A 144,179-nucleotide genomic window follows, 5' to 3' on the forward strand; every position below is an offset into this window, starting at 1 on the left:
ACACATACAAGTAGACCCTTTATGTATTTCTTACCTTTTTTTTTTGTGAGCAAAAATAACGGCGTATCCACTGAAAATTCAAGTGATCGCATTGGTGCATCTGTGTCCTGCAAAGCGCGTTTCAGCTTCCACTCTATGCGCAAACCTTTGGTTATAGTGCACATTTATCTAGGTTTAACGTAAAAAAAATTATATGCTTTAACTCTTTTACATCTTTATATCTTATTTTAGGAAAAACTGCTCAAACAAAGGTTCATTGTCTGCTGCTGGCCGCTTTGTCATTACTTTAAAAAAACAAAAACTTATATTTAATGAGTAAAAAAATTATCCAAACATTTTTCTAAATTAATAAAAAAAAAAAAATACAGTGTGACTTCAGTAACTTACAAATGTGTGGATTTAATCTCTGAGTCAGCGGAAGGTTTTAGGTTCAGTTACTGTGTTTCATCAGAGGTGCTGCTTCAAAGTCTCAAGGAAAAAACGTACGCTAACCAAAAGTCCTTTTAGGCAAGTCATGCCACTCGGCTGCCATCTTGGCAACACCTCCGGGCAGCTATTTCAGACTAACAAGACCAGGTTTCTATCTAAATGAATCAGCAGAGAGTCTAAACCTCACTTTCACTGGTCACCGGGACATAAAAACTGCATGTATAGAAACGGCAGTAAAATATGATAAAAATCGCTTAAAGCTTTTTATGACTTTGCCCCAAAATAAAGTTTAAAACATCCTTTTCCCCACAGACACAGACATTTTTACACAGTATATTATAGAATTAAAACACTTTATACTCAAATGTCAAAAAAGTTACTCAATCAATGAACAGCACTAATAAAGTCCCATTCTTACAGATCATTAACTACAAAAATTTGGTTAAGGGTTTAGTTACTCTTTTTAAAAAAAATTCCCATGCTTAGGGGAAGATTTCTGCCACCTAGTGGAAAATAAACACTATTAAAATGAAAATGTCATGATATTCCCACTATAAGCAATATATGGCTGCAGAGAATCGCTCATTTTCTTATTTAGACGTTCCACTCTATAATATAGTTTATTTTTATTTTTTAATAAAATAACTATTATATATTTTTTTTTGTCTGTTTGTTTTTGTCAAAGTACTGAAGAATTAAGTAGCAAGAGTTTTTGAAAACTGAACACATATGGTCTATTTTGAATTCAAAGCAGCTATGTTGGCGAATGCTGACTAGTTTGCATCCTTGCTAATAATCAGGGGCACATTGACCCACAGGCCTACACTTGGGAGGGTCCCACTGGATGCTGGGAAATTATATTTTTAGAATAATTATTTGTATAAATGGGAGTTTGCAGTAGTGACAACAGTATTCTGTAAACAAACTTACACACTCATTTTCAGTGACACCCTGCTTGTAGTATTTGTAGTGAATGGTTCAGTTTAGGTTTCCCCCACACAGTTTAAAAAGTTGGTATGTTCCAAATGGTTTTATTTCACAATATTTTTCTGTTATTATACATGTAAGGCTGTTTTACTATTATTGAAACAAGTGTATTTATTTATTATTTATATTCATTAAATTCATTAAAAAGGGTCTGTAAAGAGGTGATGGTTCGACCGTACCCCCCCCCCCCCACCTTTGGTTATACTTTTACTATGCATGCGCAAGGGTTCCTCAACTGTGTGCATATGTCAATGGAACCAGACGATAGGCTTAAATGTTTCTGGCTTGACTGTTAAAAGCAGATGATTGGCTTTCCAGCGGGAGGGGCGGGACATGTGCACACAACCGCAATCTTTGCCGTTACGGGTTTTCCTTATATAGTTGTATTGAGGATTGAGGAGGTGGCATGTTTGCACACTCCAGCTCTAGTTGGGAACTCTCGGTCTTCCAGGCCAAGTGCATGCAACCACTGGCCCCTAATTTTCAAGTCTGCTGGAAAACTATGCAGTCCAGCAGTGCTGTTGCAACCCACAACACTACACCTACGTACCATCCTGACCTCTAAATAGATACAGATAAATCTACGATAATTATATTTTTAGAATAATTATTTGTATAAATGGGAGTTTGCAGTAGTGACAACAGTATTCTGTAAACAAACTTACACACTCATTTTCAGTGACACCCTGCTTGTAGTATTTGTAGTGAATGGTTCAGTTTAGGTTTCCCCCACACAGTTTATAAAGTTGGTATGTTCCAAATGGTTTTATTTCACAATATTTTTCTGTTATTATACATGTAAGTGTAACGGATATGCAGATCATCGATTCATGTGTTTAATTCAGATTTTCCAAATGAAACTCTTTTTGCACCAAGTGCCTGGCCTGGCGCCAGCCTGGCTGGACTTAAATTATTTACGATGCCCATGCGAGCTTCAAAGAAGAAATGAAAACCCCCAACCACATTACAAAATACACAAAAGGAAAACTTCCTTCCTAAGTTCCTTACTTTTAGAGCCACGTTTCTGCAACCCCCATCTTTGCAGGTCGTAAAACTTTACGACCACCCTGGACACTGGAGAGGAGAGAAGCCAAATCTTCTCCCCAATGCATTCTATGGAATGAATTCGTTACCTGTTAGTTATTATGTTTTATAAATGTATTACGTATTCCCTTTTGGTACATTTAGATGTTTCCCAACATCTGCAGTGTTAACATGTGTTAAGCAAATCTTTAAATATGTGTAATTCTACATTTGAATGTAACTTCATGTTTTGATCATATATATATTATGCTTAGTATCTTTGTGATCGTCATGCTCTGACAGACCCATTTATCTAGAGCAAAGTAATGAAAAATTTATGTAATCTGAATTACAAACTTGCTAGAATAATCCCTGGAATTTGGACAAGCCCTAGATCTCCAGAGGGGTTGTCTCCACAGAGACAAAGGAACTTTTCCCTCCGCTTCAGATCGCGGACTTTCATTGGCTGTTTACGCGAAAAAGGGGCGTGAACCATTTCAAGCCATAAGAACGACCGAACAAGGTCCGCCCTCTCTCTTCTTCCTCTTCTTCTCGTTCTTGGTTCACGGACACGCTGCTCTCCTGTGCGACCCTCCGCGCGGCCTCGCGCCGCACTCATAGCGCAAGCCCCCCCCCCCCCCCCCCCCTCAGCACAGGGGCTGAGAGAAAAAGCCATTTTAATGGCTCCTTTAGAAGCTTTCATTTTGTTTGTTTCTTTTCTTTACTAAGTTTATTCAACTATTCGCCTCTCCACGCAAGGAAGACGAATTCGGGAACATTGTTTGTTGAACCTATCAAAAACCACGCGAGAACAGAACAAAGGACTACGTGCTCCACGCTCACGCCAAGATCAAGCGCAGCGTGCACGCGCGTCACATGGCCTCCGGCACACGCCACGCACATTTGGACATTTTGCAAGTATCACTTTCTCTATGGAGATTTAAATGCTGCTTTAAATTGTTGCTATGATCTGAGTTGTTGTTGGCTTCCAAAAGTTACTGACTATGATTTTCATACCTGAGCTCCTTATGTGATCTCATTCTATTTTCTCTCTCTCTCTCTCTCTCTCTTTTATTTGGATTCGTTATGTATTGTATAAAGCTTACTGTTTGTATTGTCGTACGCATATTTACTCTGTGTGATTTGTAGTTTGATGTATTACTAGTTTAATTATTAAAAACCCATATACTGACGATTGGCTTGGACTCCACCCCACTCACATTACGAGTCACTGAGATGTCTGATCTATAGCTACAAGCTTTAAATTTAGAAACTAAATTTATCATAAGGATAGGATAATGTTTTCATGGCCAGAGAATATTTTTCCTTGAATTATAAGGCGTGATAACTTTATTGAAAATTGATAGGTCAACAGTGGTCTGCTGGACAAACCGCTGTTTGATTTGCAGTAATTTACAGTAAGAGCTATCACAACAATTGATATGAGGAATGGAATATTGACATATTAATGAGTAAATTACAATGCCCTGTAATTATTTATTGATATAGGCAAATTGAGCTATTTTTCATAATCAATCAAATTTAATGTAACTGTCATCTGAGATCTAAATTAATCATATTCCTGATTAATTATTCAAATTCCCTATATATCATTTGAGTTAATTATTCTGTAAAACTCATTGTTGCTACAGAATTGGTGGAGATAACGCGGCCATTTCAAACTTCGTTTTGTGAGCAATCAATCTATGTATATGGTTTTTAATAATTTCTGCACGTGCACTATGAAATTATGTAATGTTACTTGTGAGATAAGTCGCAAGACGCGAACTCACTCAACTGACTGAGGCAAAAAGCTGGTCAGTCAGCGCGCTAGGTATTTGTAGAAACTTAACAGTATAGTCACTGTTATTTTTAATGAAAGTAAACTGCAGTATAATGTTAAAAGTATCCTGTTAAGAAAGACCAAAATCTTTTTACAGTGAGAACATTTTAATATGAATAATTAAAAGATAAAGAAATCTTGTATTAGTTGCAACATGTAAATCTGAACATGAGCGATGTTCCTCTGATTCAGTTAAAAAGGCCTTGCTTATTAAATATCGTTATTGAATTCGTGGTAAACCACATGATATTCAAAAAAATAAACGATAAAAACTCCTGGTCTAAATTTGGCTTAGCTACCCGATTTTTAAACCTAAAACATTTAAATCATAAGTGCTATTTTGATAAATGTTTATTGGAGTCAACAGTTGGAAAATTCCTGTTTTTATTACAGTTGTGTTTTGGAAGTGAACGGATCCTTCTTCAACCTATGTTAATATAGCACCTCAGAGATTAAAACCTTTGGTTTGTTACTTGTGATTTTTGATGCAGAAAATCAGCCTGACAAACGATCAGATAATTTCTAAGTCATATTGAAATTGTAATTCCGCTATCTAAACACCAGAGGGAACGTGTGGGTTAGAAATTTCAGGGTACGCCCTGCTTTCTGATTCCAGCTTGCATGAGTGCAAAGTTGCCATCCCGTGGCCGTTTCAGATAATGCGCTCTAATTGCTAATCTTTCCCCTTGATGTATTTGAATTAGATGTGATAAATATTTGCATTTACAGCTTTGCTCGTGCGAATATTATTACAGGGAAACAAAAGAATGTTCCCTGCCTTTGACTGTTTACATTTACTTTGAGTTTGTTTCAAACATGATTTGAATTAAAATGTAATTGTTAATAGTGGAAATCTAGATGTGTCAGGTCAACTACGGTTTGACCCACTTAGAAGGTAAGCCATCTAGTGGCAGTCTCCTGTTAAATCGACTAACAGACCTCTGTCTTTTCCATTCTGTTTGAATTGCATGTCCACGTTTACCCTTTTTGATTAATCTCACCCTGTTTGATTAATCTCCTAATTATTAATGATAACTTATTATTAATGATAACAAGCTATCATGGGTTATTATAGGATATTATTCAGATTTTCCTTTTAATTCATACATGCTTATTTTAAATTTTGATTTAAACCAGTTTTGAATTTTTAATTTGAATTAAGTTTTCTGCTCAGCAGGTTAAAGACAGAGAAGCAGTACCCCCCCCCCCCCCTTGTGGTGAAAACCAGCTACTCCTTCTCCCTTGTTTCATTCCTGTCTTTTAATTTGATGTTTATTATTTTTCTTCTCTCTTTTGACTTAGGTTATTTTGATAATTACCATTATTATCATAATTCCTTTGTTTTGTTTTATTATTATTAGGTAAAGCTGTTACCTCTCCTCTCTACATATATAGTTACTCAATTGATGTTAAACAAACCAAACCTTAATTAACTTTAAGTTTCCTTTGTTCATCCTTTGTGTATTTGATTGTAGAACTCCCTCGGTGATTGGACAGTCATCTCAGGTTTCCAGTGAGCAAGGCTGCCCGACCGGTGTTACCGATACTGGCTGCGAGTGAAACTCAGTTCCTCTTGTCTCAAGAGACATCAGCAATTTTGGCACTCCAAAGGTTGTGCTAAAAGTCACAAGCCGTTCGAGACGGCGCCATGCCAGAGTAACTGAGGACCGGGGACACTGCGGTTCAGTGTTTGGGGAGCACCGGGGAGGTTGACCAAGCCACTGGTTCCCACCTGAATGACTTCAATTCAACCAGGTGAACCAAAAGTGATAAAACCTATCCACTTATTATAAGCCACAGAATATTAGATATTCCCCCGGATATATTTTAAGTGTTCTGACCCTTTTGCTTCTTTAAGCCACACCATATTTCTAGGTTTCCTACCCAGATAGCCCACTCACCTGTTGGCCCTATCTTAAAACCTAGCAGTAGGCTTAGGCCTCCTTATTCCCACTAACACATTGTGTTTCTATTGTTTTTATCTCATTTCAAGTGTTGTTTCACTTTGATCTTTTTCTACCCTCTGTTCTGTTGTGATTTGTTTCTTTCATTTCACATAGAGACAGTAACCTGGGAGCCACCAACGAAGTTAAATAGTAGAGCGACCACCAGCAGCCGGTGTCATCACACGACCCGCTAGGCTACTGCCTGTCAAATCTCCATTTCAGGTCCTTCGTTGACCCAAGTTAATTGGCTACTTAACTGTCTGACTGTTTGCATCAATCAGCCCCAAAATTCTCATAAACGGCACAGCCCGTATGAATATAGCTCGTTAAACGTAGAACGAACTTGCATTGGTCTTTTTGTGTGTGTGTGCTGTGCTTCTCTCGCCGACAGAGAATCAGGATGTTCCAGGCATCCAGTCCAGCAGTCCACGGGGGCCACCTCTCGACATGGTTGAAAGCAGTGACGACTCCCTTCCTGCCCAAGGACGCCAGTAACCTGCAGCACCCAGAGCAACTGGACACCGAGCTAGATGAACTGATGGCACGCGATCCAAACCAAAGCGACTACTACAGAGAACTCGCCAGGATCTTCGGAAGCCTAGTTCACATTCTCGTCGCCCAGGCACGGCTCAGTGAACGGAGCAACATCGCGGAGGAGGCCTGGAAGGACCAGGCCCCAACCCAGAGTCATCTTGATCAGCTTCTCCTCGAGACCCAGAACCAGCGCGAGAAAGAGGACGACACAGATCCAGAGCTACAGAAAGGAGTTGAAAGACTTCACAATGCCCTGCAAGATCTTCGCCTCGACACGGATCAAAGAGAACAGTTGGAGAGAGAAGCCAGAAAAGAACTCAACAAAAAACTCCAGCAAGGTGGCGCTCTCCTACAAAGAGCAGAGACTGAACTGAAAGAAAGAGACTATAAAACCTGGGCCTGCAAAACACACTTGCAAGCGGCCCGAGCTAAATTCAACAAGCTTACTCTGCAGAGAGATGAGCTCCAAGATGAACTTGGCACTGTTCACACAGAACTGAGACAATCTCACAGATTACAGAGTGGCTGGATCGGAGAAACGCACACCACAAAATTTCTCCCGGGCCGCCACTCCAACCCTTTCAGCCAAGAACCCAGAGCTGGAAAAGGGGGTGTAAGCTCACTTCTAAGGAAATCACCAGCCAGCTTACAAGAACATCTGTCAACAACGGAGGGAAGAGAACCCTTCCAGAGAGCGCATGTCACCAAACCCTGCACTGCTCACAGAGAACTTCACAAGCTAGCCAGAAGCATCTCTACATTCATTCCAGATCCTGCAGGAGGACATGACGTTCATGCTTCTTTACAAGCCATTGACTTTCATTTGCAAACTGTCGCCAACGTGACAGATGTGAACACATTGTACCTGTTAAAAATCACGGCCAGCCGTGATGTGCATTGCTTTCTGGATCGTCAACCAGAGACTGTCAAAGCGTACTACCAGCAACTGCTACAGACTTTGATTCTTGAATTCTCTGATCCAAACTCAGACCATGGGCTCCTTATTGCTATGGACCTCAAACAGGGCCGATTTGAAAACCCACAGACTTTCTGTAGTCAGCTACGAAACACCCACTTCGTAGCATGCAACGAACCAGGTATGGAACAGGATTTCAACTTAAAAACTCTGTTCCTCCCAAACCTACATGCCAGTTGGAGTTTTCATCTCAGAGTCCCAGCGTGTCCCCGTAACAGGACTACACAAGAGTTACGGAACTTAGCCCACAAAGCTTGAACCAAGCAAAAGACTATTTGTGAAAAGACTGTGAAAAAACCCAAAGTCTCTGTCTCTGAGCACTGCTTGGAGTTAACCCTAGATGGCGCCCTACAACACCACAGTCACAGACATTTTTACAGAGAGTCAATACCGTTCCAAGCCAGCAGAGGGCAACACAGTGCAGCCACGTCTGAGACAGCAGAGATCCTGAGGGTGCTGAAAGTGCTTCTTCACATGAAAACTCACAAGGAAGATGAGCCAAGCACCCAGAACACTGCCCGTCATCTACAGACCACAGAGCTAACTGTTACAGCACAAAGTGACAACAACACCCAAGCTCCACAGTCAACAGCTGCACACCCTGAACGAGACAGCACAGGTCCTCACACCAGGTACCACAAACACAAGGTACCAGAAAATGCTGTTTTGACTACCTGCCTTCGCAGCGAGCTACACAAGACCGGTCCTCACCACCCACCGATCGTCACACCTGCCCTGATGCCAACATTCCTGGGCAGCTTTGTCAAAAAGGGGGTGGGCCGAAAAGGAGTCAACAGGGAAGACCTGATCGACACAAGATTAAACCTGACGGTGATCTCATCTCACCTTTTCAAAAGACTCCAATTTGAAGCTAAGAGACAAGATCGAACTCTTACACCTCAAACTTATGAACTGAATGTACAGGTGTACAGACAGGATGACATCCAGTTTGAACAGGTTGTTTCCATTCACCTGACAATCGTTCCGATGAGTCTAATACATCCCATGTATGTCCCACCAATGAACACTCATACATTGCTCATCGACAAAGACCTGCTAGAACATTTTGACCCTTTTCTGAACTTCAAACAGCTAAAAGACTTTGCTCAAGTGCGAGAACCTCTTTCTCTCCAGCCACACAGGTTGCTAGAGCTAGACTGTCAGGTCGCAGAGGTCACGGGAACTCCCACAGAGCCAGACGGTCTGGTCACAGAGGTCACGGGAACTCCCACAGAGCCAGACGGTCTGGTCACAGAGGTCACGGGAACCCCAGCAGCCAGCCATGAGTACAACGCCCTAACGACAGGCCCAAGTTCAAGCCTCTGTACCTTAGTCAACAAACAGGGTACGGTGGTTCCAGCTTACACCAAAGGGGTCGCTGTTTGGCTCAACCTGCAATGTGGTCAAACCTTACACCACACGCTGGGTTTCTTCCAATCCTCACCTGAATGTGTGGAACTCGGACTCACACTTGCAAACAACAAGCATGTCAAACACCAACACCTGTTCCAGCAAGGTGATAACATCACAAAAACACACAATGTGATCGTGTACTGGAAGAAGGTAAAAGGACACTCGAAGCTACCAAGTCTAGACAAGGACTTTAAAGATCACACTAACACCCTTGCCAAAACTGGCACACTAAACAACATTCTGTGGTCACTCCCAACCCTCCCACCCACATTCAAGGTTGAAGTGATTACACACAGCATAAGAACTTTACTAGCTACACTGCCTACATCAGAATCGCTTACGCTGACTCCGTTGTCTACACTGACCAACAAAGCGGATATGCGGGCTTCTGAAACCTCGATAATGACTTTGCTTTACCACCTCTCAGACCCCTCCATCCACCCTGGCAACCAGTCTACAGTCACTGACAACCAAAGCCCCAGACCACTGCATGATACACAAACCATGCTGCGTGCACAGAACAATATTGTGGGTTGTGCACCGTCTGACATCACAATGCCAGGGCGTGTAATGCCACGGAGCAAAAGGGGGATAAGGCCAATATATTTCCATGACGCAGCATGTGCTGCACCACGCAGCACCAGAGCCACTGACAAAACCCTGAAGCAAGCGTCATGCCAGCAGCAAGATGTGGCAAAACATGGGCGAGGGCAAGCTAAACCCAGTCACCGCCCACTAAGCAAAGAGGCTGCCCTGTCCAACCAAAGACAGCCCTCGTTTGTTTCTTTCTCCCCTTTCTCTCTCTCTCTCCCTATTATCTGTACCAGGATGCTGCTGTGGTTTGCCGTGCCGTGCTGTCAGCCAAAGAGAGGACAGCTGCCACCGAGAAAACCGCTGAGACTCCTGACTACCGATGACAGGGCACACTACCCCAGCACTGTAACCGAATACAGCTGTACAAGGTTCCGATGGAGAGAGGACTCCCTCACTCACACTGAGGCCGATGTAAAACACATGTTCAGCCAACATGAGAAAGTGACTGTTACACAAATGGAGTTTAGTGGACACCACCACCGCTCCAAACAGTCCCGGGAGCTTTGCTTAGAGCCGCTGCTGCCGCCAGAATGTTTAACATTGTTATGTCCAGTGTCAATGCAGCGAACCAGACTGTAAACTCCTTGAAACCACTGTTTACTGTCTTCCAGAAGGACTTTACCCAGACTCAGCTGTTTACAGCATTAACAACAGACATGCTGTGGGAGGTTAGCTCCTCCAATGACAGCCTAACCACGAGTAAAACCCCACCGTACATGATACCTTTAAGCCTTGTGTTAACTGTGCTGTCTTACGCCATCACCATGCCAGCTGACCTGCTACAAATACACCTGGCCAACTCTCTGGATAGCGCCTTCCTATGGCACGTAAACCCCAAACAGAGAGAAGTGAACGTGCTCCTGAACCAACTCATCAGCGAGTCAAGCCAAGTCTACAGACCTAAAGACATTGTCAGTGTCAGGATGTGGAAGAGCAACACCCACACCAAAACACACATTCCAAATGTGGTGGCCTACCACGACAGCGACACACAGCTGTAGCTGGCCCCAAACATGCACATGTGTACTTTAACCAAATACATTCATTATCTCTGCCTTAGCAAACCCTTCCTCAGACACAACTCTGAAGGAATCTGCGAGCTGCAACCCTGGGTCAGCGATACGCGCTGCCCTGCCGAAGCCAAGCCTCGTACACAAGTCACAGAAACGCAAGCAGAGATTGTGGGTAACAGATGGCTCGTCAACACTCCTGTGCGCTCAGCTACGCTGACCTACGACCAGCATGACACCGCCACCCGTGCCAACCTGCTGGACCAAGTACTGAAAGGTACCACCCAACACATTGACATTACTCCTGTCGACACAGCCCTCCAAGCACTGTCTCGACAGCCCATTCTGAACCAGTCATCTGCGGTCCTAGCCTGGACTGCTGCCGACACTGCACGGGGCATCTCCACTGTCATTGGTCCCGCCCTGACTCTTGGCGTGACCTTCATCCTATACAGGATACTCAATGAGATGCAAACCTCTACAGCCAAACTCACGACAACTGTGGCTGGAGGTCTCCGATGGAATCCCCGGAAAAGGGACGCAAAGTCAAAGACAATACCGAACCTCACCAAGCTGAATCCTCAGCTTCAGGAACCACCTGTCATCATGACCCACCTGCTGCATGACCATCACGATTCACCTGTCATCTGCCCATCCTGATGATTGCAGTCCGATGATGTCCACACAGGGACTTCATCTGACGAAAGGGGGAAGTGTGTAACGGATATGCAGATCATCGATTCATGTGTTTAATTCAGATTTTCCAAATGAAACTCTTTTTGCACCGAGTGTCTGGCCTGGCGCCAGCCTGGCTGGACTTAAATTATTTACGATGCCCATGCGAGCTTCAAAGAAGAAATGAAAACCCCCAACCACATTCCAACATACACAAAAGGAAAACTTTCGTAAAGTTCCTTACTTTTAGAGCCACGTTTCTGCAACCCCCATCTTTGCAGGTCTTAAACTTTACGACCACCCTGGACACTGGAGAGGAGAGAAGCCAAATCTTCTCCCCAATGCATTCTATGGAATGAATTCGTTACCTGTTAGTTTTTATGTTTTATAAATGTATTACGTATTCCCTTTTGGTACATTTAGATGTTTCCCAACATCTGCAGTGTTATCATGTGTTAAGCAAATCTTTAAATATGTGTAATTCTACATTTGAATGTAACTTCATGTTTTGATCATATATATATTATGCTTAGTATCTTTGTGATCGTCATGCTCTGACAGACCCATTTATCTAGAGCAAAGTAATGAAAAATGTATGTAATCTGAATTACAAACTTGCTAGAATAATCCCTGGAATTTGGACAAGCCCTAGATCTCCAGAGGGGTTGTCTCCACAGAGACAAAGGAACTTTTCCCTCCGCTTCAGATCGCGGACTTTCATTGGCTGTTTACGCGAAAAAGGGGCGTGAACCATTTCAAGCCATAAGAACGACCGAACAAGGTCCGCCCTCTCTCTTCTTCCTCTTCTTCTCGTTCTTGGTTCACGGACATGCTGCTCTCCTGTGCGACCCTCCGCGCGGCCTCGCGCCGCGCTCATAGCGCAAGCCCCCCCCCCCCCCCTCAGCACAGGGGCTGAGAGAAAAAGCCATTTTAATGGCTCCTTTAGAAGCTTTCATTTCGTTCGTTTCTTTTCTTTACTAAGTTTATTCAACTATTCGCCTCTCCACGCAAGGAAGACGAATTCGGGAACATTGTTTGTTGAACCTTTCAAATACCGCGCGAGGACAGAACAAAGGACCACGTGCTCCACGCTCACGCCAAGATCAAGCGCAGCGTGCACGCGCGTCACATGGCCTCCGGCACACGCCACGCACATTTGGACATTTTGCAAGTATCACTTTCTCTATGGAGATTTAAATGCTGCTTTAAATTGTTGCTATGATCTGAGTTGTTGTTGGCTTCCAAAAGTTACTGACTATGATTTTCATACCTGAGCTCCTTATGTGATCTCATTCTATTTTTTCTCTCTCTCTCTCTCTCTCTCTTTTATTTGGATTCGTTATGTATTGTATAAAGCTTACTGTTTGTATTGTCGTACGCATATTTACTCTGTGTGATTTGTAGTTTGATGTATTACTAGTTTAATTATTAAAAACCCATATACTGACGATTGGCTTGGACTCCACCCCACTCACATTACGAGTCACTGAGATGTCTGATCTATAGCTACAAGCTTTAAATTTAGAAACTAAATTTATCATAAGGATAGGATAATGTTTCATGGCCAGAGAATATTTTTCCTTGAATTATAAGGCGTGATAACTTTATTGAAAATTGATAGGTCAACAGTGGTCTGCTGGACAAACCGCTGTTTGATTTGCAGTAATTTACAGTAAGAGCTATCACAACAATTGATATGAGGAATGGAATATTGACATATTAATGAGTAAATTACAATGCCCTGTAATTATTTATTGATATAGGCAAATTGAGCTATTTTTCATAATCAATCAAATTTAATGTAACTGTCATCTGAGATCTAAATTAATCATATTCCTGATTAATTATTCAAATTCCCTATATATCATTTGAGTTAATTATTCTGTAAAACTCATTGTTGCTACATAAGGCTGTTTTACTATTATTGAAACAGGTGTATTTATTTATTATTTATATTCATTAAATTTATTAAAAAGGGTCTGTAAAGAGGTGATGGTTCGACCGTATCCCCCCCCCCCCCCTTTACAACAAAGTGGTTCGGCCCATAGACTAAAAAAATATGGACGTAGTGTCGTCACCTATAGACTCCTCAATAGCGGTTTTGAACAAGGGGCAAGGAACTCGACCGGAAGTTGAAGTCGGGTGGGGGCTGCCATCTTTTAGCTTTACTTCACTTGCGTTAGCATTCCCATTGACTCCCATTCATTTTGGCGTCATTTTGACAGCGAATAACTTTACATCTGAGGCGTTTAAAGACTCTGTTTGTCCATTATTTATTTCTAAAGATACACGACAATGTATAAAGGGCTCCATTACCTTCTATGTTACATTATGGCCCCGTATAAACAGTTTTTGTAAAAGATTGCGTCATAACCACTCGGCTCTCTGTCGCATTACCGTACAGACAGGTGGAGAAGCTCGCAGGCAATTAACTTAATATGGCGTACTGGCGTTACATTTTAAAATACTATACAAAATAATTAATCAGAATACTTACTCCTGCTCACTCACGACAAAGAACTCCCCGCTCAAGCTCGCCGTCTCTGCAAGATTAACAATGGCAGTTTGCACGCACAGCCACTTAGAAGATTTACATCTGGCAGACAGGTTGCTGACGTCGTCAAGCTTCGTTTGAGTCTGTGCGTCAGAAACAGAAGTGCTAAAAAACGCTAAAACTGGGCTTCATTTGTCTCAATTGAGTTCCAATGGGGTCGCTGTGTCCATTTCTTTTACTGTCTATGGTTTTGAAGCAGAGCGAGCCGTCGCCATCTTGGCAGCGCGTCACCGCGCGACTCTCCCGGATAATCGAAAATGGGCAAAAAGGCGGGAGCTGATTGCTGAAGCCACGCCCACCTAGCGCGACGGCATTGTCAGCAGAAAGTATCCCAGAGTGCAGTCTGGACGATGGGGCGGGGCGACACCTCTGCGGTTATTGGTTTATGATTAAGATGAGCTTATTGGTGTACAGATGAATGACGATTTTACAGCTTATTGGTATAGAGAATTATGATGCTATTAGCAGGATTGGAATGCGGAAGTAGACACTCAGATGAATAAACTTTTAATATAAATTAAAAAGTGAATATAAATGTTGTGTTTTTGCATTTATTGTTACATTTCCACAACATCCCGTATAAATACAAAGAGTTTTGGATTACGACGAACAGAATAAAAATAAATGGTCTACTCCCTCAATGGCTGTAGTGTAGACGCTACCTCGGCATTACTCCCTGGTTTGAAAATGACATGGCAATATTATGCGAAGTATGGTTACGTAGATAGTCATGGAGTACCTTGATTTATATATTCAAATTATATATACATACAGTATTGTTCAAAATAATAGCAGTACAATGTGACTAACCAGAATAATCAAGGTTTTTCGTATATTTTTTTATTGCTACGTGGCAAACAAGTTACCAGTAGGTTCAGTAGATTCTCAGAAAACAAATGAGACCCAGCATTCATGATATGCACGCTCTTAAGGCTGTGCAATTGGGCAATTAGTTGAATTAGTTGAAAGGGGTGTGTTCAAAAAAATAGCAGTGTGGCATTCAATCACTGAGGTCATCAATTTTGTGAAGAAACAGGTGTGAATCAGGTGGCCCCTATTTAAGGATGAAGCCAACACTTGTTGAACATGCATTTGAAAGCTGAGGAAAATGGGTCGTTCAAGACATTGTTCAGAAGAACAGCGTACTTTGATTAAAAAGTTGATTAGAGAGGGGAAAACCTATAAAGAGGTGCAAAAAATGATAGGCTGTTCAGCTAAAATGATCTCCAATGCCTTAAAATGGAGAGCAAAACCAGAGAGACGTGGAAGAAAACGGAAGACAACCATCAAAATGGATAGAAGAATAACCAGAATGGCAAAGGCTCAGCCAATGATCACCTCCAGGATGATCAAAGACAGTCTGGAGTTACCTGTAAGTACTGTGACAGTTAGAAGACGTCTGTGTGAAGCTAATCTATTTTCAAGAATCCCCCGCAAAGTCCCTCTGTTAAAAAAAAGGCATGTGCAGAAGAGGTTACAATTTGCCAAAGAACACATCAACTGGCCTAAAGAGAAATGGAGGAACATTTTGTGGACTGATGAGAGTAAAATTGTTCTTTTTGGGTCCAAGGGCCACAGGCAGTTTGTGAGACGACCCCCAAACTCTGAATTCAAGCCACAGTACACAGTGAAGCCAGTGAAGCATGGAGGTGCAAGCATCATGATATGGGCATGTTTCTCCTACTATGGTGTTGGGCCTATTTATCGCATACCAGGGATCATGGATCAGTTTGCATATGTTAAAATACTTGAAGAGGTCATGTTGCCCTATGCTGAAGAGGACATGCCCTTGAAATGGTTGTTTCAACAAGACAATGACCCAAAACACACCAGTAAACGGGCAAAGTCTTGGTTCCAAACCAACAAAATTAATGTTATGGAGTGGCCAGCCCAATCTCCAGACCTTAATCCAATTGAGAACTTGTGGGGTGATATCAAAAATGCTGTTTCTGAAGCAAAACCAAGAAATGTGAATGAATTGTGGAATGTTGTTAAAGAATCATGGAGTGGAATAACAGCTGAGAGGTGCCACAAGTTGGTTGACTCCATGCCACACAGATGTCAAGCAGTTTTAAAAAACTGTGGTCATACAACTAAATATTAGTTTAGTGATTCACAGGATTGCTAAATCCCAGAAAAAAAAAAAATGTTTGTACAAAATAGTTTTGAGTTTGTACAGTCAAAGGTAGACACTGCTATTTTTTTGAACACACCCCTTTCAACTAATTGCCCAATTGCACAGCCTTAAGAGCGTGCATATCATGAATGCTGGGTCTTGTTTGTTTTCTGACAATCTACTGAACCTACTGGTAACTTGTTTGCCACGTAGCAATAAAAAATATACTAAAAACCTTGATTATTATGGTTAGTCACATTGTACTGCTATTATTTTGAACAATACTGTACATATATATGTGTGTGTGTGTGTGTGTGTATATATATATATATATATATATATATATATATATATATATATATATATATATATGTGTGTGTGTGTGTGTGTGTGTGTGTGTGCAACAAATTGTCACCAGTCTCTGAACGTCACCAATAATATTCTGAACATTCCCTTGGCCCCTACGAAAATTTACCATGGTTCTGCTATAGTAACTATAGTAAAACTATGGTGTTTTTATAATTACAGCTCACAGTAATTAATATGCCAACAAATATTTTTACTACAATAAATCCATGGTTACTTTTTGCAAGGAAGGAACTATACAGGTTCTAAAGAACTTGCCCAAAAACACTTGTTACTTTCTGTTATTTGTTTTCTGAACTGCACTACTGAAAACCTCATTAATCCTCACAATCCTGTCACAACTAAATTAAGAATCCATTATGAGCAATGCATAGCAAATGATGTTATCATCAAATATGAGAAACCTTAAAGAATGATAGACTGATGTAAATGACTGAAACCTGTTGTCATGCACGTGTTTTCCATAGCTTTTTTATTAAAACATTATACACTGCAAAGTTTAACTTTAAATGACATCAATTAATACATCAAAACCAGTTGATCTCAGTCCATTCTCTATTTCCCTTCAATGAACTTAACACACAAATGTGTTTCATGCCGCAAAAAAAAAAAAAAAAAAAAAAAAACAGTCCTTGGAACAAAATCCTGTGTAAACAAAAGCCCAGAAGATCACCACGCCGGTCTCTTCCCTGTACCCTGGTGGGTTAAACTTGAAAAGGGCTCTGCACTGCAAGCATTCCCTGATGCTGTACATCCGTCTGAACTCGTTCCGGTCAGGAGACAGGAAGACAATTCTTCCAGTTGGCCACAACTTATAGTGTAAAGACAAAATACATGAAAGATAATAATAATAATACAAAAAAAGATTAACAGCCTTCTACTACAAAATTTAATTGGAGAATGAGCATTAACCGGGGAAATCTTACTGTCTAGCCAGGCAAACTGTGCCGCTTTCCGAAAAACTTCGGAGCACATCCCTAAACCATCTGCAAACCAGAGAAAGTGTCAAATATGCAGAGTCACCCACCGACAAAATAACTTCCCTGAGGATTTCCAAGCTGTTGAATCAAAAACATACATAGGTTTATTTATACATGTATATAAAAGTTATTCAATATTATATAAACACTGAATACAGACAACCTTTCTTTAAAACTCTCATTAAAAACTCTATAGATTGTTGTCACAACCGCATACTCATTCTTTTATAATAACACTAATAAAATGTTAACATATACAGTACTGTGCAGAAGTATTAGGCATGTTACTATTTTCACATTGAAAAAAAACAGTTTTAAGCCAATTATTTATATCTTTTGATGTTGTGTGTCAGTAGGATATATTAGTTTACATTTCCACACATTCATTTTGCCATTAATTGTAATAATCCAGTGAGATATTTGTATATATTTGTATGCATGATCCACATGAAGATCTTTTACATTGAATATAAATATTTCTGTCTTATATGGTGAGCAAAATCCACATTAGATCGGATTAGATAATTTTTTGAACCAGGCTGTAAACATGTTTTTTCCTGCTGTAAAGTTGGGCATTTTAACATGGGGAGTCTATGGGACTGACTCTCTTCTGCAGCCAGCCTCAAGCGGCCAGTCGATGAATTGCAGTTTTAGTCACTTCCTTATTGGCCTCACGAGAGAGAGCGGGAGGTTGCCGCTTGGTTCGTTCGGCCCAGGCCGCTATATCCGATGTATTGATCTTTGAGCGGTCTCTTCTGCCTTTCTCCCGAACTGAGGTATGCTGTATTCCATGCTACCGATTAGTTGTTAGCAATGGTTGAAAACAAGTCACACACACGATGTTTAAGTTGTTTTTATTTATTTTATTCACAATATTTGGGAATGTTATGTTTTTTTGGCAGTGTCACTTGTGTAATTGAGCTGAAGCTGGCGTGACGGCCTGTAAAACAAAATATATTCTCTTATGCAGACCCAATCTGGCGCTCTCCTGTCGTTTTTTCCACTGACTTAACAACACAACGCATATAGAAGCATACGGTTACACCTAGAATGAGTACTATTCTGTGAGTGCATCTGTTAACTTGCTAGAGTCTTGCATTCCAGGCCGGACATGATGGGCCTCAATCTTTTAACTACCCCTTGGGCCAGCCTTCAGGCCAGTTTTCATGTCATAGTTCAGAAGTGGGCCAGGCCACGGGCTTGTTTAAGACTTCTCATTATTTTTTTATATTTTAGACATCCATCAGTTAGAGATTTAACTAATCACTGTTGCACTGGTGGAAACCACATAAGACTGTGCTAGAGTGGCTCGACTGTGTTTAATTTCCTTCCAGCAGCAGCATGTATGGTGCGTGCAGTCAGCACAGCATGCATGCGCTAGCCTTAAGCTTGCCACAAAGCATTGGCAAAAGTAATCATCATAAATGTGTCAGGGGAGAAAAACATTAAAGGGGGGGTGAAATGCTATTTCATGCATACTGAGTTTTTTACACTGTTAAAGAGTTGGATTCCCATGCTAAACATGGACAAAGTTTCAAAAATTAAGTTGTACGTTTGAAGGAGTATTTCTGTTCCAAAAATACTCCTTCCGGTTTGTCACAGGTTTCGGAAAGTTTTTTTCGAGTATGGCTCTGTGTGACGTTAGATGGAGCGGAATTTCCTTATATGGGTCCTGAGGTTTGCCAGAAGAGCGCGCGCTCCCATATAGCAGAGCAGAGAGAGGCTGTGCACAGATTAATAATAATTCTGGCAACCACAGCTGACGTTTTTTTACTGTATATTTTACTGATTACTTTTTACAGTGCAGAAAGTGCATCATGCTTGTTTTCTTTATTTTATAAAAGCATGTTTTATTGATATTATGAATGCACACAAATACAAGTAGACCCTTTACGTTTTTGTCTTACCTTTATGAGCAAAAATAACGGTGTATCCACTGAAAAAAATGCAAGTGATCGCATTGGCGCCTCCGTGTCCTCCGTGAAGTGCGTTTCAGCTTCTACTCTCTGCTCTAACTATAGTGCACATTTATCTAGGTTTAAAGTTAAACATTATATGCTTGAACTGTTTTATATCTACAGATTTTATTTGAGGAAAGTCATGATGATTTGAGAAGGCTAAACTGATCAAACATAGGTTCGCTGTCTGCTGCCGGCCGCTTAGTCATTACTATAAAAAACTAAAACTTATAATTAATGAGCAAAAAATGCTCCAAACTTTTTTCTAAATTAACTTAATACAAATAATACACTGTGACTTCAGTAATTTACAAATGTGTGGATATAATCATCTGTCAGCTGAAGGTTTTAGGTTCAGTCACTGTGTTTCATCAGAGGTGCTTCTTCAAAGTCTCAAGTAAACAAATATGTGGATATAAGGACCTATCTGATAGGTAAGACTCAAACCACTGAAGTGTGGTTCCTGAGATGCCCTTTGCCATTAGGGTTGATAGGAGGATCTGGTGGTTAACCGTGTCAAAAGTAGCGGACAGATCAAGCAGGATAAGTACTGAAGATTTGGATTCCTCTCTTGCCAGTCTTAGGGCTTCAACAACTGAGAGCAAGGCAGTCTCAGTTGAATGTCAGTGAGGTTGTTCTGTGTGAGAAATGCAGAGACTTCGTTGAACATAGCTCGTTTAAGTGTTCTTGCAATGAAAGGAAGAATGGAAACAGGTCTATAGTTCTCTAAAAGAGTTAGATTGAGGTTGGGTTTCTTAAGTAGTGGAGTTATACAAGCCTGTATAAATGATGAGGGAAAAAACACCAGTGTGGAGGGATGTGTTAATGATGTGAGTGAGCGCAGGTACAACTGCAGGAGAAATGGCTTGAAGTAGATGAGATGGAATAGGATTAAGAGGACAAGTACTGTAGTAGGATGATTAGAAAGGATGAGTTTGGAGACTTCTGCCTCAGAGAGTGAAGAGAAGGATGTGAATTATTTTATGTTTGCTGGTGAGATGTGCTTGATGTATTGTGATGTGGAAAATTGTGGACTGATGTTTTTAATTTTATCAGTTTTTAATTTAATATAACTCAGTACAGATTATGTCAAAGCAACTTTACAGTATTAAATAGGAAAATAGTTTATAAACAGAGGTGCACATAAGTAGCCCGCAGGTCTGCATGCGCAACCAAAATAACAAATTCGAAATATAAATATGATTTGACAGCGCATTTGCGTACTGGTTGCGTGATGGTTGACAGCTGTTAATGCACCATTACCATTTTAGATCACAAACTGTACTACTATATAAGATTTATTTTCAACCTGAAAACATAAATCTAGGCTATTTGTTATTACAGTATTTTACTGTCTATACATTCATCCACTGACGCTCTTTAATCAGCAGCGCTAAATCTGGAAGCGAGTTTACTTACTTGCCGTCAACCCGCCAAAATAAAAGCCTGCTGATTTTAAGTTTGAATATGATGAAAACGCTTTTGTTTATTTATTTTTAGACTCTTTTTTTTTCCAAAGCGACTTAAAATTGGGGAATACATAAAGCGATTCTTCTTAAAGAGGCAAACAAACAAAGTAGTAGTAAATATTAGCATTTTATTTTTACGTTTATTTACTATAAAATAAATGCATTTTTATTTAATACTAATTATTTTTAATAATATTATCACACACTATTATTTAGTTTATTTACTGTTATTTAATAAAAAAAAACTAAATAAATAAAGTTTAATAATATTATAACTATTATTTATTAATTTTTATTGTGGCATTTAATGGGTCACACTATATGCAGTGTGAGGACCAAACCAAATCTCCAGGTTCTCATATGAGAACCAGGCTGAAAAAATTATGTGAACCCCTGTTTATAAATGATGCAAAATGACAATAGCAAAAACACTAAATTTTAGGCAGTTTTTCTATAATTAAGTGATGTCATCATCCAGCTCAGTTCAGTTATATAGCAATAGAGCAATAATATATTAAGGCCCAATCCCAATTCTATTTTATACCCCTTCCCCTTTTCCTAGGGGAGAAAATATTCCCCTAAGGTTTGGGACACCACTAGTATGCCGTCACACGTCATCATTCCTCCTCTAGCTCTTATAATGCACATATATACTGGTGTGCATTAGAGCCTTTAATGATCGTTTTGTATTAATGAGCTGCTTACTGACACACACACATATCGGAAGTCGTGCAGCCCACACATCCAGGAGCAAATAAACTTGTCAACGCTGCCCCTCGACTTTTATTAAATACAGTTTAAATACTGAATCACTACATTATATTTTCCAGTGACGAGAGGATACAATCGCTGTTTTTAAGTAAACTCACTTTTTTTTTTAAGATTTCTTTGAGTAACATGACCATTAATATGAACTCACAATTGAATGTAACATAAAACAAATGATTACTTTTCGTTAATCTTTCGGTATCTTTATTTATCTAGATAAACGCACAGGCACGAATACATGCAACTTCCATTTCTCTTTCTTTCTCTCGCTCTCTTTCTCTCTCGAATAGGCAATATATATATATATATTTTTTTTTGCAATTTCTAAATATTGGGGGGATTAGCCCCCATCATAATGGCAGTTATCGCCCTGATCAGACGTATGCTGTGGCACTATCATGCAGTTTGTAATGAACGACGTTAGCAAATATTAGCGATTTTTTTCCTAACATTTCTTTGAATAACATGACCGTTAATATGAACTCACAATTGAATTTAACATAAAACAAAGTATTAATTTTCTTTAAAATCTTTATTTATGCCAAAAAAGCTTACATTTAGGTGTCTTTTTGTTTGCTGTAGCAGCCATGTTGCCAAGATAATTCATACCCCTTCGTTTGAAGTGTGGTCCCAAAAAATCTTTGTTTAAAGGGCTATCTGGCCCTTCCCCTTACTCCTACCCATCCAACCAAAAGAGAATCAAGACAGGAAAGGGGAAGGGCTAAGGGGTAGAATTGGGATTGGGCCTAAGTGACCAAAAGTAAGCCAGAGGTGACAGCAGCAAGGAACCAGAACTACAGAATGGAGAAAAAACTTTGGGAAAAACCATGATCAGTCAGGGGCCCAGTTCTCTGGCCAGACAAAACCAGCAGTTCAATTACAGGCTGCGGCAATGTGACATTTGGGCAGAGGACTCATCTGGTTTCTGTAGTGTTGTCCCGGTGGGCATCTAGACTGTGTGGGATTTTGGAGTGTTAATGTTAATGGGGTTATTCCCATTTAAAAAGCAGTGAGGAATCTTCCATCTGTGAAGAGTACACGTCATCAGCAAGACGACTCTGCTCCTCAGTGAATACATTCTTCCAGTCTCCGACTTTACCTTAAAGATAGTTTTGTAGTGTTTAGAACAGTGTTTAGAACAGGGGTGGGGAACGTTCATCCTGGAGGGCCTGTGTCCCTGCAGAGATTAGCTCCAACCCTAATCAAACGCACCTGAACAAGCTAATCAAGCTTTTCAGGACACAGGTAGGTGTTTTTTTTTTGTTTTTTTTTTCAGGGTTGGAGCTAAACTCTGCAGGGACACGGGCCCTCCAGGATCAACGTTCCCCACCCCTGGTTTAGAACATTGAAAAATTTTTTTTTACTTAAAATAAGCAATATCCTTGGCAGAACTCTATGATTTTCCCACTAAATTATGCATGTCATTCTAAAATATTATGTTTAGCTTATGTCAAAATGTGTTTAAATTCCATTTTCAATTATCTCATCAACACAGATGATGATACTAATCACTGAAACAAACATAAAAAAAAAAAAATACATTTACACACCATTCCTCATGAACTTGCCCTTGCTGTGGTCCATGATCTCCTGAGGGATGAGAGTGTAGTTCACCATGGCATTTTCCTTCATGCTATTGAAGCTACAGTGCTTCTGACTAAGGATCAGCTCATCCTCAGTTAAAGGACACTGCAGGAAATGGCTCACCTTCTGAATAGACCCTTGAATATCCTGATAAAATTGAAGTTGCAAACTGAAACTACTTCTGTAAGTTCTTCTGAATGTGATCACCAAATTAATGGATTCAAAGAAAATTTTCCTACCTGACACATTTCCTCATACGTGATGTAAAGAAAGTTCTGAATATCTTTTTTGTTACTGGTCCAGCCCTTGACATGATCAAACCAAGAGCCATAATGCACTAATGAAAAAAAAAATTTACCATAAATTATTTTAAAATAGGAAAAGGAAAGTGGCATATCATACAATTGGTAAAAACTTAAACTGGTAACACTTGACTAATAATGAAAACATCATCTAACCTGCACCCTTCAGGAAATCAGTCAGAAAATCAGAGAAAGTTCCTGGGTCAGGTAGAAAATTGGCCATCTTGTGGAAGTGATAGTATGAAACAGACACATCTTTGGGATTTCTGGCTACATATATAACCTGAGGAAAGGCAAACATTTGTCACTTGCAAGCAAATTCAACAAGGAAATTATAAAACTGTATAAACAATTTGTGACTTGCCCATCTGCCTACCTTTGCTTTGGAATGTTGCAGGGCCGGTGCTAGCAGGTGGTAAGGCAGATGTGTAGTAATAATACGAGGCCCGGTAGAGGCTTTTAGAATATCAGTGGCATAGCACTGCTCAAGCCATGGTGCACGGGCCCAGTTGGGTGTAGTTTGGGCTACAGTTGGGTTCCCTTTATTCAAAACTAGAGTGATGATTTCCTGCATCCATGTGGTTCCTATAAATCAAAGTATTCAAAAGAAGAGAAAATGAATTGTGGAAAGGCACAGATAATAACTTGCCTAAAAAAAGTAGTAGCTTAATACTTACTACTTACAACTAAAATAAATAAAGTAGCTTACTGCACAAAATAAGGTAAATAAAACATGTAACCCAAATAAAAAATTGTCCTTTAAAAGAAGGACTAAAGATGAACACAAAGAAATTGCATTTCAGTATTACCTGATTTTGGGTAGGTGACAATTACAGTATCTGTATCTTGAAACTTGAAGTTGGTCGCATAATTCAGTGAGTCTTGAGTATGCATGTGCCCAGGAAACATAAAGCTGTGAAAAGTTTCGGTGACATCTAGTCGAGCCATGTTTGAATGTGTGAATCAATGTCTGCAAAGAATAACATTAAACAGACAGTCTGATGATCTGACAATGGTTTTAAACTGTCAGCCCATATAGGAGGAGAAAACAGAAGACTGACATCACAAACTGATAAGCTGAAAGAGGAAGTACACAAGCATGGGATACAGAAATTACCTGAGAAACCAGTTACCAAGTAAATTCCAGATCAAACCTATGGCAAAGGGATTTGTTGTTTTCCGTAATATATAAGCAAGTTTTTTTTTTTTTTTTTTTTTTTTATGCACATTATATTATCATCATTATTAATTAATGTTGGTAGCTATGTTTTCCTTTAACCTTGTTTATCTTTGACCTTAAGTCTCTCAAATTGATCAGTGGCAAACTTACAATACAGGTTGGTTATCTGATGACAAAAAAATCTGTTTTCTTTAGTTTTCTTTTTGGCAATTGTTCACCTTTAATTATGGTTTAAACCCATAAAAAAAAAATAATAATAAAAAAACAATGTATGCATTTCAACAAATTATTATTTTTGTTTTTGAACTTTTTACCTCTTTGACTTCCATGCAAAATATTCTTATTTTTAAGATAAGTTTTTGTGAAAAAAAAAAAATACAGTAAAGAATATAATAAAGAGTATGACTATGATTAAAATTAAAGATTATAGCAATCTGTTTAAAAAAAAAAAAAAACGGGTTCTATTATCCAAATAAATTCTATAAACATCACTCTGGTTTACAACTAAGAATTTTGAGGACTCGTGCATTAAGTATGCATCTGTATAATAATTTTCATTCTGAGCAGATAGAGATAGAAAAATTGACAACATAAACTAAATATTACAAACATCAGAAAAAAAAATGTTGAAATGTATCTTTACTCTAACAAATTTCTCTTAAAAGGGGGTGAAATGCTATTTCATGCATACTGAGTAGGGGTGTAACGGTTCACAAAATTCACGGTTCGGTTCGGTACGATTCACTGATGTCACGGTTCGGTTCGGTACGGTTCGGTACGTTTTAGATACAGCAAAAAGAACAAATTGGCAACAAAGTATGTTTTTTGTTTTTTTTTTACATTGAACAATGATCTATTCTTTACCCATCTTCTATGGTGTTTTCTTAGCAGCATACTGTATAAAACAAAAACAGCTCCTTATTAAAAAAAATTGAAAATGTTATATTGTTGTAGTAGTTATGAACAAATACAAAGATGTAACTTTTCATATGGAACTCTATAACTCTTTATATTGAGTGTGTTTTTACTCAATTGGTTCTCTATAGGGCTTATGTTTTTTGGAACAAAGCAGGAATTACGGTGTGGCTGAAATGGGCTCGTGAAGGAATATAGTAACGGGGCTAAATTACATTAAGAATGTTCTTAAAACATGCGTTTTCCACTATAGGCGCTCGCTCACTCAGCACACGCTGAAGGCTCGTTGCAAAATGACTAAAGGGTCTTTCACACAGGACGCGATACGCGCGGCGCTGGATCCTGGGCTCAGCGTTGCCCTTCAGATACAACGCGATTTGCGCTGCACTATGCCAAGAGCAAAGTAGGTGGAGTTTTCAAAACTGCCCGTGCATACGTTCTATTTATAACAGTTCTTCTATAACGTGCAGGCCTGTTAATTGAATCGTACTGCTCAGGAAATTCCGACACAGTACAGTACTAGTCCATTTTGATTACCGTGCTTGTTTGGATGCCCCGATCGATTGGTAAAGTGCACCCAAACACCAGACCTGTTGGTTATTGGAGGATCTTCTATTTGTGGTCTGTTAAACGCATTGGCCATTTTGCAACGAGCCTTCAGCGCGTACTGAGTGAGCGAACGCCTGACCTGAGTAGCCTAACATAAACATATAAGCTGGTGTTTTTTTTTTTCTTGTTCGGGGGTGTCAGGGGCGTTGCCTGTTACGTCGTTTGGGTTATTGGGCTACCTTGTTGAACGCATATCATTATATTTCACAATTCTTTCTTTATTTTCCAAATATAATTAATTAGTCCAACGAACCGTTCGGTACATAATGCGTACCGCGTACCGAACCGAAAGCCTCGTACCGAACGGTTCAATACGAATACGCGTATCGTTACACCCCTAATACTGAGTGTGTTACACTGTTAAAGAGTTGGATTCCCATACTAAATATGGACAAAGTTTCAAAAATTAAGTTGTACGTTTGAAGGAGTATTTCTGTTCCAAAAATACTCCTTCCGGTTTGTCACAAGTTTCGGAAAGTTTTTTTCGAGTATGGCTCTGTGTGACGTTAGATGGAGCGGAATTTCCTTATATGGGTGATAAGGGCACTTCTGCCGGAAGAGCGCGCGCTCCTGTATAGCAGAGCACTGAGAGGCTGAGCACAGACAATCACTGATCAGAGCGAGAGCGTCGCGAAATGTCACAAAAGGAGTGTGTTTTTGGTTGCCAGGGCAAGACAACCCTGCACAGATTACCAAAGAAAAAACAGCATTAAGGGACCAGTGGATGGAGTTTATTTTTACAGAGCATCAACGGAGTTGTGCAAGTGTTTGTGTTTGTTCCCTGCATTTCGAAGATGCTTGTTTTACAAATAAGGCCCAGTTTGATGACGGATTTGCACATCGTTTATTTCTTAAGGATGATGCAATCCCAACGAAAAAGGGTCACGATCGTGTGTTGGAACCGCAGGCGGTGAGTAAAACAGCTGCCTCCTTGTTAGTGCATCCGCCTCCCATGCCGGAGACCCGGGTTCGAGCCCCGCTCGGAGCGAGTCGTTGCTGCTGCTGCTCTCGTTCAGCTTCAGCCTCGGGATCTGATTCTGGATCACAAATAAACGTCTGAATCTGACTGTTAGCCATGGATTGTTTTGGATGATGTTTTTTTTCCTCAAGGTAATGTCACAGCTTCCACATGCTCTTAACGCAAAAGCCTACTGGCGCTCGTGTTTTTCCGGGAAAAATCGGTACAGACTATCTTTCTCTTATGAATATAATAAAACTAAAGACTTTTTGGAGTTATGAAGGATGCAGCACTACTCTATAGGTACTCAAGATTAACAGGATATTGAGTGAAAATGAGCATTTCACCCCCCCCTTTAAGTTACACAATTATTCACACTTCATTCAAAACACTTTATTTACATATTTATTTACATATTTAATAGAGAAAACACAATTTCATTGTTCTCATTAAGTACATACTCATTACTCATTAACACCTCAAATGTCTACAAACTGTGGTAAACAGTCCACGAGAGCGAGAGAGAGAGAGCAGATGGACTACAAGAACGCTAAAGTTTTGCTCTACAACAGGTTCAATGCAAAGTGACAGATAGAGCAACGACTGACAGGCTTAACCAGGCAAACCACTAAAGCAGACTTAAAAGAATGGGCCACATTCTGCTAAACCTCTGCTGTTTTTAAGATTATGTCATAAATAACAACCAGAAAGTCTAATAAATATTATACAAATATTCAGCATGGCAGAGACAGCAGTTAACAACAAGCAGACGGTGTCATATATATGTGAAAAGACAGCATCTAACCTTATGAGGATTTTGGCACTCCAAACGTGACTTTGCACTCTGGAGTGATGTCCTGAACATTAATGTTATCTAAAATGTCTCTGTGTATGGCAAGCCCTTTTAGCTTAAATTGTTCCCAGCGTTACTTGTCATAATTGCATTTTTAATAGTAAGAATTAAATTAGAGAGCTCTATAACTCAATTCTTACTAATTACAATTATGATTTGAGAGCTTTACAATTGCATTAGAGAGCTCTCTAATTCAATTATTATGTAACAATTCCCTGCAACGCGAGGGAACTACACAAATAAAACAAAGGGTGGACGAACGAGTGTATAAAGGAGATCGCATAAGCCACATTACAAAGTGTATTATACATTCAATTTCACAGCAAAACAATATACAATATACAATTCTTTGTGTGTGTGTAAAGTCTCTTAATGTCCCAACAGTGTACAATATATATACAGTACAGACCAAAAGTTTGGACACACCTTCTCATTCAAAGAGTTTTCTTTATTTTCATGACTATGAAAATTGTAGAGTCACACTGAATGCATCAAGGGCTATTTGACCAAGAAGGAGAGTGATGGAGTGCTGCGTCAGATGACCTGGCCTCCACAGTCACCGGACCTGAACCCAATCGAGATGGTTTAGGGGTGAGCTGGACCTCAGACAGAAGGCAAAAGGGCCAACAAGTGCTAAGCATCTCTCGGGGAACTCCTTCAAGACTGTTGGAAGACCATTTCAGGTGACTACCTCTTGAAGCTCATCAAGAGAATGCCAGGAGTGTGCAAAGCAGTAATCAAAGCAAAAGGTGGCTACTTTGAAGAACCTAGAATAAGACATATTTTCAGTTGTTTCAAACTTGTTTGTTATGTCTATAATTCCACATGTCTATAATTATGTCTATAATTCCACATGTCTATAATTCCACATGTGTTAAAGCTGCAGTAGGTAACTTTTGTAAAAATGTATTTTTTTTACATATTTGTTAAACCTGTCATTATGTCCTGACAGTAGAATATGAGACAGATAATCTGTGAAAAAAATCAAGCTCCTCTGGCTCTTCCCAGTCGTCCTATTGCCATTTGCAGAAATGCATCCGCTCCCGGTAAGAAACAACCAATCAGAGCTGCGGTCTGTAACTTTGTTTGTGTTCAAAATGTAGAAAAATTTATATAATAAGCGAGAACACCATGAATCCATTTTCCAAACCGTGTTTTTAGCTTGTCCTGAATGACTAGGGTGCACCTATAATAAGTGTTTATATTCAGACTATTTTAGATTGTTTCGGGGGTACCGCGGCGGAGTAACCCAGTACCTTTGTGACTCTTCATGGACATAAACAGTGATAAGTAGTTCGGCTATGATGTTCTTCCGCAAGACGCAAGCAGTTCTGTTTATTAACCGCTAGAGTGTCAAAAGTTACCTACTGCAGCTTTAATTCATAGTTTTGATGCCTTCAGTGTGAATCTACAATTTTCATAGTCATGAAAATAAAGAAAACTCTTTGAATGAGAAGGTGTGTCTTTTGGTCTGTACTGTGTATATATATATATATATATATATATATATATATATATATATATATATATATATATATATATATATATATATATAAGATCTGAAAAAAAAGTTCAGATCGGTCTCACCGGTAATGTCTTTATATTCCGGCAGCTCTAATCCACCCAGCGCTGGCGATGTAGATGATCTTTAGGAAGTATTCCATTCACAAAAACAAACATCAAAAAGGTATATAAGGGGACACCATAAAACAATATATATATATATATATATATATATATATATATATATATATATATATATATATATATATATATATATATATTAGGGCCGGGACTCGATTAAAAAAATTAATCTAATTAATTAGAGGCTTTGTAATTAATTAATCGAAATTAATCGCATTTTAATCGCATATAAATATTTGACCTGAGAACAGTGAGAAGTAATTTTTTTTTACATGGATTTATAGTATACCATTGAATAATGACTGAATACATAAGCTTAAGCAACAAAATATTGTTTATTTTTGTTCACCCAAGTTCAGCAGACAAGTGCAATTTTTGCCATGAAGTGTAGCAATAGCATATTTAGAAACAATTTAGAAATAGAACATTTCATAAATTCAGGAAGCTTATAGGTACTGGAACCTTCTGTAAAGTGTTTTTTAAGTAAAACACAATACTGTCAATTACATTCAGAACATTGGAAACACTGACTATTAGAAAACATTTCTCTGTTAATTCAGAGGCCATAACATACTAAGTTCAACACTCAAAAACCTTTGCCAAAACAATAAAGAGTTCAACATAAACTGTTGCACCAACAAAATAATACATAGTTCAACATAAAGTGTAAAGTCCATGCTAGCTGCTATATGTTTTGCGTTTAGGTGATACTTGAGGTTCGATCATGTGCTGCGGTGATATGCGAACGCTAGTTGGTGCTCCAGTATTATCGGTCCCGCCGAAACTCATCCAGTGAGAAACGTTCCGCGGTGCAAAAATAAGTTATTAAAAATGCGGGAATTTTTTTTCTGTAATTAATTAATCTTAATTAACGCGTTATTTTTTGTGTAATTAATTAATCTTAATTAACGCGTTAAAGTCCCGGCCCTAATATATATATATATATATATATATATATATATATATATATATATATATATATATATATATTAGGGGTGTAACGATACGCGTATTCGTATTGAACCGTTCGGTACGACGCTTTCGGTTCGGTACGCGGTACGCATTATGTATACCGAACGGTTCGTTGGAGTAATTAATTATATTTGAAAAAAAAAAAAAAAGAGAGAGAAAGAAATATAATGATATGCGTTCAACAAGGTAGCCCAATAACGTAACAGGCAACGCCCCTGACACTCCCGAAGAAGAAAAAAACACCATCTTATATGTTTATGTTAGGCTACTCAGCAGGCGCTCGCTCACTCAGTACGCGCTGAAGGCTCGTTGCAAACTAGCCAATGCGTTTAACAGACTAGAAATGAGAAGATCCTCCAATAACCAACAGGTCTGGTGTTTGGGTGCACTTTGGATTCCCTTTAAGCTATAATGGTGATGGCAAGAGAGTGGTGGATAAAAAAACAACGGTATGTCGCATCTGCAACATGACAGGGTACACCAGCGGGATTACAAAAAAAAAAAAAAAAAAAAAAAAACAGCGGGAATATCTGGGATATATGCGTCAGTACTATCTGGGAAAAGACGAAAAAAAGGAGAAACATGCACGCAGCAAACTATCCCTGCAGCATTTAGACACTATAGCTTACAGGGAATCCAACCCAAACACCAGACCTGTTGGTTATTTTAGGATCTTATATTTCTGGTCTGTTAAATGCATTAGACATTTTGCAACGAGCCTTCAGCGCGTGCTGAGTGAGCGAGCGCCTTAGGGGCCGTTCACATATCGTGCCTAAAAACGCATGGAAAACGCTAAGCGCGTCTTTCTCCTGAGGCGTCTGTCTTTGCTAAGCAACAATGACGTGCTCTCTCCATGAGACGCGGAAATTTCAGCGAAGGATAAATGGATTTGCAGCTCTAAAAATCGCTTGCAGTAGCTCTGCTACTGAATTTATTTCAAAATTGCAATCCATACACAACTATGATCAGCTGTTCCTTCATCTTGGCTGAGCTCTCAACGTTGTTACGGGAAAGGATGAAGCTGATTGGTTGGTTCTTGTCACATGACCCGCGGTGCGCTTGCGGCATTCTGAAAAGTTGAGATGTTTTTACATTTTGCTGTATCTAAAACGTATCGAACCGAACCGAACCGAACCGTGACATCAGTGTATCGTATCGAATCGAACCGTGAATTTTGTGAACCGTTACACCCCTAATATATATATATATATATATATATATATATATATATATATATATATATATATATATATATATATTGTTTTATGCTGTCCCCTTATACACCTTTTACCTGTTTATTTATTATTCTCAGGTAGGTAAGGAAAGTCGACTCTGGACAAAACTATAAGCATCTGAAAAATACTTACAACTTGCTCAGCAGACTTCCCTGTGGTCAGTTCTTGCTTACGGCTCTTAAATAACTACTCTTGTAGACAATAACTTGTCAATAATAAAATACAAGTTTTATTAAAGTTAACAAAAGTTATATCAAAGTACAATAGTAAAGTTACAAAATCAAGGTATAATCAGCTGGTATCAGGCATCGAGGGATACTGCGCTTGTTCAGTATCCGTCCGTCGAGTCACTCTCTCAGTCTTTTATATGTAGACGGTCCACCGTGGCTACCAAACTTTCTCCTGCTGTCGTCACCTGGAGTGCTGCCACCTCCTCCGTTAAGGCTTTCATTTCCTTGCATTGCATTGCTTTCCAGTACCTTCGAGCCCTTTTTCTCCCCTTTTTCCTCTTAATCGTCTGTAAAATACACCTTAGCTACTATATTGTCCATTTATAATCAACTATTTCTAATACATAAGTGTTTCTACTCTAAAACATTCATTACATACATTTTATGCATATACGCAGTTGTCGTAATGTTAGTGAAGTTACACAATACATTTCCATATATCATTAATCACTGGGTTACATATTTGAACTCAAGCAAAAGCATTATTAGTACTTGGGTTACAGTACAGTATATCACTCTATAGCAAATTAAGCATTAATCAAGACAGTACAATTGCAAAACCATCACATCCATTAACATATATATATATATATATATACACTCCCAAAGAAGGTGTCATTCAATCCCGTAGGGAAAACACAGCCAAGAAGAAAGGTACTCCTTTTGTCCGATCATTGGATTGAAAAAGACTTGTGAGAGACACCGCTCTCGAACGCCGGTATGCCAGCATTCTGTAAAGAAAAACGAATTTCCCACTTCCTGTTTGGATGACGCCACAGCACGTGACCACGGGGCGCGAGAATCAAAAATAACTAACAGACCATTGCAATAGGTACCCGCAGCTATAAATACATTTCTCCTTATGTGGCGGTGCTAAATAGATCCCCCTCCCCAGCCAACGACATCGGAGGCGAACCGCATTTATATTTTCTGTTTTAAGTAGGGCTGGGTACCGAAACACGGTATTAAACTGGCCCCGAGGCTAAATTATGAAAGACCGTAGTATCAGTAAGATCTGACGGTATTGGTTCTGCTTTCGGTACTGGAGGAAAAGAAAATGATGTACTATGTATTTTTGCTTAATCATGTTGTCGTGCACATTTAATCTCGCCAAACATTTCTAATGTGTGATCATATTAAGACGTTTGTCCGTGAGATCTGCGTGAACTCGCATGCGCGCTGCGGAGGCTGTCTGTCAGTCACACACACACACAACAAGAACGAGCGCTGTACACGCATAACAGTACGAAAACTCCCGCTTGATACAAAGACTTTTCGTACTCTAATGAACGTGCATGAGAGTTCACTCAGTTCTCTGATTTCTTTTGGGAAAAATGAGAATGAAATCGACATATTTTCTACATTAATTTGGCTAACTTAAATGCACAGCACCTCAAGTTAGTTTACAAAATAGCCAATTGCCACATTAATATGTATATATATATATATATATATATATATATATATATATATATATATATTTATTTATTTATTTATTTATTTATCAAGCTGCAGCTACTATGAACCAACCAACTCCTAACACCTCTGGTCCAAGACAAGCCCATTATTAATTTTACATAAAAAAATAAAGAAATGTTAATTCTGTTCTCATCTTGTTCTTAAAAAAAAACACACACACACACAACCCAAAGTACCGATAAGAAGTACCGTTAAAGTACCGGACCATTAAGCAGTATCGGTAAGAGTAATACCGTTAAAACTTTAACGATACCCATCCCTAGTTTTAAGTGGGTCTCCCCATTGCACTGTGTAATTCAGTGAGTCTTGAGTATGCATGTGCCCAGGAAACATAAAGCTGTGAAAAGTTTCGGTGACATCTAGTCGAGCCATGTTTTTATGTATGAATCAATGTCTGCAAAGAATAATATTAAACAGACAGTCTGATGATCTGACAATGGTTTTAAACTGTCAGCCCATATAGGAGGAGAAAACGGAAGACTGACATCACAACTGATAAGCTGAAAGGGGAATAACACAAGCATGGGATACAGAAATTACCTGAGAAACCAGTTACCAAGTAAATTCCAGATCAAACCTATGGCAAAGGGATTTGTTGTTTTCCGTAATATATAAGCAAGTTTTTTTTTTTTTTTTAGCACATTATATTATCATCATTATTAATTAATGTTGGTAGCTATCTTTTCCTTTAACCTTATTCATCTTTGACCTTGAGTCTCTCAAATCGATCAGTGGCAAACTTACAATACAATTTGGTTATCTGATGACAAAAAATCAGTTTTCTTTTTGGCAATTGTTCACCTTTAATTATGGTTTAAACCCATAAAAACAATTGATTATTTTTGCTTAATCATGTTGTCGTGCACATTTAATCTCGCCAAACATTTCTAATGTGTGATCATATTAAGAAGTTTGTCCGTGAGATCTGCGTGAACTCTCATGCACGCCGCGGAGGCTGTCTGCCAGTCACACACACACACACACACACACACGCACCACAACGAGCGCAAGCACATGCATTAACTGTACGTAAAATCCTGCTTAATAATAAAGAGTGACGATGGCGAAGAGATTTGCTTAATGTTATCGTGCACATTTTATCTCACCAAACATTTCTAATTTGCGATATTAAGACGTTTGTCTGTGAGATCTGCAAGAACTCGCATGCGCGCCGCGGAGGCTGTCAGTCACACACACACACACCACAAGAATGAGCGCGGTACACGCATAACAGTACGAAAACTCCCGCTTGATACAAAGAGTTTTCGTACTCTAATGAACGTGCATGAGAGTTCACTCAGATCTCTGATTTCTTTTGGGAAAAATTAGAATGAAATCAACATATTTTCTACTTGTTTTTAAAATTCCAAATAAGGAAAAATCAGTATGTAAATGTAAACATTTATTTGGCTAACTTAAATGCACAGCACCTCAAGTTAGTTTACAAAATAGCCAATTGCCACATTTTGCAACCTTTTTATTATATATATATATATATATATATATATATATATATATATATATATACATACATTTTTTTTAAGCTGCAGCTACTATTAACCAACCACCTACTAACACCGCTGGTCCAAGACAAGCCCATTATTAATTTTACATTAAAAAAAATAAAGAAATGTTAATTCTGTTCTCAACTTGTTCTTAAAAAAAAAACACACACACACACACACAACCCAAAGTACCGATAAGAATACCGTTAAAGTACCGGACCGTTAAGCATTATCGGTAAGAGTAGTAATACCGTTAAAACGATACCGATCCCTAGTTTTAAGTGGGTCTCCCCATTGCACTGTGTAATTCAGTGAGTCTGGAGTATGCATGTGCCCAGGAAACATAAAGCTGTGAAAAGTTTCGGTGACATCTAGTTGAGCCATGTTTGTATGTGTGAATCAATGTCTGCAAAGAATAATATTAAACAGACAGTCTGATGATCTGACAATGGTTTTAAACTGTCAGCCCATATAGGAGGAGAAAACGGAAGACTGACATCACAAACTGATAAGCTGAAAGGGGAATAACACAAGCATGGGATACAGAAATTACCTGAGAAACCAGTTACCAAGTAAATTCCAGATCAATCCCATGGCAAAGGGATTTGTTGTTTTCTGTAAGCAAGTTTTTTTTTTTTTAGCACATTATATTATCATCATTATTAATTAATGTTGGTAGCTTTGTTTTCCTTTAACCTTATTCATCTTTGACCTTGAGTCTCTCAAATCGATCAGTGGCAAACTTACAATACAGGTTGGTTATCTGATGACAAAAAAAATCAGTTTTCTTTTTTTTCTTTTTGGCAATTGTTCACCTTTAATTATGGTTTAAACCCATAAAAAATTTGCATTTCAACAAATTATGATTTTTGTTTTTGAAATTTTTTACCTCTAAAATTATACAATTACTCAATTGACTTCCATGCAAAATATACTTTTTTTTAAGATTAGTAAGTTTTTTGAAAAAAAAATAGAGGAAAGAATATAATAAAGAGTATGACTATGATTTGTGTGTGTGTAAAGTCTCTCAATGTCCCAACCGTTAGTCATACAATCCCGTAGGGAAAACACAGCCAAGAAGAAAGGTACTCCTTTTGTCCGGTCGTTGGATTGAAAGAGGCTTGTGAGCGACATAAATCTCGAACGGCAGTATGCCATCATTCTATGAAGAAAAACTAATTTCCCACTTCCCGTTTGGATTACGCCATGGACTGTGACCACGGGGCGCGAGATGAATCTTGTGATACAATAGTTCTGGGTCAGTCACAGCGATACCACAGGGAGAAAATAGTACACGGGGAGAAAGCAATAAAAAATTACTAACAGACCATTGCAATAGGTACCCGCAGCTATAAATAAACTTCTCCTTATGTGGTGGTGCTACATAGATCCCCCTCCCCAGCCAACGACATCGGAGGTGAACGTCTGTACCAGCACTTCAGTTTAACCACATTTATATTTTCTGTTTTAAGTGGGTCTCCCCATTGCACTGTGTAATTTATTGGCCCCATTTTTTTATTATTTTTGCCGGTCCCTCCCACTTGGGCCAGTAAGCTTAACAGAGTATTTATTGGTCCCACTAGCTTAGCAGAGTATTTATTTGTGGCTGATGAAAGAGAGTGTGTTCTGATACAGACTAGATCTCCCAAGTGAAACTGTGCATCTTTCCTATGGGTATTGTAGTATCTAGCTTATCTGGCTTGTTGTACTTTCATCCTAGATTTTACTTCCGCTGCCATGATGTTTTGTCTGTCCAATAAGTTATATGAGAGTATATCGGGGGCCGTTGCCCTATGCACCAATCTTTCCAATGGACCATGAAGTTGTCTACCCAACATCAACTCTGCTGGTCTTTTTCCAGTGGTCTCTTGGTAAGCGGTGTTAATGGCAAACCGAAATTCTGGTAACCATTGGTCCCACAACTAATGATGTTGACACACATATGAAGCAATTATTGTTTTTAATGTCGGAGTCACGGTCGGAGATGATGTATTTCTGCACTCCCCACCGGGTAAAGATCTCTTCTGTTACATCCCCTTTGGTCTGTTTATGTGTGTTAGGCTTTGTGGGAGGTGTTTGTTACATCCCCTTTGGTCTGTTTATGTGTGTTAGGCTTTGTGGGAGGTGTTTGTTTTTATCCAGGAAGAAGACCGGATTGGTTCCTGCAGTCTGATTGGTGCCACGCCCTGATTGATCCGCTGACACCTGGACGTGTATAAAAGCCTCCTACATTACTGTCTTCATTAGCCTTGTGCTCACTCGATACTTTGTCTTGCCTGACTTTGCTTCGATATTTGGTACGCCTGTTGAGAGTTTGTTTAAGTGGAAAGAGTTTGTTTAAGTGGAAAGAGTTTGTTGAAGTGGAAAGAGTTTGTTTGATTCTTGTGAACTGCCATATTTGTGATAACGACCACCGCCTGTTTAATGACTTAGATTCCAGATAAACCCCTGAACTGATACCTGTTTATACTTTTGTTTTTATTTTATTTTGGGAGGTAGGGAGTCCGACGCCAACTCTTTGTTTTGATCTTTATTGCCTGTTTTTGATTAGGGAGTTGGGGAAGTAATTGTATTTTATTTTATTCTATTTTGTGGAGTAGGGCAGTAAGAGGTACATATAAAATAGTTATTTTGTTTGTTATTTTTGGCTCTGTCGGCTCCTGAGGTAAAATACCCAATTGTATTATTTTTGACCTGTTAAAATTCAATAAATATTGTTCCATTTATTTCCACATAAAAAGAAACCGTTGCATTTCCTTACTTTTTTCATGTTATGTCCGTTGCCCTAGACGGGGCGTAACATGAAATTGGGGGCTCGTCCGATTCTTTTTTTTTTTCTCTTCTTAAGAATTTTCAAATTTTTTTGCATCTTGCTGTTTCTGAGCAGGAACATCTTTACACGTTTGGTGTTGTAATCCACTACAACGAGGAGATAAGCATTACGTTTTTTTGCTGGAAGGGAAAGGTCCCATCAAATCCACTCCCGAAGTGTGCCCTGGCCCAGTCACCTATGTGTTTTGTAAAAAAAAAAAAACACTTGGTTTGGTGTTATCATGCTTGTATTTCTGACAAGTATCACAGCCTTTGACGTACTGCCAGACATCCCGGCGAACTGTTTGCCACCAAGCCACATCTAAAATCATCAACAGGGTCTTTAATCGACCCAGATGACCAGAGGATTATCATGAAAGTAGTGAAGAAACCCAGATATTAAAGGTCCCGTTTTTCATGCTTTTTTGAAGCTTCTATTGTGTTTACAGTGTGCAATAAAAATGTGTTCATTTTTCGCTTGTAAATGTTCACTTATCTGTATACCGCTGTTTTCACTCTCATTAAAATGGCTGATGTCTTCCTTGTTCTATAAAGTCCCTCCTTCAGAAATACATAGCGAGTTCTGATTGTGCCAGCAGTTCCTGTGTTGTGATTCGACACCAGCTTAACTCACGATGCCCTCCTGGAAATGCGATTGGGCTAGTTTTGGAGTAGTTTTTTTAAGCAAGTGGGCAGGATTTGTTTTGAAAACCTGGCAATCCAGATCTGAACGCAGGTGCTGGAGATGTACTTCTAATCACAGGAGCACCTTTAATGATGAGATGCGCGTGAAAATCGCATTCGATTTTTTTGAACAGCCCTAACATCTAGTTAACAAAGCTAAACAGCGTTGCCCTTTGTGTAATAAGTTACAGAAACTGTGAACGCACCAACTTAAAAATATAAAATACACTTACCGGTTGTGGTCCATAAACGATGACTTCTCCAAACAAAGAGGGAACTGCTCCATCTTTCAAGAATAATCTTTGTGCGAATCCGGCATTAAACTGATTGAGATTGAGGAAACTGTCCTCAGCAACATGTGCTGCACTTAGTTTTACATGTGGATTATAATTTTCGGGAACCGAGTTAAACATAACTTGTATTACATAACTTGGTTGGGATGTCAGATGAATTCTTAGACCTTATCACCATGCAGTGGGCCTGTTCTGCCTTCACAGAGTCAGAGGTTCGGGACAAGGCGTCTGGTCCTATGTTCAGGTACCCCTTCCAATGGTGAACTTGGAAGTGGAATTTCTGTAGCCTGAGAGTCCAGCAGGTCAGGCGAGATGAGGTTTTGGGGCAATCGAACGCCCAAGACAGCGCGGTGTGGTCTGTGTAGACGTCAAATGTACTTCCCTCCAGGTTTCTGTTTTTCTACCACCCACACCACTGCCAGACATTCCTTTCCAGAGGTTGAATAGTTTAACTCTGCTCCTCGTAAGGTTCTGGAAGCATATGCAATGACTTTTCTTCACCTTCTTGAGTTTTCTGTGTCAGGATAGCACCCAATCCCACCTCAGTAGCATCCGTATGAACCTGGACTGTTGATGGAGGTCAGGCTGCATTAAGACTGGTATGTTTTGCAATGCTTGTTAGAGGGTATCGAAGCTGGCTTGGCATTTGGGTGTCCAGTCCCATCTCACTCCGTTCTTTTTCAGGTGATTTAAAGGTGCCGTGATCTCAGCAAAATGGGGTATGAATTTGTGGTACCATCCCACCAACCCCAAGAAACTTTCTACGGTTGTAGGGCAGAGGATACTGGGTGACGGCTTGGTTCTTTGCTGGATCAACTTCAACTCCTTTTGCTGAAACTATGTGTCCAAGGAATTTCAACTGCTGTTTGAAGAAGTGACATTTTTTCATATTTCCATGGTAAGGTTTGCCTGGGTGAGTCTCTGGAGTATGATGTTTTGATGTTGAATAAATGGCTGCCCACTGCTCCGGGTGTGTGCTCACAGTGTGTGTGTGTTCACTGCTCTGTGTGTGTGCATTTCGGATGGGTTAAATGCAGAGCACAAATTCTGAGTATGGGTCACCATACTTGGCTGAATGTCACTTCACTTTCTTTCACTTTCACTTTTTTTTTTCACTTCACTTGAATATGTTCATCTTGGGTTTTTGAGTAGATAATGATGTCATCAATGTAGACAAAATAGAATTCTGCCCTCAACTCTGCCAGGAACCTTTCCATCAGTTTCTGGAAGGTGGCAGCGGCATTCCGTAGCCCATATGGCATAGATCGTAATTGGAATAGCCCTTTGGTCGTGATGTTACTGGGAACAACAGGAGGGTTAAGCACTGTGGTTCTGGGAGTAGACACTGGGCAAGCTTTATATGTTGCATTGGCAGATCTTGGTAGTGGCACTTTAACACTGGGTGTCGGTACTGGGGTTATGGGAACATGAACAGAGGAAATGGAGTTAGCAGGAGGTATTCTTGAGTGATAAGGGGTACTAGTTAGTCATAGCTTTTTTATTAGATTTTCCCACTTGGTATCTCTCCTTATCAAACAGTCAGCCACAGTCCTTTCCAACTTCTCTAAGTTGGATCGCAAATATTCCTCTACGTCTGCTAAACTAGCGTCCACTGCCTCTCTGAAACTCTCCTCCCGATTAATAGTGCTTTCAACAGACTGCTCGAATTCATGTTCCACTGATTGTACTTTTGAACTCAGAGCCAATAAATCCACCTTAAAGTTTGCACCACATTAACATTCATTACACAGCTTTCATCATCCTCCTCATCAGTTTCGTCATTATCAGAAATATACAGTGAACTCAACATAGATGAGATTTCATCAGTAGGATTACGTCTAGTGACAAAAGGGCTGCTGTGAAATCCATAACAGGGGTATCATCTGGGCTAACCCTAGATTCAATGACATTTTGTTCCACATTGTCATTAGTATCAACCACTACAAACTGGGTATTGGCTACTCCATAACTAAATATTAAACAATAGTACACAACTAGAACGTCCCCGTACTGGCCACCAGTATGTAACAATTCCCGGCAAAGCGTGACAGCTACACAAATTAAACAAAGGGAGCACGAACGAGTGTATAAAGGAGATCTCATAAGCCAAATTAAATAGCCAAACAAAGTGTTTTATACATTCAATTTCACAGCAAACAAACCCTAAAACAAGATACAATTCTTTATGTGTGTGCAGGGCCTCGCTAGTGGGGTGAAAGGTGGTGACGATTATAGGGGCCCACGGCCGAGGGTTGACAGGCCACTACTGCTTGTGGTCACGAAAACTTACCATTTTCACGTGTTTTTAAGCCTTGCCACTTGTTGATTTAAACATTAAAAAGAGTTTAAAGCATCCAAACACAAGACGCGGAAAAGCGCTCAACTGAGTAGCTGGTTACTCGCACGCTGTGTTCAGTGAGCACACAGAGAGAGAGCTGCTTCTCACAGACAGCAACACTAAACCGAACTCTCCTTTGCAAAGTTCTCCTCGACAGGGGCGGGTCTTGCCCCCCCTGAAATTTGATTGGCCACCCCAGGTGCCCCCCCCAAAAGATGTCGTGTGTTTGGTTCATTTTATGTCCAATCATTTTATAGACTCCACTGAAGTTCGCGATTCAAAGAAGTGCAGCGTCGTCAGAGAAACAACGCTCGTCGCGGACTTCAAGTGTGGGAAGTCGAGACACTAGTGATGGGAAGTTCAGATCATTATACCGACTCTGACTTTTGAGTCGCGTTCAGCAAAATGAACTAATCTTTTTTCGAGTAATTTCGTTCATTTTAGCAAAATGTAATTAAAATGTTACGTGTTACTTCCCCAACACATCTAGTACTTACGCAAACGTTGATCACACTACAAACAATACAAAACTAAAATGCTATAAAGATACAGAAAAGATCAACTCACCTCTTGTCTGACAAGTCTTCAGGTTCAAATCATTTCTTAATCACGTGACATCCATGCGCTATTTATGTCACTGTGTTTTTTGTTACTGTTTCTTGAGGATCTGTGGTGTGTTATTATTTTATAAATAAATAAAACCCTGTTATAAATAAAATATTGATTAATTTGTCTTTTTGACTGTCTATCAGTAAATAAACACTAGGCTATATAATAATATAATAAAATAATCTAGTATATAGTATTTATAGCCTAGTTTAATTTTTAATCCAATATTGAGTTTGCTGGTATAATAATTGCTTTTCCTAGGCAGACTTGTCAAATTTGTCTAATATATGTATAAGATGCTTGCTCAAAAAGGACATTATGACATAAATTAAAAGCAAATAACATTTTGAATCCTAAACAAGTAACACTACAGTTCTATAGTCTAATCTGAAGGGTAGAGCCCGGCCGATATTATCGGCCGATATGAGCTAATTGCATTTAAATCGGCATTGGCGTTTATAACGGCCGATGAAACATGAGAAACGGAGTCTCATGCTTCACTCATGTTATGAGTGTTGCATAGTTTTCCCACCAGAGGGCGGTCTGCAACTCCAGAGTTGACAACAGCGCCAGAAATTCACTACAGAAGAAAGCGATCAGCCAAGCCACCCAGGTGAGTCTGTCGTTCGTCATGTGAAATGATTGTAGATTTAGTTCATACACTGTATATAAAAACGGTGTGGTAGTTCTAGCTAACGGTCCTATCATTATCACTTCTAACTTCTATTCTGCAACATCACTTACAGCTGCTAATGCATTGCTATATTAGATTAGCCACAAAGCTAATACCATGTTTATCAGTGGAAGAGCGCGAACGTTAATAAGAGGCAGGGCCGTGCACAGACCTTTTGAGGGGCATGTGCTGAAACTGAAAAAGGGCACCCCCCTCCCTTTTTTATATCAATTATATATATTCTCTTTTTTAGCTATTCTGTTTGGTTTTATAAGCTTATTTGTATTATTTGGTTAACATGATTATGAATGACATTGAAGAGGGGAAGGTGAGCAATGAGTCAAGTATTTTTGACAAACTTTTTTGAAATATAATTTAAGTAATTATGTCCAACTCAATTCCAGATTATAAGAAACTATAGCCATACCGTTACTATAACATATCCAACATGTATCCGCCTACCTGGCAAAAATTTGATACTGTGGTGGACCAGGGAAGTTGGTCTCTTGAAGGTCTCTTATTCACTACACTTTCCTTAAAATAAGCCAGCAATGAAAAAATAAAAAATAATAAAAATAGTGTGAAAAGTACAGTTGCAGTGAAAAGCATTTCTGAAGCATCATGTGACACTAAAGAGTACTGAACTGGAGTAATGATGCTGAAAATTCAGCTTTGATCACAAAAATAAATAACATTTTTAAATATATTCAAATAGAAAACAGTTATTTAAAAAAAATTGTAAAAAATATTACACAATATTACTGTTTTTGCTGTATTTTGGATCAAATAAATGAAGCCTTGGAATGAATCATGAATTACATTCTGCATGATAAAATATAAAGATTTCAGTGATCTTCTGTAATTTTATTTTAGTTACTACTACATTACTGTAGTAAAACCATGTTTTACTACATTTTATACATGTGAGGACGAGCGGAGAGTATACCATAACATGATTAGCCTAAATGTTAATAAATTAATTGTATCAGCAATCATAAATCAAAGAAGAAATTTCTTAGAAATATGTTATCTAGGTGACGAGGATCACTGGTCGCTTTGTGTAAGTTCCAGTACGAAACAGCGAGGGGGCGCACCTGTTATGATTTTCCGATGGTAAAAACAAATTATATGTTGTTGTATTACTTATCAATATACAGTTTTTGACCAGCGAATGTGTGCAAATGTGATTTTTTTTGTCCGTCATTAAAACGGCGACGTCGCCTGCCGCTGCCGGCATCACATTACATTTTCATCTACAGGTTACAAACTAGTTTTTGTAGCTATATAGACGGAGCGCTCAGTTTTTCCTGTGGTAAAATGCATTTGGCCAAAATCGCATTTTATAAAAGATGAAATGCTACTGTATGCACAGGCTATTTAAGTGTTGGCTATGTATTGGCTATGACTAGATGGCAAATGTTAGCCCTCTCTCTCAGGCTACTTCCCACCATAGACAGTAAAAGAATGTTTACCCACATGTCTCAGTCAGTCAGTCAGACATCAAATAAATAAAATATGAGCCTTTATAGACATTGTGTTTAGTAGTACTTATTCAAACAACAAGACATCTATTTACCCTTCGCAAAACTTTGTTCAGCTCAGTTGTTGTCATCTGTACTGCGTGTTGATTCAATGAATATAGAGGGGGCGGAGTTATCAGCTTAATGACAGCTTGAGGAACGAATAAGATTTACACAAGCTCGTTTTAAGAACTTTTATTTGCTAAATATTTGTAAAACAGACAGACAGGCGTAAAGGGTGACCAATAGCGTTGATAAAAAAAAAAAAAAAAAAAAAAAAAAAAAAAAAAACACCAAAAAAAGGGCACTTCGGAGTGTAAGGGCAAAAAGGGCATGTGTTCTGCACAGGTTGAGCCCTACCTGTGCACGTGCCTGATAAGAGGTCAAACTATAACGTTAGCATTTAACTTATTCTTATTCTATTGCGGTGTGTTTCCCACGTAATGACCGTGTCCTTTCACACAGGACGCGGTATACGCCGCTTGCCCGCTGGGTTTAGCGTTGCCCTTCAGATACAACGCGATTTGCGCTGCGCTATGGCGTTGGCGGAGTTTTAAAAACTTTTAGCGGGAGCTCTTTCATAGTCTGTTGTTCCTCCTTTCGGTCAGCAGCAAACATGTATCTGTCCCGTTGTAAGAAGCGAGCGATAGCGCTAGTCCTGCTGATGAGAATTAAGAGAGAAGCAAGGAAGAAGAGGCTACCCAATTCAATTTGGTGAATTCAGGCTGGTTACGTTACTCTAACGCTAATATAGTTTCCTTTTTAGCAGGCCCCTTAAATGCTTGCTATTAACTTGTTTGAAGGTGGTTCTTCTCAAAATTGACAGCGGTGTGTTCATGACACTAACGTTAACCATTCAACTTCGAATTGATTCCGTAATCTTCCGGTAACAGTAGGCTAACTTTACGTTCGCCAGCGCATGACGATGTTTTGATTCAGACTGCACAAAGAGAAGAGGAGAAGATATATGGGTCCGTTGTGAATGTGTCTGTGAGAGCAAATATAGTGTAGTTACAGTAACTACAGTAGGTGCGTCAGAAATGATTAAACCAGAGGGGACATGTAAATAAATGTGAGCTGAACACGCGCTTTTTTTCTTTTTTTTTTTTTTTTTTTTTTTTTTTACATATTGTTTCGAAGCAGCTTTACAGACACAACAGGGAAATGTTGAAATAATATAGTTAAATATAAGTAGGTAATACCTATTGCTTGACAAATAAAAAAAAATATATATTTTTCTCATTTTTGCCTATGTAGGAGATCCCTGTTTATTATTATTATTATAATTCTACTGATGACATGAGTAATGATACATGGTGATATTAATACACATGCTTATTCTTTCTCTTTCTCTCTTTCTGCCCTACAGATGCCTGAAAAAGGTGAATGCTGTAGCAGCAAAGTGTGGGACTACTTCTGCAAACACTTTAACTTTAGTATTATAATTTATTTACAGTACACACACAGACTGTTAAAACCAGCTTCAACTGGTAGAAAGTAAAAGTGTTAAATGTTTAAAACCAGACTGTTTTTTGATCATTAAAAAATATATACTTTTGATGTGCAATTGTTTAGTCATTGAGACTGTAATCTAAGGCTTTTTTTTTTTTTTTTACATAAATCCCTTCTGGAAAATGGTTTATACAGCCCACATACATAGAACAGGCAGATATTTAGCTATTGAATGTTGTGTAAGTGCAGTTTATAGGAAATGGGTCTAATATCCAGTTTATTTTCAAAATCAAAATATCGGCTTATAAATCGGCTCTTTTCGAGGTAATATCGGCATCGGCCCCCAAAAATCCAAATCTGTCGGGCTCTACTGAAGGGTGAACTCAAAAGACATAAATCATACAACACGGTCATTTTTGAAGATCAGAATCCACTGTAAAAAAAAATAAAATAAAAAAAAACAATCAAAGTGATGTCTCCGTCATAGAGACGACTCGTTCTTCCATAGTCACATTAAAGATTCAAATTGTTCAAGAAGGACACATCACAAGACACCAAACAAAGAGCTGGTAGGTAACCTTTAGGTTTAATATGTTTGTATGGTTTTCTCAGATCAATGTTTTTACCCCATCAGGCTCTGCTCGCGTTGGTCGTAGTTGATTTAATAAAACACAATAAAAGTAAAATACCCTGGGTGCTATCAAACAATAAACAGCCATGGTGATTTGCATATTTTGTAGCAGTTTATTTTGTGACAGTGACCACAAAGCAAGATTGCACCAAATGACAGTATGCACAGAATGTTCCATAATAATAATTGTCTGGTGAAACGTTACTTGTTAATGCTTGAGAGTAAGTCAGTTAGATAGTCAGTTAAATTGTCAGGCCTAACTTAGTCATTTACACGTGAAATTACATGGATGCATTCTGTGCATTTCATTCACAATTTTTATTCTTTTTTTTTCTTTTTTTTTTTGAGATTGAGAATAACAGACACACATAAGTGTTTATTTTGAAGGCAGGGAAGAGAGCAGTGCCAAGCCATGAAAAGAAGTAGGGAGTTTCTTTCAAAGAAAAAAATAAATAATTAATATATTCTCAAATTTAACTTGGATATATACAGGGGTGACAAAAAAAATAAATTAATCAAAAATGTGCTATATTACTGTTTTTTTTTTTTTTTTTTTTACAAGTGAATTTATTCAAGTAAAAAAATAATAATAATAAAATAAATAGGATTTACGAAATGTACAATATACTGTAGAATTTAGCTTTTCCTTTTTTTTTTTTTTTTTTCATCAAAACTATGAATTAACACATGTGGAATTATATATGGAATTATATACATAACAAAAAGTGTCAAACAACTGAAAATATGTCATATTCTAGGTTCTTCAAAGTAGCCACCTTTTGCTTTGATTACTGCTTTGCACACTCCTGGCATTCTCTAGATGAGCTTCAAGAGGTAGTCACCTGAAATGGTCTTCCAACAGTCTTGAAGGAGTTCCCAGAGAGATGCTTAGCACTTGTTGGCCCTTTTGCCTTCTGTCTGCGGTCCAGCTCACCCCAAAAAATATTGATTGGGTTCAGGTCCGGTGACTGTGGAGGCCAGGTCATCTGGCACAGCACCCCATCACTCTCCTTCTTGGTCAAATAGCCCTTGATGCCTTCAGTGTGACTCTACAATTTTCATAGTCATGAAAATAAAGAAAACTCTTTGAATGAGAAGGTGTGTCCAAACTTTGGTCTGTACTGTACGATATATATTTATATAGACGCAGATCACGAACGCTGGTATGCCAGCATTCTATAAAGAAAAAAAAAAACACTTCCCATTACCGACGCCACGGCATGTGACCATGGGGCGCGAGATGAATCTCGCAATACAATAATTCTGGGTCAATCACAGCGATACCACAGTGAGAAAACAGTACACTGAGAGAAAGCAATCAACAAATAAATAAGCAGACCATTGCAATAGGTACCTGCAGCTATAAATAAACTTCTCCTTATGTGGCGGTGCTACAATTACTATTAACAATTATTATTATAGAGCTCTCTAATTCATTTCTTACTAGTAAGAATTCCAATTAGATAGCTCTACAAATGAGTTTTTTCTAGTCATATGTCTCCATTAACTTCCATTCAGTTTTAATAACAGAGCTCTTCAACTGAATTCTTGCTAGTCAGAATTCCAATTAGAGAGCTCTCTAATCCAGTTTTCAACGTTGACAGAGTTGCCAATATTAAAGCTGGAGTTGGTGGTAGCTAAATCAACCTCCACGCTCGTCCTTGAAACTTTAATATTTTTAGGGTTTTTAAAAAAACAGCTCACTCACTTAATGTACTTTTCCATAATCACTTATTTCACCTTTCTCTAGTTAAAACTAAATACATGTCTTTTATGGAATATCTGTCCTGTTTATGGCTAACTCTCCACTTACAGATGGGTAAGTCAATCTATTTATTCTACTAAAACAGAATAATAATAAAGAAATCTATCTATCTATCCATCCATCCAAATCTATCTATCTATCTATCTATCTATCTATCTATCTATCTATCTATCTATCTATCTATCTATCTATCTATCTACCTTAATGCAGTTTTGCTTCTTAAGTAGCCTAAACATTGTATTCTTCTTCTTCTTCTTCTTCTTCTTCTTATTATTATTATTATTATTATTATTATTATTATGTAAAACAAGATATCAAAGTAGAAATTTCACTATGAAATAAGCATTTTTAATATTGTATTGTTTATTATAAATGTTTTATCTGTGCTAATATTTTTTTTTATCTTGTGCCCTCATAATCTTTAAAATAAAAATATTCTTTTATATAAACAGCACTGAAATCAGATCGAATTCCTTCTCATATTTTAAAATTAGTGCATGTAAACAATGTTTCATTTTACAAATGTTTTGCAGCAACAGATAGATCTGCTACTCTAATAAAAAATGTACAAAAGCTGTTGTGAGGTGGGGCATGTATCCTTTTGAAAGGTACAAATAAGTAATTGCAATAAACAAGTAATAAAGTGTAAAACACAGATGCTTGAATTTACAAGGAAACGTTCTCTTGTTTCTCTTTCTTTTTCTCTTGTTATCTATGATTCAAGCTGAAAAGTGATTTGAAATATCTTATGAAACAGACAGAATGACCTTCCCTGGCAGAGATTTGTTTAATAATCAGTTAAAAACGGCAGATTTAGGGAGTTTTGCTTACTCAAACATGTTCTGAGGGCAGAAAGGAAAATGATTGATTTACAGATTTAACCAATGCAAATTGAAGCAGAGGTGGAATCAGGAAATTTTAACATGTGGAAGGAATACTTCAGATAAATACATTACTGATATCGTGGAGGCATTTATTGCAAGGTAAGTTCATTTACCATGTATTTTCATTAAAAAAATGAACATCTCTAACATTTAATAAGAGGTAGCTGGATTAAAACATGCTTTCCCAATGCTTCTACGCTGTCTGTGAAACCGATATGAGCGAAGAAAGAACCCTCCTTGACATTATATCAGTCAGTTAGCGTTACCATTAGCATTAGCACTGCTCTCAGGGCAGGAGTACTCAATATTGATATTACTGTTATTTTTAATGAACTGTGTGCTGCTCTCTGGGCAGAAGTACTCAATATTCCTATTATTTTATCAAACTATGAGCTGCTCTAAGGGCAGGAGTACTCATTATTCATGCTACTATTATTTATAATCTATGTGCTGCTCCCAGGGCAGGAATATTCAATATTCATATTACTGTTATTTTTAGTGTATTATTTAGTGTATTATTTGCTGCTCTCAGGGCACGAGTACTCAATATTCATATTACTGTTATTTTAATAATGTGTGCACTGCTCTCAGGGCAGGAGTGCTAAATATTTATATTACTATCATTTTACTAATCTATGCACTGCTCTCAGTGTAGGGGTACTCAATATTCATATTACTGTTATTTTAAACTATATGCTGCTCTCAGGGCAGGAATATTCAATATTCATATTACTATTATTTCACTAAACTATGTGCTGCTCTCAGGGCAGAAGTGCTCAATATTCATATTACTATTATTTTACTAAACTATGAGCTGCTCTCAGGGCAGGAGTACTCAACATTCATATTACTATTATTTTAATAATCTATGCACTGCTCTCAGGGCAGGAGTATTCAATATTCATATTACTGTTATTTTAATAAACTATGCGCTGCTCTCAGGGCAGGAAAACTCAGTATTCATTTTACTGTTATCTTTACTGTTCTATGAGCTGCTCTCAGGGCAGGAGTACTCAATATTCATATTACTATTATTTTAATAATCCATGCGCTGCTCTCAGGGCATGAGTACTCAATATTCATATTAATATTATTTTAATCATCTATGCTCTGCTTTCAGGGCAGAAGTACTCAATATTCAAATTACTATTATTTTAGTAAGCTGTGTGCTGCTCTCAGGGCAGGAGAACTCAATATTCATATTACTGTTATTTTAATAATCTAGGTGCTGCTCTCAGGGCAGGAGTACTCAATATTCATTTTACTGTTATTTTTAGTTTATTATGTGCTGCTCTTGGGGGGGGGGGGGGGGTATTTAATATTCTTATTACTATTATTTTACTAAACTATGTGCTGCTCTCAGGGCCCATACATTTGTTTCATACGTTTCATGTAGTTGTACTTCTCTTTGTAGAATAACATTCTTGGAAAAGGCAGAAGCCATCAGTGGTCCCTTTTTAGAGAAAGGAAATTATTTCATTATTTCATGAATTGCAAAATAGCTGTTTGGATCTGCAAAGGTTTACAGATTAAATAAGGTGTTGTTTCATAAAAGTAAGAACATTGATTCTGATCTACTCTGCTGAAATGAGTGTCAGAATCTCCAATCTCACTTCATGATACCAGTTACCTGTTAGATTTGTTTGCATAATGTTAGCCTATGGACGTCATCAGCTGTCCTTCAAACGTCTACTACTCTAATCTGCCCTCAATCACTGTAGTTAAATTAGAGTTAGTCCAAAAGAGTTCAGGTAAAATAATGTTTTTGTTTATATTTTTATATTTTTACTTATTTTTTCATAATCATCAGTGTAAATTGAAACCAGACTCTTTATGCATTTCAAATGCAGGAAGACGTTGCAAACACTTTGAGAAACTGGCTTTGAGAAGATATCAGACCTAGGGCCTGGTTTAAAGGGAGCACGTTCAAACTACAGCAGTTTAATGATGCACCTACCTTTTGCTGCAAAATCTTCCTGTGTATTGTGTTTGTTTGTAATTGTAATTGTTTAAAAAAGGAAAGAAGGGATAATTATATTTGATATTTTATTGTAATATTAGACTTATAATCTGATTATTTTCAATCAACATTTCATTTTGTTCTTACACAAACAATCTGTACAACAGACATTGAATAAAACAACATTTACAGCACAAAAAAAAGAAAACATTTTTTTGTAATTTTTAGAATTACAGGGCTTAATTCCTCTGCAACAGCCTATGAGAACATTAAGTGGTTGCACATAGTTCGACACCCAGAACTTTTGAAATCACATTCACAATTCAGATGGCAATTGTTATTCATATGAACATATGTCAGAAATTATTTACATTACACCTCAGTGATAACTCATGGATTTGATGATTAATTCACATTAGAGAAGACAGATGTGTGTGTGCATATATATATATATATATATATATATATATATATATATATATATATATACTTTTTTTCAGTGATATGCATGCAAAGTACAACAGTTAGTATATGGTGTTAAATAGAGGTGAAATTTTATTTAAATGGTTACTTTTGAAATTATTCATTCTCAGAGATGTGGATTTGGACAGCAGTTGAATTACCACATGACCTTGGGATTCAGCCAGGCATTTTCATGGGGATGGTGGAAGAAAAAACAATGACATTATGGATTCAGATGGCAATAAAATCACAGGCTTACCCCTGTAAATGTTGATAATCGCTTACGTCCCCATAGGACCAATTACCCTTCAAATTTGGCTATTATGTGATTTTATAAATAAAATAAAAGATCATTCAATAATGCAGAAATTGTCTATTGATTTAAAAATTTAATAATTAAAAAAAGATTACTCTTAAAAATATTAATAAGTTTACTAGCCTATAACACATTAATATTAACAGGAAAACTATATCAATACTATATATAACAAAATTAAAAAAATATATCTATGCAGTGTAGACTATGCTGTAAATTAGACTACACTGGCACTGACAGCCATTTTTAATGAATGTTGTTCATGATTGATATGTGTTGTTTAAAAGAATTAACAGTGGTTAGGAAATGGATACACTAAAAACAGTGATATGAATATCAAGTACTTCTGCCCTGAGAGCAGCACAAAATACACTAAAAATAACAGTAATATTAATATTGAGTGTACTTCTACCTTGAGATCAGCTCATAGAACAGTAAACATAACAGTTATGTGAATATTGAGTACTCCTTCCCTGAGAGCAGCTCATAGAAAAGTAGAAAATAACTGTAATATGAATATTGAGTAATCCTGCCTTGAGAGCAGCTCATAGATCAGTAAACATAATAGTTATATGAATATTGAGTACTCCTGCCCTGAGAGCAACACATAGTACACTAACAATAACAGTGATATGAATATTGATTACTCTAGCATTGAGCACCTCATAGAACAGTAAAAATAACAGTGATATGAGTATTAAGTAGTCCTGCCCTTAGAGCAGCGCATAGTTTATCAAAATAACAGTAATATGAATATTGAGTTCTCCTGCCCTTAGAGCAGCACATAGATTAGTAAAATAATAGTAATATGAATATTGGGTCCTCTTGTCCTGAGAGAAGCACATAGTTTATTAAAATAATAGTAAAATGAATATTGAGTACTTCTTCCCTGAGAGCAGCACATAGTTTAATAAAGTAATAGGAATATGAATATTGAGTACTCCTGCCCTGAGAGCAGCACATAGTTTAGTAAAATAATAGTAATATGAATATTGAGGTCTCCCGTCTTGAGAGCAGCACATAGTGCACAAAAAAAACAGTAATATGAATATTGAGTACTTCTGCCCTGAGACCACCACATAATACACTAAACTTTACAGTAATATGAATATTGAGCACTCCCGGCCTGAGAGCCGCACATAGTGCACTAAAAATAACAGTAATATGAGTATTGAGTACTTTTGCCTGAGAGCAGCACATAATACACTAAACTTAACAGGAATATGAATATTGAGTACTCCTGCCGTGAGAGCAGCACGTTACACTTAAAATAACAGTAATATGAATATTGATTACTCCTGCCCTGAGAGCAACGCATAGATTAGTAAAATAATAGTAACATGGATATTGAGTACTTCTGCCCTGGGAGCAGCACATAGTTTAGTAAAATAGCAGTAATATGAATATGGAGTACTCCTGCCCTGAGAGCAACACACAGTTCATTAAAAATAACAGTAATATGAATATGGAGTACTCCTGCCCTGAGAGAAGCACATAGTTTAGTAAAATAACAGTAATATGAATATGGAGTACTCCTGCCCTGAGAGCAATCCTAATTCTAATGCTAATGTTAACTGACTGATGTAATGTCAAGAAGATATGAACGAGTTATTTTTCGCTCATATCAGTTTCCCAGACAGCGTAGAAGCATTGGAAAAGCATGTTTTACTCCAGTTACCTCATAACCAGCTTTGGTGGAATCAACTGATGATGGAGTCAAGTAAAAATGCATGCTATATGATATTTAGTCCATGATTATTTGTTCTTTGTGTCTTTTATTCGCTAATTATCTTTTAAAATGTTAGAGATGTTCATTTTTTCATAAGAATGCACAGTAAATTAACTTTGCAATAAATGCCTCCCACGAAACGTCAGTAATGTATCTGTCTGAAGTATTTCTTCCACACTTTTCAACTCCTCTGCTTCAATTTCATTGGTTGAATCTGTAAACCAACCACTTTCCTTTCTGCCCACAGAACATGTTTGAGTAAGTAAAACTCCCATCTCGGTGGACTTGTACAAACTAAACTCCACACACACCAAATTCCAAAAATCTAAGAAGGGCACCTCTCAGCACAGGTACAAACACAAACAAACAGGCCTACATACAAAACATAGAAACATTCACCATAATTGACAAACAAATGTGTGGTAATATTTTATTGCAGTAATATAATAATAATATAATATAATATATAGTAATATAATAATATTTTATTTAATATTTTATTGCAGTTCTGGGCTGCATATGTACCATGTAATACACAGTACAAAGATGTAGTAAGACAGACCTTGGAGCAGATTGATGTAATCCACAGGATGTGTCATAAATACCCAGAGGTCTTCAAGTTTGCTACTAGCAGTCAAGGTAAGATAGTGAAGCAGCAGTAAATACTGTACAAATCCTTGCAATAACTCAAACAGATCAAATCAAATACCATATAGAATCAAACAGATGTCAATACTGACAATGACACATTTCCAGTACACCCAGGTATAGCATTGTTGCTTAAACATGAATGATACTTCAAATTATGCAGCTGTTTACAGTAAGAGAGGTAAAGTGAAAAAAACAGATGATTCCATAATCTTAGTTAAAAAAGATTAGAAGTGACCTACACAAACACTGTAACAACCACCAACACCATATTCCCCAAAGCACAATGGAATTATCGTGGTAGTGTGAATATCTATGTGTATTTATAAATGTTTATAGCATTTTTAAATAAACTAAAACTAAAATTTTGTTGCAGATATATTGGAAGCCTTTGAACAGAATAAGACAAGCGAGTCTGATTGGGGTTGAAGCTGGACATTTAATTGACAGCAGTTTGTGTATTCTGCGAACCATGTACAAGCTAGGTGTTCGATACCTCACTATCACACATTGTTGCAATACACCATGTTAGGTGGCTATCCTCTTGAGCATAATTACTGCTCATTATAGCACTTTAAATAAAAAGATGACAGCATAAATGTGCTTATTTCAAAGTACCAATAACATACAGATTGGTCCAGCAAGGTGAGTAAACAGTTTGAATTATGATTTAATTAGTTTGGAATTAAGTAAACATAAGCCTGTCAGGAAACTGTGCTAGAGGTGTTTTATTAAAAACAAATATACAGCTCCTTCTCAAAAAAATTGCATATTGTGATAAAGTTCATTATTTTCCATAATGTAATTATAAAAATTAAACTTTCATATATTTTAGATTCATTGCACACCAACTGAAATATTTCAAGTCTTTTATTGTTTTAATACTGATGATTTTTGCATACAGCTCATGAAAACCCAAAATGCCTGTCTCAAAAAATTAGCATATTTCATCCGACCAATAAAAGAAAAGTGTTTTTAATACAAAAAAAGTCAACCTTCAAATAATTATGTTCAGTTATGCACTCAATACTTGGTCGGGAATCCTTTTGCAGAAATGACTGCTTCAATGCGGCGTGGCTTGGAGGCAATCAGCCTGTGGCACTGCTGAGGTGTTATGGAGGCCCAGGATGCTTCGATAGCGGCCTTAAGCTCATCCAGAGTGTTGGGTCTTGTGTCTCTCAGCTTTCTCTTCACAATATCCCACAGATTCTCTATGGGGTTCAGGACAGGAGAGTTGGCAGGCCAATTGAGCACAGTAATACCATGGTCAGTAAACCATTTACCAGTGGTTTTGGCACTGTGAGCAGGTGCCAGGTCATGCTGAAAAATGAAATCTTCATCTCCATAAAGCTTTTCAGCAGATGGAAGCATGAAGTGCTCAAAAATCTCCTGATAGCTAGCTGCATTGACCCTGCCCTTGATAAATCACAGTGGACCAACACCAGCAGGTGACATGGCACCCCAGACCATCACTGACTGTGGGTACTTGACACTGGACTTCAGGTATTTTGGCATTTCCTTCTCCCCAGTCTTCCTCCAGACTCTGGCACCTTGATTTCCGAATGACATGCAAAATTTGTCCAAAAGTCCAGTGCTGCTTCTCTGTAGCCCAGGTCAGGCGCTTCTGCCGCTGTTTCTGGTTCAAAAGTGGCTTGACCTGGGGAATGCGGCACCTGTAGCCCATTTCCTGCACACGCCTGTGCACGGTGGCTCTGGATGTTTCTACTCCAGACTCAGTCCACTGCTTCCGCAGGTCCCCCAAGGTCTGGAATCGGTCCTTCTCCACAATCTTCCTCAGGGTTGTGAGGAAGATTCTCGTTGTGCAGCGTTTTTTGCCACACTTTTTCCTTCCCACAGACTTCCCAATGAGGTGCCTTGATAAAGCACTCTGAGAACAGCCTATTCGTTCAGAAATGTATTTCTGTGTCTTACCCTCTTGCTTGAGGGTGTCAATGATGGCCTTCTGGTCAGCAGTCTTACCCATGATTTTTTTTTATTTTTTATTTTTTTTATATAATTCTTATTTTTACACATCCACATAAGACTGGCTACGGTAGTGTGTGAAAATCAAGGGACATTCCTGGCTTGTTTAACTTTTAGTTTAGAATTTATATTTTGCATGTAAGGCTAAACTAAAAGCCAAGTCAGTTTTCCAAAGAAATCACCACATAAGTACATGTGCCCATTTGATTAGAGAAGGGGTATCAATTTCAGCTGAAGACTGTTGTATTGTTTACCATGTTTCAGTCTCAATTCCTTCTATGGCAGACAGCTGGCTGGTGGACACAGGATCTGAACCTGAAGCACATGGTGGTTTATCAGATTTTGGCAAGTAAAGACAGAGAAATGACATTTATTGTCATATTTGTACACCAATATTTTTTTCCCCAAATATAAAAACATTCATGCAAAATAAAAATATAAATGTTTCTAAAGACTATATACCATACACCAAAGACTACATATACCAATACATTTGATATAAACAAAATGTTACTTAATGTAAGTCAACAATTAAAAAAAAAAAAATTAAAATAAATATGTTAACACTTTCTATGAAGCCTGTATTTATAATACATTATAAGGGTACTCTTAAGACATTATAATAAATGCATAATGCATTATGAAAAACTTAATAATATGTTATATCAACTCATGAATAATCATAACCAGGGATGTAGTGGAGGCTAAACGCACGTAAACGCCGTTTACGCACCTCCCAAAATTCGGAAATAGCGTTTACCCACCTACAAAGTGCGTTTATCCACCTCTAAATTGAGTTAATCCACCTCTAAATAGCCTACAGTTCCTATGACACTTTAAATTAAGCTCATGTCGTTTTAGTTTCATATTGTTCATTATTAGTTTCATAGGGTGTTTGTTGTTAAAGATACTTTCATATTGCACTGCAACTTGTCAGTGTTGACCAATTGCTTGCGGTGTTGCCAGTAGTGGGAAGTTCGGATCATTTTACTGACTCAGATCTTTGAGTCTCGTTCAGCAAAATTAACTAATCATTTCTCTTCCCGTCTCTATGGGACTGACATGAAGAATAAAAGACTCGGACCTCACCTGTCGATTCAGAACCCATATGTTGTGTAATGCGCATGTGCGGTCAACACAAAATGAACGACTCACTCTCTGAGACAACTCGATAGTCCTGAGTCATATTAAAGATTCGTTCACAAGGAACGACACGCAACAGACTGCATAAAGATTCAAAAATGGATATCCGGCAATTAATAATAATAATAATAATAATAATAATAATAACGATCATTATTTTGAATAGAATTCATCACTCATACAGCAGCCATTCATCTCATCTCCGGTTTATATGTGTTCGTATATATACAATATCCACGATCCGCCAGGGCTATAGTCCAATGGTGCACACATTTGAATAGATAATAATTTTATGACATGTTTGTAAAATATCTCGTCATACAGAATAACATTTCTATTCATTTTACACTGGTTTATGTGGTCTGAAGAACTAAAACAGCTAACAGAGCTAGCGATTACTCCTCTTATTGATTCGCGTCAGCTATGACATCAGTGCAATATCATTAGTTTGTAAAGCTGTCAATCATCTCACGTGAACCACGTGACCAAAAGAATATCCTTCTGCAATGAAGCTGTCTGTGTCATTGATAAAATATATGAAAGACAAAAGTAAAACAAATATTTGATTCCAGCTTGTTAAATGTGAATATGTTCTAGTGTCTTCTCTCCTCTGTGACAGTCAACTGAATATATTTTAGTTGTGGACAAAACGAGACATTTAAGGACCATTCCTGGGCTTTTAGGGAAACACTGATCCACATTTTTCTGGCATATTATAGACCAAACAACTAAACGATTAATTTAGAAAATATATAAAAACAGATTGATCGACTATGAAAATAATCCCAAATCCCTAATCATAACATACAAGTGCATTGCATTGGAACCCCTCGATATAAGCCTCCCTCTCTATTCCTCTTTAAAAAAAATTGTTCTCTCTGTTTTGTCATTTAGTAAACTATAGATTTCAACCTTATTATTCCTTCTAAGTCTCTTTTACAAGAACTTAGATTAATTTATGAATTGAATAGTGATTGTGTGACCTATATGAGGGAACAACTAGTGATACCCTTATTAGTAATATCAAATGATAGACTATAGCGATGTCATCAAGATACACATACACCGGTAGGCAGTGGCCCACCTTACCGTGACCATGATGTGGTCACCCAGAATTTATAGTTTACCCACCTCTTTTTTTACCACTACACCTCTGATCATAACAGCAATTTTGATACATCATAATACTTATGTATTTGTGGTTTTAGTTTAAGAGTATGATTATTTATAACACACAATGAACACTATATTAAATCTAATTCATGTACAGTATAATGGACTGTATCATATCTTGACATTCTTTAAGATCTGAACAGTATTTTACTACAGCTTGTGAGTGGTTAGATGTTGAGTGTTATTTGTGTAGGAGCCATAAGGCTATTAATAATGTTACTTAATGTCACGGCTGTATGTAGCTAGGGTCTGTTCTTCCCCCTGTGGTAAATGGAAAGAATTGCACCCCTTTTGGGGACTTCCTGAAGGTAGCCATCTTAAACAGGAAGTTATGTGGCAAAGGGGGAGGGGGAAGGGAGACAGTTTTTTGACCTACATTACACCACACTGTTTGTTTTTGAATTAACAGTTTTGTTTCCAAGTTTTCACCTTTTTGTTACAATGAATTTCAAGTCTGGTTAAAACAGGTGTAGCATCAAACATACTTTCCCTCACAGAAGTGGCTTAAGAAGGAAAAGAAGCCACTACATTAAGTCAAAATGGCTACATTTGAGAACTTTGAGTGAATGTGAGATGTGGAAAAATGTTCAAAAGGATCCACAAACACTTATCGAGCCAAGTGATAGCATTTCGAATGTGTCCAAGAGGTCACATAAATCTCGTAGTTCTCACAGCTCAAGTATATCATCATCTGTATCATCAATTAGGATAACAGTAACTGCTGATAAAGCAGCCCTTCTTGCTCGCAAAGCTGTATTAAAACAAAAACATGCCCTTGAAATGAAAAAAGCTGCTTTGAATATGAGACTGGAAACAGTAAATTAGGAATGTGACATAGCTGCAAACGATGCTAAACTGAAGGTCTTTGAAGACTCTGCAACAACAGCAAGCCCAAGTCTACAAGTTTGATCTGTTAATTCCCAGCAATCTTTTGAGTTTGAGTATCTTGAAAAGTATGGCGCCGAGAATTCTAAGACATCAACTAAACAGGATCATACATCACCAGGACCCACGCCATCTTTTGAATTTGTTCAACTTGGAGCTATCCTGAAAACTCTGTTGCAAAGAATGTTTCAACCTCCAAAACTGAACCAAGTAGCTCATCGAAAGTCCAATGTTGAGGAGGCGACAGCAGCAACATCTGATAATTCTGCTACAACTTTTCAAAATCCATCTGTTAGTTGCACAGAAGTGGGGCTTACAAATATGAATCTTTTGAATGTGGTGCAGAGGCAAAATGACATTGCTAAACTTCTGGTCTTGCAGCAAAAGCACACTTTACTCCCATCTAGAGAAATTCCAGTGTTCGATGGAGATCCACAAAATTTCCACCCTTTCATGCAAGCCTTTGAACATAGAAGACAATACAGACAATAATAGGGATAGACTTTACTATCTGGCCAATTTACTTCTGGCCAGTCAAAGGAACTTGTCCGAAGCTGCTTGCATATGGATAATAGAAGGGGTTATGGTGAAGTTAAGAAGCTCCTCAAATGTCATTTTAGTGATGAAGTGAAAATCACCAGTGCTTATATGGAAAAGGCCCTGGGCTGGATTAATATCAGGACCGATGATGGAAAGGCCCTTAGTGCTTATGCACTTTAGTTGAGAGGCTGTTGCAATGCTGTGGAAGACCTTCCTAACATGCTTGATCTTGATTTGCCTTCCAATCTTAAACAGATTATATCCAAACTTCCATATAAACTATGTGAAGAAACATAGTATGTGACATTCTTGAAAGAACACACAGTAGAGCCAAATTCCAGGATGTGGTTGCCTTTATTGAAAAACAGGCAAAGATACTTCAAGACCCTCTCTTCAGCAATATTCTAGACCCTACTTCTGCTACAAAGGGCATTAAGGTCCTTTCAAGTCCGGGAGTAAGAAAAGCTTTGCTACTTCCATATCACCACTGATAACCAGTATGAAAGAAATAAAGATCCATATAGGCGTTGCATTACAGGCTCCTTGCTTGTTTTGTTCTGGCAATCATGCATTGGAAGCATGTCGTCAGATAGCGTTAAAGCCTCATGGAGAGAAGATCGATTTCTAAAGGGAAAAGGACTATGCTTTGCATGTCTTCTAAAGGTGCATATGAGCAAATCCTGTAGAAAACATCTGCATTGTAAGACTTGTCACAGAAGCCACCCCACAATTCTCCATGTCGAAAGTATGCCCCTCAAAGAGCAAGACACTTGCCAGAAGGATAAAGGTTGCAATAACTTAATTACAATTGCCATGGTGTCAGCAGAACAGGCGGAGCCAGGCCCTTTAGACTATAAACTTGCTATTTTGCCAGTGAAGAGTAATATAATAGAGACTTATGGGAGTAACATAATAGAGACTTATGCTTTTCTCGATCCAGGAAGTTCTGCAACTTTCTGTACAGAAAGTCTAACAGAAAAGCTGCATGTGAGAGGGAGGAGAACAGAAGTTCTACTCAGGACTATGGGATAAGAAAGACCAATATATACATACAAATTGGATGGCCTGGAAGTAAGTAGCCTTGACGGTAACAATTGTTTGCCCCTGCCAGAGGTTTTTACTCAAGCTTCTATACCAGTTGGTAAAGAAAACATTCCTACTCAAGAGGACATTCAGCACTGACCATATCTCAAAGAGATCAGTTTGAATTCCATTGAAGCGGAAGTCGGTCTGTTGATTGGAGTTAATGCTCCAAAGCTTATAGAGCCATGGAGGGTCATTAATAGTCAAGAAGACGGACCCTATGCAGTCCTAACTCAATTGGGATGGCTTATTAATGGACCATTGGGCAGAAGCCCATCTATAAGCAGAATTGAACGACTAAAGGTGTCCTGTAATAGGATTTAAATTTCCAGCATGGAACAGCTCATCCTGAGTCAGCTGAATCACGATTTTCCTGAAAAGGTATGTGATGAGAAGTCTGAGTATTCAGCCAAGGACAGGATGTTCCTCAAAATTGCTGCAGACTCTGTTGTTGAACAAGATGGTCACTATCAACTTCGACTTCCATTCCGTCAAGAGGAGGTTCACCTACCTAATAAAAGAATGATAGCTGAACAGAGAGCTAATACCCTCATGAAGAGATTCCATAGAGACGACATGTTATTTGCTGATTATAAGGAATTCATTACCCTACATTACACCACACTGTTTGTTTTTGAATTAAGAGTTTTGTTTCCAAGTTTTCACCTTTTTGTTACAATAAATTTCAAGTCTGGTTAAAACAGGTGCAGCGTCAAACATACTTTCACTCACAGAAGTGGCTTAAGAAGGACAGGAAGCCACTACAATTTGAGTGTTTCCCGTGGAGCTAATTTTAATTAATTGATGTGAGCTTAATACTCCAACTGAAAAAAATGCAATGTTTTATATGGTTACATTTTATTTTGATGGTCCCCTTAATCAATCGACTATAAGCAACTTTGCAGCTACATGCCAACTAACTCTCATTGGAGTATTAGTATGCTAAAGAATGGTAGAATCTAGTATTCTAGAATAAGCTGACATACTTGCAAAGACACTTAGAGTTGGTTGACCACCAAAATAAAGTGTTAGCATATAATTAAAGTAGCAGACATACTAATACTCTAATGACCGCTAATTGATATAGTTGCAGAGTTACTTATCAACATCAAAATAATCAAACTGATATTACAATAAAAATAGTTCAAAGCAAATGTGTTATATCACACATTCATCTGATCTGTTACATGACCTTATGGCTGTTTGAAAGAATAATAAAAAATTTTATTATTACTATTATTATTATTACTTATAAGTGGTCTTTGACTGCTTTAAATAAAGTAGCATCAGAAAAATGGCAAGATAAGAGACATATAATACATTATAATCCATTGAAAAAGTGGATACAACATTTTCATTATAAATCATCATACTCTTAAAAGCTATAACCACAAATAAGTAAATTATAATATATTAAAACTGTTCTTATGAATATTCATGAGATTATATAACATATTATAAGGTGTTTTTTTTCAATGCATTATACATTCATTATAATGCCTTACAAATACCCTTATAATGTATTATAAATATGGGCTTCATAGAAAGTGTTACCGAACCAATCTCCTTCGATCAGAAAAAAAAAATGGCCACCAGTGTAGCAAGAGCTACTAGTTTTAATGTTCACACTGTGAGAAAAGTCGGGTTGTTTTTTTCAACAATTTACACACTCTCTACTCTACACACAATTTCACTCCAAATAATATATGGAACATAGACAAAACTGATGTGACCACAGTGCAGGCCCCAGAGAAAATAATAACTATACAAAGAGTCCGCCAGACAGGAGCAATGACCTCTGGAGGAAGGGTGTATGCTTGTGACTGTTGCAGTGTCCATTACCCTCGGTAGTTTAATCCCTACATTTTTTTGTATGTCACCTCAAATGATTTCATTCTCACTTCAACCACAAAGGTCTGCCTGCATCAGCTGGAGCAGCAAATGGGTCTGGTTGGATGGAAGCAAAGGAATTGTTGCAGTTCCTTCACCACTTTGCCAACCATACGAAGCCCTTGCTGGACAATCACGTGTCCCCCCTGTCTGTCCCAGCCATGGATTTCTGTGGGAATGGGGCAACGTTCTGCTTACTTTCCCACCACACTGCACCCATAAGCTCTGTTCCCTGGACAGAACAGTTTTTGCTCTTTCTAAAGGAAGGTCATATCAGGAAGGTCATATCATATAAAGCGAACATCATATCAGGTTTCAGGTATATATATATATATATATATATATATATATATATATATATATATATATATATATATATATAATTTTTTTTCAATCCTTAATTTACTTTGGGATGAATAAATTCTCTGACTATCTATCTATCTAGGTGTACTGGCATCTGGCCCTACAAGCTTAATTCCTTGGGGAAAATGACTTTGCTCCTGCATATGCAAGCCACAGACCAGAGCCAACTGCCTTGACATCCTCTGCTGGTTCCTCTGGTCTCCAACAGGGCTCCACCACACTCCACCAGGACTCTGCCACTCTCCACCAGGGCTCCTCTGTGCCCGAAATCAATCCTGCTTAAGTCAGGCCTCCATGAAAAGCAGTTGCCAAGCCCAGAAAGAGAGAAACAAGTGCCATCTTCACAGACTATAATTTTTTTTAGCAGAGGAAGAAAGGTAGATAAGAAAGAAGGTAAGGCAAGAAAGAGCAACAAATAAATAAATAAAAGAGGCCCCCAAGAAAAGACACCTTGGTGTGAAAAAGCAACTTAGCTGACTGTCTTGTTTTTGGGGACAATTTTACATCCTATGCACCTGGTACAGGTACAACTTTAGGTGACTAAAGGCCCCTGGGCTAAAGCTTTACAGTAGGCTGGTTTACATTGTCATAGGAACTGAATCTGTGTACAAGCTCCACTACCAGTCTGTCAATCACCAGTACAAACATGCTAGATGAAAAAAATATCACAGCCTGACAAGTGCTGGTCTGGCTCTGTGGATTCATCACTGTGCTTTTTGAGCTTTCTCTGACGTTGAGAGTCTGATTTGTACACCACAGACACTGTTGGAGACATTTGTTTTTGCCATTGCTTCAAAAGTGTCTAACTGATTTCGGCGTTCTACAACAAAGTCCCTTAATGATCATATCAATTATATAGCAACGGACAAATCGAAATCAACAGTTTGATTGGTTGTGCCTATACTGTAAAATCACTTCAAAACTGTATTCCACATGTTACAAAGGAAAGCAATTTCCAGTTTATACATTTATATGTTATCTTAGTCGGCTGGCTTCATCACGAGTGGTTAACTGCTGGATAGTGTCATCAGCTATCTTTCTCAAGGATTCCTGGATGTTCGCAAAATTTTAACAGAGTGCTTTAGTGGCTTGGGCGTTCACTGACCACCTTGTATCTAAAAGTATTTTCAAGGTCTCTATCCTACTGTTGTCATTTGGATGCAAGCCAGCTGTGATAGTCTGCCATTGTGCTGGGGATCTCGTGCACAAATTAAAAAGGGTCTCAACAAAACAGAAAAAGACTTCTGTTTCTAGAAAGCAGTTCACACTGTTTACCCCAACCAAATTAAGTGTATGGGCAGTGCATGGCACCCATTCAACTAAAGGGTTTATCTCTTTGATACATGACTGCAAGCCCTTACAACAGCTAGACATGTTTATTTTCATCTCCTTTAAAGCAGTCAGCAGAGATGAGCAAAGATAATCGCCTGTATGTCTTGTGATGGGCAAAAACTTAAGGAAACGTTCCTCAGTGAAACCCCCTCATGAAAGGTATTGCAAAATCAGTGTGAGCTGATCAGTGTATGCCACAACAGGGGTAGAATCAACACAGATGCCGTGAGAAAGGTAAGAAGGCTGTCCTTTCCCTGAATCAGTGAAAATCAGTGTGAGCTGATCAGTGTATGCCACAACAGGGGTAGAATCAACACAGATGCCGTGAGAAAGTTAAGAAGGCTGTCCTTTCCCATTTATTTATATTTATATTTTTTTATATTTATATTTTTTATTTATATTTATATTTTCGATGTGTGCTTTTTTTGGAATGGTTCAAACTGGCTAATTAATTCTAAGTTTTCCAAATAGTTTCTGATGCTGGGTTTACCAAAAACATCACTATGACCCCTAAAGGAAAGCCAGCTACTACCAGGACTTTTACAACTGCTACCACCATTCTTAACACTTGGGACGAGTACTCGCATTGTTTCAAATAGTTTCTTCTGTTCAAAGTCCACCTGTACTTTTTCTGCACTTTCCAGCAAATAGTTAGCATGGCTCTTCGGTGAGTCTCAAAACGCTCATGCTACATTTTGCATTATTTTGCATGCTTCCAGTAACTGAAACCACTTGTGAACATGTTGGCTGTTTCTTCAAAAATTTTGCATGCAAAACAAAACATTTTTCCTTGGGAAGGTGAATACAAAACCCATTCTCTGGTTACACTCTCAATTTCCCAGGTCACGTCTGAAATAACTTTGTGAGAAATTACGTTTATACATGCCGTCTGAAACTGACACATTTCCATCTTTATCAAGGCCCATAACAGGTGAAGATATTCTCTCACCTTTTGGCCAGTGTTGTTCAGAAGATTTCGTTGTTTTATTGCCGCTGTCTTGATTGTCTACAGGGCACATTTTAGATCCATTTCGAAACCCGTCACTTTGGCTATCATCCTCAAAAGGCTGGTTAACATCAGTTGTTGCACAACAGATATTATCTGCAGGCTTGAAAAATCCTGTAAGGTTGTTTTTTTTAAAAGCTGCTGAATGCATTGTTCTATCAGTTTGTACTTTTTCCTTTTTTGTGCCCCACTCTCTTGCTTCTAGAAGTCCGCCATTGTTTACACTAACATACAGTCACAGTGTACTGGTTAACATCCATTAAAGCGTCCATTAGCCAATCAATGCCAAGGGTGGCAAATTATAAATCTCCTTTATTAAAGAAATGTTGATTTCATGTAAATTTAAATGAATTATCAGCAAACCTTACAATTATTTATTTATTTATTTTTTGGCACAGTCAGTAGGCCTCTCCCCAGGGCTACAGCCCCTGTAAGTCTGTGCATTAATGTGCCCCTGACCTGACTTGACCAAAGCAAATGTGAAAGTCTGTAAATAAATTTCATGCATCTAATACTTACTGCATTCATCAAAAAAAGCACTTCTAAAGTAAAACACTGAAATAATGGCAGGTGGATGCATTCAGTGTGTTCGACTACATGCAGTGCAGAGCAGATTGATTGCCAAGAGAAGCCGCTTGCAGTTAGGGGTGGAATTGAAAGTGGAGACATCAAGTCAAAACACAGATTCGTGAGTAGTATTATAATTGAATATGTTAGTAACACAAGTCATTGTTGTCATGTGGTGAATTTTGGGGAAAGGAGACCAGAGGCTGCTTTGTTTGGAATGGATGTCAATGGAGGAGAGGCTTCACTACGATGAATAAACAGCTTTTTAGAGGAAAAGGCTTAGAATTTAATGAATCAACAACCTTATCTGCTAATCTTAAACATGTTTAACACTAAACAATACTTTTGGATTAAACTATTTTTAGAGTTTACCGTGAAAAAAATGCTGTTTTATAAGAGAAGTCACTGATTTTTGTGACAGGTGAGATACAGTTTACGGCACTTTCCATTAATTCCTATGGTATCCGTAAACTATGACTGAGTGTCGCAACTCTGAATGAAATTTTGTTACAGCAAGGCCGTAATGTGATTGGTTATTACAGCATATGTGATTCAAATTAGCCATTATGCTTTCTTCATAAGTAATACAGACCCTCATCTCCCTATAGTAAGATAATAGGCTTGTCTAAGATTAGCAAAATCTGCACAGAACTGATCACCGGTGATCACCACAAGATACATGCTGGTTAGAAAAATGTCGTAGTTACGCTTGACTTGCACCGATGTCATGCTGATGTGTGCCAAAAAAACTGTCGCAATGGCGAGGCAGCTGTGTTGGATTGCGCAGTCAAGGGTAGTTGCTCTCAAACGACTGCGCAGATCAAAAGCATGATGGGAAACGACTGGCTGGAGACGCAGCTTAAAGGGGGGGTGAAATGCTCGTTTTCACTCAATATCCTGTTAATCTTGAGTACCTATAGAGTAGTACTGCATCCTTCCTAACTCCAAAAAGTCTTTGGTTTTATTATATTCATAAGAGAAAGATAGTCTGCACCGATTTTTCCCGGAAAAACACGACCGGCTGGAGGAGTGACGTGTGGGCGGAGCAAAAGAATCACGAGCGCCAGTAGGCTTTTGCGTTGCGAGCGTTTGGAAGCTGAGGAAAAAAACCAACCAAAACAAACCATGGCTAACAGTCAGATTCAGCGTATATTTATGATCCAGAATCAGATCCAGAGGCTGCAATTTAACGAGAGCAGCCTCAGCAACGACGTCTCTATGTGATATGTACTTAAACTGTATATATTTGCTTAGCGGTTTTGGAAAATGAATAAGTATCACTTTGTCGTCTTTTTTTTTTTTTTTTAAGCTGTACATGTGGAAAGTGCAGTTTGATGACAACATTGCATGTTATTTACTTGATGTGCTTACACGCCGATAGCTAAGTTAACAACACAGAGATATTTGAAGCAGTTTTACTCACCGCCTGCGGTTCCAACACACGATCGTGACCCTTTTTCGTTGGGACTGCATTATCCTTAAGAAATAAACGATGTGCAAACTGGGCCTTGTTTGTAAAACAAGCATCTTCGAAATGCAGGGGAACAAACACAAACACTTGCACAACTCCGTTGATGCTCTGTAAAAATAAACTCCATCCACTGGTCCCTTAATGCCGTTTCTCTTTTGGTAATCTGTGCAGGGTTGTCTTGCCCTGGCAACCAAAAACACACTTCTTTTGTGACATTCAGCCACGCTCTCGCTCTGGTCAGTGGATGTCTCGTCTCTGCTCTGCTATACGGGAGCGTGCGCTCTTCCGGCAGACGTGCCCGTAGGACCCATATAAGGAAATTCCGCTCCATCTAACATCACACAGAGCCATACTCGAAAAAAACTTTCCGAAACTTGTGACAAACCAGAAGGAGTATATTTGGAACAGAAATACTCCTTCAAACGTACAACTTAATTTTTGAAACTTTGTTTAGCATGGGAATCCAACTCTTTAACAGTGTAAAAAACTCAGTATGCATGAAATAGCATTTCACCCCCCTTTAATGCTCACTGGTCTAGTCAACTGTGATATTGCCTTCTCTTCTAAAGTGTTTTATTTTGTTTTATTATGTTTATTTAATTTATCTGATAATTTATTTAAATTATGCATGAGTATTTCCAAACACTATGACAGTGTGATCTCAATGTGAGATATGTGATTGTTATCATATTTCTATAAAAATCTGAGATATATTTTTGAATTAAAGTAAAAATGGATGATAAATATGCCTTTCATATGGAATTAAACAGCAAGAATTCTTGTCTTGTTCATCAAAACGCTATCACGGTACTTTGGTGCCACACGTGACAGTGACATGGTGTCGGCACCAGTTCAAGTCTGACAAAATTTCTAACCGGAATGCACTGCTTTCAAGTCAGCCACCAATCAGTCTGCGCATTGATGCATGAAATCGAATGCACCTTATGGTTCTAAATTGCTCTCGCTGTACTTTGATGTCATATGCCGATCAGTCTGCTATGCATCTCGAACAAGCCTATTGATGCAGAATTGTCCGCGTCCACATCACAAAGATTCATTTCAACACCCCTAGATCATGCACTTCTGTACCAGCAGGGGCAATTCTAGGATTTTCATTTTAGGCGGGGCTCAGCCCCATTGATGGTATAACAATAATAATATGTATAAATGTATGTATGTAAGTATATTGTAATGGGAGGATCCAACAACAGACACAGTGGGCGTGGTATTAGGCCTCGGAGAGGCTTTTAATAACAGAAAATAAAACAAACGAGGGAATAAATGTGGCCAAAGGGGGAGAGTGTCCAAAATAAACAGGGGATCTGGTTTCCTCGTCATACTGCGGCGTTCGTGTGGGTCGGGCAGTGTTCATGGAGGAAGGGTCCAGGTAAGGGGCAGAGTCCGGCGGCCGCACACACTCCCCTCTTTGGTCCGGGGTGCTTCTAGTGGCCGCATCCTGCTCGTTGGCCATGGCACTTGCAGGGGATGGACGGCCCGGCATTCTGGCCCGTCTGCCGTGTAATCGGGTGTGGTTCTTATCCGGATCGTGGGTCCGGCAGCTCACTTCTCTGGTGGTGTGATAATCCCTCAATGCACCCTTTCCTTGACCCACGAGGACACCAGTGTGCTTGCACGGGGAAGAGACCGGTCTTTCGCAGAGAGGTGCATTGGGCTTTTAAACAGCGGCGGTGATGAGGCTCCATTCACATCAGGTGTGCCCCATCACACGCCGCCAGCCCTGACTTATCCAGCACCCCTCCTCTCTCACTCACCCACTCCTGTTGGGAGCCTGGTGAAGGGCAATGATTTAGGACGGGGTGCCGATGATAATCAGGGAGGACGCAGCTGACTCGTCACATTCCCCCTCCCAAGCGACATCCCCGTAATCAGGGCGCCGCCCACATGGGAATGCTACCTTCCTCAACCAGGCTCCAAACGGTTTGAGTGGGCAGGGCAGGGATTCCTCTCTGGGCAGTAGGGTTGGGTATCATTAAGGTTTTAACGGTATTACTACTCTTACCGATATTGCTTAACGATTAAGAAGGCTTAAGATTGCTTGTGTTTCCGCCCTTACATGCAAAACATTTGTTGCAGTTATGACAACCAGCGTTGTCTGCATCAACTCTAGTGAAGTATAACCACACTTTGGAATGTTTTGCTTTCTCCACCATCGTAACTCTTTGTATTAAGTGAGAGTTTTCGTACTGTAAGGGGCTGTTCACATACCGCATCTAAAAACGCGTGGAAAATGAAGGGCGCGCCGATTTCTGATTTTTTTTTTCCCCAAAGCCTTTGGACACTTGTGCTCCTGATGCGTCTGCCATTGCTAAGCAACCATGACCTGCTCTCTCCATGAAGACGCAGAAATTTCAGCAATGGATAAATGGATTTGCAGCACTAAAAATTGCTTGCAGTAGCTCTGCTACTAAATTAATTAAAAAATCCACATACAGCTATGATCAGCTGTTCCGTCATCTTGGCTGAGCTTTCAACTTTGTTACGGAAAAGGTGAGGAAGCTACAGGACCTGCGGTGCGCTTGCGGCATTCTGAAAAGTTTACATGTTTTTAACTCGATGCGGTGCGGACGCGCCTGGAAAAAATTAGCTTGTCGCACCGCGTGAGAGTCGCGACCATGTCGCTTCCATTATGAGCGCGCATACTGTGCATCTACATTTGAAATAACGAACTTGAGCGTGCAAAAGACGCGATATGTGAACAGCCCCTTATGCGTTTGTGTGCGCCACGCTCGTTATTGTTGTGTGTGTGTGACTGACAGACAGCCTTCGTGGCGTGCATGAGAGATCTCGCAGATCTCACAGACAACGTCTTAATAATATCGCAAATAAGAAATGTTTGGTAAGATAAAATGTGCACGATAACATTATTAAGCAAATCTCTTCACCATCGTCACTCTTTATTATTAAGCAGAAGTTTTCATACTGTATGCGTGCGCTGCGTGTCATGGTCTTGTCATGATCCTGTCTCTATCTCTCTCTTTTTTTCTCTCTCTCTGTCTCCCCCTGCTGGTTTCTCCCCTCCTGTCTCCCTCGCTCCTCGCTTCTGTGTCACAGCTGACTTCACTTCTCATTAAGATAATTCCCCCTACACCTGGTTCTCATCTTGCCTTGTTATTTGGGCTACTTCTACCCTCTCGTTCTCGTGTTTCTTTGTCAGATTGTTACTTCCGTATGAGGCTGTGGTCTTTGGCATCTTCACTAGAAGTTGGTCTTGTCCTGTCGTGTCCTGTATAATCGTTGTTGGGTTAGTTAACTGCTATCACTGCCCGTACTTCTCTGTGCTCACCATTTGCACCCCACAGAACCTTACCTGCTGTCCAACGCTGCGGCCTCCCCGCTCTGCGAGCTCTCATCTCCGGTTCTCCCTTGAGCCCGGTCTAGCCTCCGCCTCGCCAGCCTGCTGGTCGTTCCAGCCACAGAGGTCACCTGTGTTATTTATACCCAGCCTTCGGGCCTCCCTCGGTTCTCATCGTTTGTACTCCTTGGTTGGATTTACCTGTGGCTTTCCCTTGTTTAATTAAAGACTGTCATTTTGCCCTTGCATTTGAGTCCTCTCTCTTCAATACCCATCACAGAACAATCTGACCAGAATGATGGACTCAGCGAGTGGCAGCCCGTTCCAGAGCGCCGTTGAGCATCAGGGCGCCCTCCTCGGGAAGCATGAGGAGGACATCTCCGCTACCGGACACGCCGTCGGTTCTTTGGCCGCCCAGATGTCCGAGCTGTCCAACCAGGTTCACAACCTCCAAAAATAATAAAAAAAACCATAAATAATCCTCCGGCCTATTCGGGTGAGCCAACACAGTGCCGCGCTTTCCTTACTCAGTGCGAGGTGGTCTTCTCGCTCCAGCCCGTCACATATGCTAAGGAGAAGGCCAAGGTTGCTTTCGTTCTTTCACTCCTCCACGGGCGGGCTCGCGAGTGGGGAACGGCCAACTGGGAGACTGAGGCGGGGTGCATCTCAAGCTTTGAGCGGTTTAAGGGGGAGATGATCCGGGTCTTCGACCGCTCCGCCTATGGAGAGGAGGCTTCCCGTCGGCTTTCCACACTTCGGCAGGGGAGACGATCCGTGCCGGATTTCTCCATTGAGTTCCGGACCCTCGCTACCACCTGCGGGTGGAACCAACCCGCTCTGACCGCTCGCTACCTGGAGGGCTTGTCTCCAGAGGTGCGGGACGAGGTCCTCGTCCGTGAGATCCCTGCCCGGCTCGACGACCTTATCGACCTGGCCATCCGTGTGGAGAGACGGTTTGATCAACGCCGTCGTGCTCATCGCCTGGAGGAGAGTCTTTTCTCGCCGCCCCGTGTCAGCCCCTCCCACTCTGAACCTGAACCCATGCAGCTGGGTGGTCTGCGTATCTCCGCTAAGGAGCGTCAGAGGAGGATTCATAACCGCCTCTGTATGTACTGTGCTAGTGCCTCTCACTGTGTGTCTTCTTGTCCGGTTAAGGCCAACGCTCGACCAGTAGGAGGAGGGTTACTGGCGAGCGCTACCTCTAAGACTATCCCTTCCACTTCCTGCACGACACTTCCAGCGCATCTCCAGTGGGCGGGGTCGTCAGCCTCCTGTGTGGCCTTGATCGATTCTGGGGCCGAGGGAAACTTTGTGGATGAGAAGTGGGCGCTCCAACAAGGTATTCCGCTCACACCGCTAAGAGACTCCACCCTTTTATTTGCCCTTGATGGCAGCGCCCTACCTAGGGTACAGAAACAGACTATCCCATTAACTCTGACCGTCTCTGGCAACCATAAAGAGACAATTTCCTTTTTTATTTTTCAGTCTCCTTTTACTCCTTTAGTCCTGGGGCACCCTTGGTTAGAACTTCACAATCCACACATTGACTGGGCTAAGGGGTCTGTTTTGTCTTGGAAGTTGTCATGTCATGTTAAGTGTTTAGCCTCGGCTGTTCCCCCCGTGTCTTCTGTTTCTGTGTTGCAGGAGGAGACAGGAGATCTGACTGGGGTACCGGAGGAGTATCACGATTTGCGGGGGGTTTTCAGTCGTTCTCGAGCCATGTCTCTTCCGCCCCATCGCCCGTATGACTGCGCTATTGATCTCCGCCCGGGGACCACGCCCCCTCGGGGTAGGCTCTACTCTCTTTCCGCTCCCGAACGGGAGGCTTTAGAGAATTATTTATCTGAGTCTCTCAGCGCCGGCACAATCGTTCCTTCCTCGTCGCCTGCCGGCGCCGGATTCTTTTTTGTTAAGAAGAAAGACGGCTCTTTGCGCCCATGCATAGATTACCGGGGGCTGAACGACATCACTGTAAAGAATCGGTACCCACTGCCGCTGATGTCCTCAGCCTTTGATATCCTGCAGGGGGCAAAAGTCTTTACCAAGCTTGACCTACGTAACGCTTACCATCTCGTACGCATTCGGGAGGGGGACGAGTGGAAGACCGCCTTTAACACGCCCCTCGGCCACTTCGAGTATAAAGTCCTTCCCTTCGGATTGGTTAACGCCCCCGCTGTCTTTCAAGCTCTGATTAATGATGTTCTTCGGGATATGCTCAATTTATTCGTTTTTGTCTATCTCGATGACATTTTGATTTTTTCGCCCTCTCTCCAGATTCACGTGCAGCACGTTCGCTGCGTTCTCCAACGTTTGCTTGAGAATCGACTCTTTGTTAAGGCCGAGAAGTGCTCCTTTCATGCTTCGTCTATAACGTTCCTAGGCTCCGTTATCTCAGCAGAGGGGATCAGTATGGATCCTACCAAGGTCCAGGCCGTGCTCGATTGGCCCGTCCCTGATTCTCGTGTCTCGCTACAGCGCTTTCTCGGTTTTGCTAATTTCTATCGCCGCTTTATATGCAACTACAGCCAGGTGGCCGCGCCACTCACCGCCCTCACTTCGGTTAAGTCTCGTTTCGGTTGGTCCGGTTCTGCGCAGGAGGCGTTTGACCGGCTTAAGACCCTTTTTACGTCTGCGCCCATCCTCCTCACTCCAGATAGCTCAAGACAGTTTATCGTTGAGGTCGACGCCTCCGAGGTAGGGGTGGGAGCCGTTCTTTCCCAGCGGTCAGCGTCGGATAATAAGATACACCCTTGCGCGTACTTCTCACACCGCCTCTCCCCCGCGGAACGTAATTACGATGTCGGGAATCGTGAGCTCCTCGCCATCCGCTTGGCATTGGGTGAGTGGCGGCAGTGGTTAGAGGGTTCCTCTGTCCCTTTCATTGTTTTGACTGATCATCGCAATTTAGAATACATTCGCTCCGCCAAGAGATTGAACTCGCGTCAGGCGCGTTGGGCCCTTTTCTTTACGCGTTTTGATTTTGTCATTTCATACCGTCCGGGCTCTAAGAACGGTAAGCCGGACGCGTTGTCTCGACTTTTCGATCCCTCGACCGGCCGCACCCCCCAAGAGGCGATTATTCCTCCCGGTCGGGTGGTGGGGGCTACGGTCTGGGGAATCGAGAAACAGGTTAAGCGCGCACTCTCTCACGTCGCTACTCCCCGTAACTGCCCTAGGGACAGCCTCTTTGTCCCAGTTCCCACACGATTAGCCGTTCTTCAATGGGCTCATTCCTCTAGATTAGCGGTTCATCCCGGTGTTCGAGGTACTATCGCCTTTATCCGCCAGCGTTTCTGGTGGCCCTCTTTAGAACGTGATGCGCGCCGTTTTATCGCCGCCTGCTCTGTTTGTGCCCAGACCAAGGCGGGCAATTCCCCACCTGCTGGGCTTCTCCGGCCGCTACCTGTTCCCTCTCGCCCGTGGTCCCATATCGCTCTCGACTTTATCACCGGTCTCCCTCCCTCGGCCGGCAAGACGGTCATCCTGACGGTAGTCGACCGCTTTTCTAAATCGGCGCACTTCATTCCCCTTACCAAACTGCCCTCTGCTAAGGAGACGGCCCAGATTATGATTGATAATGTGTTTAAATTTCATGGGTTGCCCACCGACGTCGTGTCCGATAGGGGTCCGCAATTCGCCTCGCAGTTCTGGAGAGAATTTTGCCGTCTCATAGGTGCCACTGCTAGCCTTTCCTCGGGTTTTCACCCACAGACTAATGGCCAGGCCGAGCGAGCCAATCAGGTTGTTGCCCGCATGCTCCGCAGTCTAGCCTTTCGCAATCCCTCGTCTTGGGCCGAACAGCTTTCCTGGGCTGAGTATGCTCATAACTCCCTCCCTTCCTCGGCCTCTGGTATCTCTCCCTTTCAATGTTGCCTCGGCTATCAACCGCCCTTATTTTCCTCCCAAGAGACCGATTCTCACTGCCCGTCCGTTCAGGCCTTTATCAGCCGCTGTAAGCGAACCTGGAAGAGGGTGAGATCTGCTCTATGTCGTTCTAAGAGACGCATGTGCGTGGCTGCTAATAGATCGCGTGTCAAGAGTCCTCGCTATGTCGCGGGTCAGAGGGTTTGGCTCTCTACATCTAATTTACCCCTCCAGTCTGACTCCCGTAAATTGGCCCCCCGCTTCATCGGACCGTTCCGCATTATCAAGATCGTTAACCCTGTCGCCGTCAAACTCCGGTTGCCGCAGAATCTTCGTCGTGTTCACCCGGTGTTTCACGTCTCCTGCATTAAACCGGTCTCCCGCTCCCCCCCCCCCACATCTTTCTCTGCCGTTCGTATCGAAGGGTCCCCGGTCTACACCGTCCGCAGGATCATAGATAGGCGGCATCGGGGTCGTGGTCACCAATATTTAGTCGATTGGGAGGGGTATGGTCCTGAGGAGAGGAGTTGGGTCTCCCCTAAGGATATCCTGGACCCTTCGCTCATTGATGATTTCCTCCGGTCTCGCCAGCATTTCCCCGCTGGAGCGCCGGGAGGCGCTCTTTGAGGAGAGGGTACTGTCATGGTCTTGTCATGATCCTGTCTCTATCTCTCTCTTTTTTTCTCTCTCTCTGTCTCCCCCTGCTGGTTTCTCCCCTCCTGTCTCCCTCGCTCCTCGCTTCTGTGTCACAGCTGACTTCACTTCTCATTAAGATAATTCCCCCTACACCTGGTTCTCATCTTGCCTTGTTATTTGGGCTACTTCTACCCTCTCGTTCTCGTGTTTCTTTGTCAGATTGTTACTTCCGTATGAGGCTGTGGTCTTTGGCATCTTCACTAGAAGTTGGTCTTGTCCTGTCGTGTCCTGTATAATCGTTGTTGGGTTAGTTAACTGCTATCACTGCCCGTACTTCTCTGTGCTCACCATTTGCACCCCACAGAACCTTACCTGCTGTCCAACGCTGCGGCCTCCCCGCTCTGCGAGCTCTCATCTCCGGTTCTCCCTTGAGCCCGGTCTAGCCTCCGCCTCGCCAGCCTGCTGGTCGTTCCAGCCACAGAGGTCACCTGTGTTATTTATACCCAGCCTTCGGGCCTCCCTCGGTTCTCATCGTTTGTACTCCTTGGTTGGATTTACCTGTGGCTTTCCCTTGTTTAATTAAAGACTGTCATTTTGCCCTTGCATTTGAGTCCTCTCTCTTCAATACCCATCACACTGCGCTCGTTGTGGTGTGTGTGTGTGTGACTGACAGACAGCCTCCACGGCATGCATGACAGATCTCGCAGATCTCAAAGACAAATGTCTTAATATTGTCACACATTAGAAATGTTTGGTGAGATAAAATTTACACGATTACATTATTAAGCAAAAATACATACTACATAAAAAATTTTTCCCTCCAGTACTGAAAGTAGAACCGATAGCATCAGATCTTAGTGATACTACGGTCTTTCATAATTTAGCCTCGGGGCCAGTTTAATTTCGGGTTTCGGTACCCATCCCTACCGGGCAGTCCTCCCTATTGCAGCACACCGGTACAGGGACAGAGAAACTGGGTATTAGTCGACAGCCTCAACCAACCACAGGGTAAAATGAAAATAAAAGAGAAGTCCCTTACCCCTTTGTGTGGCTGGGAGGCCATCTCCATCGTTCCTCCATTCAAGTCTGGGTTTTTGCAAACTTTTGTGAGAGGGAGTGACGTCACCAGGTTTTTTCCAACTGCGCTGTCTAGGCTCCGCCATGCCTGCATCCTCCACCAGTGTAACGGGAGGTGCCAATGACAGACACAGTGGGCATGGCGTCAGGCCTCGGAGAGGCTTTTATTAACAGAAATTAAAAACAAAACAGGGGATAAAAGTGGCCAAAGGGGGAGAGTGCCCAAAATAAACAGGGGATCTGATGTTATCATCGTGCTGCGGGGTTTGTGTGGGTCGGTCAGTGTTCATGGACAAAGGGTCCGGGTAAGGGGCGGAGTCTGGCGGCCGCACACGCCAGTGGTGGTGCTTAAGATTATGTTTTTTATTATATAGTGTTTAGAAAGTGTTTCTATAAAAAAGGAAAAACATAAAAATACTGATAACATAGCAATACTACTACAAATTCTACTAATAACAATATAAAAAGCACTAAGGATTAATGAGCTGCTGGGTTCATAAATATTAATCACGTTGCCTGGGTTCATTCAAATTGATTTGCTGATATCAAAACAGGAATGATAATAGGTGAGTGCCAGCCAGTGAGATTGTCCTTTGTGCATTAGCTCCACCCACTACCAGAGAAACCAGCCGTTCTTAAAAGCTGAAGAATTCCGAAGGAACATTGGTATATTGACAGGAAAACACAACAAAGAATATAATTTACATGTAGTGCATTTATTTACATGTTATGTAAGACTCTATCGCTCTGTCTCTCTCTTTGCATGTGTGTGAGACAAAACAATTTACATTTACACTACAGTTTATGGTATGTCGAATACTGGTGCGCTGCACATTCCATTTAGATGATTTGAAAAATAGCGTAGATCGCCTGACAGAGATTGAAACTCTGAAGTGCTGAGTCAGAGTTTGGCGAGTGAAAACATATGTGCTAAACTTATACTTAGCCTCTAGCTTACACACTGTAAAATCTATCAATTTTTTAGCAAATATTAGGCATCATTTAATCACCCATAGTGAAAATCAGCACTCCTGAAAGCATCAGGTAGATTTTTAAACAAAGTATACACGAATGCAGCATGACATGTTGAAACGTTCTAGTCCAGTGTGTACGTGGCTAGTAACACGTCAGTGGGCATCCTTGGTCCTCGTCTGTGAACCAGAAAGTAAGGTGAGAACGTGGTGCTCAAATGAGGTGAAGAACTGTATGCAAATCCAACCTGTTTGATATAATTGTCCCACACACCCCCACATGACAAAAGTATCTTAGCCATCTGTGTTCTGTTAAAATGTTCCACCATGCCGTCGGATGCTGGGTGGTAGGGAGTGGTGCACGTTTTCTTTATTTTCAGCAAATGACAGAGAGTCGAGACCACTTCCAATTCAAACTGGCGGCCCTGATCAGAGTGCAAAGATTCAGGAATGCCGTGTATCAAAATGTAGTCCTCAGACAAGCAGTGATTGACAGTCTGTGCAGATTGGTTAGACAGGGCATACAGATTAACAAACTTTATTATGAACAGGCAATTAAACTCAGTCCAATATTTACGTAAATTCCGAGATGCACCTGCCAGCTGTCTCCTAGGAGGCCTTTGTGATTGCTTTACCCATTTTTGTTGCACTTGTGTCGATATCTGGATCATTCTGCTGCATAGTAACAATATCCATTAGATTGTATGACATCCCATACTACTTTATCTGTCGTCTCACTGTCTTTTATGTCTGGTGTCACTAGGTGGCGGGACAGTGCATCAGCATTTTTATGTTGATTACCCTCTTTGTGCAGATTGACCCAATTCAGGGGGTCCAATTCCAAAAGCCATCTAGCCCTTCTGCCCATTGGGTCATCCTCGAGGGACATACGTTTTAGCGCTAGAAGGGACCACAGATGTAAATTAGCTTTACAGCTAACTCTGGTACAGGGCTTGAACTGTGCACAGTCCCTGTCAAATAAACTAATAAAATAAATAAATAAATAAGTCTGAGATAGTGTCTGAATTCTCTCACTGCCCAAACAATAGCCCATAATTCTCGGTCAAAAGTAGACCAACGTCTCTGTGTGACATTCAAGGAACGGACAAGGAATGCATTGTCACAATGGGTATTCCATACAAAAGGCACATTTTTTGCCCACCAGTTGATTCAGCGAGGCTGCATGTTTCGAAAAGTCCTTTACAAAGTGTCGATAGTATGAGCACAGTCCCACAAACGCTCTAACCTCCGAGGCAGACTGTGGAACTGGCCAATTTCGAACCTTGTCCGTGTAAAGGTGCATTTTACTTAAGTAAAATGATATGCCAATGTGGTAATACGAATAATCTTAATGCAAACCGCAAACAAGATTATTCTGAGTGTCCATTACTAAGTGCAAATCTACTGTAGCTCCGCCCTCCATCGACACATAAGGTAAAAAATTACACATGTGAATAACAGCTTCAGTGGTGTAGGCAGTAATGTTTTGGGCACGGAAAACTAGCTTGTAACGCGATTGATTGGGTTAGAGTCTGGCTTTTGCCAAGCTCATTCTTCTCACTTTTCCCATCACATGTCGCTTTAGAATTTATTTTCAATAAAAATTAACAAAATGTTCTAAAAGTGGAAGTTAAGTGCCTAACGAGTGTTAAATTAATGATGCAACTATTTAAAATTGTAATTAATATAATTTACAATCTGTTATTATTGCATCCTGTTAATGTATAACAATAGCGAGGTGCACATGGGCCTAGTATGTATCTGCCAGTATAAAGTATAACTTGCATCTAATTATTATTTATACTTAGCCTGTTGCAAAGAACTGCTACTTTTACATTTTAAATATAATATATCACGGTTTTCACTGTACATTTTTTCTGTAAATAGGATCTATCGCTAAGAAAGTATGTTAATTCCAAGAAAAATGCATTTAAAATATTGTTATTAATATTATTATTTTATATATATCCTTTGCCCATGATACCATAAAATGATTAGCTATAAGTTAATTAATCTAACGTTCTGCCAATTTTCACCTGTGATATTATAACACTGAGAATAATTATATTTGTATTGTGTCGGAAGTATGTAGACAGCTTTTTGGCAGGAGCTGTTGCCATGGTGAATCGTAACATCGGCGCTCCATTGATAATGGCTTTTTATGGTTGTGGTGCACACGCTTAACTCAGAGTCAGTCAATTTAGAGTTGATTAAACAAACTCATTTCAGCTGTTCTGTAACCGAAAACTCAGAGTTTCCCATCTCAGGGTAAGTCAACTCAGAGTTCAAGTTTAAACTCGGGCCCCAGGTATTGCTCATTTTCAAATAACTCCACCGGCCTCGTTCCCATGGCTCTTGGCCCGCCCCACTCGTCACATTTTCTTAATCTGTGACCAAGTATGCAAACACCACATGAAAGCAGAAAGTGTCTGGCTTGACTGCTCACATTTCAGCTCCGCAAACACACCCATGGTTTTGGAACGTGGGAAATGTGTAAAACATTTGATCACTTTTTTTCTTTTTTCAGGTGTTCATATGTGATCAGATGACTTTTACATATTAACACCATTCCAAAAACCATTCCAAAACCAGATTTCACCTGTAAATTTGATATTACTGCACATGTTAATTTTGTTTGGTTTATGTGAATTTACGTAATTACACTTTTTTTTTTGCCAGATTACTGTAGTTACCAATAGAACTCTTTCGAAAGGTTAATTGTTTTTATAAATCACATTCAAAAATGTCTTACTTCACAGAACTATGCTGAATATGCAAAACAATAATCAATAAGGCATTTCTCTATTTTTCAAACATATAATGGCACACATTAAGATGTGGTGCTATCTCTTGTTCTGATATTCTGCACTGAATAAAAAAGAAATAGCTGCAGGGATATTCTAATAAAGACTATAATTCTCTGTAAAACAATGACAAATGCCACAATACCTGGAATGATGCTTATTGTTGTCCCTGAACTGTTTGTGGAAGAGATCCTGAAAAGCTAAGTGTTAATCTCTGAAGACAAAAATGACAGGATGTGAAAGAAAGTGAAGTCAGACCCAGCCTTTATCCAGCTCCTGTCAAAAAAAAAAAAAAAATATATATATATCAGTTATTCTCTGAGTGATGTTGTGATCTGTCCTGCTGAAAGAGCGGGGTCAGTCCTGGTCGTCGTGCACATTGTAAATAATCACATTTCAGCAGCTAGTTCTCACCAGAATCCAAAATGCAAAAAAGGATAAGTTGCACCAGGTGTATCCCACTATGTTCCCTAGCACAAATACTGTGATAGGAGAGACTGAGTTTGTGAAAGCAAAGGTGAGGATTCCAATGGTTTTAGCTGCTTTGATATCGGAAAAAGAGGGCATGTGGGAACACCCACCAGCTCCTGCGTCCTTGCCAAGACTTCCCTCGGAGAGCAGCTTCTGTTTGCTGGAGTATCGGCTGATCAGGCCCGTCGTCAAGGGGGGGCATCGGGGGGCAGTGCCCCCCCCCAAATGACTTTTTGTGCCCCCCTAAACGTAACTCACAGAACAATTAACAAAACTTGCATTACTGTGCATTCACACCGCCGGGGTCGAGAGCGTCAAAGTGGCCGGAAGTCATTCATTTTCAATGTAAACCAGCGGCGTGGCGCGACTTGGCCTTTGAGAGCGTCGAACAGAGTTGAAATCAAGGCAACTTTATGGTAATGAGCTATGACGCGGTTGGGCAGCAACCAATCGGAACGTAGAAGTCAACCGCTTCAGAGGATTCCAGAGGACGCAGCTCCGATCACATTAGTTCCCAAGCAAAATAGAGGCACCGGCGGCGCCGGGGGGGGGGTCCTGGGTGGTCTCAAGCCAAAAAACGCCTTGACCCTGCCAAAAAACGCCTTGACCCCCCATTTGACCCCCCCACCCTCTTCGTGATTATATACATATATATCCTGGATAAATATATATAAAAATATATCTTTAAACTACGCAGAATAATAATAAATAATTATTATTTCGACATTTATTCGTACACTGAACCGAGAACCGTTTCTGTCAGACGCGTCTGATTCGAGAACCGAGGAGCTGATGATACTGCGCATTTGTGATTCAGTCAAAGAGTATAGAAGTAACAAGAGGCGAAACTCCATTGCAGTTTTGACAACAATCGCTAGATGGCGCTGCTATCGCGCTGCCGCCATTTTGGACTGAACCAACGGCTTTACCGTTGGCAGAACTACCATATACACTGCAGCATTAACATTATGTCTGTAAGGCAAGGCAAGGCAAGGCAAGTTTATTTATATAGCACATTTCGTACACAATGGTAATTCAAAGTGCTTTACATAAAAGAAAGTAAAATAATCATGAAGAAAAATAATAACAAAAATAAAACAAGCAATTTTAAAACTTTTAGAACATTTAAAAACCGTTAGAAAATGGTTTTACGTAAAAAAAAATAAAATAAAATAAACAGTGAAAATATAGTGCAATCAATTCGGACATTGCACAGTGCTCATTCAATAAATGCACCGCTAAACAGATGAGTTTTGAGTCTAGATTTAAATGTGACTAGTGTTTTAACACATCTGATCTCTTCTGGAAGCTGATTGCAACTGCGGGCAGTATAGGTGCTGTAACGTTAATGTAAGCTATCCCGATACTATGGAGTGAGAATCATGCCAAAACCTCACACACACACACAAAATGTGTTTTACTCACACCCAATGATTCACAAACAAACTCAGTGTGGTTTGCAAATACAAAACATCACTCACAAACTAATGCATTTTGTTCTGCAAATAAAAAACGTAGCTATCAAACAAATACAGTACGTTTTACGTGAACAAAGAAACGTATGCCTTCAATGACAAAAATATCTTCCAATTACAAACTAAAATCTTTCAAGTACAAAACAAAATCCTTCAAATACAAAACAAAATCCTTCAAGTACAAAACAAAATCCTTCAAGTACAAAACAAAATTCTACAAGTACGAAAAACTGTCACGTGACTTTTGGCACAAATTTTCCGCCTTGCTGATCCAAACACAAATGTCTTCAAATCCACACACATGCTAGTAAACTGTCATGTAATTCGCACTCCACAACAGCAGCTTGTTAGCGACTACCTCGGCGCCGCCACCGACATGGAAACAGGAGAGAAGAAGAAACGCTAGCGTGAGGGACGTTTTGAACACGATGAGCGGCCGACAGGTGAGTTTGCAGTCATTGCTGGTGAAAAATCAGCCTGAAGGGGTTGTTATTCGCTATAACAACCGCCTCGCTATACACGATCCCACTTATTACATTGCTACCTACAAAATAAATAAATAATTTGACAAAATTTATTGATTTTAAAAACGATTGTATTGCTTCCACTAAAGAAAATAGTCCGTTCCGCGTCCATATCAACGGTCTGTTTTTCATGGCAAGGGTGTGTTTAGACCTCCAAATCAACCCTGGTCTTCTCCTGCTAGTGTCTAATAGAATATAGAGGCTTTATTCCATGTCAAATCAGTCAGAATCCAGGAAAGTGGTTGCAGCAACATCTCAGATGAAGAGTTTTTCTATATTATATTTGGGTCCCAAAACCAAGGCCTGTAAAATTATTCATATTTTTTGTCAGTCCTTGAGATTGTCATTTTTAGTATCTATGGAAATAAATGTAAAAATATCAATGTCAATAAAAAATGCATAATATACCTGACATCAAAGTGCAGTGTGAAGGATATGTATAACAAATGTAGCCTGTCATTTGTTTACATTGCAAAGGTGTTCGATTTTAGGCAACAACAACTACAACAGAAATAATATTATGAATCACTATATTCCAGTTTATCATTTTTTTATGTTTTGTATCAATATTTAATAGGGGTGCTCCGATCACGATCGGCCGATCGTTAATTCGCATCTCATCAGTAAAGCCGGTTCTCTAATCAGCTGTAAATTCCATCAGGTGCATGATTTCACATAGAGCAGATGTTACTACACAGAGCCGTTGTTAATAGAGAAGATGCGCAAATCCACTTCATTTTCAGCGTTTTTGGCGCATCTTCTCAGTTAACAACGGCTCTGTGTAGTAACAGCTGCTCTAACCGCTGATTAGAGAACCGGCTTTACTGACGAGATGCGCATAACGATCAGCCGATCGTGATCGGAGCACCCCTAATATTTAAGGTGGACTTATTGATTAGGTGCAAGAGTAGTAGTGATGGTTAAAATAATAGATTAATGCTGAAATAGTAAATTGAGCCTTGTTCCTAGATGGACAGAGAGTGGAAAAAAATAAATCAAATGAGGAGATGGAGAAAGAGGAAGAAAAAGAGGGAAATGTAGAGGCACAAGTGATAGAAAGAGAGCATGGAACTGCAAGCCAGGAGACAGAGGCTGGTGAGAAAGAGGAAAATGTAGAGGCACACGTGTTTTCTATAGTTTTTACTATAGCAACTGTTCATAATTATTCTATTATTTATAATTTCTAGAAGAAAAAGCCATCAGGTTGGGACAATTTAAGACATTTCAGTTTCTAATCCCAGAGCTATTATTATTTTAAACTTAAAATTGTCTTCTCTATTGTTTCTTTTTCAAAACTGCATCAAAGCATTTGCTGCTGTATCAATACATAACCAACCATATCTACACGTGAATCAGCAAGGAATGCAATAAAATATATTGCTGTATTGATATTTTGAAAAGCACCATTTAAAGCCTTGTTCCATGTGCCCCTTTTATACTTTGAGCACCTGCCCCTCCAAAGATCTCTCCACGGCCCTGTTCAGAGGGATTTTCAGCCACGTTAAAAAAGTTAGCCGCTTAAGTCATTTGTGGATTATTGGTCATATTAAGTTTGAGCAAATTGTTTGCACACTGCAATTGATTAATTAATTAAAAACAAAGTAGTTGATATGCTGTGTTGTTTTTGTTGGTTAGTAGCAGTAATATGCAGTTATTACCCGTGTCTACTGTGTTTTTTGTTGGTTTTCATGAAACCCCCCTTGAAATGACCAGGACCCCCCATTGCCCCCCCAATCAAAATTGTCTGGAGCCGCCACTGCTGATTAGTAAGGGTACATAGTTGCACATGCTGCTGCATTCATTGTACTCTAACGTGAAGCTGTTGCTTAGCATGAGCGGAGGCATTGCCAGTAAGAAGCTGCCAGACCAGGATAAGAGAATTAGGAACAGGGTGTAATTTTGTGTCACAAGAGTGTCTTTATGCAGTGGATGCGGGATTGCCACACTGTGCTCCACTGTCATCAGAAAGATGGTACTAACTGAGACAAAAGTGCATCCAGCAAATACTGGAACAATTAGCATGCACGGTTGCCAAGGTTCTGAGTGAGGCTGTTAAGCAACTCTGGTACCACATCGGTGGTGTGTTGGTCAACAGAAGAGAGATTTCAGTGTATACAGAAAATGGTACCACCAAAACTCCAACCATCGTGTTGGCCAGGGACACTGCAAGACAGATATAAAATATGACATTGTTTAGATTTCACCAGACTATTTTTTATACTATAGATCTGCATTCAGACCTTCAGAACTGAGTGTGGCGCGGGCCAGTTTTGATTTGCTGAGTGCGGATGTGGAAGGGGAATATACTGATGTGTTTGGGCGAGAAGATAGAGAAAAAATTGGTTAAAAATAAATTTTACTCGAATAAATTTTATGCTTTATGCTACAGAATATTAGATTTTGCACAATAAAATAGGATCTCTTCTTGTGGCAAGTTGCAGCCAGGGCAATATGTAAAAGAAAAAAAAGATGCTAGTGGATCTGTCGTAGAGTCAGTTGGTTGTTCTTGGAGATAGCGGGTTAACTCCGTGTCAGCGCGCGCTCTGATCGGTAAAGGGGCAGAGATTTCAGACCTCCGTTTATTAAGGAGATGTGTCACAAAACTCATCATCCGCGCCACAGTTTTTTGAGCAAATTTCAAAGCCGCACCCGTCTGTTCTAGAAAGGATGCAGCAAAGATATTTAATGCTAATGTATGAGGCATAGGCCTACGCTGAGTTTCATTTACGATGAGATGCGCTCTAGTTCACAGTGCAGTGCAAATGAACGCGGCGCGCTGGTGCTTCCATGTCACGGTTATCATTGTCTGCTATATTTGCTTTTTATTTATTAAAATACATGCAATTGGTTGATGAAACATTTATTAAAATTAAGATAAAATTTGTACAAAACGAAATTCATTTTTTAGAAAGGTTTTCTACAAAGCAAAATTTAATGAAGTGGTAAATATGTCTGACGATTTACAAAACTTAATTAAGTATATGCGCTTCCGGATTTAGCGCAGCTGCTGATTAAAAAGCATCAGTGAATGAATGTCACAGTTTTGCATTGTGCTTTGAAAACAGCATGGGGTGGGCTATATTTATGCTTTCAGTTTGAATAGAAATCTTATACAGGCAGGTGACTTGCTGTCTTGCTGTCTAATCAGGCAATGACTTTGCAGGCAGCATTTTTGCCCGAAGGCACCTCATGAAACGGATTACGGACAGGCTTCTGAGGTGGAGTAATGGTTTAATGATCTACAGCAAAATATAGAGAGCTTTGGTGATAACTAAGTGGATATTTCATTACTGCAGTATTAATTTCTCACTAGAAATTACATAAAAAGTGGAAAACGTTGTTCATTTACACACAAACTGACCACCGATCGCAACTTTCAGACGCCATCTTTATTTTTTGGCTTAACTGTCACAGAATGGAATGCATCTATGCTGCCTTCAAAAACCAGCCAGATGAAGGCATCTCAGGAGACAGGAAATGAAGCTGACATTGATTTCGGACGTGCCTTGATGCCTTCCTACCTTGGAATGCGACCTCTGAAGGCAGCATTTCTCAGTTTTCGGATGCAGCCAAAAACTCTAAGGGCCCAAACTGGATTGGGTGGTTAGGACCCTGCTCACCTTTTGAAGTGGGTAGCGCTAAAAGGGTAATGACTTGTGCTCTGAATGGAGTGGAGAGCACTTTTGGCACATAGCTGAGTCTTGGCTTGAGGACGACTCTACAGTCGTTAGGCCCAAACTCAAGATATAAAGTGCTGACTGAAAGTGCTTGCAGGTCACACACTCGTGACTGCTTTCGTGGCTGTGTTTGGAATTATTTTTTGCTGTAGAAATAGAGCAGAAACAGGCAATATGGTGTCTAAAACGCATATATATATATATATATATATAGGCTTATATATATTAGTGGTGGGCCGTTATCGGCGTTAACGTGCTGCATTAACATGAGACTCTTATCGGGGGATAAAAAAATATTACTGTTAATCTATTCTCAAAGTTGGGTTGGGAGCTGGGTCTATAATAAGAAAGCTATGATGACTTTCACCTTGATATTACATATAACCGACTGGCTGAGGCCAGCCTAAAAAGATGCTCAGGACAGTTGACGGGCCATTGCTGCGCATCGTCACGAAAGCTTATCTTTTTCACGTCTTTTTAAGCCTTACAGCTTGTCGATTTAAACATTAAAGCATCCAAACACAAGACGCAAACAGAGTAGCTGGTTATGTGCACGCTGTGTTCGGTGCGCACGAGAGAGAGTCGCATATCACAGACAGCGACACTGAACCGAACTCTCTTCTGCAAAGTTCTTCTCGAAGTCCCTCCTGCACCTGAACGAACAAATACAAATCGCAGTTTGAACAAACAAAAAGATGTGCTTTTAGCTACTGCTAAAATACTGCTGCTGTAATGTTAATCCAAGAAAATGAAAATGAAAATCACTCACTGCTCTTGACTGAATTACTTTGTAGTTTTAACAGTCAAACTTAAAAATTATTCAGTGCTATTTTACATTTAATTATTTGGTTTCTGTACCTTGACACCTACACATTGAAAAAAAACTTAAACATTGTGTAAATAGCACAAATAAATAAAAATAAACGAACATACAAATTAAACATTTTCAAACAGGGCCCACTGGTACAACCTTTACCGGGTCCCCGCTGACCCCAGCTATGGCCCTGCTCACACCTGTTTCCCACATACTCTGTCTGCAGTGCGTATGCAGTGCGTATGCCGTCCGTGTGCGTTACGTATGTGGTGCAGCACGGACTCGATGTGCTTTCACACAGGACGCGTTTGCAGTTCGCTACTCGGTACGTAAACGATCGCTGCACTGCTGCAGATGCAACACTCCTGGAACACTACTGGAATCCGTTAACATGGGTGCGTAAAAAAATATGCAACACATATGCACTGCAGATGTAGTATATGCAGTGGCGGCTCCAGACAATTTTGATTGGGGGGGCAATGGGAGGTCCTGGTCATTTCAAGGGGGGTCTCATGAAAACCAACAAAAAACACAGTAGACACGGGTAATAACTGCATATTACTGCTACTAACCAACAAAAACAACACAGCATATCAACTACTTTGTTTTTAATTATAAATATCACACTATAGAGACTGTGTCTGTTCCCCGAACTAGAAAATACAAAAAACGTCCAAACCAAGTTAAGGTTAACAATTTAATTGAGGTTCAACAAATAAAAAACAAATGCAATATGGATAAACAAATGATAAAGATTGGCTTATTGAATATCAGATCCATTTCTACGAAAACACTTTTTGTAAATAATATGATAACTGATCATAATATAGATGTGCTCTGTTTGACAGAAACTTGGCTAAAACCTGATGATTACATTATTTTAAATGAGTCCACCCCCCAAGATTACTGTTATAAACATGAGCCGCGTTTAAAAGGCAAAGGGGGAGGAGTTGCTTCAATTTATAACAACGTTTTCAGGATTTCTCAGAGGGCAGGCTTCAAGTATAACTCGTTTGAAGTAATGGTGCTTCATATAACATTATCCAGAGAAACCAATGTTAATGATAAATCCCCTGTTATGTTTGTACTGGCTACTGTATACAGGCCACCAGGGCACCATACAGACTTTATTAAAGAGTTTGGTGATTTTACATCCGAGTTAGTTCTGGCTGCAGATAAAGTTTTAATAGTTGGTGATTTTAATATCCATGTCGATAATGAAAAAGATGCATTGGGATCAGCATTTATAGACATTCTGAACTCTATTGGTGTTAGACAACATGTTTAAGGACCTACTCATTGTCGAAATTACTCTAGATTTAATACTGTCACATGGAATTGATGTTGATAGTGTTGAAATTATGCAGCCAAGTGATGATATCTCAGATCATTATTTAGTTCTGTGTAAACTTCATATAGCCAAAATTGTAAATTCTACTTCTTGTTACAAGTATCGAAGAACCATCACTTCTACCACAAAAGACTGCTTTTTAAGTTATCTTCCTGATGTATCCAAATTCCTTAGCATATCCAAAACCTCAGAACAACTTGATGATGTAACAGAAACTATGGACTCTCTCTTTTCTAGCACGTTAAATACAGTTGCTCCTTTACGCTTAAGGAAGGTTAAGGAAAACAGTTTGACACCATGGTATAATGAGCATAATCGCACCCTAAAGAGAGCAGCCCGAAAAATGGAGCGCAGCTGGAGGAAAACAAAACTAGAGGTATTTCGTATTGCTTGGCGGGAAAGTAGCATATCCTATAGAAAAGCATTAAAAACTGCTAGATCTGATTACATTTCTTCTCTTTTAGAAGAAAACAAACATAACCCCAGGTTTTTTTTCAATACAGTGGCTAAATTAACGAAAAATAAAGCCTCAACAAGTGTTGACATTTCCCAACACCACAACAGTAATGACTTTATGAACTACTTTACTTCTAAAATCGATACTATTAGAGATAAAATTGCAACCATTCAGCCATCAGCTACAGTATCACATCAGACAGTGCACTATAGACCCCCTGAGGAACAGTTCCACTCATTCTCTACTATAGGAGAGGAAGAATTGTATAAACTTGTTAAATCATCTAAACCAACAACATGTATGTTAGACCCTATACCATCTAAGCTCCTAAAAGAGGTGCTTCCAGAAGTCATAGGTCCTCTTCTGACTATTATTAATTCCTCATTGTCATTAGGATATGTCCCCAAAACCTTCAAACTGGCTGTTATTAAGCCTCTCATAAAAAAACACAACTTGACCCCAGAGAACTTGTTAATTATAGACCAATCTCGAATTTCCCTTTTCTGTCCAAGATACTAGAAAAGGTGGTATCCTCACAATTATATTCCTTCTTAGAGAAAAATGGTATATGTGAGGATTTCCAGTCAGGATTTAGACCGTATCATAGTACTGAGACTGCTCTCCTTAGAGTTACAAATGATCTGCTCTTATCATCTGATTGTGGGTGTATCTCTCTATTAGTTTTATTGGATCTTAGTGCTGCGTTTGACACAATTGACCACAACATTCTTTTGCATAGACTTGAACACTTTGTTGGCATCAGTGGAAGTGCATTATCATGGTTTAAATTGTACTTATATGACCGCCATCAGTTCGTAGCAGTGAATGAAGATGTATCATATCGATCACAAGTGCAGTATGGAGTACCTCATGGCTCAGTACTAAGGCCGCTACTCTTCACGCTTTATATGTTACCCTTGGGAGATATCATCAGGAAACATGGTGTTAGCTTTCACTGTTATGCTGATGATACTCAGCTCTATATTTCCTCGCAGCCCGGTGAAACACACCAATTTGAAAAACTAATGGAATGCATAGTCGATATAAAAAATTGGATGACGAGTAATTTCTTACTGCTAAATTCAGAAAAAACAGAGGTGTTAATCATAGGGCCTAAAAACTCTGCTTGTAATAACCTAGAACACTGTCTAAGACTTGATGGTTGCTCTGTCAATTCTTCGTCATCAGTTAGGAACCTAGGTGTGCTACTTGATCGCAATCTTTCCTTAGAAAGCCACGTTTCTAGCATTTGTAAAACTGCATTTTTCCACCTCAAAAATATATCTAAATTACGGCCTATGCTCTCAATGTCAAATGCAGAAATGTTAATCCATGCATTTATGACTTCAAGGTTAGACTATTGTAATGCTTTATTGGGTGGTTGTTCTGCACGCTTGGTAAACAAACTACAGCTAGTCCAAAATGCAGCAGCAAGAGTTCTTACTAGAACCAGGAAGTATGACCATATTAGCCCGGTCCTGTCCACACTGCACTGGCTCCCTATCAAACATCGTATAGATTTTAAAATATTGCTTATTACTTATAAAGCCCTGAATGGTTTAGCACCTCAGTATTTGAATGAGCTCCTTTTACATTATACTCCTCTACGAGAGAGAATAAAGGGTGGGTTGTCTCCGACAATTTGATTGATGAGGGTCATAAAAGCCATCTGTTCTGGACACCTGTTTGTACACCCCCTCCCCTCGCTGTACACCCCGGTGACCTAGATATGAACTTATGAACCTAAGATGAACTTACGAACCTAAGAAGGAATTTCGGTGAGGGAGGGTGAAAATGTGTTGGTATCTATGTGCTTTTTTGTTAAACTCTGAAAAGGGTCAAATCATGAAAATGGTATAAGGGGATTTTTTATTAAGGTTTTAAGTACACTGTGCATTTCAAGAAAAAGCTTATAAACACATACGAGGTGGAAACGATGTAATGATTGTTTTCGTAGTTGGAAAAGTGTAAAACGTTGTTAAAGTTGTATCAAATTTAAGAAAACTATTGGTTATTTATCTAAAACAACTAAACAAGTCAAAACTATCAGATGTGTTTTCGTTAAGCAACACGTGAAAAGATGTGAGAGCTTGTAAAAATTTAAAAAGGTGTTTTGTTACCAGCTAGAAAAGAAAGCATTTAGCATTTGTACCTTACCTCAAACTAAAAAAGAAACGAATGTAAAGCGACGATACAAACCAGAAAACTTGGCGTTTGTCATAATGTGAGAAAAAGTTAAAACAAAAGAAAAAAGATGGAAGGCATTACGCGATCTAAAATAAAATCCATCAGACAAGAAAACTTGTCAAATCTATGTTGTACTTTACCACTAACCACCATTTTAAAAATCTAGACTGTTAGTGACAGAGAGTTAGACGAAAGAAAAAAAGATCTCACAGCAAAGTGTCAAGGCATCTCCGTTGAGTGATCCTGACAGCATCGCAGACACACTTAGAATGAGGCTCGGGGAATGCTCCGGAAAAAAACCACGCCTCCAGCGCTAGAGACTGCCCCGCTGTAGACTGATAACAGCATCAAATAGATTTAAATGTTAAAATAATTAAACTAAGTAGTTTTTAATAAATAGACATCAATCCTTAATTAGTGAAAACTTTATATCCGTTTAAACATAAGATCAATTTGTACTTTTAAATGATGTAGCTTTATGTGATTTTTATTTACTTTTAGTCTTAAAAAATACAAAATAAAAAAAATAATAATAAAAACAGCATTGAAAAAGCATTATTTGTTTTCTAATGTATTAAGTTAATTACTCTAATCTACGACTAGTCTAAATTTAGACTATTGCCGTCGATATATCTTTTATTTTTGTCAAGCTTAATTTCTCAAGCTATGACAATTAACACACAAACACACTTTCCATTTGGCCAGTTTGTAAGTTTGTGTTGTGTTATCTAGTAAATAAAACAGACATATGTATTTAAAAGTAGTCGGTTTAACAATATGGCAGGAAAGAGATGTCATCTCAACATCAAAACGTGACCGGGTCGGGCATCTGGTGTCTGTGTGATTACTGGTACCTGCATATTAGTAAGACATCGAACGCCTGTAAAAACATCGTTTTTGGGGGTTTGCAACTCAACTGTAATCTAATTAGTTTTCCGGGGGTTCTGGTGTTGTAAATGTGCGCTACAGGTCAACTAAAGTTAAAAAATTGTACGTACTCAATGATCAAAGGGGCGACAATTTAAACTTTATGGCTTAGGCCTGTGATCGTGAGGTTTCATCTGACAGTTCATTTACTGGTCAAATGGATGTGAAATCTTTTAACAAGTCAGACCATATAGGAATATGTAGTTTAATTCGAGTTAATTTAGTTTATTTTAGTTACATTTATAATTTTTATTAACCCCTTGATCTTTCAACCTCAAAATAAATGTACAGAGTAAGCAAACAAGTACACAAACACAACCATACAATCATAAACACACACACACTTTCCTTCTGCCGAGTTTGTGTCGTGTTATCTGGTAATTAAACCATACATATGTAGTTAAAAGTATCACCCATTTAACAATATGACAGGTAAGAAATATCTCGTCTCAGATTGAAACGTGACAAACTTAGTAGTGATTCTTTAAATCCTGTTTATCAACTCTTTGAGATACTTAATCATTGAAACATTTCTATAGTCACATCTTTATTTAACATTTTCTAAAATGAGATCTGGTTTATTTCTATATTAAGTGTAAGTAAGTTGTATTTTTTCGTTGTCATATCTTTTACATTTTATTAAAATAGGTTCAACTGATTCAGGAAGATCACATTTAACACAAAGTCCAGACACATGTTTTTCCTCTTATAAATAATGACTGATTAAGTGCAATGTGTCCAATTCTATGGCGAGAGCTTCCTTTCTATCCCCAAAATTCTCCTTTCATTAAATTTGATGTCTGACATTTTAATGTTTTTATCTGATCCACTACCTTCTATTCCTATATGTGCAGGTATCTATACAAAATAAATATTTGTTTTTGATTGTATTCTGAACAAACTCTGTAAAATGAATGACAAATTGTCTTGTTGAAGATTCGCCACACTTTAAACTTGGTAGTACTGCAAATGAGTCTGAACATATGACTACTTTAGGTATATTAATGTGTTCAACCCACTGAAGAGCCAAAAATATGACAATCATTTCTGTAGTATAAACAGACGGATGATTAGATGTTCTTTCAGGTATTCTATATCTACCCACTTGGAACATATGTTTCCTGTTTCAGGATCTTTAGATACATCTATGTATATGAGTTACTTTAAAACTATATGCTCTTTATTTCTCATCTAAACAAAAGTCCTTGATGTTTTATTTTATTTTAATAAGCCACTCACACTTACTTTAGTAACCTAAATCATTGAATATGTTGTTTATTTTGTCAATATTAACTTCTGGCACAAAATTCTACATTCATAAATGTATGTTTTTCAAAATCCTCACGTTTAGTGGCATTTAAAGAGGAATTTGTGATGTATTTGGAGACGTTAAAAGAAATGAAAAGTCTCAAAGCAAGATTTTTGTATTCTTCATTAAAGGACTTTGGTTTTTCTTAATGTGAAAATCTGTTACTCCCCTACTTTTTCGTTCTTTATCTTTTTCTTCAGTGTTGTTTTATTTATTTTACATTTTATTTTGTTTTATAATGTACAGAGTGTGAACGAAAATTGAGTGTAATCTCAGACCGTATTTGTAAATCTACCAGTAATGTACGCCTTTATGTTTTTAATGTTTAAAGCATCGAATAAAAAAGAAAAAACACCCACTAACACATCCCCCTAACACCTCCCTAATAACGTTGGTCACAAAGGTTTAAATGTATGTTAAAAGAGTTAAACAAAGTAACGTTTTTAATAAAAACACATCAGTTCTTATTTGATGAAAACATTCTACCTGGTTTTAATATTAGACCGATGTTTTTACTTTAAAATTAGGTTAACCTATACCATTTTATTTTCATCTCAACAAAAATTCCTTGTTGGAAATTTGTTTTTGTTTTATTTCATTTTAATAAGTCACTCACACATACTTTAATAGTCTAAATCCTTGAATACGTCTTTTATTTTGTCAGTATTAACTTCTATCATTGCTATATCGTTGCTATATCAATTAAAACATGCGTTTAGGCATACACAAATCTAACTGGAAAAAAATGTTTTGGAATGTCTTTGATTTTCTTGCCAAAGAAACTTTAACAACATTACAGGAGAGGCTAAATATTTCATCTCAAGTAGTGCGTAGAAACGAGTCTGGTGTCTGGAATCTGATGTCTTTGTGTTTACTGTTACGACCATGTCAGCGAAGATTGTAAAACATCTAAAGGTTTTTGGGGTTTCCAACTCAACTGTTATCTAATTAATTTTCCGGGGGTTCTGGTGTTGTAAAGGGTCTGCTGCAGGTCAGCTAAAGTTTACAAATTTTATGTATTCACTTATCAAAGGGGTACAATTTAAACTTTATGGTTTAGGCCTGTGATCGTGAGGTTAGCTAAAAGTTCATTTACTTTCAAACGAAGACAAATTGTGTAAGTGTTCATTAAGATGCAGAAATGAAAATAAGCGTACAAATATTCATAATGACAAGTACAATATAACCTAAAAACACTATAGCCCCCTGCTAAGTATACCTAAAATTTTCTAGAGCGGTGAGATATTTACATTTACTGTACATTTATTCATTTAGCAGACGCTTTTATCCAAAGTGACTTACAGATGAGGACGGTGGAAGCAATCAAAAAACAACAAAAAGAGCAATGATATATAAATGTTTTAACAAGTCTCAGTTAGGTTAACACAGTACATGTACCATGGGATTTTAAATAATATCATAAATAAAAAGAAAACCGATTGAATAAAAAAAGAATAGAGCAAGCTAGTGTTAGAGGTCTTTACACACACACACGCACACACACACACACACACTCATAAATAGATATAAACCGCAATGTTTTTCATAGCGTTACACTTTGAACGATATGTTTCCATGACATTGTTAGCTCTTTCTGTTTGAATCTATTTACAGCAGTTTTCACCATCCTAATTGTAATGGTTTGGTCTTATGCTTAGGGCCTTATACGTTGTATTTTCTAGTTTTTGCTCTCGTGTTAGTGGGTCTCTTTGTTCATACAAATCAATATTTCTGTAGATTTGGGTATTAAAATATTGCTTTAAACATCGTCTTCATTCCAGACGTTTACTTAACATCTTTATATCATCCAAGTTTATATCAGATATAAGATATGTTGATTATTAATTATTATTGTTAATTGTTAACAAACAAAAAAGTTGCTGAACTCAGAGAACAGAATAGCGAGTGGAGTGGATCAATCTTTTATTTCAACACTATATTGTTGAATATATATCGATGTAGTGAAGAAAATTATCAAATTGTCATTAAAAACAAATAGTAGGCTACTCATGACATTACAGGCAATCTAACCAGAATAGAAAATCTCTGCAGATTAACATGTTTTGGTCCAATATAAAATCAACCAACGATGCAACAATTTCACAGGTCATAGAATCATAATTTTTGGCAGCCAACAGCACACATTGATCTGTTATAGATGTACACAGATAGAGAACGTCATTAACGTCCATCTCATCGTCATATTCAGACATCACTTCCAGAATTTGACGTGCAGAAACATGCACCGTGTCCCTTCCGGTTAAAAATATGCTCGTCAAATCAGGCCATGTATATTTCAGGGTTCTTACAAGTTTCATTTAGTTACTGAGATTTGTTTCCCGCTTGCTATCGCCCGTACAATCGTGATTTGGGTCGCATTCCGCCGTGATGATCTTTTGCATCAGTCCGATCATCTGTCCTCTGTAGTGTAGTTTAAAATCAGGGTCGATAATGTCTTTGACAAAACTGGTGTTTGCCGCAGCGCACTCCAGTTTTTCGACCTCATCAGCGCCGCTCCATTTACCCTCCATGGTCAGTTGTGCAGCGTCAGACGACTTTTTCAGAATTCGATTCTTTCCAAGGCGTAAACTTTGCCCCTAATCGATATAGAACTGTCGCCGAATGCGGTAGTACTGTTTTAGTTCTTGATAAATTTCCGGTTTATTGATTTATTGTATTGTTTGTTGTTCACAGCAGGCAACTGTAGCATTTATCAGCCGGTCTTTGTTGGTTTTAGTGAGCCACCCTCAACCCTTGTATGGTGTACACGATGGGGGTTTGTCATCAGGAAGTCATAAACATTGGTCACGCCCAAGATGGCTCCGCCCAAGATGATCACTCAAGTCAGTCGTGATATTTTGATGATTAAAAGGTTGGATAATAATTAATAATCAACATATCTTATATCTGATATAAACTTGGATGATATAAAGATGTTAAGTAAACGTCTGGAATGAAGACGATGTTTAAAGCAATATTTTAATACCCAAATCCACAGAAATATTGATTTGTATGAACAAAGAGACCCACTAACACGAGAGCAAAAACTAGAAAATACAACGTATAAGGCCCTAAGCATAAGACCAAACCATTACAATTAGGATGGTGAAAACTGCTGTAAATAGATTCAAACAGAAAGAGCTAACAATGTCATGGAAACATATCGTTCAAAGTGTAACGCTATGAAAAATATTGCGGTTTATATCTATTTATGCGTGTGTGTGTGTGTGCGTGTGTGTGTGTAAAGACCTCTAACACTAGCTTGCTCTATTCTTTTTTTATTCAATCGGTTTTCTTTTTATTTATGATATTATTTAAAATCCCATGGTACGTGTACTGTGTTAACCTAACTGAGACTTGTTAAAACATTTATATATCATTGCTCTTTTTGTTGTTTTTTGATTGCTTCCACCGTCCTCATCTGTAAGTCACTTTGGATAAAAGCGTCTGCTAAATGAATAAATGTACAGTAAATGTAAATATCTCACCGCTCTAGAAAATTTTAGGTATACTTAGCAGGGGGCTATAGTGTTTTTAGGTTATATTGTACTTGTCATTATGAATATTTGTACGCTTATTTTCATTTCTGCATCTTAATGAACACTTACACAATTTGTCTTCGTTTGAGTAGCTAACGTTACTCGGCGGTCACATTTAAGTTTTCACCGCTTACACTTTCAAAAACACCCGAAACCTGTAACTCTGTCATAATTAGGTGAATTAAAAATACAAAAACTTAATGCCTGACACTTTTGTAACTGACTAAAAACTGATGTTTAAGCTAAACAACGACAGAGACACTGTGCATAAAACTGCAAACACAAACATCACTAACTTAAATTAACAAAAGATAATAACCACCAATATGTGTTCACACAATTAACTTTTTTTTTTTTTTTTTTTTTTTAGATGATTCAGAATTAACTTAAATGAACAAAAGACAATAGCCGCTAATGTGTGTTCACACAGTTAACTTTATTTAGATGATTCAGAATTAACTTAAATGAACAAAAGATAATAACCAACAATATGTGTTCACACAATTACATTTATTTAGATGATTCACAGAAATAAAAATGACTCTTCAGTTGTTAGAAGAAAAAAAAAGTGTACTATGTAACTGCGAAAATGACTTAAGGACCCTATGAATCGGTTCATTGAACCAAACTGTCCAAATAAATAATTTTTCAGAAGTGAATCGAACTTTGCATCGCTAAAACAGATCACAGAAAATAATATGAGTCTTTTTATTTAGGTTATCTGCGTATGCGTTTAATCAGATGTCCAATGATTTAGAGCGTTGCCACATACAATATGAGTATGTATTCACGACGGGCATGTTTGAAGCCTGAGGTGTGTGATGGGTATTGTAGTTCCCTGACCTGAAGATCTACATAACTTGAATGAGGTATTAGGTAAACATATTAAATTTGTAAAACAAGAACATATAATACATATAACAACAATAAAATAACTGTTAACACATATTTAGACCAAACGACTATATTCAACAATAATACAATATACATGTGCTAAAACAGGCTAAAATGGGTTGACTATGCTGTAATGGAGCAACCGTTGTCATGTTATCTTGTGAACCATTGGGCGTTAGGATTCGTGTGTCCTGAAACCAAATAATTGTCTTTATCTTTAGAAAAAGTAATAATATGGCAAACGTAAGTCGGTCAATCGTGCATCCAGAGTTTAACTTACTGAATCTCTATAACAAATTTCTGCAATGGCTATACTTGTTACGGTGCTTCCAAGTCGGTGTCTGGGGCTTGTTTTAAGAGCAAACCCTTGTTTGTGGACATTGTACGCATTTTTTAAGTTAAAGAGGGTAATGAACTCTTTCACCAACTATTCTTGTTAGAACGCATAATCAGTGTTAGGGGGTCAACTAGTTACATATAGCTAAATTATATCATTTGATTAAAAATAAATGTAATCAGTTACAATCAGTGAGAAAAATAATTAATTATGAAAATGTTACATCTGAATATTTTTACAGATTACAGATTTCATTGATATATTTCATAAACCACCTTAAATACTCTAAAATATGAGTCAGATGTTTCATGAGTTAAAGACCTATGCTTATTTCCTATTTGGCCGATGTATATTTATTTGTTAAATTGAACCGATTTACCAACCGTTGTTAGATGCCATGGCATTTCCCTTCATAGGTGTGCAAAAACCTGATTTAAAAACAGTATCATAGCTGTTAAACTTTCTTGTTGTGTTTTAAATATGTATTTAATCTCCAAGCAAATCTGATTTCGGGTGGTTGTGCTTTAAAATGAAATGATCACAATCCTAATTTAAGTGATGAAGGATTTGAAAAGTCTGACGGTCATTAGTTGTTGAGTACTCTAATGTTAACCCCTGTCCTGTTTACACGTTTCAAAAGATTAACGGTTGAAAACATTACAAGTCTTAAAACATGTAATCAAATGTTATCAGTTACATTACTTTTTAAACTTTTAGATTTTAAATGGGGTAATTTGTGATCTATAACCTATTACAACGTTCATAGTAACCTCCCCAAAACTGTGTAAAATAATTCCACCAAGGTCTCAGCTACAGCTAAACGTTATAACAAAAACTTAAGGTCCTTGTTGACAGTTTTTTGAGAGGTGTGTGTGTGTGTGTGTGTGTATGTGTGTGTGTGTGTGTGTGTGTGTGTGTGTGTGTGTGTGTGTGTGTGTGTGAAAGCAGCATGGTTTGGAAGAAATTTTTTTTAGCTTATATATGTGATTTTACTACAAACTATAAGCATTCTAACTAAGAAAACACAATATGTTTTTATTTATTTTTTTATTTTCCAACCAAACCGTTTGTTTGCAGTTGTTAAAGTCGTAAGAATGTTTATTGTTATGAAAAGAAAGTAAGTTATGCTAGATAAATAAGTATTTTTTATTAACCACAATGTGTTTATGAGTTATGTATTTGTTCTGCTTCATGTATGCAACGGTTACCGTACACACATTCAAGAGAAATGTGTAAACTCAATTGTTTTAAACAATCTAAACCATTTAGTCTATCCTTAAAAATCTCTTACATTTTTTTTTTCTTCACACATCTATTTTCATCTGTCTCTGGACTCTTGTTAAAACACTTGAGTGCTGACATGAATCCTGCATGAAAGCTAAAAAATTATACTTTTTTAAAACTATTTTAAACATCATGGTTAAGAACACCATTTGGAAAGTGAGAAAGGACGTCTAATCTATTGTATACATTTCTGTCAGACATTTGTACCAACAAACACTTTTGGTTTCAAAGAAAACTTAGGACAACTCATTTTCAATCTTATATAGATATGTTCGTGTTTGTGACCTATTTTGTTTGTTTGTGTATTTTTGTACTTGTTTGAGTGTATATTAGTATTTATTTAGTTTTCATGTTCATGTTTTCTGTAATGTTTACATTTGTGTGTGTGTGTGTGTGTGTGTGTGTGTGTGTGTGTGTGTGTGTTTATGATTGTATGGTTGTGTTTGTGTACTTGTTTGCATTCTCGGTACATTTATGTTGAGGTTGAAAGATCTAGGGGTTAATAAAAATTATAAATGTAACTAAAATAAACTAAATTAACTCGAATTAAACTACATATTCCTATATGGTCTGACTTGTTAAAAGATTTCACGTCCATTTGACCAGTAAATGAACTTTTAGCTAACCTCACGATCACAGGCCTAAACCATAAAGTTTAAATTGTACCCCTTTGATAAGTGAATACATAAAATTTTTAAACTTTAGCTGACCTGCAGCAGACCCTTTACAACACCAGAACCCCCGGAAAACTAATTAGATAACAGTTGAGTTGGAAACCCCAAAAACCTTTAGATGTTTTACAATCTTCGCTGACATGGTCGTAACAGTAAACACAAAGACATCAGACTCCAGACACCAGACGCGTTTCTACGCACTACTTGAGATGAAATATTTAGCCTCTCCTGTAATGTTGTTAAAGTTTCTTTGGCAAGAAAATCAAAGACATTCCAAAACATTTTATTCCAGTTAGATTTGTGTATGCCTAAACGCATGTTTTAATTGATATAGCAACGATATAGCAATGATAGAAGTTAATACTGACAAAATAAAAGACGTATTCAAGGATTTAGACTATTAAAGTATGTGTGAGTGACTTATTCAAATGAAAAAAAAAAAAAAAATTCCAACAAGGAATTTTTGTTGAGATGAAAATAAAATGGTATAGGTTAACCTAATTTTAAAGTAAAAACATCGGTCTAATATTAAAACCAGGTAGAATGTTTTCATCAAATAAGAACTGATGTGTTTTTATTAAAAACGTTACTTTGTTTAACTCTTTTAACATACATTTAAACCTTTGTGACCAACGTTATTAGGGAGGTGTTAGGGGGATGTGTTAGTGGGTGTTTTTTCTTTTTTATTCGATGCTTTAAACATTAAAAACATAAAGGCGTACATTACTGGTAGATTTACAAATACGGTCTGAGATTACACTCTAATTTTCGTTCACACTCTGTACATTATAAAACAAAATAAAATGTAAAATAAATAAAACAACACTGAAGAAAAAGATAAAGAACGAAAAAGTAGGGGAGTAACAGATTTTCACATTAAGAAAAACCAAAGTCCTTTAATGAAGAATACAAAAATCTTGCTTTGAGACTTTTCATTTCTTTTAACGTCTCCAAATACATCACAAATTCCTCTTTAAATGCCACTAAACGTGAGGATTTTGAAAAACATACATGTATGAATGTAGAATTTTGTGCCAGAAGTTAATATTGACAAAATAAACAACATATTCAATGATTTAGGTTACTAAAGTAAGTGTGAGTGGCTTATTAAAATAAAATAAAACATCAAGGACTTTTGTTTAGATGAAAAATAAAGAGCATATAGTTTGAAAAGTAGCTCATATACATAGATGTATCTAAAGATCCTGAAACAGGAAACATATGTTCCAAGTGGGTAGATATAGAATACCTGAAAGAACATCTAATCATCCGTCTGTTTATACTACAGAAATGATTGTCATATTTTTGGCTCTTCAGTGGGTTGAACACATTAATATACCTAAAGTAGTCATATGTTCAGACTCATTTGCAGTACTACCAAGTTTAAAGTGTGGCGAATCTTCAACAAGACAATTTGTCATTCATTTTACAGAGTTTGTTCAGAATACAACCAAAAACAAATATTTATTTTGTATAGATACCTGCACATATAGGAATAGAAGGTAGTGGATCAGATAAAAACATTAAAATGTCAGACATCAAATTTAATGAAAGGAGAATTTTGGGGATAGAAAGGAAGCTCTCGCCATAGAATTGGACACATTGCACTTAATCAGTCATTATTTATAAGAGGAAAAACATGTGTCTGGACTTTGTGTTAAATGTGATCTTCCTGAATCAGTTGAACCTATTTTAATAAAATGTAAAAGATATGACAACGAAAAAATACAACTTACTTACACTTAATATAGAAATAAACCAGATCTCATTTTAGAAAATGTTAAATAAATATGTGACTATAGAAATGTTTCAATGATTAAGTATCTCAAAGAGTTGATAAACAGGATTTAAAGAATCACTACTAAGTTTGTCACGTTTCAATCTGAGACGAGATATTTCTTACCTGTCATATTGTTAAATGGGTGATACTTTTAACTACATATGTATGGTTTAATTACTAGATAACACGACACAAACTCGGCAGAAGGAAAGTGTGTGTGTGTGTGTGTGTGTTTATGATTGTATGGTTGTGTTTGTGTACTTGTTTGCTTACTCGGTACATTTATTTTGAGGTTGAAAGATCAAGGGGTTAATAAAAATTATAAATGTAACTAAAATAAACTAAATTAACTCGAATTAAACTACATATTCCTATATGGTCTGACTTGTTAAAAGATTTCACATCCATTTGACCAGTAAATTAACTGTCAGATGAAACCTCACGATCACAGGCCTAAGCCATAAAGTTTAAATTGTCGCCCCTTTGATCATTGAGTACGTACAATTTTTTTAACTTTAGTTGACCTGTAGCGCACATTTACAACACCAGAACCCCCGGAAAACTAATTAGATTACAGTTGAGTTGCAAACCCCCAAAAACGATGTTTTTACAGGCGTTCGATGTCTTACTAATATGCAGGTACCAGTAATCACACAGACACCAGATGCCCGACCCGGTCACGTTTTGATGTTGAGATGACATCTCTTTCCTGCCATATTGTTAAACCGACTACTTTTAACTACATATGTCTGTTTTTTTACTAGATAACACAACACAAACTTACAAACTGGCCAGATGGAAAGTGTGTTTGTGTGTTAATTGTCATAGCTTGAGAAATTAAGCTTGACAAAAATAAAAGATATATCGACGGCAATAGTCTAAATTTAGACTAGTCGTAGATTAGAGTAATTAACTTAATACATTAAAAAACAAATAATGCTTTTTCAATGCTGTTTTTATTATTATTTTTTTTATTTTGTATTTTTTAAGACTAAAAGTAAATAAAAATCACATAAAGCTACATCATTTAAAATTACAAATTGATCTTATGTTTAAACGGATATAAAGTTTTCACTAATTAAGGATTGATGTCTATTTATTAAAAACTACTTAGTTTAATTATTTTAACATTTAAATCTATTTGATGCTGTTATCAGTCTACAGCGGGGCAGTCTCTAGCGCTGGAGGCGTGGTTTTTTTCCGGAGCATTCCCCGAGCCTCATTCTAAGTGTGTCTGCGATGCTGTCAGGATCGCTCAACGGAGATGCCTTGACACTTTGCTGTGAGATCTTTTTTTCTTTCGTCTAACTCTCTGTCACTAACAGTCTAGATTTTTAAAATGGTGGTTAGTGGTAAAGTACAACATAGATTTGACAAGTTTTCTTGTCTGATGGATTTTATTTTAGATCGCGTAATGCCTTCCATCTTTTTTCTTTTGTTTTAACTTTTTCTCACATTATGACAAACGCCAAGTTTTCTGGTTTGTATCGTCGCTTTACATTCGTTTCTTTTTTAGTTTGAGGTAAGGTACAAATGCTAAATGCTTTCTTTTCTAGCTGGTAACAAAACACCTTTTTAAATTTTTACAAGCTCTCACATCTTTTCACGTGTTGCTTAACGAAAACACATCTGATAGTTTTGACTTGTTTAGTTGTTTTAGATAAATAACCAATAGTTTTCTTAAATTTGATACAACTTTAACAACGTTTTACACTTTTCCAACTACGAAAACAATCATTACATCGTTTCCACCTCGTATGTGTTTATAAGCTTTTTCTTGAAATGCACAGTGTACTTAAAACCTTAATAAAAAATCCCCTTATACCATTTTCATGATTTGACCCTTTTCAGAGTTTAACAAAAAAGCACATAGATACCAACACATTTTCACCCTCCCTCACCGAAATTCCTTCTTAGGTTCGTAAGTTCATCTTAGGTTCATAAGTTCATATCTAGGTCACCGGGGTGTACAGCGAGGGGAGGGGGTGTACAAACAGGTGTCCAGAACAGATGGCTTTTATGACCCTCATCAATCAAATTGTCGGAGACAACCCACCCTTTATTCTCTCTTCTACGTCCGCTACGTTCTCAAAACTCAGGCAATTTGATAATACCTAGAATATCAAAATCAACTGCGGGCGGCAGATCCTTTTCCTATTTGGCGCCTAAACTCTGGAATAACCTACCTAACATTGTTCGGGAGGCAGACACACTCTTGCAGTTTAAATCTAGATTAAAGACCCATCTCTTTAACCTGGCATACACATAACATACTAATATGCTTTTAATATCCAAATCCGTTAAAGGATTTTTAGGCTGCATTAATTAGGTAAACTGGAACCGGAAACACTTCACATAACACCGTACTTTCTACATCATTAGAAGAATGGCATCTACGCTAATATTTTTCTGTTTCTGTCTTATTCCGAGGTCACCGTAGCCACCAGATCCAGTCCGTATCCAGATCAGAGGGTCACTGCAGTCGCCCAGATCCAGTACGTATCCAGACCAGATGGTGGATCAGCTCCTAGAAAGGACCTCTACTTCCCTGAAAGACAGCGGAGACCAGGACAACTAGAGCCCCAGATACAGATCCCATGTAAAGACCTTGTCTCAGAGGAGCACCAGGACAAGACCACAGGAAACAGATGATTCTTCTGCACAATCTGACTTTGCTGCAGCCTGGAATTGAACTACTGGTTTCGTCTGGTCAGAGGAGAACTGGCCCCCCAACTGAGCCTGGTTTCTCCCAAGGTTTTTTTCTCCATTCTGTCACCGATGGAGTTTCGGTTCCTTGCCGCTGTCGCCTCTGGCTTGTTTAGTTGGGGTCACTTCATCTACAGCGATATCGTTGACTTGATTGCAAATAAATGCACAGACACTATTTAAACTGAACAGAGATGACATAGCTGAATTCAATGATGAACTGCCTTTAACTATCATTTTGCATTATTGAGACACTGTTTTCCAAATGAATGTTGTTCAGTGCTTTGACGCAATGTATTTTGTTTAAAGCACTATATAAATAAAGGTGATTGATTGATTGATTGATTGATTGATTGATTGATTGAATTAATTAATCAATTGCAGTGTGCAAACAATATGCTCAAACTTAATATGACCAATAATCCACAAATGACTTAAGCGGCTAACTTTTTTAACGTGGCTGAAACTCCCTCTGAACAGGGCCGTGGAGAGACCTTTGGAGGGGCAGGTTCTCAAAGTATAAAAGGGGCACATGGAACAAGGCTTTAAATGGTGCTTTTCAAAATATCAATACAGCAATATATTTTATTGCATTCCTTGCTGATTCACGTGTAGATATGGTTGGTTATGTATTGATACAGTGTAACGATATGCAGTCCATATACATCGGGAAGAAGGAGGCGGGAACCGGCGCACAATCAAAATGAAACTTTAATATTCAAAAATAAACACAAAACGGCGCGTCAGCCCCTCACGCCCGATGGACGGCGATGGCTCCTCCGATTTTGGGCAGCGGCAGGAGTCCCCCGTTCCCTGCCCCTCCGGATTCCGCCGACTCCTCCGCTCCCTCACGGACGGCAGCCGCCCCTCCTTGTCGTGGGCGGTCGGCAGCGAGCTCGCCCGTCCCCGGCAACTCGCTCCAGCCCACCGCCTCGAGCGTCCCTGGCGGCACATACCTCGCCTGCTCGAGGGCACCGCGGATTCACCACAGTGGCGAGGGATCTTCAGCAGCGCGTCCCTCCTTCTCCCGGGCTTCGGCACCACTGTAATAATATGCAAATCTCCATATTCATCGGGAAGAAGGAGGCGGGAACCGGCGCACAATCAAAATGAAACTTTAATATTCAAAAATAAACACAAAACGGCGCGTCAGCCCCTCACGGCGACTGACGCGCACAAATAAAAGCCAAAACATAAAATAACGTCCCAGGCCTGGTCCTCTCTCGTCCTTCACGGTCGTCGCTCCAGTTTTATATCCTTCCATCTCCTACGTGGGACTCGATACTAGCGGTGGGGCTCAGGTGTAGCTCATCTCCAATCACTACACCTGGCCTCACTCCTCGTTCCCACGCCTCTCGGCCCCGCCCCACTCGCCACATACAGCAGCAAATGCTTTGATGCAGTTTTGAAAAAGAAACAATAGAGAAGACAATTTTAAGTTTAAAATAATAATAGCTCTGGGAATAGAAACTGAAATGTCTTAAATTGTCCCAACCTGATGGCTTTTTCTTCTAGAAATTATAAATAATAGAATAATTAAGAACAGTTGCTATAGTAAAAACTATAGAAAACACGTGTGCCTCTACATTTTCCTCTTTCTCACCAGCCTCCTGGCTTGCAGTTCCATGCTCTCTTTCTATCACTTGTGCCTCTACATTTCCCTCTTTTTCTTCCTCTTTCTCCATCTCCTCATTTGATTTATTTCTTTCCACTCTCTGTCCATCTAGGAACAAGGCTCAATTTACTATTTCAGCATTAATCTATTATTTTAACCATCACTACTACTCTTGCACCTAATCAATAAGTCCACCTTAAATATTAGGGGTGCACCGATCTCGATCGGCTGATCGTTATGCGCATCTCGTCAGTAAAGCCGGTTCTCTAATCAGCGGTTAGAGCAGCTGTTACTACACAGAGCCGTTGTTAACTGAGAAGATGCGCCAAAAACGCTGAAAATGAAGTGGATTTGCGCATCTTCTCTATTAACAACGGCTCTGTGTAGTAACATCTGCTCTATGTGAAATCATGCACCTGATGGAATTTACAGCTGATTAGAGAACCGGCTTTACTGATGAGATGCGAATTAACGATCGGCCGATCGTGATCGGAGCACCCCTATTAAATATTGATACAAAACATAAAAAAATGATAAACTGGAATATAGTGATTCATAATATTATTTCTGTTGTAGTTGTTGTTGCCTAAAATCGAACACCTTTGCAATGTAAACAAATGACAGGCTACATTTGTTCTACATATGCTTCACACTGCACTTTGATGTCAGGTATATTATGCATTTTTTATTGACATTGATATTTTTACATTTATTTCCATAGATACTAAACATGACAATCTCAAGGACTGACAAAAAATATGAATAATTTTACAGGCCTTGGTTTTGGGACCCAAATATAATATAGAAAAACTCTTCATCTGAGATGTTGCTGCAACCACTTTCCTGGATTCTGACTGATTTGACATGGAATAAAGCCTCTATATTCTATTAGACACTAGCAGGAGAAGACCAGGGTTGATTTGGAGGTCTAAACACACCCTTGCCATGAAAAACAGACCGTTGATATGGACGCGGAACGGACTATTTTCTTTAGTGGAAGCAATACAATCGTTTTTAAAATCAATAAATTTTGTCAAATTATTTATTTATTTTGTAGGTAGCAATGTAATAAGTGGGATCGTGTATAGCGAGGCGGTTGTTATAGCGAATAACAACCCCTTCAGGCTGATTTTTCACCAGCAATGACTGCAAACTCACCTGTCAGCCGCTCATTGTGTTCAAAACGCCCCTCACGCTAGCGTTTCTGCTTCTCTCCTGTTTCCATGTCGGTGGCGGCGCCGAGCTAGTCGCTAACAAGCTGCTGTTGTGGAGTGCGAATTACATGACAGTTTACTAGCATGTGTGTGGATTTGAAGACATTTGTGTTTGGATCAGCAAGGCGGAAAATTTGTGCCAAAAGTCACGTGACAGTTTTTCATACTTGTAGAATTTTGTTTTGTACTTGAAGGATTTTGTTTTGTATTTGAAGGATTTTGTTTTGTATTTGAAAGATTTTAGTTTGTACTTGGAAGATATTTTTGTCATTGAAGGCATACGTTTCTTTGTTCACGTAAAACGTACTGTATTTGTTTGATAGCTACGTTTTTTATTTGCAGAACAAAATGCATTAGTTTGTGAGTGATGTTTTGTATTTGCAAACCACACTGAGTTTGTTTGTGAATCATTGGGTGTGAGTAAAACACATTTTGTGTGTGAGGTTTTGGCATGATTCTCACTCCATAGTATCGGGATAGCTTACATTAACGTTACAGCACCTATACTGCCCGCAGTTGCAATCAGCTTCCAGAAGAGATCAGATGTGTTAAAACACTAGTCACATTTAAATCTAGACTCAAAACTCATCTGTTTAGCGGGGCATTTATTGAATGAGCACTGTGCAATGTCCAAATTGATTGCACTATATTTTCACTGTTTATTTTATTTTATTTTTTTACGTAAAACCATTTTCTAACGGTTTTTAAATGTTCTAAAAGTTTTAAAATTGCTTGTTTTATTTTTGTTATTATTTTTCTTCATGATTATTTTACTTTCTTTTATGTAAAGCACTTTGAATTACCATTGTGTACGAAATGTGCTATATAAATAAACTTGCCTTGCCTTGCCTTGCCTTACAGACATAATGTTAATGCTGCAGTGTATACGGTAGTTCTGCCAACGGTAAAGCCGTTGGTTCAGTCCAAAATGGCGGCAGCGTGATAGCAGCGCCATCTAGCGATTGTTGTCAAAACTGCAATGGAGTTTCGCCTCTTGTTACTTCTATACTCTTTGACTGAATCACAAATGCGCAGTATCATCAGCTCCTCGGTTCTCGAATCAGACGCGTCTGACAGAAACGGTTCTCGGTTCAGTGTACGAATAAATGTCGAAATAATAATTATTTATTATTATTCTGCGTAGTTTAAAGATATATTTTTATATATATTTATCCCGGATATATATGTATATAATCACGAAGAGGGTGGGGGGGTCAAATGGGGGATCAAGGCGTTTTTTGGCAGGGTCTTGAGACCCCCCAGGACCCCCCCCCCCCCCCGGCGCCGCCGGTGAGTATATGTGAAACAGGCGTAAGGTTGTTTGCACCTTGTGCAATGTGGAATTAGTTTACAGCTTTTTCAAGCACTTTGTGATGCATTTTGGAAACAGGAGATGAGCCCCTTTTCTAATGCACCACCTAGCTTGATAAACCCCTTCTCAAAGACTTACTGTTTGTAAATAATAAATAAATAATTTTAAATAATAAATAATATTAAATAATAAGAATTTAAAATGGGGGGAAATATCATTATGAAATAAATGTTTTTCTCTAATACACATTGGCCACAATTTAGGACACCCTTTTATTCAATACTTTTTGAAACCTCCATTTGCCAGTTTAACAGCTTAAAATTTTCTCCTATAATGCCTGATAAGGTTAGAGATCACCTGACAAGAGATCAGAGACAATTCCTTCATCCAGAATCACTCCAGACCCTTTAGATTCCCAGCTCCATGTTGGTGCTTCTTCTCTTCAGTTCACTCCTCTCATTTTCTATAGGGTTCAGGTCAGAGGACTGGAATGGCCATAACAGAAGCTTGGTTTTGTGCTCAGTAACCCATTTCTGTGTTGTTTTTGAGGTTTGTGTTTGGATTATTGTACTGTTGGAAGATCCAAATATGGTCCATTATAAGATTTCTAACAGAGTCAGTCTGTGACGAGTGGGGCGGGGCCGAGAGACGTGGGAACGAGGAGTGAGGCCAGGTGTAGTGATTGGAGATGAGCTACACCTGCGACCCACCACCGGTCTCGAGTCCCACGTAGGAGATGGAAGGATATAAAACTGGAGCGACGACCGTGAAGGACGAGAGAGGACCAAGCCTGGGCTATATTTTATGTTTTGGTTTTTATTTGCACGCACCAGTCGTCCGTGAGGGGCTGGTGCGCTGTTTTGTGTTTATTTTGAATCATTAAAATGTCAGTTGATTGTCCGGCGGTTCCCGCCTCCTTCTTCCCGATGAATATGGAGATTTTATTATTACACAGTCACTTACTGATTTTTTATCTGTTGGTATTTGATAGAATCCATGATGTCATGTCTCTAAACAAGATGTCCAGGACCTCCAGCAGAAATTTAGGCCCACAACGTTAAAAATACAGCAGTATATTTCATCGTACACATGGGGTATTTTTTATCTCTGTCACCAAACCCATCTTGAGTGTTTGCTGCTAAAAAGCTCATTTTTAGTTTCATCTCACCATTGAAAGCCAGTCCCATTTGATTTCCAGTCGTGTCTGATAACTGAATATGCTTTACTTTGTTTTTGGATGAGCTAGGAGAATTTTTCTGGAAACCCTCCCAAACAACATGTGGTGTTGTAGGTTCTGTTTGACAATTTTTTTAAAGGTTTTCTGAACCCGAGACTCAACTATTTTCTGCAATTCTCCAGCTGTGATCCTTGGAGAGTCTTTAGCCACTCAAACTCTCCTTCTCACCATGCATTAGGACGATACAGACACACATCCTCTTCCAGGCAGTTTTGTAACATTTTTCTGTTGATTTGAAATTCTTAATTATTGCCCTGATGCTGGAAATGGGAATTTTCACTGCTCTAGCTCTTTTCTTAAAGCCACTTCACTAATTTGTGAAGCTCAATTATCTTTTGCTGCACATCAGAAATATATTCTTTGGTTTTTCTCATTTTGATGGATGATTAAGGGAATTTTATAATAATGTAATGTTCACGAGTTCACACTTACATATAATTAGCTAAAGTAATATAATGCATATGTAGCAACAATGAGTTTTACAGAATAATTAACTCAAATGATATATAGGTAATTTGAATAATTAATCAGGAATATGATTAATTTAGATCTCAGATGACAGTTACATTAAATTTGATTGATTATGAAAAATAGCTCAATTTGCCTATATCAATAAATAATTACAGGGCATTGTAATTTACTCATTAATATGTCAATATTCCATTCTTCATATCAATTGTTGTGATAGCTCTTACTGTAAATTACTGCAAATCAAACTGCGGTTTGTCCAGCAGACCACTGTTGACCTATCAATTTTCAATAAAGTTATCACGCCTTATAATTCAAGGAAAAATATTCTCTGGCCATGAAAACATTATCCTATCCTTATGATAAATTTAGTTTCTAAATTTAAAGCTTGTAGCTATAGATCAGACATCTCAGTGACTCGTAATGTGAGTAGGGTGGAGTCCAAGCCAATCGTCAGTATATGGGTTTTTAATAATTAAAGTAGTAATACATCAAACTACAAATCACACAGAGTAAATATGCGTACGACAATACAAACAGTAAGCTTTATACAAGACATAACGAATCCAAATAAAAGAGAGAGAGAGAGGGAGAGAGAGAGAGAAAATAGAATGAGATCACATAAGGAGCTCAGGTATGAAAATCATAGTCAGTAACTTTTGGAAGCCAACAACAAATCAGATCATAGCAACAATTTAAAGCAGCATTTAAATCTCCATAGAGAAAGTGATACTTGCAAAATGTCCAAATGTGCGTGGCGTGTGCCGGAGGCCATGTGACGCGCGTGCACGCTGCCCTTGATCTTGGCGTGAGCGTGGAGCACGTGGTCCTTTGTTCTGTCCTCGCGCGGTATTTGAAAGGTTCAACAAACAATGTTCCAGAATTCGTCTTCCTTGCGTGGAGAGGCGAATAGTTGAATAAACTTAGTAAAGAAAAGAAAAGAAACAACAAAAACGAAAGCTTCTAAAGGAGCCATTAAAATGGCTTTTTCTCTCAGCCCCTGTGCTGAGGGGGGGGGCTTGCGCTATGAGCGCGGCGCGAGGCCGCGCGGAGGGTCGCACAGGAGAGCAGCGTGTCCGAGAACCAAGAACGAGAAGAAGAGCAAGAAGAGCCAGGGCGGACCTTGTTCGGTCGTTCTTATGGCTTGAAATGGTTCACGCCCCTTTTTCGCGTAAACAGCCAATGAAAGTCCGCGATCTGAAGCGGAGGGAAAAGTTCCTTTGTCTCTGTGAAGACAACCCCCTGGAGATCTAGGGCTTGTCCAAATTCCAGGGATTATTCTAGCAAGTTTGTAATTCAGATTACATACATTTTCATTACTTTGCTCTAGATAAATGGGTCTGTCAGAGCATGACGATTAGAACAAGACTAAACATAATAGGTATATGTGATCAAAACATGAAGTTACATTCAAATGTAGAATTACACATATTTAAAGATTTGCTTAACACATGATAACACTGCAGATGTTGGGAAACATCTAAATGTACCAAAAGGGAATACGTAATACATTTATAAAACATAAAAACTAACAGGTAACGAATTCATTCCATAGAATGCATTGGGGAGAAGATTTGGCTTCTCTCCTCTCCAGTGTCCAGGGTGGTCGTAAAGTTTTACGACCTGCAAAGATGGGGGTTGCAGAAACGTGGCTAAAGTTAAAGTGAGGAGAGACATTTCCTAAAGTATGAGCTTGCAATTTATACTCTTCACATAACAAGGATTAACCATTTTATGCAATCCATAAACATAATTAAAATACATATTAATAATAAAATGAAAGTAAGGAACTTATACGAAAGGTTTCCTTTGTCTCCAGTGTGTTGGAGGAATTTGGGTTGGGGGTTTTCATTTCTTCTTTGAAGCTCGCATGGGCATCGTAAATAATTTAAGTCCAGCCAGGCTGGCGCCAGGCCAGGCACTTGGTGCAAAAAGAGTTTCATTTGGAAAATCTGAATTAAACACATGAATCGATGATCTGCATATCCGTTACACACTTCCCCCTTTCGTCAGATGAAGTCCCTGTGTGGACATCATCGGACGGCAATCATCAGGATGGGCAGATGACAGGTGAATCGTGATGGTCATGCAGCAGGTGGGTCATGATGACAGGTGGTTCCTGAAGCTGAGGATCAAGCTTGGTGAGGTTCGGTATTGTCTTTGACTTTGCGTCCCTTTTCCGGGGATTCCATCGGAGACCTCCAGCCACAGTTGTCATGAGTTTGGCTGTAGAGGTTTGCATCCGTTGAGTATCCTGTATAGGATGAAGGTCACGCCAAGAGTCAGGGCGGGACCAATGACGGTGGAGATGCACCGTGCAGTGTCGGGAGCAGTCCAGGCTCGGACCGCAGATGACTGGTTCAGAACGGGCTGTCGAGGCTGTGCTTGGAGGGCTGTGTCGACAGGAGTAATGTCAATGTGTTGGGTGGTACCTTTCAGTACTTGGTCAAGCAGGTTGGCACGGGTGGCAGTGTCATGCTGGTCGTAGGTCAGCGTAGCTGAGTGCACAGGAGTGTTGACGAGCCATCTGTTACCCGCACTCTCTGCTTGCGTTTCTGTGACTTGTGTACGAGGCTTGGCTTCGGCAGGGCAGCGCGTATCGCTGACCCAGGGTTGCAGCTCGCAGATTCCTTCAGAGTTGTGTCTGAGGAAGGGTTTGCTAAGGCAGAGATAATGAATGTCTTTGGTTAAAGTACACATGTGCATGTTTGGGGCCAGGTACAGCTGTGTGTCGCTGTCGTGGTAGGCCACCACATTTGGAATGTGTGTTTTGGTGTGGGTGTTGCTCTTCCACATCCTGACACTGACAATGTCTTTAGGTCTGTAGACTTGGCTTGACTCGCTGATGAGTTGGTTCAGGAGCACGTTCACTTCTCTCTGTTTGGGGTTTACGTGCCGTAGGAAGGCGCTATCCAGAGAGTTGGCCAGGTGTATTTGTAGCAGGTCAGCTGGCATGGTGATGGCGTAAGACAGCACAGTTAACACAAGGCTTAAAGGTATCATGTACGGTGGGGTTTTACTCGTGGTTAGGCTGTCATTGGAGGAGCTAACCTCCCACAGCATGTCTGTTGTTAATGCTGTAAACAGCTGAGTCTGGGTAAAGTCCTTCTGGAAGACAGTAAACAGTGGTTTCAAGGAGTTTACAGTCTGGTTCGCTGCATTGACACTGGACATAACAATGTTAAACACTCTGGCGGCAGCAGCGGCTCTAAGCAAAGCTCCCGGGAACGGTTTGGAGCGGTGGTGGTGTCCACCTAACTCCATTTGTGTAACCGTCACTTTCTCATGTTGGCTGAACATGTGTTTGACATCAGCCTCGTTGTGAGTGAGGGAGTCCTCTCTCCATCGGAACCTTGTACAGCTGTATTTGGTTACAGTGCTGGGGTAGTGTGCCCTGTCATCGGTGGTCAGGAGTCTCAGCGGTTTTCTCGGTAGCAGCTGTCCTCTCTTTGGCTGACAGCACGGCACGGCAAACCACAGCAGCATCCTGGTACAGATAATAGGGAGAGAGAGAGAGAAAGAAACAAACGAGGGCTGTCTTTGGTTGGACAGGGCAGCCTCTTTGCTTAGTGGGGGGCGACTGGGTTTAGCTTGCCCTCGCCCATGTTTTGCCACATCTTGCTGCTGGCATGACAATTGCTTCAGTGTTTTGTCAGTGGCTCTGGTGCTGCGTGGTGCAGCACATGCTGCGTCATGGAAATATATTGGCATTATCCCCCTTTTGCTCCGTGGCATTACAAGCCCTGGCATTGTGATGTCAGACGGTGCACAACCCACAATATTGTTCTGTGCACGCAGCATGGTTTGTGTATCATGCAGTGGTCTGGGGCTTTGGTTGTCAGTGACTGTAGACTGGTTGCCAGGGTGGATGGAGGGGTCTGAGAGGTGGTAAAGCAAAGTCATTATCAAGGTTTCAGAAGCCCGCATGTCCGCTATGTTGGTCTGTGTAGACAACGGAGCCAGCGTAAGCGATTCTGAGGTAGGCAGTTTAGCTAGTAAAGTTCTTATGCTGTGTGTAATCACTTCAACCTTGAATGTGGGTGGGTGGGTTGGGAGTGACCACAGAATGTTGTTTAGTGTGCCAGTTTTGGCAAGGGTGTCAGTGTGATCTTTAAAGTCCTCGTCTAGACTTGGTAACTTCGAGTGTCCTTTTACCTTCTTCCAGTACCCGATCACATTGTGTGTTTTTGTGATGTTATCACCTTGCTGGAACAGGTGTTGGTGTTTGACATGCTTGTTGTTTGCAAGTGTGAGTCCGAGTTCCACACATTCAGGTTAGGATTGGAAGAAACCCAGCGTGTGGTGTAAGGTTTGACCCCATTGCAGGTTGAGCCGAACAGCGACCCCTTTGGTGTAAGCTGGTACCACCGTACCCTGTTTGTTGACTAAGGTACAGAGGCTTGAACTTGGGCCTGTCGTTAGGGCGTTGTACTCATGGCTGGCTGCTGGGGTTCCCGTGACCTCTGTGACCTGACCGTCTGGCTCTGTGGGAGTTCCCGTGACCTCTGCGACCTGACAGTCTGGCTCTAGCAACCTGTGTGGCTGGAGAGAAAAAGGTTCTCGCACTTGAGCAAAGTCTTTTAGCTGTTTGAAGTTCAGAAAAGGGTCAAAGTGTTCTAGCAGGTCTTTGTCGATGAGCAATGTATGAGTGTTCATTGGTGGGACATACATGGGATGTATTAGACTCATCGGAACGAATGTCAGGTGAATGGAAACAACCTGTTCAAACTGGATGTCATCCTGTCTGTACACCTGTACATTCAGTTCATAAGTTTGAGGTGTAAGAGTTCGATCTTGTCTCTTAGCTTCAAATTGGAGTCTTTTGAAAAGGTGAGATGAGATCACCGTCAGGTTTAATCCTGTGTCGATCAGGTCTTCCCTGTTGACTCCTTTTCGGCCCACCCCCTTTTTGACAAGGCTGCCCAGGAATGTTGGCATCAGGGCAGGTGTGACGATCGGTGGGTGGTGAGGACCGGTCTTGTGTAGCTCGCTGCGAAGGCAGGTAGTCAAAACAGCATTTTCTGGTACCTTGTGTTTGTGGTACCTGGTGTGAGGACCTGTGCTGTCTCGTTCGGGGTGTGCAGCTGTTGACTGTGGAGCTTGGGTGTTGTTGTCACTTTGTGCTGTAACAGTTAGCTCTGTGGTTTGTAGATGACGGGCAGTGTTCTGGGTGCTTGGCTCATCTTCCTTGCGAGTTTTCATGTGAAGAAGATCTTTCAGCACCCTCAGGATCTCTGCTGTCTCAGACGTGGCTGCACTGTGTTGCCCTCTGCTGGCTTGGAATGGTATTGACTCTCTGTAAAAATGTCTGTGACTGTGGTGTTGTAGGGCGCCATCTAGGGTTAACTCCAAGCAGTGCTCAGAGACAGAGACTTTGGGTTTTTTCACAGTCTTTTCACAAATAGTCTTTTGCTTGGTGCAAGCTTTGTGGGCTAAGTTCCGTAACTCTTGTGTAGTCCTGTTACGGGGACACGCTGGGACTCTGAGATGAAAACTCCAACTGGCATGTAGGTTTGGGAGGAACAAAGTTTTTAAGTTGACATTCTGTTCCATACCTGGTTCGTTGCATGCTCCGAAGTAGGTGTTTCGTAGCTGACTACAGAAAGTCTGTGGGTTTTCAAATCGGCCCTGTTTGAGGTCCATAGCAATAAGGAGCCCATGGTCTGAGTTTGGATCAGAGAATTCAAGAATCAAAGTCTGTAGCAGTTGCTGGTAGTACGCTTTGACAGTCTCTGGTTGACGATCCAGAAAGCAATGCACATCACGGGTGGACGTGATTTTTAACAGGTACAATGTGTTCACATCTGTCACGTTGGCGACAGTTTGCAAATGAAAATCAATGGCTTGTAAAGAAGCATGCATGTCATGTCCTCCTGCAGGATCTGGATTGAATGTAGAGATGCTTCTGGCTAGCTTGTGAAGTTCTCTGTGAGCAGTGCAGGATTTAGTGACATGCGTTCTCTGGAAGGGTTCTCTTCCCTCCGTTGTTGACAGATGTTCTTGTAAGCTGGCTGGTGATTTCCTTAGAAGTGAGCTTACACCCCCTTTTCCAGCTCTGGGTTCTTGGCTGAAAGGGTTGGAGTGGCGGCCCGGGAGAAATTTTGTGGTGTGCGTTTCTACGATGCAGCCACTCTGTAATCTGTGAAATTGTCTCAGTTCTGTGTGAACAGTGTAAAGTTCATCTTGGAGCTTGTCTCTCTGCAGAATAAGCTTGTTGAATTTAGCTCGGGCCACTTGCAAGTGTATTTTGCAGGCCCAGGTTTTATAGTCTCTTTCTTTCAGTTCAGTCTCTGCTCTTTTTAGGAGAGCGTCGCCTTGCTGGAGTTTTTTGTTGAGTTCTTTTCTGGCTTCACTCTCCAGCTGTTCTCTTTGATCTGTGTCAAGGCGAAGATCTTTCAGGGCATTGTGAAGCCTTTCAACTCCTTTCTGTAGATCTGGATCTGTGTCGTCCTCTTTCTCGCTCTGTTTCTGGGTCTCGAGGAGGAGCTGATCAAGATGACTCTGGGTTGGGGCCTGGTCCTTCAGGCCTCCTCCGCGATGTTGCTCCGTTCACTGAGCCGTGCCTGGGCGACGAGAATATGAACTAGGCTTCCAAAGATCCTGGCGAGTTCTCTGTAGTAGTCGCTTTGGTTTGGATCGCGTGCCATCAGTTCATCTAGCTCGGTGTCTAGTTGCTCTGGGTGCTGCAGGTTACTGGCGTCCTTGGGCAGGAAGGGGGTCGTCACTGCTTTCAACCATGTCGAGAGGTGGCCCCGTGGACTGCTGGACTGGATGCCTGGAACATCCTGATTCTCTGTCGGCGAGAGAAGCACAGCACACACACACAAAAAGACCAATGCAAGTTCGTTCTACATTTAACGAGCTATATTCATATGGGCTGTGCCGTTTATGAGAATTTTGGGGCTGACTGATGCAAACAGTCAGACAGTTAAGTAGCCAATTAACTTGGGTCAACGAAGGACCTGAAATGGAGATTTGACAGGCAGTAGCCTAGCGGGTCGTGTGATGACACCGGCTGTTGGTGGCTCCCAGGTTACTGTCTCTATGTGAAATGAAAGAAACAAATCACAACAGAACAGAGGGTAGAAAAAGATCAAAGTGAAACACAACACTTGAAATGAGATGAAACAATAGAAACACAATGTGTTAGTGGGAATAAGGAGGCCTAAGCCTACTGCTAGGTTTTAAGATAGGGCCAACAGGTGAGTGGGCTATCTGGGTAGGAAACCTAGAAATATGGTGTGGCTTAAAGAAGCAAAAGGGTCAGAACACTTAAAATATATCCGGGGGAATATCTAATATTCTGTGGCTTATAATAAGTGGATAGGTTTTATCACTTTTGGTTCACCTGGTTGAATTGAAGTCATTCAGGTGGGAACCAGTGGCTTGGTCAACCTCCCCGGTGCTCCCCAAACACTAAACCGCAGTGTCCCCGGTCCTCCGTAACTCTTGCGTGGCGCCGTCTCGAACGGCTTGTGACTTTTAGCACAACCTTTGGAGTGCCAAAATTGCTGATGTCTCTTGAGACAAGAGGAACCGAGTTTCACTTGCAGCCAGTATCGGTAACACCGGTCGGGCAGCCTTGCTCACTGGAAACCTGAGATGACTGTCCAATCACCGAGGGAGTTCTACAATCAAATACACAAAGGATGAACAAAGGAAACTTAAAGTTAATTAAGGTTTGGTTTGTTTAACATCAATTGAGTAACTATATATGTAGAGAGGAGAGGTAACAGCTTTACCTAATAATAATAGAACAAAACAAAGGAATTATGATAATAATGGTAATTATCAAAATAACCTAAGTCAAAAGAGAGAAGAAAAATAATAAACATCAAATTAAAAGACAGGAATGAAACAAGGGAGAAGGAGTAGCTGGTTTTCACCACAAGGGGGGGGGGGGGGGGGGGAGTACTGCTTCTCTGTCTTTAACCTGCTGAGCAGAAAACTTGATTCAAATTAAAAATTCAAAACTGGTTTAAATCAAAATTTAAAATAAGCATGTATGAATTAAAAGGAAAATCTGAATAATATCCTATAATAATCATTGACAGCTTGTAAGTTATCATTAATGAAATTATGAAATCATGAAATTAATCAAACAGGGTGAGATTAATCAAAAAGGGTAAAATTGGACATGCAATTCAAACAGAATGGAAAAGACAGAGGTCTGTTAGTCAATTTAACAGGAGACTGCCACTAGATGGCTTACCTGCTAAGTGGGTCAAACCGTAGTTGACCTGACACATCTAGATTTCCACTATTAACAATTACATTTTAATTCAAATCATGTTTGAAACAAACTCAAAGTAAATGTAAACAGTCAAAGGCAGGGAACATTCTTTTGTTTGTTGTAATAATATTCGCACGAGCAAAGCTGTAAATGCAAATATTTATCGAGAATTTAGACATCTAATTCAGATACATCAAGGGGAAAGATTAGCAATTAGAGCGCATTATCTGAAACGGCCACGGGATGGCAACTTTGCACTCATGCAAGCTGGAATCAGAAAGCAGGGCGTACCCTGAAATTTCTAACCCACACGTTCCCTCTGGTGTTTAGCTAGCGGAATTACAATTTCAATATGACTTAGAAATTATCTGATCGTTTGTCAGGCTGATTTTCTGCATCAAAAATCACAAGTAACAAACCAAAGGTTTTAATCTCTGAGGTGCTATATTAACATGGGTTGAAGAAGGATCTGTTCACTTCCAAAACACAACTGTAATAAAAACAGGAATTTTCCAACTGTTGACTCCAGTAAACATTTATCAAAATAGCACTTATGATTTAGGTTTAAAAATCGGGTAGCTAAGCCAATTTTAGACCAGGAGTTTTTATCGTTTATATTTTTGAATATTACTGTGGTTTACCACGAATTCAATAAAGATATTTAATAAGCAAGGCCTTTTCCACTGAATCAGAGGAACATCGCTCATGTTCAGATTTACATGTTGCAACTAATAAAAGATTTATTTATCTTTTAATTATTCATATTAAAATGTTCTCTCTGTAAAAAGATTTTGGTCTTTCTTAACAGGATACTTTTAACATTATACTGCAGTTTACTTTCATTAAAAATAACAGTGACTATACTGTTAAGTTTCTACAAATACCTAGCGCGCTGACTGACCAGCTTTTGCCTCAGTCAGTTGAGTGAGTTCGCGTCTTGCGACTTATCTCACAAGTAACATTACATAATTTCATAGCGCACGTGCAGAAATTATTAAAAACCATATACATAGATTGATTGCTCACAAAACGAAGTTTGAAATGGCCGCGTTATCTCCACCAATTCTGTAGCAACAATGAGTTTTACAGAATAATTAACTCAAATAATATATAGGGAATTTGAATAATTAATCAGGAATATGATTAATTTAGATCTCAGATGACAGTTACATTAAATTTGATTGATTATGAAAAATAGCTCAATTTGCCTATATCAATAAATAATTACAGGGCATTGTAATTTACTCATTAATATGTCAATATTCCATTCTTCATATCAATTGTTGTGATAGCTCTTACTGTAAATTACTGCAAATCAAACAGCGGTTTGTCCAGCAGACCACTGTTGACCTATCAATTTTCAATAACGTTATCACGCCTTATAATTCAAGGAAAAATATTCTCTGGCCATGAAAACATTATCCTATCCTTATGATAAATTTAGTTTCTAAATTTAAAGCTTGTAGCTATAGATCAGACATCTCAGTGACTCGTAATGTGAGTGGGGTGGAGTCTAAGCCAATCTTCAGTATATGGGTTTTTAATAATTAAACTAGTAATACATCAAACTACAAATCACACAGAGTAAATATGCGTACGACAATACAAACAGTAAGCTTTATACAAGACATAACGAATCCAAATAAAAGAGAGAGAGAGAGAGAGAGAGAGAGAGAGAGAAAAAAAAAATAGAATGAGATCACATAAGGAGCTCAGGTATGAAAATCATAGTCAGTAACTTTTGGAAGCCAACAACAAATCAGATCATAGCAACAATTTAAAGCAGCATTTAAATCTCCATAGAGAAAGTGATACTTGCAAAATGTCCAAATGTGCGTGGCGTGTGCCGGAGGCCATGTGACGCGCGTGCACGCTGCGCTTGATCTTGGCGTGAGCGTGGAGCACGTGGTCCTTTGTTCTGTCCTCGCGCGGTATTTGAAAGGTTCAACAAACAATGTTCCAGAATTCGTCTTCCTTGCGTGGAGAGGCGAATAGTTGAATAAACTTAGTAAAGAAAAGAAAAGAAACAACAAAAACGAAAGCTTCTAAAGGAGCCATTAAAATGGCTTTTTCTCTCAGCCCCTGTGCTGAGGGGGGGGGGGGGGGGGGGGGGGCTTGCGCTATGAGCGCGGTGCGAGGCCGCGCGGAGGGTCGCACAGGAGAGCAGCGTGTCTGAGAACCAAGAACGAGAAGAAGAGCAAGAAGAGCCAGGGCGGACCTTGTTCGGTCGTTCTTATGGCTTGAAATGGTTCACGCCCCTTTTTCGCGTAAACAGCCAATGAAAGTCCGCGATCTGAAGCGGAGGGAAAAGTTCCTTTGTCTCTGTGAAGACAACCCCCTGGAGATCTAGGGCTTGTCCAAATTCCAGGGATTATTCTAGCAAGTTTGTAATTCAGATTACATACATTTTTCATTACTTTGCTCTAGATAAATGGGTCTGTCAGAGCATGATGATTAGAACAAGACTAAACATAATAGGTATATGTGATCAAAACATGAAGTTACATTCAAATGTAGAATTACACATATTTAAAGATTTGCTTAACACATGATAACACTGCAGATGTTGGGAAACATCTAAATGTACCAAAAGGGAATACGTAATACATTTATAAAACATAAAAACTCACAGGTAACGAATTCATTCCATAGAATGCATTGGGGAGAAGATTTGGCTTCTCTCCTCTCCAGTGTCCAGGGTGGTCGTAAAGTTTTACGACCTGCAAAGATGGGGGTTGCAGAAACGTGGCTAAAGTTAAAGTGAGGAGAGACATTTCCTAAAGTATGAGCTTGCAACTTATACTCTTCACATAACAAGGATTAACCATTTTATGCAATCCATAAACATAATTAAAATACATATTAATAATAAAATGAAAGTAAGGAACTTATACGAAAGGTTTCCTTTGTCTCCAGTGTGTTGGAGGAATTTGGGTTGGGGGTTTTCATTTCTTCTTTGAAGCTCGCATGGGCATCGTAAATAATTTAAGTCCAGCCAGGCTGGCACCAGGCCAGGCACTTGGTGCAAAAAGAGTTTCATTTGGAAAATCTGAATAAAACACATGAATCGATGATCTGCATATCCGTTACACATATTTGGCGTGCTGTCCGGGTAAGGGGCTCAAAGCTCGGGAATGGCCCGAACCTAGAGTACCCCCCCCCCACCCCGTATATGTAAAAGTGTAAAATAAACTCTAGTGAAAAAGGAAAAAGTAATGTGGTCTAGACGGGAGACTCTCACCAACGTCTGATGGGAGGTAAATACGACATCAAACGGGAAAGCCTCTCTGAACGTAAGACGGAAAGGTAAAGTTGTATGGCCAGTATTTGGCCAGACAGTGAAGGAGGTTTTTTTTTTTTTTACGGCTGCACTGGAAATTGGTAAATGGTGAAACAATAGAGGATTTCATTTAAAGTTCAACAATTAAACCCTAATATGGACGTAAACGAACATGTTAAATAGAGTATTCAAAACAGGTAAATATATTTGGAGTAAGGTTTAGTTGAAACTGATCCATTGGTCGTATGCGCTCCGGACCGACACAACACCACAGAAACAAAAGAATGAGATACATTCTAACATAACTGTGGCATTAAACTTAGTTAGTGAGGCTTGTTTAAAATATTGCGCATACCAGATTCCTCTTAAAGTGCAATGAAATACCTTGTATCTACAGACGATGTATGTCTGTTTGTGGATTGAGACTTCTTCACCGCCTACAGGCTCAAATCATCCTTGCAAGCACCGGCAAGCGTGAAATGGAATAACGGAGCAGTTTGGTAGCTGAATTATAGTAGGCCACCTAATAATGATAATAAAATACAATAATAGGAGAATGAGTCTAATATTGTCTTGACTATAATCAATACGTAATACTATCACCACCACCTAGGATGAATAGGCATAACTTTGAAGCGGAGGTGATGTTGACTTTTGCCAGAAGAGAACCACGACCCATTGAAAGATGAAAAAGTTTTTTTTTTTTTTTTTTTTTTTTTGAGGAGATACAGAAAAGGCTCCTGCGGGAGCAGACACTGCTGCGGCAGTGGGGAGATACAGAAAAGGCTCCTGCGGGAGCAGACACTGCTGCGGCAGTGAGGAGATACAGAAAAGGCTCCTGCGGGAGCAGACACTGCTGCGGCAGTGGGGGGATACAGAAAAGGCTCCTAAGGGGGCAGACTCTGCTGCGGCAGTGAGGAGATACAAACAACAGATAAGTAAATGGGAGCATGAGAAGAAGAGGAGAGATAGATGCTTTGGCCACCTGCGGAGCTTGCTTCGACTGCTGTTGTTGTTGAAAGTGAAAAAAAAAAGTGAAAGTGACATGACATTCAGCCAAGTATGGTGACCCACGCTCATAACTCGTGCTCTGCATTTAACCCATCCAAAGTGCACACATACAGCAGTGAACACACACACAGCAGTGAACACACACACAGCAGTGAACACACCCCCGGAGCAATGGGCAACCATTTATGCTGCAGCGCCCAGGGAGCAGTTGGGGGTTCGGTGCCTTGCTCAAGGACACCTCAGTCATGGTATTGCCAGCCCGAGATTCAAACCCACAACCCTAGGGTTAGGGGTCAAACTTTCTAACCATTAGGCCCATCTTCCCCCTCCTTGGCTGTGGGAAGAGTAGACAGATTAGTAACATTTGATGGGGCAACCTAAAAAATTTATGCGTAGCCTACCGTGTTGCCAGCTTAGCGATTGGTTGCCTAATTTGACAATTCCTTAAGCCTTTGTCCACATTAGTACGTTCCTGTTGGAAAAGCATCATTCCTCTTGTTTTGGCCTTCCAGCCTTTTTAAACAGCCTCCAAAACAGATAAATTTGGAACACTGGTTTCACATTGTAGTATAGACTGTGGAAACAGATGCTTCTTAAAACAATGAATATCATTTAGTCTTGTAAAACATACCAATAGACATGATTATGGCAAGAACATTAATTGCAGTTATGTGCTATTCACTTCCAAGCAGTTTCTAAAGATATTTACTTGCATGCTTTTCATATTATAGTCCTAGAAAGACAACAGAATTTTACTCACACTTGCTGTCCTGCGGCAAAACGAGGGTAGTGGTGTATTAGATAAATCCTAAGCGATCACGCCAGTAAATGGTGAAATATGTCCCTAAATAAATTGGTCCTGCCAAAATAATTGCATGAAACTTATGTCTGTGTGAGGTTTAAACATGCACGGTAAGGCAGATAATATCTTTGGACCTTTCAGTGTGGATGACGACTCTGGGAAAAATGCCTTAGTTCCGTGGTAAAAAATGGCATCGTCATCCAACAGAACTACGTCATAACCTCATTTAACAAACTTTAAGCCACCTTCCATGGCACATGACATATAATGTAAGAATATATATCGTCACAAATCAGATGACCCCAAAAATAAAACAATAGGTTTTATGGGGCTAATCAAGTAAATAATGGTTTAATAATTATTTCTCCCATAATTATTATAAACCACCATTTTACATAAATTGTGTTTGAAGAATAATGTTAAAATTAACAAAACATTGGTAATTCTGATCTCGCACCGATAGATTTTATTAGAATACATCACATCTGGTTGGGCGTTCGCATACGGCCTAGTCGCAGAAGTTCAAATATTTGAACGCATCCGAGGCTCAAATCGGATCTGAAATTTCCGTATATGTATGTGATCGGAACTCCACGCAGCTCCCGCACTACTTTCTAGCAGCGAACCTGTATTTAGCGTCTTCCCCTGAAAATGTATTGATTACGACGCGCGGTCTGCGCTGCTAGAGGAGGCAGCCTCAAACTGCGCCTCGGTCGGAAAAGCCGCAGCGAGTCGCGGCCGGTAAGAACTGAGGTGTGATTCCAGCGCTCGAGGAGAGCCCGGTCTTGATCGGATCAATCGTGGTGTCAAGCGAGGCGAGCTCGGGCTTTGCACGGTCTATTGGCCAAGACGTGTGGCTTAGCGAGAAGAGCAGCTGTCACGATGACGTTTGATGGTGCTCAACGGTCGTGTTTAATGATCATGGGTATCAGCAAAAGTAGCAGATCTGAAAAATCCCCTGTATGGATCTCCTCGGTGGAAGGAAAATTGGGTCTGTGACAAGATGGCAGACAGAGCGAACCGGGATGCTGATAAACTGTCAATGGAGACAGGTAGGCTAATTCAGCTGTATTTATACCCTAAGGTTGATTATCTTAAGTGGCTCCACCTGTGCTAATTAGGCTAAGTATCTGACGTGCTCCTCCCGAACCTTGTTATGAAACTACATTTTATAACCACACTGGAGTGCACAAAATTGTGAATATGAATGGGAATATAATTCAGAGATATTTTTCTCATAAAAATGTATAGTGGTGCCAATAATTATGTCCAATGAGTATTTGGGAAAAACCTTTATTTCATAATGATATTTCCCCCCATTTTAAATTCTTATTATCCAATGAAAGGATACATTTTTGTGAATGTTTTAAATAAAAGATTTATTTGATCATATTTACCAAGGGTGCTGATATTTTTGGCCATGACTGTATTAACAAATCCAGCTGTAAAAACCTTCAGGATATAGACAGGAATAAAAATTTAAAGTTTGGTGTGTGTGTAAGTGCTACTGAAGAGGTGGAAGACTGGAGATTTATGACTCAGTGTAGGAGAAAATTTTTGAGAAAAAAGACTTTAAAAATAAGTATTGTAATTTAAATATATTGACACAAATAGATAAAGTACTATAAAAGAAGAACTATTTCCGCTAGTCTGAATAAAAATAAAATAAAAAAAAAAACACTATGAAAAACCAAAAAGCCCAAAATCTCAACCTTGACAGGTGCATGAATAAAAATGTGTTTTTGTTTACAGTGTCTCCCCTTGAAGGTCTTAATAAAACATATGAAGGGGAGTTGTCTGAAACCTCAGGCTTCCATCTGTGAACCCCTTCACCCTCTCAAACCTGTTTGTGGACTATGCTTTGTCATATAGTCTAGCAGGTCTAGGTCCACGTAAATCATACATTTCACCCATGAAAGAGCAGGCCTGCCCAGTGCAACAGGCAAAGCACAGGGCAAATGAATAACTCAGGACTCAGGCCTAGGTCAGGTCACTCTCTTTTATTTCTCTGAAATTTAGTTGCACTTATCAAAGAAACTGACAGCATAATGAAGTGAGGTGAACTGAGCTAAATAACACCTTATATTTAAGGTAGTGACTTAAAAAAAAAAAAGTAAAGTATATTTACATTATACTGACTTTGTGAAGCTCAATAGTTTAACTGTTTACACAACTGTGCTTCAGCTTCAAATCTGACTATGGTTGTTCCTTATGTCTATGTTCAATAATGTCCAGGTACTGAGGTGGGAAGATCTCTGCATTTGAATGTATCTTCTACTAGTGTGTGTATATATATATATATATATATATATGTGTGTATATATATATATATATATATATATATATATATATATATAAACGTGTTCAAATAGTATTTGAAAAAAACAACAGCAACAAAACAAAAAACAGACTGCGGGAAGAACACAAATGACCTACTACCTCCTGCCAAAATGTAAATTCAGTGGAAACTTTACTATCCCATAAATCTTTACTATCCCATCTTAATACTTTTTTATTTTTTTTAATTCACCAACAAATGGTACCTTTTGCTAAAAATATCTCTAATGTACCTGCTGAACTTTGAGAGACAATTACAGAACTGAGGCTGGAGGATCCTTCTGTTCTCCAATCTGAGCAAAAGAATTTAAATTAATTCTTAAAACATAAATAAATAAATGGCTGACACATGTAAGAATACAGACGTGTTGATGCAATGTACTAAAGAGGAAACAATAGTCATTGATAACTATTTAATAAGATCATTGATCATCAATAACATAAAATAATAATAACAATAATAATAATAATTTCAACATTTCTCTAGCAGTAGATGAAGATGCTTTGCATATTTATTTGTGTATGAGTGAGTTAGTGAGTGAGCAACAAATGTGGGAGTGGACTAAACATTTTGGTAGAGCTATTCATATAAATATTCACCATAAATGTAATGCACGATCTGGGAATTTGCTAACCCTACCAAATGTCCTCTATTTTCTTTGTTTCTTTGTTTGTTTGTTTCTTTCTTTTTCTTTCTTTTTTTATTTTTTATTTGTATGTCTGATTAATTTTGATAGGTTAATAAACAGTACACAAATCTTAGTAGCAGTATTTAGAATAATAAAGTTCAATTGTCTTTACTTGATTCACTAATTTGTGAGAGGCACTCATGATAAACAGAGAGAAGATAATAATAAAGTCAAGTAAAAACTACAATGGTTAGAGCCAGAACACTTGGTGTGGCTTAAGTGTTTGTGATAATTGGTGACAAACAGCCAGGTTGATTTGGAAATGTTAGCACAACAGAAAGAACACACTTATCCAAACAAGGATTAAAACATAGTTTTGGTTGCCTCATGGAAACAGTATCTTTGTTTCCATGAGGTAAAGGTAATGATAATTTGTTTAGCTGAACATGTAGTAACAGTGTATATTTGTAAGGTGTAACATTTAAGCACTGCCAATTTTAAGATTGGTTACAGCTTTCTAAGATTTAGTACCTTACAATTTAAAGTACTAAATACATGTATTTTATGGTTTAATTTAATTGGACTGAGTGATATATACAGTATTAATTGATCTTTAGTGTTATATAACATCCTCTGTGATTTTTTTTTTTTGCAACACCCCCGTTAGAAGCAATAACTGCAACCTTTTGCCCACAATTATTTTAAAAACATTGTTGACCCACTCCATTTATGAACTAATTCAGCTCAGTGATATTTGTAGGCTTTTTGAGCATGAACTTTTCATTAAAGGTTCTGCCACAGAATTTTAGTCTGGATTTTAACTAAAAGCTTACATCTGTGGTAAACTAGCTTGTATGCCCACATAATTTCCTTGCATGAACCAATTGCACTTAAGTTTCAGTACACTGACTGATGTCATGAGTTTTGATATAGCGCCCTCTGTTCATTTCAAGTCCTCCAGGTCATGAGGCAGCAAAATATTCTCAAAAGAGTCCTAATGTTTTTACAGAGTATATAAGTAATGGATGTCACTTGTTGTTTTATGTATACAGCTTTGAAAACTTGAAAATACAAAACAAATTAGAATTAAAAGAATTTTGCCATTATAAACATAGCCATATTTATTGCAATTTTTTAAATAATTTCTTTTTTATTATTATTATTATTTTTTTTGTAATTTGGTCAAAGTCAAGTGGCATCACTTTGTTTAAAGTAAATTGTAATACCTTTTTCAATGGGCTACGAAGAGTTTAGGATTTAGATCTGTCTACCTGGCAGGCGTAGCAAGTAAAAAAGTTTCAAAATAACATTTGCTTTAACTGGAATTAAAAGCACCAGTACAATTTTCTTTACGCTTGAACTCCTTGATGTGTTAATTCCACAAACAACATTTTCCCAAAAAAGATTGATTGAGATTGAGTTTTCTGATAGTCATGTGACTAGTCATTGGTGAACCCCATGAGGTAATCCAAAAAATGATATGTAGTGCGGTGATATCATGAAAATTATGTAGGATTAATTAAACTGCTGAATATAAATATATTAAACACATTCAAAAGCAATTCCTTTTAATTCATTTCTTATTTTACTTTGTTACTGCTATGACTTAATGTCCTGTGAAATTTGAGACAATGCCAAGGTTTGGCTGGTTAGCTTTCACAGACAGCCATCATTATTGACATCTTTCTTCATTGATGGTCATTCATAAGTATCAATGTATTTTCACAAAATAAAATTTGTTTAAAACACCATTTGAAAAAAAATTTCATGGTATTTTAGCCGATAATTTCATGCACTATCATGGTATAATGTACGAACAGAAAGAGATTCTTATGGTTATCTTGCACATATATGTAAACATTATATGGAGAGAGATGGACAGAATGGCAGAAAGTAAACACAGTTTGGTGTGGTGCTATTTTTCACTTGTAGAAAAATATAAAGCCAGATGCAATGATATATGATACATGGTATTCTAGTTTATTTGATTCATATTTATGTTAAAATTGATTATTTCACTATTTAATCACAATATACATTAATAACAAAAATGTACTTATTGGTACAGAGATTTTTTATTTATTTAATTGTGCTCACATTTGCTTTTGTGCTACATAATGTCCAGTAAGTGTCGTGTAAATGTGATTTATCTTTAAATGGAATTATTTTATTTATTTTAAATTGAACATTATTTTGAAAAATCACATCCCAATTTAAGAAATAAATGGTAAGTGTTGTTGTAATTGTATTAAAACTTATCGGCATTGTATCTGTATCTTAAAAAAAAAGTGGTATTAACCATCCCAAATAAAATATGCTTTCATCACTGGAATGATGAACTACCTTGTCCAGAAGGTGGTGCAGTTCTTCATTGCTCTGTAGGTCTCTAAGGCCAGGAGTGTTGGGGCTGCTAAAATTGACTAGGTAGTCAGCGAGAGGGCCCAGTGTCCGTACTCTCTTCACATAATATAATACCACATCTGTACAAAGCTTGTTCTTCCCAATATTGATGCCAAGAGGTTTATCTGCTGATATTGGACATTTATACTGTAACAGTGCAGCAGGACTTTTCCTGGCACAGCTGAACAGATGTATTCAAATTAGTAGGAAAAAGCACTGAATGTCTTCGTTATTTCCAAGGCATTCATGGAAAATATGTTATGATATGTTCACAGTCTTGAGAAAATAAAAAAAGGGAAACTTATCCTCAATTCTCCACATAAATCTGAGTAAAATGTGTGTCTACTTTTACCTTTTGTTAGTTCTGATTGCACATGCTTTCTGGCTGTCAACCTTCCTTGCACTGCAGTCACGTCACAACTATTAAACCCATATCTGAAATACATAAACCACACTACAGGTATAACATATTAATTATAAATAAAACACTATACAAAAGTATTTGACATTTACAAAAGAAGTACCATACCATGGTTTGTGGACACACTGAGATGGCAGATGGTATTCATTGCACTATCATGTAAATACCATTATACTTAGGTTTGATAGTCATGACAAAACCATGGCATTTCCATCTGACAGCTTTACTGTGCCATGGTATTATTACAGCATTTATGTTTCAGCTATTAAATATAATAAAAAATAAATAAATACATAAATATTTTTACTATTTCTGTAGATTCAATAGTTGCAAACGTTTTATATGCAGTTGCTTATTGATCCCTCCATCAGTTTAATTCTATGTTTTTTTTTTTACAATTGATTATAAAAATAACACAGCTCAAGCCATCATTTAAGTCCGTAGCATAAAATGTAGTGATGCTAAAGTTTCATATTTAGGTTTGGGGTTTGTTCAAATCAAAGTATTTTGAAAGAGAAAGTCCAAACTTCGACTTTCCAATGGCAAACAGGATTTGGCATTCAAAACCTGCAACATGGACAAACGCCACTCATTTACTTCATCCGGAGGGACTCCACCCTTGTTTGAATGCCTGTGAAGAACCTGTAAACAACACTGGCTGACGATATTGGTGTGCGACTTATACAACTATATTTTTAATAGTTTAATGTTAACGTCGGCAAATTCAACAGACCAAAGACATTGTTTTCGTTATTCACTTATAAAACAGAAAACTTTGTCCAGCCAAAAATTCAGATTCAGTTTAAACAGACTCATGAAAATATATACTTATTCAAATATTTTCCATTCCAACAAAACTCACTTTCAATGAGTACAAAAAAAGCAAAAGATGTATCACAGACAATGTGTAGGGAATTTTTAGAAGTTTAACAAATATACAAAAAAATTATAATAATACAAAAAAAAAGAAGTCTTAAAACAAAAATTTGTAATCATTGGACTGATAACAACTATACTAAAGCTATACTGAAGCAAAGTGCATGACTGAATGTTAAACTGGGAGCTTCCTTCCTTGCTCGTCTGCACCTCATTTGCATACTCTCCATGGTGAAAATAAACATTGTGTGACTGACAGATGCTTATACCATCTAACTCAAAATTAAGCAGTCTTTTATCAGCTTTTAATAGTTAAATGTTTAGTTCATTTAAAGAAGAAAAGAATGAATCAAAACTGAATGCTTCCATTTAAATGTAACATGTTGATTAAATATTTCAGATTCAAGCATGGATTTGGGAATTTTAAATTAAATTAAATCATCATTCAGTAGTATTAAATTCATTTAAGAAGAAAAAAAATGACTTTACAAAAGAAGGAAAAAATATTCAGAGACTGATTATGTTGGTCATATGAAAGAAAAGGTGTCAACTGGCATCAACTAGTTTTCTGTAATTTAATTCCAAGGAGAGAAAACATATAGTGTTATGAATGTCATTAAAATTTAAAAATTACAATTTAGAAAACTTCCATTTCTTGAAATTCTTTATTTAACATTCTCTCTCTCTCTCTCTCTCTCTCTCTCTCTGGTGGCCTCATCTCTCTGGCACAAAATGATGATCGTAGAGCCTCCTGAAGATCTGGTGAGGGAAATTCAACAGAAGCTGGTAGACTTTTTCTGGTCGGGACAGCACTGGCTGAAGGCACCTGTACTCTACCTGCCTATTCGGGAAGGAGGACAAGGACTTGTTGACATTAATTCCAGAATTAAAGCCTTCAGACTTCAGACTGTTCAGAGACTTCTATATGGGGAGGATGTATCCTGGGCTGAAGTAGCCTGTGCCCTTCTGAGGAGAGCTGGTAACATGGGATTAGACCGTCACCTATTTCTCATGGACACCAACAAGTTGAATCTGACTGGAATAACACCTTTCTACAGGACATGCTTAAGAGCGTGGTCGCCCTTCAAGATTTCAAGAGATTTTAATAGCACACAGAGACTTTGGCTAAAGGGAAGAACCACTGCTTTTTAACTCTACCATAGACCTAGATATCCTTAGGTCAGAATCCCTCATCAAAGCCTTGTGGTCTGCTAAGATCACTAAAGTTGGACATTTGATCACTGAGAGAGGATGGATATCTGCGGAAACCTTAGCACTAAAACTGGGCATGAGGTCAGTTAGAGTGGCAGGGAAACTGTTAACTCAAATCCGTGAGTCTTTACCATTGGATTTTAGACTCTCCTTGGAAACACCTGATGTGGACAGTCCTCCTTTCCCAGAGATGACTCGCTCATTTGATACTGGAGAATGGCAGGAAATGGAGGGCAAATTGCTGTCTTTTAGAACCCCTGAACTGAGCTGTTTTGGTGACATAGGAAAGAAGGCTCTTTATGGGTTGTGTGTCAAGGTGACACGTTTTCACACTCTTGAAAACGTGAAGGAGTCTAAGTGGCAAGAGTTTTTTGGATTGGGCGTCTCCCCTAAAGGCTGCTGGAGGACCCTGTACAAACCCCCTATTGAGAAAAGGTCTGGAGACCTTCAATGGAGGACAGTGCATGGTATAATAGCTACAAACAGACACAGAGCACACCTAGATCCACTAGTAGGGGAAGAGTGTTCTTTTTGTGGGCTGCAAGAAACAATTTTTCACTTGTTTCTTAATTGTTCGAGACTCCAACCGCTGTTTTATCTATTAGAAGATTACTGTCAGTCTTTGGGGGAAGTTTTTACGCCTGTATGTTTTATCTATTGTCCCAAGTACAAAAGGAGCAACAAGCCAGTTCACGTTTTAACAAATTTTTTGTTTGGCCAGGCAAAAATGGCAATTTGGGTATCACGCAAAAGGAAACTACTTGGCACAGGATCACCTGAAGTTATCTCTATTTTTAGGGGATTATTGAAATCTTGTATCATTATTGAGTATGCCTATTACAAGCTTGTTGATGATTTGGAAACTTTCAGTCTCAAATGGTGCATAAATCAGTGTGTCTGTGAAATTGACCCTGATGGCTGTTTACAAACGAATGTTTAAAGTGATGGGTGTTTTTATTTTTTAAACTTTTTCTTAAGAGGTGTGCATATTTGTAAAATTATTTTGTTTTTGTTTTCTTTTTTTTTCTAATCTTACCCTCTTTTTTAACTGCTGGTTTCTGATTAGGTTTTGATGTTTTGTCGAATACTGTTGATAAATAAAGAGATTATAAAGTCAAAAAAAGTCTCTCTCTCTCTCTCTCTCTCTCTCTATATATATATATATATAAATATATATATACACATACATATACACATACATATACATATAGTACAGACCAAAAGTTTGGACACATCTTCTCATTCAAAGAGTTTTCTTTATTTTCATGACTATGAAAATTGTAGATTCACACTGAAGGCATCAAAACTATGAATTAGCACATGTGGAATTATATATGGAATTATATACATAACAAAAAAGTGTGAAACAACTGAAAATATTTCATATTCTAGGTTCTTCAAAGTAGCCACCTTTTGCTTTGATTACTGCTTTGCACACTCTTGGCATTCTCTGGATGAGCTTCAAGAGGTAGTCACCTGAAATGGTCTTCCAACAGTCAACGACGTAACAGGCAACGCCCCTGACTACCCCGAAGAAGAAAAAAAACACCAACTTATATTTTTATGTTAAGCTACTCAGTCAGGCGCTCGCTCACTCAGTACGCGCTGAGAGCAGTTCATGCACAGTACGCTGTGGCCAGTGCGTTTAACAGACCAGAAATAGAAGATCCTCCAATAACCAACAGGTCTGGTGTTTGGGTGCACTTTGGATTACCTGTAAGCTATAATGGTGATGGCAAGAGAGTGGTGGATAAAAAAACAACGGAATGTCGCATCTGCTACATGACAATAGGGTAGGCTACACCAGCGGGAATACAAAAAAAAAAAAAAAACACCAGCGGGAATACTTGAAACATGTCAACTCATTTACGCCGACATCACCTTAGTGTGTCAGTATCTGGGCAAAGACGAAAAAGAGGAGAAACATACACGCAATAAACTATCCCCACAGCATTTAGACAGAGATTTCCAACTGACTCAAACAGGGCCGCGGCGATTGGTAGGCTTCATTTACATTTACATTATAGCCGCGAATATGAGACCTTACTATTTACCATTCATTCTATCATCACCATTATAGCTTACAGGGAATCCAAAGTGCACCCAAACACCAGAACTATTAGTTATTGGAGGATCTTCTATTTCTGGTCTATTAAATGCATTAGACATCTTGCAACGAGCCTTCAGCGCGTGCTGAGTGAGCGAGCGCCTTTTTAGGGGCCGTTCACATATCATGCATAAAAACGTGTGGAAAACGCTAGTCGCGCCGCTTTCTCCTCTCCAAAGTGCTCGGGCAGAAGCGCCCCTGAGGCGTCTGCCTTTGCTAAGCAACAATGACGTGCTCTCTCCATGAAGACACGGAAATTTCAGCAAAGGATAAATGGATTTGCAGCTCTAAAAATCGCTTGCAGTAGGCTAGCTCTGCTACTAAATTTATTTCAAAATAGCAATCCATATACAACTATGATCAGCTGTTCCTTCATCTTGGCTGAGCTTTCAATGTTGTTATGGGGAAAGGATGAAGCTGATTGATTAGTTCTTGTCACATGACCCGCAGTGCGCTTGCTGCATTCTGAAAAGTTTAGATTTTTTTACATTTTGCTGTTTCTAAAACGTACCGAACCGAACCGTGACATCAGTGTATCGTATCGAACCGAACCGTGAATTTTGTGTACCGTTACACCCCAAATATTATATATATATATTAGGGCTGTCAAATGATTAAATTTTTTTATAAAATTAATAAGAATTTTCAGTGGATTAATCATGATTAATCACTATTTGCAATTACACCTGAATCCTAACCATTTTTTTTTCTGAAATGCGTACCAAAAGATAAATAACAGGACACAGATACATCATTTTCATGTATTGATTCATCAATATGTGGTTCTTTTTTTTCTGAATTTCAAAAGTTTAACATTTACTTAATCAAATTTACCTGAGCACTATATCAAACCATGCCATTTAACTACAGATAGTGTAAGAGTTTTAGGTGAACCAGTGGTTAAATATAGCCACATATCTATGAAATTATGCATAGAGAAACTTGAAAGAATGAACTCAGAAACACAAACATGCGCCCTCTGCACTCTGGGCACTCTTGTTTTTAGGAGGTGTTCATTTGCTCTGCCACAATACTTTAGGATCGATATTTTCACGTTCTGAAGGCTTCAAGTGCCAGTAAAACCAAGTAAAAATGCAAATGCTTTTTCAAACAGCTGTAAATTTTGCTGCATTGCATGTAGGCGTTCTGCGCATGCGCAGTGTGAAACACAGGACGCTATAACAGGAAGAAGCTTCAGCGTATCAACTACCAAAGTCGTCTCTGTTTATCGAGCTTGGCATGAATGTATTTGAGAGTAACTGTAACTGTAAAACCTTAAGCTTCTTCTGTGTTTTCATCGCAGCACTCGCCGCTGTTTTTTACTATCTTGAGAATTCAGAGATCGACGAGACTTTCCTGACCTAAATAATTTGTCACACTACGCATGCGTGAAATGCGTAAAAAAATTAGACGTAATTAACGACAAACAACTAATTAACGTCGTTAACGCGCTATTTTCGACAGCCCTAATATATACACACAGTATATTTTGAGCGTAGGCCGAGTCGTGGTTTGAATCTGTAGTAGTAGATTCCAGCAAGACTGCCGGAAATGAAGGCAATAGCAGAGCCTAACCCCCGCATGGACAGGGCCAACCTGGTGGTGGTGGGGAGGATGGAGGTGGATGTCCACATCAGTGCCTTCAAAGCATAGAGAAGGGTGAGTAGGGAGCTTATATATACACCTCGTATATGCCTATTGGCCAGATAAAATTGTATCATGTGACGTAACATTAAGTCTTCCTGGTAGAACTTGCGCTGAAGTTTTCATATCCATATATCATATCCATGTGAAAACTTTTGAACACGATGAAGATGGCCAAATTTGTCTTATTTTGTTGAAATATAGTTTTTTTCTATTTAGTTCTGCCCTTCGTGAGCAACAGAAGATACTTGTATGTTTCCCGGTACACAAATTAAGTACAATTTACCTTGATCTTCAAATTCCAAAATTTTTCACCCCCCAGCTCTTAATGCATCTCGTTTCCTTCTGGAGCATCATTGAATGTTTGAATATTTTTAAATAGTTGTGTTTGAGTCCCTCAAATGTCCTCAGTCTGAAAAGATGCATCTCAAAATCATAAAGTCACTGCTGGAAAGGGTTCAAATATGCAAAGATGCTGGAAAACTGAAGAATCTGCAGGACCTTAAAGATTTTTCTGAAGAACGCTGCTCAGTTTAACTGTTCAGAACAAACAAGGGACTCATGCACAACCATCACAAAACAGAAAGAACACAGTACTAAGAACCAAGGGTTCCCAAACTTTTGAGTGGGGTTATTTTAATAATTTCAGCATTTTTCTTTGTCTTGTGGACTAAATGTTAATATATTTTATGTACAATATCTTACTCAGGACAGTATAAAAATAAAAAATAACATGCATTTAGTATGATCTCTCATGCCTTTGGTGTGAGAGACCTGGGTTTGAATCCACTGTGAGACACCAATGTGTCCCTGAGTAAGACACTTAACCCCTAGTTGCTCCAGAGTGTGTGACCTCTGACATATATAGTAATTGTAAGTCACCTTGGATAAAAGTGTCAACTAAATGAATAATGTTATTAAAGATTTTGTCTTTATTACTGAAATTTTGGCTTTTAATCTAGCCATGGGGGTCACAGTCCAGTGACTTCTGTGCCAGTCACAAGCCTGGATAAATGGAGAGGGTTGCTTCAGGAATGGCATCTGGCCTGAAACATTACCAAATTTAACCATGCGAATCATCAGTACGATTTGCATACCGGATCGGTTGAGGCCCAGGTCAACAACGACCGACATTGGTGCCGTTGACCTACAGGGCGCCAGTGAAAATTGGGCTACTGTTGGTTGAAGAAGTAGAGGAGGAAGGAGAGTGCACAGACAGAGATAGAAGAGGAAAGGTAAGAGTGTAGGACTAGGAATAGGAACCCTGAATGTTGGTACTATGACAGGGAAAGGTAGAGATCTGGCTGATGTGATGAAGAGAAGGAAGGTGGATATACTGTGTGTACAGTAGACCAGGTGGAAGGGTAGCAAGGCTCTTAGTATAGGAGCAGGATTCAAGCTGTTTTATTAAAAGCTGGTCAGCAGAAGGAACCACGAAGTGCTACGAAATTTATTGGTAAACGGGTGCAGTGACTTTGAAAAAACACAATGGACCAACACCAGCAATTGACATTGCACCCCAAACATCACCGACGGTGGAAACTTAACACTGGACTTTAAGCAACTTGGGCTGTGAGCTTCTCCACCCTTCCTTCCTAGTACCTTAGTTTCCAAATGAAATACAAAACTTGCTCTCATCTGAAAAGAAGACTTTCGACCACTGGGCAACCCATGCCTTGACCCCAGCCTCAGTCCATTCCTTGTGAAGTTCACTCAAATTCTTGAATCGATTTTTCTTGACAGTCCTCATAAGGCTGCATTTCTCTTAGTTGGTTGTGCATCTTTTTCTTCCACACTTTTTCCTTCCACTCAACTTACATTTACACAGGATTCTGCAGATGAGGAGGCTGCACTGATTTGCGAGGGAGTTCAATTTACATCAGGAGACATCAATGTAATTGTAACACTCAACTTTCTGTTAACATGCTTGGATACAACACTCTGTGAATAGCCAGCTTCTTTGGCAATGAATGTTTGTGGCTTACCCTCCTTGTGAAGGGTGTCAATGATTGTCTTCTGGGCAACTGTCAGATCAGCAGTCTTCCTCATGATTTTGTAGCCTAGTGAACCAAACTGAGAGACCATTTTGAAGGCCCAGGAAACCTTTGCAGGTGTTTTGAGTTGATTAGCTGATTGGCATGTCACCATATTCTAATTTGGTGAATTGTGAATTGGTGGGTTTTTGTTAAATGTGAGCCAAAATCATCACACTTAAAAGAACCAAAGACTTAAACTACTTCATTCTGTGTGCATTGAATTTATTTAATGCACGAGTTTCACAATTTGAGTTGAATTACTGAAATTAAGTTTTCCACAACATTCTAATTTATTGAGATGCACCTGTAAAACAAGATTTTATGACAAATAATCTTACATATATAGGTCTACCTATGCAAAAATTCAGCACTATGGTTGTATAATTCCATGTAATACCATAGTACTGAATGGTCACCCTATACATATATTGTGATATTGCAACATAAATGCACAAAATACCCAAGGTATTATGCTGGTATTTTTTTGTTAGTGTAATGCGTTTAAATGCATTTAAAGTTAACATACAAATCATATAAACCTGAGACTTTTCTTCTGGGGTGTATTCCAGAAAACAGGTTTTATTGTAAACTCAGAGTTTGTTAACCCCAGAAAAGGGAAACTCAGGGTTTTCGGGTGCAATAAAGGTAAAAACTAAACCTCAAAGTAAGTTACAATCATGTGAACCTAACCTGGTCAGAAGCAGGTTTCTTTCAGTAAACCCAGATGTTTATTATGGTCTCTTCCCCCTTTTTAAAGAGTAAGCAATGTTTAAATACCTCATTCATTCATTAATGCTACAAAAATACTTTTATTGCTGAGATTTTTGCCCTATTTCAAGTATAAAAATCTAAAAATACTTACATTTCTTAAGTTTTTTAAGTTTCTATATAAAATAAAATACAATACAATATTAAGTATTGTTTCCTGTGGGAAAAAAAAATTCTTCCAGTAGGGTCAGAACAATAATCTCAATGCAAATGGAAACAATACTATTTTTCTCACCACACTATTTCATTTTTCATTTCATGATTTTCATCATGCAGACAATGTGATAAAAATGGCACGGTCTTTTTACAAAGGATTATGCAGATGGGGAGGCTGCATTTATTTGTGGGGAGTTACATTTACATTATTGTAATGGTAGGAAGGGTGAGGAAGCAATTGCAAGTGAATAGTAATTTAATGAGAAGATACACAAATGAACAGTAGTAAACCAGCAGGAACAATGGGATGGAGATAGATGAAATCACTGGTGGCCAGGAAGTTGTGGTGAGGTGAGGCAGCAGGAAAGTTTGACGCAGAAACTGAGATGAGCGATCCGGTGTTGAGGGGGGTGGATGTGGTTCCAGAAGCGTATGGTCCAGCGTGGAGAAGGACAGGTAGAAACAGGGACGAAAAATCAGGCATGTAAAAGGGAGCTTCAAACAACGATCTGACAAACACAAGACGAAAGACAGAGCAATAAATATGGAGCAGGTAATGAGTGGCAGCTGTAGCTGATGAACAATTAACAATGAACAATTAAAAGAGACGCCCACATGAAATGATCAGTGCAGACGAGAGACACCCAAAACTCCACCCACATAGTAATCAACAGAGATGAGAGTTTTACCAACCGAGAAAGTACCCTTCCCCTAGGAATGCCTCCTGGCGTTCCCTGACGATCCTGCCTGTCGATTGTAATCATCAATAAGGGAGTGATCCAATATGTCCCTAGCAGGTACCCAACTCTTCTCCTCTGAACTGTAACCTTCCCAGTCCACCAAGTACTGGAATCCTCTTGCCCTCCATCTTGAGTCCAGAATGCGATTTACCAAATAGGTAGGTTCCCCATCTATGAGTCACAGTGGGGGAGGAACCGGGGTAGGCGGATTAATATGGGAGTAAAAAACGGGTTTCATTTTGGATACATGAAAGATGGGATTAATCCTCCTGTACTCCCGAGGACGTTTGAGGTGGACTGTCACCGGACTTATTATCTTGGTGACAGGGAATGGGCCAATTAATTTGGGAGCTAACTTGTTGGAAACACAACAGAGCTGAATGTTGTTAGTAGAAAGCCACACTTTTTGACCCACGGCTTATATGGGAGTCCTTGACTGGTAGTGATTGGCCTTAGCGTTAGTGTGCTCCCTCACCTGGAGCAGAGTCTCACAACCTCTGGTCCATGTGCGGTGACCCATCTGGAGAAAGACGTGAGCAAAGGGGACCGCGACTTCAGATTCCAGACTAGGAAAAACTGGTGGGTGGTAACTTATACTGCATTCAAACAGGGAAAGGCCCGTGGATGACATCGTTAATGAGTTATGTACGTACTCAAACAAAGAGAGTTGTTGGCTCCAGGATGAAGGATTCTTGGAGACCAAACATCGCAACGTTCTCTCCAAATCTTGGTTGGCACGCTCGGACTGACCATTGCTCTGGGGGTGATAACCCGAAGACAGGCTAACCGTAGCTCCCAATAAATTTACAAAATTCCTGCCAAAATCTAGACACAAATTGGGAACCCCTGTCAGAGACTACGTCCATTGGGAGGCCAACTAACTGAAAGACGTGATCAATTACAGTAACCGCTGTCTCCTTGGCTGAAGGTAATTTGGGCAAGGGAATGAAATGTGCCACTTTCGAGAACCAGTCCACTATGGTCAAAACAACGTCATGCCTTAGAGGGCAGGAGGGCGGTAACAAAATCTAGTGCGATGTGGTAGCAGGGTCTCAAAGGGACAGACAGCGGTTGGAGTAACCCATCTGGAGGTAGGTTAGATGTCTTACCACTAGCACATACCTAGCAGGCCAAAACAAAATCGTGAATGTTGCGAGCCATAAGTGGCCACCAAAATCATTGCTTTACTAGGCAACCAGTATGGCTTACTCCTTGATGACAAGTGACATTGGAGCAATGACCCCATCGAATAATGTTGGACCATAACCACTCCGGAATGAACATCCGATTTGGTGGGCACCTGGGCAGAGGCATTACCTCTTCTAAGGCCATCTTGACCTTCGACTCGACCTCCCATATGAGTGATGAGATAACTAATTTCTTGGGTAAAATACACTCGGGAGTCACCAGGCTTTCAGATGGATCAAAAATACATGATAAATAATCAGGTTTGATGTTCTTGGAACCCAGGCAGTACGATAGAGAAAAGTCAAAACATCCAAAAAAAAAAAGTGCCCACCGAGCCTGCCTGGAGTTGAGTCTTTTGGCAGATCTAATATATTCGAGATTCTTATGGTCGGTCCAGATTATTAAAGGTACCCCCGACCCTTCCAACCAATGACGCCACTCCTCCAACGCTAACTTGATGGCCAACAATTCTCTGTTACCAATGTCATAGTTATGTTCGGTGGTTGATAAACGATGGGACAAAAATGCGCAAGGGTGCATCTTGTCATCTGAGGAAGCGCGTTGGGAAAGCACTGCAAGAGGATGGGAGGAGGCTTCTATGTGATTTCTGGAGGTGATAAGGGTTATGGGTCCAGTAGTGAGGCTGATGTTGAGCAGCTCTTGGCCGTTAAGTGCCCTGACAGAGATCTGGTGTGAGAGAGAAGTAATGGGGAGTCTCAACTGCCATGCAAGATTAGTGTTGATGAAATTACCATAAGCTCCGGAATCTATAAGAGCTTGACAGGAGTGGATGAGGAGGACTTCCCGGAGGAAATCCTACCTGATAGTAGCCCCAAGTTTACTACCGGGTTTGCTCTTTTACGGACCTCCGCCTCTCTCTCTCCTCCCAGGACAGCCGTGCTCTTCCCACCTGCATGGGCTCGTGATAGATGACGGGACCGGTCGTGTTCTCTCTGCTTTGGTTGCCAGCTTCAGTGTTGGTGGGGAAACGTGTAGAACGGGTGTGCTGCCCCAGTCGTTCAATGCGGGCATTCACCCGAAGAGCCAAGTCAATCAACCCGTTGAGAATTGATGGCAACTCATGCATATAGATATCATTTTAAACATGGTCGGCCAGCCCATGCAGGAACATATGCCACTGCGCCTCCTTGTTTCACTTACATTCGGCCACCAAGGTACAAAATTCAATGGAGTAGTCCACAAAGGAACTGTACCCCTGTTTGAGATCCGCGAGTCTTCTGGCAGCCTCTTTGCCGGCTACTGCTCGATCAAATACCCTTTTCCATCTCTGCCGCGAGAGTGTGGAATGAGCCACAGCATGGGTCTCGGTTCTCCCACACTGCCGTTCCCCACAAAGCTGCCCTATCAGACAGCAAGGTGAGTACGAAGGCCACAAAGAAATGCATGGAACATCTGGTAAGGAATGCTCTACAGAAATTCGGCTCACTGGAATAACTCTCAGGAACAGGTAGGCAGGGCTCCAGCAGATAGCTTGGCTCATGGGCATCTCGGGGAACAGACGGTGCGGGCTGCACAGTGGGAATGGTTAGCTGTTGGATCTGCTGGGTGAGCTCACACCAGCGCTTGAACTGTGCGTCCGGTGTTGACGATGCTCTCCTGCTGTTGATCCATATGGGTGACACTGTGGTAGATGAATTCAGAAAGAGAGGTTGAACTTGCTGCTTCCATGGTTGGTCAGATTGTTCTGTAACCGTAGGAAGGGCGAGGAAGCAATTGCAAGTGAATAATAATTTAATGAGAAGATACACAAATGAACAGTAGTAAACCAGGAGGAACAATGGGATGGAAATAGATGAAGTCACAGGTAGCCAGGAAGTTGTGGTAAGGTGAGGCAGCAGGAGAGCATGACGCAGGAACTGAGAAGAGCGATCCAGTGTTGAGGGGAGTGGATGGGGTTCCAGAAGCATATGATCCAGCGTGGAGAAGAACAAGAAGAAACAGGGATGAGAAACCAGGCATGTAACAGGGAGCTTCAAACAATGATCTGACAAACACAAGACAAAAGAGAGGGCATTAAATAGGGAGCAGGTAATGAGGGGCAGATGTGACTGATGAACAATTAACAGAGATCCCCACATGAAACGATCAGTGCAAACAAGAGACACCCAAAACTCCACCCACATTATGATCAACAGAGATGACAGTTTTACCAACGTGACAATTATGAGATGATTTCATTTTATTTTGCCCAGTCCACATGCATATTTATTTGAGTAGTACCACTTTTAAATTAAGTTTACTTATTGAAGTAACCTAATAATTAGAATGTCCTAATAAATAGGATTTCCAGAGTGGTTGTATGCATTAATAAGATGCATATTCCTATCATCACACCTTCTGAAAATGAAACTGATTACTGTACTGAATGGAAGGATGCCACATGGAGGGGTAGTACAAGATATATGCAGTAACGTCTCAGGTTAAGCATTTAAAAAATAAAGTAAACTGAAAGTGACATACAGCCAAGTATGGTGACCCATACTCAGAATTTGTGCTCTGCATTTAACCCATCCAAAGTGCACACACATAGCAGTGAACACATACACCCAGAGCGTTGGGCAGCCATTTATGCTGTGGTGCCTGGGGAGCAGTTGGGAGTTTGGTGCCTTGCTCAAGGGCACCTCAGTTGTGGTATTGCTGGCCCGAAACTCGAACCCACAACCTTAGGTATTAGGAGTCAAGCTCTCTAACCATTAGGCCATGACTTCCCCCTAAAACCGTGTAACCATGGTTCCTTGAGGGAACCCGAGCTGCGTCAGTGAACGCATTGGGAACTCTCTTCAGAGTGACTGGCTCTGAACCACTTGTGTGATTAGTCCAATGGATGGGCAAGGCATCACAGGTGAGGTGACATAGCAACCAGGAAGCTTAAAAGCATATGCAGTGAAACCAACATCAGCTTCTAGGAGTGAAACAAGTACTGGCAGAGATGTTGGAAGTATGGCCTCGAGACGCAGCATCTCATTCCCTCGAGGAACCATGGTTACATGTGTAATATAAGACGTTCCTCTTTAGGAACTCGAGCTGAGTCGGAGGATGCTTTGGGAATGAGTATGCCCACGTCACCAGAAATTCAAGTCTCTGCCTAGTGTGGAAGCCTGCACAGCTAAGGCGAGAGAAGAGAAGAGCCTAGAGTATCTAGGCCATTTTTCTTGACAAAGATTAGGGGTGTGGACCATCCCGCAGCGTCGCAAATGTCCTGGATCAAGACACCTGCTAAGAAAGGCCTTGGAGGTCTTCACACTTCAAGTAGAATGAACCTTGATCTCTAGAGGCAAAGGGAGAACAGAGGACTCTTATAAATATAGAAATGGCTTCTACTATCCACTGACTGAGGGTCTGTTTTGTAGCTGGAAGACCTCTCTTCCAACACAAACAGTTGGTCTGCACTTCTGAAGGGAGGAGGGCTGAAGGCCTGGAGTACAAAAGGCCATGGTGTAGAGGGGGTACCTTAGGAACATACCCCATTCAAGGGGTACAAAAACGCTTTGGCCAAACCGGGCGCAAAGTCAAGAAAGGAAGGGCAGGATGTCTGCTCCAATATTTAGATGTCCAGGAATGTGCACTGCTCTCAGCAAGAGGAGTACCCTGGTACCTACCGACAACACAACAACCAGAGACAATGTCTCCCTCAAGTTGAGTGTCCATGAGGCAGACCCTGTCTTTCTCTTTTAAATCTGACAGGGTCAGCTACAAATGCCTCTCCTCCACCATCGATGCCTTAGACCTGTCAATGTCCTCCTGAGTGTGGTAATATCCCCTGATTTTACCTGCTCACACTCATCCAGCTCTTTGAGCAGGTCAGCTTGGTATGCCGGTATGTTGAGAGACAGATCGCAAGCATCTGCTCTACCCTGAGAATCATCTTTTAACCGTGCTCACTCATCCACGCCAAATTGCCATAGTAGTCAGCAGCAGGGATAAAGAGGCAGGCCAAGAAAGGTCTTCCCCATGACCTCAAAACCTCGTTGTGGGGGTCGGGGGGAAAAAACAGGCATCGTTGCGGAGCTGGTGGCTTACTATGCAGAAAATGCTCATCCAGTTTACTCTTCTGCAGTTCAGCCATTTTCTCAGTGGAGCAAT

At 39.3% G+C, this 144,179-nt stretch overlaps 1 protein-coding gene across 3 annotated transcripts; it reads right to left on the minus strand.

The window, feature by feature from the left end:
• Positions 1-16,921: 16,921 nt before the first annotated feature.
• Positions 16,922-80,274, minus strand: LOC128016574 (sulfotransferase 2B1-like). Of its 3 annotated transcripts, none has more exons than XM_052601198.1 (8): positions 80,129-80,274; positions 24,337-24,497; positions 23,904-24,112; positions 23,684-23,810; positions 23,465-23,562; positions 23,192-23,372; positions 17,393-22,740; positions 16,922-17,277 (listed from the first exon to the last, which is right to left on the minus strand). In XM_052601198.1, exons 2-7 carry the CDS (start codon positions 24,473-24,475, stop codon positions 22,631-22,633), a joined length of 864 nt encoding a protein of 287 aa, XP_052457158.1. In that variant the 5' UTR covers positions 24,476-24,497; positions 80,129-80,274; the 3' UTR covers positions 16,922-17,277; positions 17,393-22,630. The 3 variants fall into 3 exon arrangements, with proteins under 3 accessions (XP_052457158.1, XP_052457157.1, XP_052457156.1); XM_052601197.1 differs by lacking the exon at positions 80,129-80,274 and adding an exon at positions 53,350-53,658; XM_052601196.1 differs by lacking the exon at positions 80,129-80,274 and having other exon boundaries at positions 24,337-24,766.
• Positions 80,275-144,179: the final 63,905 nt, after the last annotated feature.

This window comes from Carassius gibelio, chromosome A7 (genome assembly GCF_023724105.1).
Source record: "Carassius gibelio isolate Cgi1373 ecotype wild population from Czech Republic chromosome A7, carGib1.2-hapl.c, whole genome shotgun sequence".
Taxonomy (NCBI): domain Eukaryota; kingdom Metazoa; phylum Chordata; class Actinopteri; order Cypriniformes; family Cyprinidae; genus Carassius; species Carassius gibelio.

Bases quoted from the DNA above. Each gene is read 5' to 3' on its own strand.
- LOC128016574 (XM_052601198.1), bottom strand. From the start codon at position 24,475: ATGGCTCGACTAGATGTCACCGAAACTTTTCACAGCTTTATGTTTCCT. The intron at 23,563-23,683 runs GTTAGATGATGT...TTTTTTCATTAG, and splicing joins TGATTTCCTGAAGGGTGCAG to TGCATTATGGCTCTTGGTTT. The intron at 22,741-23,191 runs GTGTGTAAATGT...ACTATCTTTAAG, and splicing joins GGGCAAGTTCATGAGGAATG to GTAAAGTCGGAGACTGGAAG.